The sequence below is a fragment of the Phyllostomus discolor genome, chromosome 9, assembly GCF_004126475.2.
Source record: "Phyllostomus discolor isolate MPI-MPIP mPhyDis1 chromosome 9, mPhyDis1.pri.v3, whole genome shotgun sequence".
Classification (NCBI taxonomy): Eukaryota; Metazoa; Chordata; class Mammalia; order Chiroptera; family Phyllostomidae; genus Phyllostomus; species Phyllostomus discolor.
Window position 1 is genome coordinate 1165708 of NC_040911.2, and position 139931 is coordinate 1305638.

The following is a 139931-nucleotide window of genomic DNA, read 5'->3' on the forward strand; positions in this document are numbered from 1 at the left end:
CCACAGCTTTGTCAAGCGACCGCCCAGTCATAACCGCGTGGCTCCGCTGAGCCATTGGGCTGCTGCCGGCTTGTCGCCGAGAACGCCCACCAAGGTGCAGCCCGCCCTGGCGCAGACAGTAGAAGCACCGGGTGATTCCGGGAGAGCGCCCTGTTCGCCGGCGGTCCGGCTGGTGCCGAATGCCGGGTTCACGGCAGCCGAGCGGCGGGCGTGCCCAGGCCGGAGGTGCTCACAAGGGCGGGTTCTGGGCAGAGGGACCACGGGCCTGTCCCCCGGGCACTTGGGCCCCCAACTTCCAGGCCCCGAGAGCCGAACGCAACCCACCACCTTCCCGCGTTCCTCCAAAGATCTAAACTCCTTCCCCTGAGAGGGTCGGTGGCCAAGACGTTCAGTATAAAAACCACAGAAACAGGTTGTTTTTCCTTTAGCATTCAGATCGGGTGTGTGCAATTCGGAGGCGAAACAATGTTGTTATCTACGTAACAGGTCACAGGTCATTAACTGTCTCACAAGGTAAATAAGACTTAACGAGAGCTGCAGGATACGACAGAACGTCCATTTCTTTAAAAACCCCGTGAGGAGTTTAGACTTTTCTTTTTCTTTTTTTTTAATAATTTTTTAAAATTTATTTCATTTTTAGAGAGGGAAGGGAGGGAGATAGAGAGAGAAACATCAATGTGCGGTTGCTGGGGGTTACGGCCTGCAACCCAGGCATGTGCCCTGACTGGGAATCGAACCTGGGGCACTTTGGTTCCCAGCCCGTGCTCAATCCACTGAGTACGCCAGCCAGGGCTGAGTTTAGACTTTTCTTGGTTTAAGCGGGGGGGGGGGGGGTGAATTAAAAGTAGACGATGCTTCTGTGACTCAAAACACAGGACACAGCACGCCGAAAAACGGCTTCGGGGACCCGCCGCGGACTCAGAGGTGGGAAGGGCTCCACCCCTGCTTGGTGACCCCACAGCGGGAGGTCCTGCCCCAGTCCCCGCAGCTGTGCCTGGTGGGGCAGCGGCGACAGCAGTGTCCTGGCACGGAGTGCGGCCCTGACTCGGAGCAGTCTGGGTGCACCGAGGGGTCAGGGGCCGCGTCCGTCCTGAGGTCACCACGCCCTGTCTTCCAGGACGCGCACCACGCGGCCAGAACCACCCACTACGGCTCCCTGCCCCCGAGGGCGCAGCACGGCCGGGCGCAGGATGAGAACCCCGTAGTCCACTTCTTCAAAAACATCGTGAGTGCTCTTCCCCCGGGAGGGGCGGCGGGCCCTGTGCCAGGCCACCGGGTGCGAGTCTGCCCCGGGGGGCTGCGGGCTGGGCCCACGAGGGTGTGACTCTGCCCCTTGTGCCTCGGCCTCAGCACCTGGGTCCCCGGGAGGGGAGAACTCCTTTTGAAGCTAAACTGCTATGAGCGGTCAGGGTAACGCTCAGCCCGGCCGAACTATGGGGACAGTGAAAACCGGGGGGCAGGGAAGGTGCTCTGAGCCGCGTGCTGGTGGGGGCCACACCCCTACCTCCGCCCGAGCCCTCGGGATGCGGGGCTCGGGGGGAAGCCCGCGGACGCCGTGGCCCCCAAACCGCCCGTGCAACGACACCTGTGCACCAGCTGGAGCGCGGGCCCTGCCGCGCAGGGCGGCCACGGGGACCCCAGGGGGCCCGTGGGGACTCGGAAACTCATGTGCACCGTCCCCAGAAACCCAGAGCCGCCCGAAACATAGTCTTAGCGAGAAGAGCAGAACCACAGCCTTCTCACTACGAACTTTCTGCGCGGCTGACACTTTAAAATGATACCTTCCACGTGGACGAGTGAGTTTCTGGAGCCACACACCGGAGTGTCAGGGGACTGGTCACTTCCGACCCCAAAGGCGTGGCCGCAGGGCCTCGGGGCCGTTTTCCACTGCGGGACACTTCGGAGGTGCCGGCAGCTCGCAGGGGGCGGGGCCACGCACACCCAGCAGGGTCTGGAGCTGTCAGTCAGCAGCCACACGCCGCTCCGGGGTCCCAGGGAGAGGGCGGGGCCGCTCTGGAGGCAGGGCTGCCCCCCCCTCACTGTCTCCTGTGTCTTCGCAGGTGACGCCCCGCACACCTCCGCCGTCGCAAGGGAAGGTAAGGCCTCTGGGCGTCTGGATCAGGCACCACTTTCCCGAAACCCCTGAACGCACCACGCGGAGGGCGGGCCTCCCGGCCGCGGCCGCAGTGTTTGCTGCGTGGGCCCCCCCACCCCTCGCTAGACACGGCGGCCCATGCAGGGGCCTCCGCCCAGAACCGGGGGGCGGGGCGGTGGGTCCCAGCGCGCTGTCCCTCTCCGGTGGCCTCTGCCCCCTCCCCGGGACGGGCCCACGAGCCACCCCGCGCCGGCTGCTTCCACTGCGTTTCTTCTCCGTTCACGCCCTTTCCTCCTGCACAATCGCGACGCCACTGTGTCTCTCTTTCCTCACCAGGGGCGAGGACTGTCCCTCAGCAGATTCAGCTGGGTAGGTGGCACACCCGCGTCCCCGCGCTCCCCCTCCCCGTCCACGCAGCCGCTGACGGCTCTCTCCTGCTCCGTGTCAGCCGCCTAACTTCCAGCACCTTCCTGCCCCGCGCCCAGCTGGCCCTCCCCGCCCCCACCCCCGCCTGTGTGTTCTCTCCAGGGAGCTGAGGGCAGGGCTGGGTGGACCTGGCTGCCCCGGTCACGCCCTCGCCCGCCGCGGGCACCCCGGGCCCAGCACTGCCCCCCCCCCCCCACGGGCTCCTCCCCAGGGAGCCCCACGTTTGAGGAAAATGCCGATTCCCTCCCACAGCCCTGCGGGCCTGGGGCTGAGGGGCCATCGCCGTGACCGGCCCCACCCCCGACAGGGACTTCTCACTGAGGGCGAGCGGGAGCGCGGGGACAGCGGGTGCCCAGTTCAGGGACTCGGTCTACAGGGACCCCACTCGCCCGCGGCTCCGGGCTCTGCGCGCGCTGCAGGGAGAAGTGCAGGTTCCACGGCCGACCCTCCGGGCGCCTCCTCGGACGCCCGGGCCCCGGGACTCGGAGGGCAGACTCTGGTGGACACGCCAAGGGGGCAGTCTGTCCACTTTCCAGGCGCCAGGGAGTCTGGCGGCCGAACCAACTGGAAACGCCTGCCATGTGCTGTGACGCGGCTCACAGGCCTTCGTTACGGGTGAACAGCAGGCGTCGGTCTTACTCAGGGAAAAGTGTAACTTTCAGGATGAGAGGGAAGACCCGCCCCTCACCTGCAGCCGGGAGCCGTGTCCACTGGGGAACGCAGCACCCTTGATCTCCAGCCCACTCCGCGGGCGCGAGAGGCCCGATCGCGAGGCGCCCCGTGGACGAAGGGAAGGGGAACCAGAGAGAAAGGAAGGCAGGAAAGGCAGGAAGGGGGGCGGGCCCCGCAGAGAAACGGTGGAGAGACGGTCTCACCGGCTCCCCAAGCCGCTGGGGCGCAGCCGCGCTGCGGTGGGAAGCGCGGCGCGGGCTGGAAGTCCGCACGAGCGCGTGGGGCCCTCACCGCCGACCCGGAGGCTCTGCAGGAGCCCGGAGGCGTCCATCCGGAGAGGACGCCCCGACAGCTGACCGTGACCGTGACTTTCTGCGCAGCGGGAGGCGGGCGCGAGGCCGAAGGACCGGACTCAGTCTCCACCCGGAAACCTTGTTTTCGGAGCCGCGCAGCCTCCCAGGCGCAGAGCCCGGGCCTCGCGCCCGGAGCGCCCCGACCCGCGGGTGTCGGTGTGGGGTCCACGCCCTTCTTCCCACCCGCCACTCCCGGGCCGCCACGTCCCCATGGCTAACCAGAGAGGCCTGTGCGTCCCTCCCCGCCGTCCCCTCCCGCCGTCCCCTCCCGCCCTACTAACCCGAGTCCAGCTTCTCTTTCTCCGAAGCAGCCTCCCCACCCCCACCCCCACCCCCACCCCCACCCCCACCCCCACCCCCACCCCGCACTTCCTCCGCCCGCCCGCGGGGAGCTCTGCGGCCCCGTGTCCTTCCGCGCCGCGCCCGCCGTGCGTTCTCTGTCTGAAGAGTCCCAGCTCGTCCGAGGCTGTGAGCGGCCCGGCCTTGGCAAAGAGGAAAAGCCGCGCGCACTGTTAATCCAAAGACGGGTTCTTGAGTTCGGCTCTCAAGAGCTCCGACTTGGGCTGAAAAACGAGGCAGTGAGGCGGCCGGTCCGCGTGGGGCAGCGGGGTCCCTGCGTGCCGCCTGCGTCCGCTGTCCGTGCAGCGCCCCTAACTGTGCACGCCCCCCCCCCCACCTGCGCGCCTGGTGGAGATCGCGGGCGCAGGGCACTGCGGGCGGGGCACCGGGACCCCAGACCCAGCTGCGCTCTCCTCCCGCAGGGCACCGAGGGGCAGAAGCCCGGCTTCGGCTACGGCGGCCGAGCTTCGGACTACAAATCGGCTCACAAGGGCCTCAAGGGCCAGGATGTCCAGGGCACGCTTTCCAGAATCTTCAAACTGGTAACGTAGCCGCCCGGGGTCCCGGGACTCGCTGGGGCGGGCAGAGGGTGCCCAGCCTCTGCACGGCTGCTCTCGGCGTCTGGGTGAGCACTGACCCGGGTCCAGGCCCCTCGGGGCCCTGAGAGCAGGAGGGGGCAGGAGGCCACCGCTGGGCGGAGGGTCTGAGGGTGCACACAGCGCTGGACGGTCGGGTGGCTCCTCAGGCGGCAGCATCTTTGCCTCCCAGGGCGGGAGCAGGCCGAGGTGGCCTGGAACCATGGATGGGTGGGGTGGGCAGGGAGGCGGGGGTGGTTGGTCGAAGGGGAGAGACCCTGGAAACCACAGCGGGCATGACCTGTGTCCCACATCCCGTGTCCCGGCAGCCAGGACACCGCTGCCACACGGGCCGAGCACACGCTCGCTAGCCGAGAGCCCTCGGCCTGCGTTCAGCTGAGCCTCGGTGCCCGGCTCCACGGAAGGGGCGCCGTGCACGGAGTGTGCCATGGCCGTGCGAGGTGACGAGGACAGTGTGGTCAGGAGGTGCCCGTGGGCCGCTGACAGGAACGGCCCCTCAGATACCCCAAAATCTCAGCATGTCCCTCTGGTCAGCAAAGGCCGAGCCCAGCACAGAGCGGCAGATGCCAGCGACCCTGTGGGGCCGAGGGTCGCTGTTCTGGGCCGCTGGTATCCGAGGCGGTCACTGTTCTGGGAGGGCGGCCGGAGGAGGCCAGGCTGAGCAGGCGGCATCGCGACGAGAGGGGAGGGGAGGGGAGGGGCTGGCCCACGCGGGCAGTGCTGCAGGCCCCGACCCCAGCGGCAGGAGTGACCAGCAGGGGGCAGAAGGAGGGGCTCCCTGCACAGGGCCCTGGGACCGTCCTCAGGGCCTGGGTGTCCACCCTGAGCCGGCATCACCGGATCCCAGGGAGAGTGCGGCACGGCGTGACCTGGACCCCAGAGCTGGAGGACCAGCCATGTGCCCCAAGGGCGTCAGTGGCCACAGGGGCTGGAGCGCGCACTCCCTGGACCGACAATGAGGAAGAGACCTGTGGACCCTGCGGCCACCGTTAGGGACGGGGATGGAGCTGGGGCTCCAGGGGCGCGAGTGCCTCAGGGCTCGCCACAGCCAGGAGGAGGCTCGGGAAGGCGCCCTGGAGCGGAGACGCGGCGTCCTGGCAGGGGCATCTGGACCGTTCCTGCACGGCCGGACCGCGCGAGGACTGAGTCCGAATCCCTGAGCTGGGGACAGATGTCTGGGACCGACAGCGGCTGGATCCACACTCTCCCGTCAGAATAATGACCCACGACAGCGTCCCGCTCACTCGCAACCCACTCAGAGCGCCCGCCTGCCCGCCGGGGGCCTCAGGGCCGGGTCGGATGCCAGGGTCCCAGCTACGTACAGGGGCCGGTGACCTGCGCCCCCGCCCACAGGACACACGTCGTGAGGACAGGTGCCCACAGGAGCCGGTGCCTCGGGCACAGTGTGACCAGCACCGTGGGGCTCCGCCCCGACAGCACCCTCGGCGCCCCGTCTGGGGGAGATGCCCACGGAGGCTCCCTGGTGGCCTCCTCGGGAGAAACAGTACCGTCCCCACAGATGAGGCAGGACCTGACCTCGTGCCTCGGACAGACATGCGCTGGGGCCTGGCTCGCAGACACGGCCCCGGAGGCCGGCTCTGTGGCCGAGGCTGGTGTCCACGGGCTGGGACACGCGATCCTGGGCTCCCACGTACAGCCTCCCGCCTCCCGTGGCTGTAGGCCGTGGTCGTGCTGGGGGAGGGCGTGAGTAGCCCTGGGCTCCGGGGGGGGGTCACGACCAGTGACCGGCACTGGGGGGCTCCTCCCCGGACCTATCTTCATAGCAGCTGCCGGGGTCTCGGGGGCAATTGCAGCTGCGTCACACCTGAAGGTTCTGCTGCAGGAGGCTCAGCCATACCTGCCCCTCCCACTGGGGCGGGGCCCACTTGCCCTCTGAGCTCCAGGTGACACCCCGGTGGCTCACCTCTGCCCACTGCGCCCACATCAGCCAGGTGACAGGAGGTCTCGGGTCCCTGGCCAGTGCTTCCTCATTGGCTGACGCTGAAGACAGCAGGACTTCACAGTTCATGGTGGATGACTGGGTCCCTAGCCCAGACGCTCCTGGGTTCAGCCACCTGCCCTTGAACTCTCAGGGGTCCCGAGGGCGACACATCGGGGCTGGGAACCTGCCCGCGCAGACGCTGCACACGGGTGTGCGCACGCAGCCCCCACGTCTGGGCCCCGGTGGCACTGGGCGCGCAGGTGCGCTGGGGGAGTGGCACCGCTTCTGAGGCCAGTCCCCGCTGCCCCGGAAGGAAGAGCCTCAGACCCCCGCGGGGAGCGGCGCGGGCCGAGCTGCTGACCGGCTGCAGGTCCAGGGAGTGCAGGCAGGACAGCCCCTGGAGGCAGAGAGGAGTGGGGAGGTGAACTCCGCCCCGACACACCCACGCCGCGCCAGGATGTGGTGGAGACAGCGTGACGTGGGCCTCGGGAGTGCGCTCAGCATGGCCTCAGCCTGGGCCAGGCTGGACAGCCCCTCTGTGGGCAGGGCCTGCAGGGCCCTGACCCTCCCCGGGCCCCCTCGCCACGTGCCGCGGGTCGGGGGTCTGCGGGGGAATCCGCTCCTCCTCTCCTTGTCCTGGGGCCCTCGTCACTCGGTCACATGGTGTGGTGACCCTAATGACACCGAGGATGACAGGTGGGGGAGGGGCACGGCTGGCCCGGGGCTCCATCAAGGGGCGGGGTCTCTTCCTGGACGGCTCCCACGAGGGTGGTGGCCACTGCACGGTGCTCAGGTGGCCGCAGGGTCAGGGCTGTGACCACAGACAGCCGCGGGGACCAGAAACGCCCGTTTGCTCCTCGCACCGTTGTCCTTCCCTGACAAGGGCCCACTGGTCCCTAAAATCCTTCTCGTGAGGCGGCGGCTGAGAAATTCTCGACTGTCCGTGGGGTTTGAGGGAAGCTCCAACGGATCGAATGAAAGCACAGCTCCGTAAAGACGGCTTTCACTGGGTCTCCCTGCCTTAGCGCGAGTCACCCGGCTGGTTGTGGTCCCATGGCTGCATGAGCGACACGGAGCAGTCACGACAGATTAGAAAGTTCCCCCGAGACCGAGGGCTCGGGGCAGGTGGCGGGGGGTCTCGGGGGCTGAGGCTGCGGCGCGTTTTAAGTGCATTTACGACTCTGTGCTGGGCTGCACATGGCCCCCAGGCCGCAGGCTGCACGCCCCTGCTCTGAGAGCTAGGGCACCCCGACCGGTCTGAGCACCAGCCCCCACACCGCAGGGGGACACGTCCCCCGCCTCTGGGCGGGGCTCTCGTGCTCCTCGAGAACCGCTGGGACGGGTGCAGCTCCCAGCCCGCAGGCAGTTGCCGCGGCGCCGCAGCGGAAGCGAAAAGCAACAGGCCCCCGGTTTTAATCCCCACAGGAGCCCCGGGGAGGGACTCGTTGTCTCCGGAGCCGCCCCGCAGGGCGTGCCAGGAGCGCAGGCGGTCCCACATGCTAGGGGCAGGTCACACTCCCGGGGAGCCCTTGGGTTCCTCTGTGGACATTCGGGAAAAGGTGAGGCTCTCGCAGACTTTTCCCCAAGGGCAGCTCTGAGGGTCCCCCAGGCTCACCCAGCGATGGCCGCAGCCCGAGCACCGCGCCCGGGCCGCGCCCGGGGCCGCAGAGTCTGGCGAGGCTGCCTGGGGTTCGCCGCGCGCTGCGCTCTGGGAGGCAGTGTCTCTCACGCCCGGCTCGCCCTCTGGGGCTTCCCGGGTGGAGGCCAGGACGTCTTTGAGGGGGCAGCTCCCCTTCCGTGGCCAAAGGAAGGGCGGGGGGCGAGGAGGAAGAGACTAAAACTCCAATGCCAAACAAGCGCGTCTCTCCCGTGTGCGTCTGAGCGGCGAACTGTGCTGTCTGCCCGGGCCGGCGGCGCCCACCCCCGCGCCGCCGCCACAGGCGGGCCCGCGCACAGCGGTCCGCGTCTCGGTGGCCGGCTTTTCTTCTTATTTTAAAACTGTGTCTGTCGAGAAAACGTGTCCCTTCCTGGTTTTGAGACCCGGACCGTCGAGGTCTGTCGGCGGCTCTGTCCGGGCGAGGCCGATGAGGGCAGCCACGCGGGGAAAAGTCACGCGTGACCGTGTGCGGTTCAGCGGCTTGTGGGTCCTCCGCTCCCAGTCCCCGCGGAGGCGAGGGGGTGCCAGTCGGTGTTTGCAGACGGCGCCCCTCAGTCCCCTGGGATTTCTAGCTGAAAGCAGTGCTCACCCAGCGCGGAAGGATGCCCGCGCTGGCCCGGGAGCCCCGGTGCGGCCCGGGCACTGAGTCCCCGCGGCTCCTCCTGTGGCCCTCGAGGAGGCGGCACTCGGTGAGGACGGGTGTGGGGAACGGGGTGGCCAGTCGCTTCTGCGCGGCATCCTTTCCAGCCACAGACCCCGCGGACAGGGAGCCCCTGGGGTCCGTGGCCAGCTCCCCGGGAAAGTGGAGCCCGGCGTGGACGCGGTGGGTGGTCCAGGCCCCGCCCCTAACGCTCTGTTTCTCTTCCCAGGGGGGGAGAGACAGTCGCTCCGGGTCGCCCATGGCTAGACGCTGAAGCCTGGCTCCTGCTCCCGCACCCCGCCCTCGGCTTCCTAACACTGCGCCCCGAGATGCTAACCCGGCCCCCGCCCAGCCCCGCCTTCCAGAAACGACCTCCGGCCCCCGGCCTTGGACGCATGCGCACAGCAGGGCCAGGCGCACGGGAGGGTCAGCCCCGCCGCACCCTGCCGGCGCGCTCCGGCCCGCAGCTCCACGGGGAAGCGCACCCACGGAACACGCCGGCACCCCCTCCTCCGCGTCTGAAGACAGCGTCTCGGAGCTCCACTCCACGGCGGCGGGCCGGGCACCCCGGAGCCCCCGCGCCCAGGGGCGGGCCGCCGCCCGCTGACCCTCCGCCCTTGGCCTTGCTGCACAGGCTGACCTTTCCCCAGCTTCCGGCACTGCCGTGCGATGCTGCCGTGGACACAGGACACGCGTGGGTGGTGGGGCTGGTGCCCGCGCTCCCTTCGGTTTCCTTCCCTGCCCCGTCTCACCCCCGAAGGCCCCTTCCCTTTGCTAACAGGACGAGGCAGCGAGTGGCCTCACCCCGCGGGGGCTTCTGTATGTGCAACGCAGGTGGGCAGCTTGGAGGAGAGCAGGGGGTGGCGCAGAGGGCCCGGCGGGCCGCTCCCCCGCCGGGCGGCTGGCCTCGTGCGCGACGGAGAGCGGACGGCGGCAGGGGGCCTGGGCCGTGGCCTGGAGCAGGGAGCAGGCGAGGACACAGCGGGGACCAGAGCGGCCCCTAGGAACCGTCCCCGGAGCCCGGCCGAGAGCTCGGGGAGACCTGCACAGAGAGAGTGGACTGGAGGAGGTTTCGGGGTGCCACGCAGAGCCGCCCCGGTCACTGGGAAGCCGCCCGTGACCGGGGCGCGTGCAGCACGGCAGTGCGCGCTGCAAACACTAACCGCCCTCCTCGGGGGGGGGGGGTCGCCCCCCTCGGCCTGCCCCCTGGGGTGGGCGTGCCGGCTAGGCTTCCGTAGGGCTGCCGCCCCCCACCCCCATCCGGATCCCGCCCCGACTCTGTTCCTGATGCTCATCCCGCCCCCGCCCCCGGACTGGGCCGCCCCAGCCCGAGGCTGGAGACGCCGACCCCGAAGGGCCGTCTAACGAGCCGACCCCCCGGCCCTCCCTAACACACTGACTGCGTTCGGAGTTGTAGCGCCTCTCCTCAGCCCCCGCCCGCCCCTCCCCCCAGAGTGCGCAGGGGGCGTGGCCCCGTAGGCCCCCTAATCCCGTCTAACCCCGACTGCCGAGTGTGGGTTTGTGTAACGTCCACTAACACACAGCCTCAGTGACCAGAGGGCGCCCAGACAGAACCGCCTTTGGGACGCCACCCCCCACCTCGCTCCCCCAGCGTGGCCCGCGTCTGAGCTGCTGCCAGCGGGGGGGCCGCGCACATGACACCCCAACAGCAGCCACGGCTGCCATGGGGCGTGCATGCCGTTCTCGGACAGCGACGTGAATAAACTTTTAATGGTGCTCCCGTGGTGTCTTCCTGTCATTCCGGACCGCGACCCTCGCGTCTGAGCTCCCGTGGGTGCTGGCCGCGCGGTCCCCACACTGCTCGAGGGCGCCCGCGGGCAGGTGTGTCGCCGTTGCCCGGGTGACGCGATGACGAGCGGTGGAGTCGGGTCCCGGTTATGGCGCCCGCCCCGACCCCCCAGGGATGGAGGGAGGGAGGTCACAAGCCGCCTCTGACCCCCCACCCCACGCATGCCGAGCTGTGGGCCCCGCCCACCCACCCGCGGGAGCCTCGGACGCACGGTTCCGCCCCTTCCCTCGCAGACACACTGACGCCGGACTCTGTCGGTGTGTGTTGTCAGCTGACTTTGGTTGCAAGACCTCGCTCCTGGAAAGACCAGCTGAACAGACTTTTTGTTTTACTTCGGACAAAACCACGGGCTCCTAAAAGGCCCGGCAGCGGCGGAGGGACTCCGCAAGGGCCGGCCCAGTGTGGGTCCAGGCCGGGACCCGCCCGTCCACCGGAGCCCCCGCCCTGCGTGGCCGGGCTCGGCAGTGGCGGCCCCTCCCGTGGGCACAGGGGCCCCAAGCCCATGGCGGAGCCCCCTACCCTTCACTTCGCTGCCCGGGCCCTCGGGGCGCAGGGGGCTGGGAAACCGTGGGAAGATAATCACGGTTTTCAAGTGGCCGGTGCCAGGGCTCCACTGGGCCGGGGCCCAAGTCCCCCTGTGTCTCAGGTGTGCACAAGATGCTCCGCCGAGCATTCTGGAACCTTCCTCAGGAGAGGCGTGTTAATCCGTTGTGGCCACCCACCGTAGAGGGAACAGTCACCGTAATCTGATCACTTGAGAAGTCCCCTCCACCACCCCCACCCCGTATTCACACGCCACCAGAGCGGCTCCCCAGCCCCCAAGCCAAGAGGCGACAAGGGGGGGCGGGCTCCTCAGCATCCCTTATGAGGAGGTCCCGCAGTCCGGTAGCGCAGCCCTTCACCCGAGGGGCGCAGAGCCCCCCACTGCTCCAGAAACGGAGAACGGAGACCCCGAGGGGTGCAGAGCCCCCCGCCGCTCCAGAAATGGAGAACTGAGACGGGAGACCTGCTCCGCTCACTCTCCACGGGACCAGGGCCTCGAACGGCCCGCGGCTCCAGGCCGAGAACCTGCCTCTGAAAGGGGCCTCAGACACCACCGTGTGACCTCGCCCCGGGGGCACCACTGGGGGTTGGGTTTCCTGCGTCCCCTGGACGGGCAGACTGGCGTGGGGACTGAGTTCCTCCTGTCTCACGTCCCGTAGCCCCCGAACCCCTCACAAGCGAGCAGGTGGGACGTGACCTTGAGGACAGGAGGCGAGATGGCCTCCCAGAGGTTGCCCCCACTCACCGGGGCGCGGTGCTGGCTCAGCGCCACCGTGCGCCGGGCCAGGCTGCAGAGTCACCTGGAGAACGTCCCCCTCGAACCCGCTGGGACTCCCCCAAAGCCCAAGTAACTCAATACACAGCAGCCTCAAAGTCATACAAAACCTATTTTTATTGTTCTGAAAGCCAGCACAGTGGCCTTGGCGGGAAGTATCCATTTCCAATACAAAATTGGATCGAATAAATATTATCCGATGTATAAACAGACCACGAAGCAATGCCGGAGATAAAAAGGAATGCTTCTGTGAATTAAAACAATTGTAAGCTTTCCTCAGTGGTGAGTGGAGGAGTCGTCACTGTGGTTCCGGAACCGCTCAGACCCCCCGTCTTGCCTGGACACAGAGGCCTTCCTGCAGGACAGCGTCGCCAGAGACCTGACGGACCAGCACGGTCTTCCGTGGTCACTGCCCCCCGCCCTCGCCCCTGCCCTGGGCACTCGGTGTCCACTTTTGCTCACTGAGGGAGCCTGCCAGCCCCCCGCACACCGCCTGCCCCAGCGCCCCGGGGGGAGGGCTGGGCGTGAGTGGGGTGCTCAGGCTCACTGGTGCACGCGTGTGGCCGAGCGAGGGGGCGCGTGCAGGTCACCAACAGCCACACGGGAAGCCGGGTGCAGGAACCTCCCAAGGCAGAGACGCGTCTTCACCAGGGCGCTGCCCTACCCGCAGGCTGCCCGCCCCGCTGTGTAAACCGCGAGGGAGATGCGAGTGGATGTTGAAACGCCGCCCCCTGCTGGAAGGAGGTGGCGGCGCTGAGGCCCCGGCGGCTAGGCAGGCGCGGCTGGAATTCTACCCTACGGACTCCGAGACACCGTGTCACGTGAACACGGACGAAGGGGCCGAGAGAGAAGAAATCCAGACCCACAAGTGTCAGCTGTGTAGTGTCAGCTCCGCCTCACCTGGGTCAGCCGAGATCCGAGAAGAAATGAGTGGGCAGCGGCGGACCCTCGGAGGAACGCTTCTCGGTGGGGGAGAGGGGCACTGACTTTAGAACCCCTTCCGGGGAAAAGTACCCGAAGAGCAGGCGTGAGATGCTCGGAAAACCCAGCTGGGAAACAGCACCGCAGATCTTGCCCGTCTTCTTAAGAAGGCGTCACAGACATCCGAGCGATCGTCCTTCCGCTGAAACGCTGTCACCTTCACGAGGGGCGGTCTCCTCCCGCGGAGGGAAGCCCGCGGGGGCACCCGCACCCCCGGCCTGGGCCGCGCAGAGCCCTGTGCGGGCGCTGACACGCGCATGTCTCGCACGCGCACGCGGGCAGGAGTGCAGAAGCCAGAGAGCACCGGCTTTCTGAGGGGGTGAGGCGCGAGTTCCCGTTCCTTCCAGATGCCCCCGGGGGAGGGGCGCCGGACGCTGCCCCGAGGGACGGGCCCGAGTCAGGGGCTGGCACTGGGCGGCGCTGACGTTCCTCCATGCAAAGGACCCTGGGACTTCCCTGTCGGGACAGGTCCCCACACGCCCTCGGGGACACGGGGGTCAGAGGACCCAGAGCAGCAGCACTCTGGGCCCCCCCCATAGCCCCCCACTCGCGTCTGAGCACCGGCACAGGCAGGCGAGGCGGAAGGCAGCCGCCCGCAGGCAAGAGCCCGGGAGCTCCTCCTCCTACGGAGACGGTTCGGCCTCACCCCTGCCGTCCCGTGGGGACACTGCTCTGTCATCGACTGGACGGGGCACCAGGCCCATGGGGCTCCTCCAGGGGCCTCCATGTCACCAAGTTTGCCGGGGGGGGGGGGGGGGGGGGGGGGCTTTCCTTCTCTGGACTGCACAGAGGGGAAGAAAAATGTTCCAATGCTCGTGTGTTGAAAACTATCTGAACTTGGAGTGAGTTCACGCGCCCACCTTTCTCACATTCAACTTTTAAAAGGAAAAAGTTAATCTCGCCCCCTAACCTGATGTTGTATTTGCCGTAATTCCTAGACCGATGGGCTAACCTGAGGCAGCTCTGAAAACGCAGCTACCCGCCCGCGCAGGCCTGGTGGGGGGAAGGCCAGAGCCTCCTGCCCGAAGACGCATGCGGGCGGCGGCTGAAGCGGAGTGGGCGGCCGCACGCCCCCCGGGGCCTCGAGGCGCTGTCTTCACCGGACCTTGTGTTGTCAAGGGACGCCCTGCAAGGAAGCGGCTTTTGGGATCGGGAAGCAGATCCAACGGACACGGCAGTCAGTGCCTCGTGTCTGCCCGCTGATACACCGACAACACTCGCAAAGTGGATTAGCAATGGATTTTTTTCTCTTTTCGTTTACCAAAATAAAGGTAGGCTTTAGATTTCCCGGGTGAGGCCCTTCGACGGGCAGGTGGCTGGCACAGCGCAGTGGGCTGTGCTTTCTGTACAGTTCAGAATTAAACAAACCCCTTTCAGAGACTGTCCTGAGATGACGTTTAATGCTAAAAACAAAATAAATAGACTAGCAAGAACAAAATTTCTTTTAAAATTCCAATAGTTGCAACTTTGGGGATATTTGTTCACCAAAATTAATCAACATTTCTAAAATACTTTAATACAAAATTATAAAAGAAAGTGCATTAAGAGCAGAACCTTTAAAACTCTGGCAAAATTACAATGATCCAGAACACGCTGGCCAGAGCCAGGTCACACACACCGACATTCGAGAAAAGCCTCAGGGTATACAGTAAGTCCAGTACCACAAGAATAAGTCAAATAAGGCTTTTTTTCCCTTAAAAAAATATACAGTACACAAAGCAGTTTGAAAAAAGAAGTAATATTATTTAACAGTTTTCTGACTTAAATATTTTCACGTAACAAAACTTTTTACATCACCGCCGACTGTTACTTATGTACAGATCCCGAAGCGACCGGGAACAACCAGGAGACGCCCTTCCGGAAAGGAGGAGTGAACGGGCCGCTCTCGGGGGCCTGAGACACGGGCCCCCCACGCGCCGAGTCCACGCGCCGGCGTTTGCAGTGGAAGTGCTCTCCGTGGGGAGCACGGGCAGAGGGCGAGGAAAGGCAACCGCTCCCCGGGCACTCTCTCGGGAGGTGGGGGGGGGGGGGGCGAGTACTTCTATTTACAAAATATACCGTTCGGCCACACAGAGGCCCTATACCTGCGTATGTACATGTGCACTTATATATAGAACATATAAATAACTCCGCAGGGGCGCGCGCCGGGGACTGCCCGTCTTTGGAATGCTGGAGGGAGGGCACACCCCTGCCTGCACGGGTGGGTCTGGGGGGGGACGGGTTGGGTGTGGCACCATTGATGAGACTCGAGGGTTCCCTGAAATAGACGCGCACCTGCCGACGCCCGGGGAGCAGCCACGGCCTCTCCCGGTCCGAGTCTGTCCACGGCGGGCACGCCCCGCCGCGGTGACCAGGGCCAGGCATCTCCGTCGCTTCCCGCCTGCGGCCTATGGCTTGTGCTTTCTGCCGCGTCCGGCCCGTGGACCTGCGGTCAGTCGGCCAGCAAGGCCGGAGAGGTGTCCCCGTCGTGAGTGTGGGGCTGCCTGCACTCCCCATGCGGACGCCCGGGGGCCGCCTTCGGGTACCCAGTGATCAGGCGTGGGGACGGGGAGAGAACTGGTCCAGCCGTCTCTCGAGGTGTCATTTCCACGGACTCACCACAGACTGAAGAGTCCACTTCCACTCGCTCCACAACACGGAGCGGAACACGGGAGCCCTCCCTGGGCCCTGACGTGTTTCCGAGCTGCGGGCGCCGACCTGACGTGTGCTCCACGAGCGATGCTTCTTAGAACAGAAAGCACGAGGGGAGTCGGGCCTCTCCCGCGGCCACGCCACGGCCTTTGCTAACGCAAAGAAATCGCCCTAGGACGCCGGCAGGCCCCGTCAGCTCATGGGGCCGAGACGCGCCGGCTGCAGGGCGGGCGGGAGACGCCCGTTGTGGTACCTGAGTTCAGTGATTTGCGGGCGGGTGAGATGCTCCCCCACTTCCCCGTCTCTGAAAGACAATGATTCTTCAGACAACTCGAGAGCTAAAGACTGCTGTGACGGCATGTTTAACACTCGAAGCTCCGAAACAGACATTCCAAGGGCTCCGTTCTGCACCACGGGGGCCTCCGGAGACGTCCGAGGGAGAGGCGGGCTGCGTCAGAAGACGTTGGCCAGCGCCTGCCACTCGCCCGCACCCTCGGGCACCACCTCCTCCAGGTGCAGGGTCTGGCCCAGCTCCTCCACGGCCTGCTCCTGGGCACCGGCGGGCTCTTGCAAGCCTCCTGCAGGTGGACACAGAGCACAACGGGGCCACGTTAAACGAGGAGGCCCCAGCAGAGGCAGGGACTGTGGCACTGACCGCGAGGGTTGTCCGAGCAGCAGCCAGCACGCCTGGGGCAGGTGTACCGGTTCTCTGGCCCGGGCGGCGGCACCAGCCGCGTGCACGCGCACCCGAGGACCACGACACAGCAGCAATAAGCCTGTCCTCCTGGCAGGCAGGCGGCAGGAGCTGCCACACCGGAGCCCCCCTCCCTCCCGTCCTTGTGACCCGGCATCCTCCTCCTCTGGTCACCTGCACACCCCTGCGCCTGTCACCCCCAGGCCGTCGAATGTCACTCACGGGTCACACCCTCCCACGCCTGCCTGACCTGCAGGTGCTGGCCCATGGGAGCCCCGAGGCCTGTCACGCCCCAGCCCGTCCGGCTCGGCCCCGCAGCCCGGGCCTCTGGCAGCTGCGCCGCTGCAGACTGGCGTCGCCCCTCCTCGCCGAGGCCGGAGGGTGCCCGGCTTCTGGGGGAGACGGCAGAGGGCTCACAGCCGCAACACCCCGCCCCCCACGCTAGTGTGTCGTCCTGGAGACAGAGGCCCCGTCCGTGGACAGGAGAGCCTCACGTCCCTCCGGGAGCACTGGGCACACCGCGGCCGCTCGGACCTGCAGGGGCCTCCCTGCACCTGGCCCGCACCTCGCACTGCATGCTGGGAAAGGGGACCCCTCCCAGTCCCTGCGGATAGGGTGCAGCACTGACAGTGTGCTGGCCGCGCGTGGACACGGGACACTGACCACTCGGGGACGCAGGGCCTCACCGGAGTAGCTGTGCGCCCGCTTCATGTGCAGCTTCATGTTGCTCTTCTGGGTGAAGCCCATGGCGCAGCAGTGGCACTTGTAGGGCCGCTCGCCCGTGTGCTTCTTCATGTGCACCTGCAGCGCGCTCTTCTGGTTGAAGGCCTTCTCGCACAGCGTGCAGTGGAAGGGCCGCTCCCCTGCGGGCGGGGCCGGCCGGTCAGCGCTGGGGCTGCCCACCCGCCCGCCCCGGAGGGGCCCGTGCAGGAGGCGGGCACAGCCGGGGAAACGGCCGGTGGACGTGTGCAGGCCCTCACCACCACGTCCTTTCCACCCCCAGGGCCCGGCGCCCACCCGGCTGTGACCCAAGACAAGCTGCCCGGAGGCTGGGGGCAGCCCCGAGGGGCCTGGAGGCAGCAGTCGGGACAGCCGGGTGTCTCTCTAAGCCTCCAGAGCCCTGGAGCAAAGACCCACAGGGCCTGAGATGTCAAGACCACACCATTAAAAGCAGGTCTTGCACACTCATGTTTCAATGGTGTTTCACTGCTTTCGGGTGACCCAGACCCTGACGTGTGGAGGGGAGTGGCCCAGTGTGGCTTCTGCTGGGCGTAGAGAGAGAAGGTGGACAGGCCGCAGGAGGCCCAGGGCCCCCCCGAGGAGAAGGAGGCGCAGGAGCAAGGAGCCCGGCCCAGCGCCGGCCGAGGGTGTGGGGACAGCAGGCTGTGGGGCGGAAGCGGTCTTCAGGGGTCCCAGGGCCGCTGAGCAGAGGAGCTTCTGTGCAGGCAGCAACAGAGGGGCGAGGGGCCGGGAGGGACAGGAAAGCCAGCGGGGAAGGCATGAGGACCGGCGTGAGACCGGGAAGGAGGGGCTGCGGGACTGGCCACCATGAGGAAGCGGAGAGAGCCAGGGCAAACGGGCCGCGTGGCCCCAGCGCTGCAAACCACGATGTCCCAGGGAACGCGAGCCCCACCTCGCGGCGGCTGCTCACCTGTGTGGATGCGGCTGTGCCGCTCCAGCTGGCTGGGCTTGGCGAAGGCCTTCTCACAGGTGTCGCACTTGAACACCCGGGGCTTCTGCGAGCTCAGGGAAGGGCCCGCCTGGTGGGTCTGCATGTGCTCCTGCGAGGGGCGACAGGGTGAGCCGCGGCCGCGCAGACTGGGCAGGGAGGAGAAGCAACGGGGGTGCAGGCAGCGGGGGGTCTCGAGGGGCCCCTCGGATGGCTTCCCGGGGGCCCCACAGGTCGCAGAGGGGCCGGGCCTGGGCCGGCCGGGGACACTAGGGCTCCCTCCACGGGGACCCGCCTGGCGTTTCTCCGGGGAAGCTGAGCCCCGGCCCCGTCACACCACGTCCCAGAGCAACGGGCGCCGCGTGGCCGACACCGCTGGGTCCCTGGCTGAAGCCGCTTAGGCCGGTCCGTGCTCACCCACCCCACCCTGGGCTCTGGAGGGGGACGGGCCTGAGTCTGCGAGCCCCCTGCCCCCAGGAGCGGGCTCAGCCTGCGAGGGCAGCACCTGTGCAAGCCACCTGCGGTCCCTCACGGGAGACCCACCCCTTCCTCGTGCATGGGCGTGCCCCGTCCGGCCTGCCCAGTGCTGCGCCTCGCGGCCCCCTTGTAACTCGTCTGCACCCTCACTCCGGCTGCCCCTGCTCTGGCCCCCGGGAACTGGCCCTGAGCCCCCCGAAACGGGCCTGGCACCGTGTGTGTGTGTGTGTGTGTGTGTGTGTGTGTGCGTGTGCCAAGTACTTCCTTATTTTGATACAATGCATCACAAATTTTTACACCACAGATTCCTGAAGATCAGGAAGAGAGAGTAACTTACAGGTACTAAACGGCCAGATTGTGTCTTTCAAGCTGTGTAACACCACTTCACAACGTTTATATACAGTAACATAGAGGGTCTGGCACAAATAACGCCCCTGCTTTACTACAGAACATTTTATCACAAACTCACAAGCTTGTGTTTCTGTAACACAACGGCATCACGCTTGAGCACACCACACGACATTTCTGGTGGAACGTTCAAACTAACACCACCAACTACCCCACAACGCTGTGACCCTGCCTGCCGGGCCCTGCATGCTCACATACGTTCTTCAGACTCCCTAGGAAGTCTCTAGCCCTTTTCCCCGTTCCTCTCTGAGGGGCTCCTTCCCCGCCAGACAGCTCCCCCGCGGTCACGACCTCTGTGTCCTGTCCACGAGCTAAGGGAGCGCGGGCCCTTAGGCAAGCGCTTCATCTTCCTCGAAACCACCACAGCACGCGAGCACCGACACGCCCCGAGAGGCCAGGACGCTGCAGCCGCACGGGCTGTCCGACGGGCCAGCGTCACAGGGGCCAGCGTCACAGGGGCCAGCGTCGCAGGGGCCGGCCACGGGGCCTTTGCGAGAGGAACTCGTGTCACGAAGGGACTCGGGCTCCTCAGGACGTCACTGTGAGGCCCCGACTCAGGACTGGGCCAGCCGCTGTGGGTCTGCGGAGCGCACCCGCTGGCTCCTGGGGGTGACGCTCCGCTCCCGACCGACTGCTGCCTGGCCTGGCCCAGAGGCCCCTCCCTGAGCTCACCCCTCCCCGTCTCCGCCGTGGCGTGTCCCGCTGCCGCCGCGCTCCGGCCCCTGCGGGCCCTCAGGTCGCACCCGGGCGTCCGTGGCTACAAGCAGCGCTGCCACGAACCACAGGCGCACGTTCGGGGCCGGCTGCCCGGCGGGTGCCAGTCAGGGGCTTCCCTGCAGGGGGCGCGCCGCGCAGCCTCCCGCCGGGACACTCCCCGCTTCCGGCAGCTCGCAGACACGGCCGCCACTCGGGGCTGCCGGCCGGCCGTCCCCCCTGCGGCACCAGACGCCGTGCCTGCGCGTGGTCCTGCAGTCGGCTCACCTGGGAACGGACGCCCCGCGAACGCCCCCCCCCCCCCCCCCCCGCAAAGCCCCGGGGCGGTCTCCGAGGGCGGGGGCGCGGGGCAGGCCTACCTTGAGGTGGGTGGCCCGCTTGAAGGCCTTGCTGCAGGCGGGGCACACGTGGATGCGCTCCCGCCCGTGCGCGTCCTTGCTGTGCTGCAGCAGCAGGGCCGAGGAGGCGAAGCCGCGGCCACACTCCGCGCAGGGGTGCAGCCGGCCCTCCTTCTCGGGCGGCGGCGCCAGGTGGGCGGAGACGTCGGTCACCTGCGGCGGGCGGGCAATGCGGGCCCTCAGTGCAGGCGCGCTGGCGCGCCCAGGGGGGGCAGGCACCCGGCCCGGCGCCTGCGGGGCCTCAGGGCACAGGCGGCGGGTCTTGGCGCCACTGCACCAGCATGGCACCTGCCACGCAGGGACGCCGGGGGGTTGGGGACCCTGACCGAGCCGGCTCCCCGGACAGGACCCGCGGCTGGAGAGCAGCCCTCCAGTGGCTCGCCCCGCCCCCTCTCCGAGCAGCAGCCACTGGTCCCGGTGCCTGCCTGTCAGGGTCCAGGTCAGGGTCGGGGTCGGGGTCAGGGGTCGGGGTCGGTTCGACAAAGCAGAGGCCCTGGCACGTGCAGGACCGAGCGGCGGCTGCAGGCGCTGCCCTCGGCCTCCACACACACAAGCGGCATTGCCAGAAACGCCCGCTTCCCGTCCATGCAGAGTCCAGGCTTCCAGCGCCACCGAGCACGAACGCTGGGAGTGGACGTGAGCCCGTACCTGGAAGATCTCCTCGCAGGCAGCCGACGCGGGCTGGGAGGTGTGGCTCACGAGGATGACCTGCGGCGAGCCTGCTCCCCCGGCGCCCGTGAGCGAGGGGTCGGCGAGCAGGGCCGGGAACTGCTGGCCCTGCGGACGGGAGGGGCACAGGTCAGACGCTGTCACGTGACAGACCGGGGCCCGCTCAGAAGCTGGGCTGTGGAGCAGCCCCTCTGGGAGACGAGGGGGCAGGCCCTCCGGAGTCAGCCACAGCATCAGCAACTCTGCTCGAGGTGTCCCCCACGTGAAGACCTGGGCCCACCTGACACCTGTGCACAGGTGTGCACAGCAGCACTCCTCACAGGGGCCGCGGGGGACGGCCCACAGTGCCCACTAACTGGGCACACAGAATGTGGGAGCTACCCAATGCAATGTTATCGGTGCTCGGAAGGGACGACCGTGGACGAGCCGAGTGGGAGAGGCTGGCCACCGAGAGCGCACACCGCACGACTTCCTGCATGGCAAGTGCCCGGGACAGGCAAACCGTGCAGGCAGGAACTCGGCCAGTGGTTGCCAGAGGCCGCAGGAGACGGCCTGGAGAGGGGTGGGTCCCCAGGGGACGGGGGAATGGCTGCGAACTGCCAGCGGCACTAAGTCACAAAGTGTCCTGGAGTCAGACATGGTGACAGTCACAGAGCTGCTGAGACCCCTGAACTGCACAGTCTGAACACACAGGTGGCCTCTGAGGTCTGTACGTTACACCTCAGTGAAGCTGTAACACATGCACAACGAGGTCTGCCTCTCTGGAAACACACCTGGACTCTGCTCCACGGTGCGGACCTCCGGGGGGCCTGCCTCAGGGCGTGGGCCCCCCCTGCTGCCCGCCACCCCGGGGAGAAGAGAGAAGGGCGAGGGTGGCGGACAGGAGGGACATGTGGCCAGGGCCCTGGGGACGGTGTCCCCAGGAAAACCTAGCGGGCTGGAAGCACTGGGTCGGCCCCACGGGGAGACTGTCCCAGAGGCAGATGCGGAACTGGGGATGGGGCGGACCAGAACCTAGCGACTGTTCAGACTGACACTGACGTGGGGTCTCTGCCTCCCACACCTGCCCCCCGGAAGCGAGATGACGGTATCTCGGGTGTGCCCACGTGGCATCCGCTGTCCCATCCCGACGTGAGGCAGGCGGAAGGGGCCGAGAGGGCCTCACGCCGCCGTCCCTGTGCAAGGCCAGTGGGACGGGCTTCCTCTGGACGCCGGGGCCCCTGCACACTGCCACGTTGTCTGCCGCTGGCCTCTGCCCTGCTCCCGACGCACTGCCCAGCTACGGAGCACGGCGTCCATCGGATTCACCGAGTCCCTCTTTCCTCCTTTCAGTCGTGGAGGGCAAACGCAACGGTGGCCAGGAACGCCTGTACACCTGACCGCCCGCGTCAGCTCGGGGCAACGATGTGCTCCGGGCAACGATGTGCTCCTGGCAGGAGCCATGCTGTCTGAGATTCCTGGCAGCTCAGGCAGGCGCACCAAGGAGAAAGGCTGCAACCCAGAAGGCCAGGCAGCGTGGGCGGGGAGGAGGGCCGCGGCCCCTGCAGGCGGGTGCGGACGCGGCCAGGCCTTGGCCCTGAGGAGTGTCCCTGGCTGGGGGCACCGTGCTCCAGCTGTGCGAGCCGTCCGCACGGGGCCAGGCCGAGGGCGGCTGACCGCAGCCGACCGTGTCGCCTCACTTCTCCCAACTGCCTGAGGGTCCGCGAAGGCTCCCAGGTGAAGTTCCGTCTAAAAAACCTGGGTGCGACATGACCTACCAGCACGGTGCCGGTGCTTCCGGCGCTGGCACCAGGTACCGTCGGTGCACGCGCCCTGACTCCACAGCCGGCTGGCAGTGGTGGCCTCGGCCCGCACGTGTGAACGGTGCTGGTTTCGGGTTGGTGCCGTTACTGTCTCTGCCTCTTTGCCGCGTGCAGGTCGCGTGCAGGTGGAGCTCACAGTGACTCTCACTCCCCCGGGGCACGAGGGCCCCGCCCACAGGCCCAGGGAGCAGAGCCCCAGCTCCGGCCGCGTCCCAGGCCTTCACACCCGAGCAGCGAGGGCTGAGCACGCCCGGAGCCCTGCTGAGGCTGCTCCAGTGACCGTGCGGCCGTCGGTGTCCTCACTTGGCACAGCACGGCGCGTGACACGGGACACTTGCCCTGGCAGGGGTCGCCTGGAAACCTGAGTGACTGCTCCCTTCCCGAGACCTCGGGGTGCAGCGTGCACCCCCGGATACGCCCTTCTGTCGAGCCAAGCGCTGCGCACACATGAAAGCCTCGGGCGTCGCTGCGACCGCCCCCGAGGCCGACCAGCAGCAGGTCCCACTGCCCAGCCCACCCGGGCTCCGCGCTGTGACAGCTTCCCGGCGCGCGGCCGCACGCCTCACACGGAGCGGGAGGGCTGTGCACCGACGTGTTCCCTGCGGTCCCTTTGGGTAGCAGGTTTCCTAAAAAATAGTTTTCTGTGCTTGCTGAATTTTCCTGTTTTCCCCTTTTTGCTTTCAACATGTTACTTTCCTTTACATCAAAAAAACCACTTTGATTTTGGAGGAAATGCTCAGATGCACTTCGGGAAGGGGCAGTCAAAGAAGATCCAGACCCCCGGGGCGGGGTGCGGGGTGCGAGGGTCGTGGCTGCACCCACCTGAGAAGCAATGTTGAGCGTGACCGTGTCCAGTCCTCCGGAGAGCAAGCCCTGCGTGTCGGCCAGGGTCAGAGTGACGCTGGCCTCGCCCCCCACTCCTGAGGAGGACATGACCAGGTTCTGCGCGGAGATGGCCGGCGGGGACGCCGGGGCGGTGCAGGGGAGGCCGCCAGCCGCAGCGCTGAGCTCTACGAGAAAGGCCAGAGGAGCATGTCAGCGGCGAGGCTGCGGAGGGCGGAAGGACGGCTGTCATGAGAGCAAGCCTGTCACCGTCCACACTTACACCGTCTGAGCTTCCGAGGTTGCATCACGCAACTCACGGAACCTCTGATTCCAGCTCGTGGCAGTCTTCTATAGTCTCTTAAGGGGTTCACACACAAATACACTCTCTTTCTTAAGTACAATAGAGAGAGAAAAACGGTGAAGAAGAATAAACACGCGACCCGAGTGTTCGGACTCACTGTGCCACGGGGAGCGGAAGAAACGCCAGCCAGAACTTGCAGGACCCAGAACTTGCAGGACCCTGAACTTGCAGGACCCTGCCCCACGGACACCGGAGACCAGCCTGCAGAGCGGCGTCTGCGGTCCGCTCACGGTGCAGCGCCCGGGGCCCAAGTGTGGACTCCGACGGCCCGCCGGCTGCTCATGGCCACACCTTCCCGGCCCGCGGCCGCACAGCCTGAACCAAGGCCGTCCAGGCAAAGCTCCCGCAGCCCTGCCAACCTTCCCTCCCCTGCACGACAGCCCCATTTCCCGTGGGACGCACAACAGAACTCTTTACATGCTTTCCCCTTCGAGCCGGTGAGAGGAGAAGGCAGGCATCAGGACAGCATCGGGCAGAGAAAAGCCCTTCTCTTAAAACTGGGAAAGCCACACGCCCCCTGGCAAAGAGAGGGGCTCGGCTTGGGTCACCAGCATCCCAGTGGCACCAACACCCGGCACTGTTCTGAGTTTTTACTTGCAGACACAACATGCACACACATGTGCGCACAAATGCACACGATCCGTCCTTCCGACCGCCGGGCAACCAGGACTTGTCGCCAGGGGCAGGAGACACCGGGGTGGGAATCGGCAGCAGCCCGACCGCTCCTTCCCAACCGGGACACAAACCGGCGCCGGCGGCCCCAGGCCCGCCCCCACCGCTGTGGCTGGAGGCCTCCAGACAGCAGGCCCGCAGACCCCACTCCCGCGTCCTGCTACCACACACGCCCGGAACCTACGAAAGCAGGGGCCGCAGGAGGCTGGGGCCTCCACAGGGAAGCAGCCCCGGGGCTCCAGACCCCGGCCTGTGGGCGCCCGCCTGCCCTCCGGGCACGCAGGACCACGCAGCTGTGGGATCTGAGCGGAGGGCACACGGAGTGCTCCAGCCGCACAGCATGAGGCCCTCAGGTGACAACAAGCCTGCACATCCGCCTGGCTCCAGGGGATCCCGACAGGAAGTGAGCCCGCGTCCCCGCTGCAGCCGGGCCGGGCGGGGAGTGACCCCAGCGCTCCTGGCTCCGGAGGGTCCCGGAGGAGGGCGGTGCCAGCCCGCTGGCCTGGGCACGTGGAGACAGCACATGGGACGGGAGGAGGAAGAGCTGGGCTTTCTCGGGTGTGCAGGTGAGGAACAGCCCGCGGGCCTGCTCAGCCCCGAGCTCCTCCCCGCACGGGAGCGGCCGCTTACAGCCCCAGGCGCTGCACTTCCAGACTCTAGTCACGTACACACTGCCAGCGTGAAGACCGAGACTCAACGCTTCAGGGAAGACTGCGCTCTTATGCCCGGTTCCCCGTGTCTCTGAAGCCACCGGCCCCCGAGGACGCGTCAGAGCACCCTCGCCCGCGGGCCGGAGCCGCCTGCTCACCAAGCCCGGCCCCCTCCCCACGGAGGTGAGGGTGGCGCACCTGAGGAGGTCAGCGTCGCGGTCTGGGCCAGGAGCTGGTCGTTGCTGATGGTCAGGGTGGCGCCGGCGGGCTGACTCCCGACGGCCGGCGCGGACAGCCGGATGGTCCCGTTCAGCTCGCCGCCCCCGCCGGGGCTGTGCTGGATGAGGTCCTGACCTTCAGAAAGGGAGACCGTGCCGTGAGCCCTGAGGTCGTGCGTGGCCGACTCCCAGGCGGGGCGCTACACGTGACACCGTGTTCACGGACGAGAGGGAGAACGAGGCCGCGAAGGCCGTTTCCCCGCATGAAAGCGTTTGTTCACACGTTTTAAACTGCATCTTCAGTTGCTCCCTGAATCTTCTGCTTTAACTCAGCATTTCAGCACGTACGCTGCACGCTTTGCTGACTAAAACTGAAACCGAACTGGAAACGTTGCCAAATGTGGTGGAAGGCCAGGTGCAGCAAAGTTTGTCAAGATGGACCAGAGGGACGCCACCTCCCTTCACTGGCCCAGGGGTCATCCTGCCAGAGGGGCTCAGGCCACAGAGGCCCTCGGGAGGCTCCCAAGGCCCCCGGCCCCCCGCCACGTGTGCCACCCTCGTCCTGTGGCTGCTTTAGCAAGCGCTGCGGCCAAAGAGCGTGGGAGCGGGCGAGCCTGAGGGCGGAGACTGCCGGCATTTTGGCGAGGGCCCAGCCGAGTGCTCTGGAAACAATGGACAGAGATAAGAGGCTTCTAAGAGCTTCTACCGTCCAGTCAGGCAACGCCGGACAGCTGACGGAAACTGGAACGAGAAAGCGCCGGAGAGGACAGGCCGCTGCAGCCTGACTACAGCCGTCCTCGGGACGGCGGGCACGAGGACAGGGAGCCGCAGGCTGCGGGCGCGAGCAGGGCCTGGACGGAGGCGGCGCAGCCCTCCGAGGTCTCGGGCCCCTCCCTCTCCAGCTCCTGTTGCTCACAGCCTTTCCGGAACAGCTGGCCTAAAGCCTCAGGCCAGAGACCTCCACCACACACGCACAGGGGTCTGGAGAGGCGAGGACCGGCCCCCGCCTCCCCCCCAGCGCTTCCTTCTCTCTCAGGTGACCCAGGAATGGCTAACAGTCTGTGCAACGTCACGGAAGGAGCAGCTCTGCACGGCTGAGGTGCTAACAGGCCTGGGCACCCGAGGGATCGAGGACACCCAGGGGAGAACCCTGGCAGCAAGCCGCCCAGCCGCGGCATGGCCCGTGACAGCTCAGGGACAGACGCGCAGGGTCCTTGGGCCCGTCCCACGGCCCTGCGCCACCGAAAGGGAACTTGCATCCGGTTCCCTGCTTCTCAGCGTCTGAGCAGAGCTCACGTTCTCACACCTGGCCCAGGCGGGGTCCGGGAGGACTGGGGAGAGGGGGCTCCCCACCACCTCACATGACACAGTTCACGCCGACCGTGCTCCTGGGTCCGACAGAGCACAAGGAGAACGTGAAGCTACGGCCGTGCGCTCCCTGCTAAGCAAACACGTGTGAAAACCGCTGGCTCAAACTGGAAGGAACTGTCGACTTTGATGTCTGTTGTCAGGTTTGAGCAGTGCCGCTGCTGCTTTCACTGAACCTGGGTTCTCACCTGAATCACACACACTCACTGAGCACGGGCTCTCCGCGGGGCTGGCCGCAGAGAAAAGCACAGGGGAGACTTCAGCTGTGGGGGAGGGACTGACCGGAGATTGTGAGGGTGATCTCCTGCGGGGACCCCGAGGCCGAGGCGGCGGGGCCGGCGGCCTGGGCCAACACCTGGCTGAGGCTCGAGTTGTTGATGGTCAGCGTGATCTCGTGGGGGCCGCTGCCAGCGGACACCAGGCCCTGGGACGACATCACTTGGGCGAGCTCCGGAGTCCCTGGTCATGGACACAGAACAAAGCGAAGCTGGGCTTAAAACACAGTGTTCTCGTTCTCACGTTAGAGGTATTTCGGTAGCACTCGTTCCAAAGAGAGGGAGCCCGGAAATGGAGCCAGGCGCCTCCCAGGCCTTCCTCCGCGCAGGCGAGCACGCCCCAGGAGACGGAAGCCGACGGGAGAGCCCCCGCCCCCCGAGCGCTGCGGCCCCGCCCCCCGAGCGAGCATCGCCGCACGCGTGAGCTCTGCCGAGAGCAGAAGCGCACCAGGGTCCTCAGCTCAGCTGGTGACTCGAGCACGAAGCCGACCTCCCCTGTCCCAGGCCCCCGGAGTGGCCCTCACCGCCGCTGCTGGTGGTCAGCACGGAGTCCTCCGCCATGGGGCTGATGGTTAAGTTGGCCGAGGTCACGGTGGGCTGCAGGGACAGGCCCGCGATGGGCTGGATGACGACGCTGGCCGGCCCCGTGCCGTCCGTGGCCTGCAGGGAGCCGCCGTGCGGGGCCCCGGCCGCCTCCCCCGCCAGCGGCTGGGCGAGCAGGCTGCTGTGCTGCAGGGTCTGCTGCAGAACGCTGGGGTCGATCTGGAAAGCAGCACAGAGGTGCGCGGTGGAGCCTCGGCCCGGCGCTGCTCGGCCCCACACCCGCGCGCGTGCACAGGGCCGAGGCAGGGCCGCACCTGCAGCGTGATGTTGTTGATGCCGGAGGCGTCGATCCCAGAGATCTGCACGTTGGGCCCCACCACGTTGGCCGCCAGCTGCAGCTGGATGCCCTCCAGGGCGGCCAGGCTCCCATCGGTCAGGGACACCGTCCAGTCGCTGCCGGCTGCTGGGGGGGGGGGGCGGGGGCGGAGACGTCAGGAAAGGCTCTCAAGCAGAGGACGCTCGCCGTTACACGGGGACTCCGACATACACGAGTTCTGGACGTGCACCGGCACGACCTGGCTAAGGGACACCGACGTCTGCCCCACGCACACATACCGCCTGACCGGCCATCGCCGAACACACCCACCCTGTGACACGCACCGGCACCACCACCCACCAGACACTGGGCTCCCAGGGCCGCACCGAGGGGCCCAGGGCTTCGAACGTCGGGTCACTGCATCGTACCCGGCTGCGACCCAGCTGGGGCACAGACGTGGGAAGGCCGCGCGTCCCCACCCACACACATGGCCTGCGCGCGGCCGTACCTGACACGGAGCCGGGGAGGACGGCCGGGCTCACCAGCCCGGGCTGCAGCAGGCTGGGCTCGAACTGGCCAGTCAGGACCGAACTGTTCATGATCAGCACGTTGGGGTCGGCAGGGGCGGGGCTCAGCAGGCCAGCAGGCTGCAGCCCCTCGGACGCGCTGCGGGTCACCGGCTTCCTGGCCTTCCTGGGGTCGGGCTTGTAGTGGCACTGCATGTGCGTCTTCCTGCGGCCGGACGTGCGGAAGCGCAGCTCGCAGTGCGGGCACTTGAAGGGCTTGGCCCCCGTGTGCAGCCGCATGTGCACCTTCAGGCTGCCCTTGGTGGAGAAGGCGTTGCTGCACACGTGGCAGCTGAAGAGCTTCTGACCTGCGGGGGGCCGGGGGCCGGGGGTCAGCGCCAGCCTGCGGGCGGCGGCGGGAGGGCTGCACGCGGGGCTGACTGTGCGGAGAGCACGCAGGTGCCCTGGGTCTCCGTGTTCGTGCCTGCCGAGGGGGCGCCCGGGAGCCAGCAGAGGCAGAGCCCTCAGGAGCGGGGGCTCTGGGCTCGGTGCCGACCCCACACGCCCAGCGCCTGGATGGGCCCCCGCGTGCCATGTGCGGGTGTTGTCACGACCCGGCAGGCACACCCGAGAGCCCCGGCGTGCGGGCCGAGCCACCCCGGAGAGCCCGGGAGCAGAAACACCCCGGCCTTGCTTCCTTCCACTGCTCCCAACGCCAGCGCTGACGCGTCCCAGAGACGGACAGGACAGGCAGGATGCGGGCCAGACCGCGAGGCCCTGGCATTTACCCCGGAGGAGACTCTGCTGTCCCTCCCTCCCTCGTGGGCGGGGGCCCACGGGGAGCCCCAGCGCACACGGTCACCATGGGCGTGGCCACAGCTGCCCTGTGCAGTCAGCACGCTGCAAGACCTAGGGACGCAGGGACGGGGGGCCGGTGCCCTGGCCCTCAGCAGCTCACGCCCCACCCGAGGACACACACCGGAGCCCGGTGAAGCGGGAGAAAACGCCCCACGGAAAAGGCACGTGTGCCGAGCCAGTCCACGTCTCTGCCTGCCCGCCCCAAGGGCGAGCCCGGCAGAAGAGCACCCCAGGGCTCTATACAGAGGCGTGGGGAGCTCCACTGCGCCCCGCCGCGCAACCCTGCTTGCACCCGCAGACCGAGACGGGACGGTGCGCTGGCTCGGGAGTCATCCTCCTGTGCGTCCCAGGAGCGACAGCAGCACCCGCTGGGGGTGACTTGACTCCCCACTCGCCCCGTGGCGCCCAGGGGCTCCGACCGGTGGCTGGAGTGGCGGCCAGGGTCCGGGCCAGGTGCAGGGCGGGGCTCCGCCCCGACGGCCGCACGCTCTGCGGGACCGGGACGCAGAGGCTCCGCAGTGCAGCCGGGACGACGAGGCGTCAGCCCCTCGCACCAGACCAAGAGGAAGAAGTGGCCGTGGAAACCGTCCATGAACTCTTCCTCTGTAGGTGTCCCCGCATGGTCACAGGGATTTACCCGCCACAACCCCACCCAGAGTGGCTGAGTTCTGGCTTTCACAGCACAGGCGACACAGCACCTCTCCCTGGCCTCATGGAGGCCAGGTCACCTCTTTGCCACAGGCACTTGGGGCTCGTGGAGGACACAGGACAACTGGCTGCCAGACACTTGGGACTGCGTCCCTCCTCCTCCGTGTTTTGCCGACTACCTTCCCCACGTGACGGCGACAGGCCCTCGCACAGCCATTTCCCACGGTTCCTGAGTTTCCTGGTTTCTAGCGTTCTGGAAACACACATGGGTGCCGGCGCAGCGCCGACCCAGAGAGGACGCCATGGCCGTGGCCCACGTGGCGGCCTGGCCCCTACCTGTGTGCGTCTTCACGTGGCAATCCAGCGTGGACTTCACGGTGAAGCTCTTCCCACACTCGTCGCACTTGTACGGCTTCTCCCCGGTGTGGATCCGCACGTGCCTGCGGAGGGTGTTTGTGGGTCAGTGCCCGCCCCTCCCCCCCGGGGACGCGCATCTCCCAGCAGCGCCCTGGCTCCAGGTGCACAGCGGTCCACACCGACAATGGCTGCGGGTACTATAGACTGAACAGGTTTGGTCCAACAAAGCCCCGAAGCTTCGCTCTCCTCAAAACCACACCACGCACAAACCCAAGAGACCACGTACAGCCCGCCGAGCCGATGGGAACAGGGCTCATGGTCTGTCCCCGAAGTGTCCCTGCGTGCCGCGAGGCGAGAACCACCACAGCAAGAGCGCAGGCGGCGAGGCAGACTCGGAGGGGAGGGCGGCACACGGCTGCAGCCCGGAGGAGACCGGGGTTCCCGCAGGGCACACGAGGCGTGGGTCAGCACCGGGAGCGAGGGAGGGGGAGGGCGGGGGCCGAGGGAGGCGCTGCCTCCGACTCAGAGGCACACGCGTCAGACACGCACTTCAGAGCCGGGTGCCGGGCGCACGGACGTTCAGGCAGCGCTGGCAGCGCCCCTCTCTGGGTGGCACGATCCTGGGCCCCGTCCCCGGGCTGAGTGGCTGGGGGCCTGCCCTGCCACCCCCACCCTGACCTTGGCAGGGAACGGAACGGGGAGGGGTTGGGGGAAGGGAGCCCTCGAGTGGTTTCCAGGGGCGGGTGAACAAGGCGGCGAGCCGGCCGTGGCGGCCCCGTCCTGTGCTCGGGCGTGACTGCCACCGGACCTGCCACCCGGGGACGCAGACATCCCCACGGGTACCGATGACCTCGCAGGGCCACCCCTCCTGCAGCGTGTCCCCCCGGGCCATGCAGGTGCACGCGGGCCCCGTCCCGCACAGCCTTCTCCTCCGCAAGTTGTGTGGCTGCTGTCCCCCACCAGTGGCCCTGGCTCTGACCAGCTCCCTCACTCCCTCAGCACCTGCGGCTGCAGCCGGGCTGGGCCCCTGAGCGCACAGCACCCAGGCCCTTCCCTCACACCTTGCTGACCCCCCTCCCGCGTTTAACGTGCTCTCCCTGCACCCCCGACCACGGATGTGAGGGTGACCCTCAGACCCTTCCTGGCCCCTGGGAGTGCTGCCTGGGCCCAGCTGCCCACTGCTCCAGGCTCTGGGATCCCCGTGTCCCCTCACCAGCACGTGCCCTGACGCGCCCCCCTTCCCACGGGGCAGAGACGAGCAGGCCCCAGTGCCCTCTTGCTCCTCAGGGCGCGTGTCCAACCCAGAAGCCACCCGCGGTGCACTGCCCCTGCCTGGGCTCCTCCCTGGCCCCAGGCCCGCCCGTTGCAAAGCCCCTGCACCCCCTCCCCGCACGAAGCGCTCTCTGCCTCTCCCACTGTGCCCCTGCTTGTCGTCCCTGAAACGCTTCGTCAGAAGGTGAGGCTTCGGCTTCTCTGCCCTCCGTGTGTCCTGGTGGCCGCCTGCCAGACCCCACCTCCTGCCGGACCCCACCTCCTGACACCACCGTGGTGGGGCCGACCTGCCCCGTGACGTGCCCCCCCCCCCCCCCCCGCCCGGCTCTGGCTGCTGCCCTGGCTCCTTCTGCAGACGAGCAGGGTGTGAACCCCAGCCTGGGCCACAGTCCGATCCCCATACAGGGTGGCCCTGGGTCCACCCCAGTGAAAAGTTAAGTTCTAGTTTTGTTTTGTTTTGTTTTGTTTTACCAGAACCACAGTCGTAATAGAAACAAGCATGAGCAACCTACGGAGCAAATTTCTAACTAACACTCGGAAAGAAGCTTCAGAACCTGAACCAGCTTGAAGCCTCAGCTCAGGAGGCCACCCCACTCGGCACACCTCCCCGGCGGCGGTGTGGCAGCCAGGGACGGAGCAGAGCCCGCGGCGCATGCCCACCTGACGAGGTCGCTGGGCTTCTTGAAGCTCTTGGGGCAGTAGGAGCAGCGGTTGGCGAACCTGGGCTCGGCCTCCAGCTCGGCCTGCCGGTCCTTCAGCTCGCTGACGCGGTCCTTCTCGGCGGCCGACTGCACCAGCACCTGCTCCGAGACGGTGGCGCTCTCCTGGGGCTGGGTCTTGGCCAGCTGCGCCGTCTCCTCCTCTGTGAAGGTGATGACCTCGGGACGCACCTTCCTCCACGCGCCTCTCTCAGAGTTTTCTTCCTCCTCCTCCACGCACACGTCTAAACGAAGTACGGGGAACGGGTCAGACCGAGTGTAAAGGCGGGTTTACCAGAACGCACTGCACAAGGGCGTCTGTGGAGACGCTCGTGAGATGGTGCGGTGACGGCTCCCCGCCGCCGCCCCGAGGACCCGCGCAGGGTCACGGGAAGAAAGCCCTGGGGTGGGGGTGCATTCCGGGGGAGGGTGGCGACACCGGAGGACGAAGGACTGAAGCAGGCAGCGCTCCAGCCCCAGCGTGCGCCGGGGCCAAGGGGAGCCGCACACAGGGCTGCCCAGCTGCTAGCGCGGGCCGGGAACAGTGGTGGCCGACCAGGGAGACGCGGGCACACGGCCCCCCAACCGAAAACGTGCACACTCGTGAGTGTGTGCACGTGTGAGTCTCCTCTCCGTGGGCCGCAAGGACATGCTCGCCCTGACTGAAAACAAGAACAGGCCGCCGTTAAACTGGGAGGGAGGTGCGTTTGGCGGCAGGTCGTCATTCCCCGGGCGGCTTCAAACGACAAGTCTGAAGGAAGCTGAACTGCAGCCCTCGCCAGGCGGCTCGAGGCTGGAACCGAAGGAGCGCGTTGGGAGGACGAGAGGACCCCCGGAGTGCAGGGCAGCAGAGAGGACAGGAGCCCACGCTCCTGGGGGTGGGCGAGGCGAGGGTGTGGGGGCGGGCGAGGGGCCGAGGAGAGGGGTCAGGGCGGGAGGGAGCGAGCAGAGCCCGAGGGACACGGCACGCAGCCGGAGCCCCAGGAGAAGGCGGTGGGCCCCGGGAGGCCCTGGCGGCAGCAGGCTGCCCAGAGGCAGCCCGGCAGACGGGCCCACCGACACGCCACAGGCTGGTGCGCAGAGTGAGACCCGCCCCACGGGCCACACTGCCTTCCGAGTGCTGAGCGCGGTCTGCCTGTGGCCAGAGCACCTGTCCTCGCTCCTGCTGCCACGGTGAGACTGGGCACAGCTCCACGCCCACCCATGGCCTGGGTGGAGCGACGGGGTGGGCCTGGGGCTGCTGTGTGGACGCCCGAGGACCCGTGCCGGGCAGCACCAAGCACGTCTGGGACAAACACTGGGGGAGGGGCACGGGGTGGGCTGCCTCCCTGCGCCCGGCCCTGTGGCAGATCCCCCTCCCCCTGAGAGGAACCAAGACCCCCGCTGCACGTGTGTGCACGCCCGGGGGGGGGGGGGGGCCGAGTGTGGGGTCTGTAGTCACCGGGAGGCGAGTGCCTGCCCTTCAGAGGGCCCGGGCTGCTTTCCCCACGTGGACACGCGCTTCGCAGGTGCTCTGTGCCTTCCCTCACGCACACCACGCCGGCCTCCCGCTCGTGGGCCCTGGCTCCGCACACAGACAGTACCTGCCCCTTCGCCGGCCTCCGCGGGCGCCGAGGGGGCGCAGGGGCCCGCCTGGTGCCTCCTCACGTGCTGTCGGCAGTGGACGGCCGTGCGGAAGCCCTGCTCACAGAGCGGGCACTTGTAGGGCTTCAGGCTCATGTGCGTCGCCATGTGCCGGGTGAGGCTGCCGTTGGTGGTGAACGCCGCGTGGCACACGCTGCAGCTGAACGCCTTCACGCCTAGACGGCAGGGCGGGGGGCAAACGCGCTCGTTACCTGGGCCGTGCTCTGCGGCCGCACACCTCGAGCCTGTCTCCTAGCCGAGGCCCCCATTCGGGAGCGAGCACGGGGGGCACGGGCCCCACCTCACTGTGGCCACTGCGAACTCAGAGCCCCTCCCGGGACGGACACCAGCCTCTTGCCCCCACGACGGCCCCGCGGGCACAGCTCCACCACAGAAATGGCCACCACCTGGCCCGCGTCCACTTCCCCGCGGGGCGGGGCGGGGCGGTGCAGGCACACGGGGCCTCAGGATGGCACCACTGCCCCCCACTTTGTGTTCACGCCCCGTCTGAACCAGGGTGCCGTGCCGGTGCTTCCTCCCGACCGCCGCCTTTTCTCCCCAGGCCGCCCAGGTGTCTGAACCGGCAGCCGAGCAAGGTGTCCCTGGGAAGTCACACACGACTCGCACCTGCTCTCCGCAGCCACACGGCCCTGGGAGGGCGCTGCAGGGCCCAGGCCGCTGGCCACCGCCGCGACAGCCACCGCCCCGCAGGCTCGCCCGTGGGGCCCTCCCTGTTGCGTCCCCTGCTGTCAAGCAGCACACCTCTGTTTTCAAATAAAGCCTCACACAGGACACGTGTCAGCGTCGGAACAGGTGTGTCACTGACACGCTAAGTGCATTACCAAGTACTTAAAACATATTTAACTGCAAATACCACAGCTGCTAAACAGTGCAGTGCAAACTCTCACACGTGAACGAGAGTACAAATGACCCAGTCTTACAACGGCGCAGGAGCAGGACACACATTTCTCGGCAAGCACATCGAAAGAGGCTCTTCGGACAAGAACCACTGGCCATCAGAGAATGCAGAACAAACCCAAATTAGACACCAGCTCGCACGCCTGAGCACGGTCCCAACAAGCAGACAGACAGTAAGCGCTGACAAAACGTGTGGAATCGAAACCCCCACATACTGCTGGTGGACAAGCACACTGGGTCAGCCACGGTGGGGACGGTGCGGTGAGCTCAAGGCCTAGACGGCGTCGTCAGGGGACGAGGGGACCCCGCCCCCACCGGGGACACAAACACCTGTGTGCAGACGCCCACAGTGGGCTGCCCCGACAGCCCTGAACGGAGCGCCCCCAGGGTCCCACCACGGAGCAGGGCACAGATGCGGCCGCCTCCCCCGCGGCGGGACGCTGCGGGCTGCAGGAAGCAGTGACACCCGACACCTGTGTGGAGAGCCCCCGGATGTGCCCAGTGACAGGGCCAGCGACAAAGGCCGCCTGCTGCAGGGCTCCCCTCCCAGGAACCGTCCGGAAGGGACACTCGACCACAGAGGCAGCAGGTCAATGCCGGCTGCAGCTGGGGCTGGGGCTGGAGGGCGCCGAGGCCCTGCTGGGTGCAATGCAACTGTGCTAGAACTGGGCAGTGGCGGCGACTGCGTGACGCTGGGAACAGCCGAGAGCCACACCCCACGCCCCCCTGCCCCCCTGCCCCCCTCGCCGGGCAGACAGTGACCTGTGTGTGTCTTCTCGTGGGACTTGAGCACGCCGGAGGAGACGAAGCCGCGCCCACAGAGCTTGCACTTGTAGGGCTTCTCCCCAGTGTGCGACCGCACGTGCTGCTTCAGGTGGCTGGACTTCTTGAAGCCCTTGTGGCAGTAGTCACACCTGCAACACAGAGGCGGCGTGACCGCAGAGCCCCGTGGCCGCCCACCCCGACCCCTGACCCGTCCCTCCAGAAACCAGGCTCCCCGACACACACAGTCTGCACAACAGGAGCAGCTGCAGCTCTGCCCAGAGGGTTTCAGGGTCAGACGTCATTGACAGAACGGAGCGTAAGCCCTACAGCGGTCCCCCGGCAGGCACCCCTGACAGTCACAAAGTCTGTCTTTGGAGCGAGGAGTAGGAACTGTGCAGCCTGTGCTGTTCTTCACGGAGTCACCAGTCCTTTCCTTGAATGTCAGAATCAGTCCTGACTCAGACACCTGTCGGTCTGTGAGGTGCTTTACACACGTGAGCACGGCCACTGTGCGCTCAATCTATGAACAAGCAACACTGCGTTTTCCCTCATTTGTTACGGAATCCACTGAAGTCAAACGAAAATAATTACCAATTTCAAAATCCCCGACCACAGGTTACAAACCCAACGAAGACAACTCGGGGAGCCGCTGTGTCCCGCCAGTGCCCCTCCGCGGCCCGTGTCAGGCTGGGCAGGCGGCCGGCAGAGGCCCCCATCTCGGGGCCGGCAGAGGCACAGCGCCCAGGGCTGGGCGCCCCAGCTCGCCCCCAGGCCGGCTGGCCGTGGGTCAGCGGTGCATTCCAGAGAAGGGGGCCGACGGCACCCCCGCTGGCTCGGGGGTGGCTGTGCAGGCGGGAGCCCAGTGGACCGGACCCCGGCCGCAGGGCAGCGGGGCAGGGCGGCCCATCCAGGCGGCACCGAGTGGCGCTGAACCCAGCGGCATTCGCCGAGAGAGGTTCCCCGACGGGGACGGGGAAGGGTTCAGAACAGCCACGTCTGTCCGGTGGAGGAAACCGACCCCGGCAGAGCGGAGCGGAGGGGAGGCCGCCCCTACAGGCCCGCCCCCCTGGTGATCCCGGCAGCTGAGCCCCCGGAGGCGGGCCTGCAGACGCAGCTCCTGCGTGGTGGGCGTCTGCCCGCAGTGTCACATGCAGGGACCTTCATGGTCACCCCCCGTCCCGCTGATGAGACCGGAGGCAACGCCGCCGCAGCATGACAGTGCACGACAGTGCCACCCACGGGCTCCATGCGCTCAGCGTCCGGGGCCCCCGGCCCCACGCAGACCCTCAGGGCGGCACCCGAGGGTGCTACCTTCGACTCCTGGCACGGAGGCTTCAGACACCCGTCTGCACACCGGTGACTCCCCAACGCGCCCCTCCAGCACGCCTCTCCACCATGTCCCCATCGGGTGGGAGGCCCTGCCCGTGTGAAGCTTCCCTCCAACACTGACCCCGGTGCCACAGCCCCCGGGGCTGGTCCCAACCCCGAGCCTGCGCCCCAAGCGCCCCCTCTCCAGGGACAGTGGTTCTGCCTGTGGGCGCGCTCACCTCTTCCCTCTCCCTCGCCTCCTCCCTCTCCCTCGCCTCCTCCCTCTGCCTCACCTCTTCTCCCTCTCCCTCACCTCTTCACTCTCCCTCACTTCTCCGCCTTGAATAAACCCGGAGGCTCTGCCTTCCAGACAGACCCAGAGCCACGACCACCACCCCCCCCACCCCCGGCCCCAAGGACCACTGCCCTGCCCACCCCCACCCGCAGCTGTGTGGGCGTGGCCAGCACTCCAAGACCCCGCTCACTGCCCCCCAGGGCCTGTGAGCACCTCAGGGTCTTTGTGCACTTCACGCCCCTGTGGCTTTTTACCTCCACCACGGGGTCGACTCCCAGGGGCCTGAGGACTTCTACCACTTTGCTCACTAACACAACCCTGGGGCCTGGCACGTGACAGCTTCCTAGTGACGCTGCGCGGCCTGGGGGCGGGGCCAGCCTTCCAGGACTGCCCTCCGACATCATGAAGGAGTTGTGACAAACATGAGGCTGACCTCACTTAGAACTCCAGGCAAACCCCGAACTGAACGTCAGCAAACAAGCCCCTGAACACGTGAAGTGGCTGAGTATCGGGCAAGTCACAGGCACCCTGAGCCCCTCTCTCTGGCCTCCCTTAGCGTGCACGGAGCCCCGGGCTAGGAGCTTCTGCCCTGGGGCCTTTCTGAGCCGCAAGTCCACAGAGAGCAGGGCGCCCGCCACACCTGTGACGGCGCAGCAGCGCACGCGCGAGAACACAGCCCTGGGTGCCGGAGACTGCGCCTGAGAGACAGACCCTGCGGAAACAGCACCGAGAGCCTGCCTGGCGTCTCAGCAATCACACACTTCGTAACGTCAGCAAAGCCTATCGATTTTCAAAATCCTTAATTTGCAGTAAGGTAGCTCACATATTCCTAAAGAGTACCTGTATTAAGCAAATAAAATTGCTAAAATATAAAAAACTCCAGACAGTCTCTACAAAAAAGAATACTCTACTTTCTTATCACACGTGTAGTCACGTTCAACTGCACGGAAGGGCAGGTATTTTATTTACTGAGAATGTCCCTGCCCCAGCCTAAGCCAGGTCAAAGGTCCTGTTTTTCTCATCACGGTATTTCAAGCATCCAGAGCAGCAAGTGGCCCCCTAGGGGGCTCAGCACACACTGCTGGACAGATGGGTGGATGGATGGTGGGTGGATGGGTGGATTGGTGGGTAGATGAGTGGAGGGAGGGGAAGTGTGTTTTTAAAAATCTCTTTACAATCATACTGTACCTGGCACACAGGTTGTTTTTATAGAAATCATAGAAAACCCTTAGGCAAAAGGCACGATATAAAGTTATTTCTGCAAAAACAGCAATGGCTCCCGGTGGTGACAGGAAGTGGTGGCCCGGCACGTTGAGTTTTCGGGCCAGAGGCAGGCTGTTGCACCCAGACCCCGGCTCTGCCGTTCACCAGCTGTGGAGATGCTGGCGCGTGAACGTCCTCTCGGAGTCTGTGCTTGCAGCGGGGGTGGCCGTGGAACCGCCCCCGAGGGTTTGAGCGTGCTGGACGGCAGACGCCGCGGAGGGCGGGGCAGGCGCTGCGGCAGCGGTGGGTGCCTACCTGTAGGAGCGCCGGCTCTGGTCCTCGCTGTCCTCTAGGAACGGGCGGCGGGGCGGCGGCAGGTCCAGCTCCTCTTGGGACGGCTCTTCCATCAAAGGCGTCGTCTGAAACCCAACAGAAGGACAGAGCAGGCTAGCTGAGGGTCTGTGAACACAGAACAACTGACCGCCAAAGGAAAAACACTCTCGAATGCGGATTTAAAAGGGAGAGACTCCAAGTACTTCGATGCAGTCACTGGGACAGATGAAGAGTAAGAATCATTTATACTGGTTTTATTCAATGCTTATTTATTTCCTATTAACTTACCTTAATACGAAGCTTAACCAAGCACGAAGCTGACCTGTCCACGGTCTTTGATGTATCTTAACGACACACCACCCTTCCACCCATTCCACTCTGAGAGGGAACACTTTCTGGAAACACCGTGTCACCTGGCTTGTCACCGAGTCATGTGGGGGCAGAGCCGCCCACTCGAGGAGCGGCCTCACGCCCACACGGGGCAGGCCCACCAGCCCCGGGGCAGCACTGGGCCAGGCTACCCATGGGAGCTTTTGAAGAAAGAACAACTGCTTGGCCAATCATTTCCATAACTACTGAAAATTTTCCAAAAATGGAAAAATCAAAACCAAAACCTGAGCGTCTTCCAGTGGACTAAGAAATAGAGTTTCAAGGTTATGTGCTTAAACGTGTCCTTTCGGGACGCCAGTGTCACTCCAGTCCCACGCCCGCATGCTCCTCTGCAAGACGGCACGCGTAAGCACGTCCGGTCTGGGGCTAAAGCAACACCACACTCTCCGGACGCCACGCCACGGCACTCCGCTGGCTGTCCTGAGGTCTAACCGCGAGGGAGAGCTGTGCGCGGTAACCCGGTCTTTCAGAAAAACCACAGGGCTGTAAGGACAAAGAACACCCTCTGTGCAACACATCAGGGTTTTCATGGTCGGCCGGGACCTCGGGAGCAGGTCGATCCCACACAATGACAGTGAGGGACACCAGGACGTGCTAAGGACAGGTGAGCACCCCCGCCAGCAACACGCACCCCAGCAGCGGGCTCGGAGCCGGGCACGGGCAGCAGGCCCTGCCCGTGGAAGCTGGCGGACAGGGCCTGCGCCTCCAGCGCGCTGGAGTCCTGCAGCTGCTGCACGGGCGGGAACGGGGCCGGCTGGCTGTAGCTGTCCGTCACCGCGAAACCTGTAATGACAGGTCAGAGAACGTGAGTCCTACCGAAAGGGCTGGAGTTGCACCCAAAAAGGCAAACACACACTTTTGTAAATAAAAGTGTTAAAAAAGGCTTTGGCACTTCCCAAATTATAATCAGAAGTCAGTTCCTACCAACAGGCTCGAGCACTCCCCATGGGCAGTGCCGAGGCCTGCAGGCCGGCCCCCAGCCCGCTCCCCTCGGCCCCCACCTCGGCCCAACCACCTGCGCAGACAGCAGCTGCTAAAGCCACGTTCCAGGAAACGCGAGCACGTCCCAAAACAATGTGCACGCACATGTGCGCACACAGGCACACACATGCACACGCACTCCACACGAAACCCCATTTGGTCTGAAACCACCGAGTGCAGGGGCCCTCGGAAGACACGCCCAGGGTGGGCCACTCCCATCCCAGCACTGACCCTGCGGCAGGCCGGCCGGCTCGAAGGGCTGCTGTGCGGGAGCCTGCTCCTCGAACTGGTCCATGTGCCCAGGCAGCGCGTGCTGCGGAGCCCCAAACCTGTCTGAGGACAAGAACGAACACAGCGGCACAGGTTACCTCTGACCTTCCGGTCCGGGCACGCCAGCCAGGTGGCACCCGCCAGCCTCCCCGAGCCCCAAAGATGCAAGTGTGGCCGGGCCGAGCCGTGCCGCTGGGCTCCAGAGTCCCCTCGCGGCACAGCCCAGAACGCACACGTCCCCGCGCGGTGCTCTGAGCGCGTGACAGCCAAGCCCTGCTGCACCCCCCTTCCTGGAGGTGCGCTGCGGCAGGCCGCAGGAGGACACAAACAGCACATCGTGCTCATGCACCACACGCACGAAGGAGCACGCCAGCCTGGACACAGGCCCGCCCGAGCCCGGAGCCCGTGCCCAGCGCAGCGGCCGGGGCTCTGAGCTCGCGGCCCGCAGTCGCACTGACCACTTGCTACAGGACCCTGCTGATGGAGGAAGAACGGGGTGGCTTGGAAGCCTGAGGTCTTCGCAGGCCGGGAGCAAGCCGCCACGGAACACCCGGGACCTTACAGTCAGGCCCTCTCTGAAAACAAAACGCCCTCCCCTGTCACGGCGGGTCCAACCCTTCCGCCTCTCTGGGCCTCACTGGAAGAAGCAGCGTTGTCTTGGGCCACAGAGTAATACACAAACGCTAACAAAGACTGATGAGCAAAAAAAGGGGTTTTAAGTAATTTACAATTTTGTGTCGGGCCACATTCACCACCACCTGGACAACACGTGGTCCACGGGCTAGACCCCCGTCAGCGAGGGGGTGACAGCAGGCTGCAGGGAAGGGGAGGACCGAAAGGCCCGTCTCTGCAGCCCCGTGCGCACGGGAGACTCTCCCGCACTCGCATGGCACGCACTGTGCCTCAGGCCGGAAGGGGCCACCCTGTACCTTCATCGGCCTCCAGGGGCGGCTCTGCCAACGGCTGGCCCAGCCCCTCATCCTCTGCGCCCACCACGTGCTGCGGCTCCAGGTCCAGCATGGCCTCGGGGTTCGCGGCGACGGCGTCTGCAGGCGGCTGCAGTTCAGCGCTCTCGACCTCGACCTGCATCTGCGTGGACACGTGCACGCCCTGCTGGTCCATGGCGCTGCCGTCGAGCGAGGTGGCCTGCTGGTGCTGCTGCAGCTGCTGCGCGAGCTCGTAGCTTCGGGAACCAACCAGACGCAACAGTCAGAGGCCGTCAGCAGGGCCGCGCCCAAGGGGGGGCACCAGCTGTGCTTCGTCTGTTCGCTTGTGAAATGGGTCCTGCTGAGCGACAACTCAGTCATCAAACAACATTTCCCTTAAACATCCTCATCCTGAAGCCCTGCGGCCCTCTCGGTGGACACAGAACAGTACCAGTGCTTCTGAGGGACAGAAGCGGACCTCGGGGACACGGAGGCAGCCAGGGTGGGGGGGGGGGGACAGCACTCCAGGATTCTCGTGTGAAAAAACATCGGCTGCGGGCTCTCGGGGCCCCTCCCTCCGAGACAGGCGTGCTTGCTCAGCAAGGAATGTGTGCACCGCTCAGCGGCGGGTCTGCTGGGAGAGAAACCGGCGGCCCTGTCGAGTGACACCGCAGACAAGGCACCTGCACACACTCGGAGGGCACGCCCACAGCCGCTGGAGTCACAGGGCCGCCCAACACCGTTCTAGAAATCTTTACCAGCTCATCATACTAGACGCAGCCTACCATTTCATCTGCTGCTTCCAGTTTTACAAGAGAGCTTACAAGGCACTTGGCCCAATACAGACGACTTCAGACTTACACTCAAAGTTTTAAAATTAAAATTAAAGTTAAAATGCCGGGGGTTCTCGATAGGCCCCCAGACACGGACATGAGCTCCGTAGCCCGTCCTCCTCGCACCAGCAGTGGCAGCGCAGGATTCAAAGGCCATCACTCCTCAAAACCGGCCCGCGCCGCCACGCGGGGACCCCCAGAAGGACACGTACCGATGGGTCTTCATGTGCTTCTTGCAGTTCAGGCAGGTCTTGAAGGTCTTCTGGCAGTAGGGGCACATGTAGGGCCGCAGGTCGTTGTGGATGCCCATGTGCCGCCGCAGGCTGCCGCCCGTGGTGAAGGCCCCGTTGCAGACGAGGCACTTGAAGGACTTCAGCCCCGTGTGCGTCCTGCCGTGGGCTTTGAGCACGCCCGCAGAGACGAAGCCTCGCCCACACTGGGGGCACTTGAAGGGCTTCTCGCCGGTGTGCGACCTTGGGGGGGGGGGGGGGGCCGTGAGAGCAACGCAGCGGCACCCTGCAGCGCTCCGGGGCTGGACGCTCGCCCCGCGGGGCCCCGCCCGCGCCACGCCCCCACTGGGCAGCACGGTGCCACTCTGCCCTCCAGCCAGCAGGGCCCCGGGACGCCGCGCTCCGAGGCCGGCCCGAGGCCACCACGCCGGTCTACGCGGAGACCAGCCAGACCCAGGCCGCTCTGGGTTCTGGGCTCCCTTCTCGATCTGCTTCTCAGGGTCCAGTTGCTACTTTCTCTTCATCTTTGCTAGCACCAAGAGTTGGCCTGAACTCCAGTAAACACACCCGAAAAACCGGTGAAGAGCTCAATTCTAACGAACCCAACCAGGTACCTCTTTGACATGCCCTAGAAATTGTAAACACTTAGGTGTTACCGGAGTGAGTATAAATAAAACCTGGTGGGAATTTCTGGGTAACGTATTTTAGTCAAGACGACGAGGAATACACATATCTGGGGGTCGCACGTGACATCTGAAACCCCAAGAGCTCGCTCGCACTGCTCCCCTCACACCCGACGCTGCCCAGACCCCGCCCCTGAGCTGCGGGCTCACCTGATGTGCTGCTTGAGGTGGCAGGACTTCTTGTACGCGCGGTGGCAGTAGAAGCACTTGTACGGCCGGTCCGCCTCGCTCACGAAGCTGTTGTTGAAGTAGCTCTGGAAAAACTGGCTTCTCGGAATGGGCTGGATGAGACCTAGACACCCAGAGAGGACGGGCACAGCTCACTGCCAGGGCTGCTGAAGCCGGGGCGTCGAAGGGCAGCCGCTGCGCCCGAAGGCGAGGTCAGCGGAGGTCAAGCACAGACCCCACCGCGGCGCGCAGGCGCTGCTTGCGCTGCGTCGGGAACGGCTCCTTAAAGGACACCCCGGGGACACTGACGAAGTCAGGGTGAAGCACGCAGCTTTCCGACATAAAGAGCAGCTCGGCAGTCACACCTCTGTGGTCCCCTGGGTCTGGAGACAGGTTCTCACGGCACCTGCGTTCACTTTCCGTGTGAGCATTCGCTGGCACAAGGTCGACATGTGTCCAAAATTAAGGTCATCGGAACTTACACCCCTCGTTCGTCCAGCACGGACAAACAAGATGTGGCGCCACACTCAGAAGAGAAACCACTCCAACGTGACCTCTGGCTCGGAAGTGGTCAGCTTCCCACAGAGATTCCATCGGAGGGTCACCGGCCGACAGCAACGGTAGTCACTTCTGGCGTGGCTGCCGACTGACACGTCGGGGCGGCTGGGGACGAAGGGCTCCCTGGCTGACCGGCACACGACGCTGGTGAGCCCTGATTCGGAAGGAGCGCCCGTGACCCTGGTTCGCTGCAGGTGGCGGGAGCGTCCGGGAGGGCACCCGGGGCCCCCTCCGCGGCAGGCCTCCATCTGCCCAGACCCCACCCGCCTGTCTCCTCAGCGGGGCGGCACCCCACACCGGCCCCGCCCTCCCTGCCAGCCCATGTGCACATGTACTGTTCCTTCCTGAAACCGAGGCCCGGGCTCTCCCCGGTGTGCGCGGCAGGTCTCTCCGAGGGCACGGGCCAGGGGACTCAGAACCGTGGAGAGCTGCCCCCCAGCTCCTCCACTGGTCTTCGCCAGGCCTGGAGGTCCCACTCCCCCCACCCCCAGGTCTCTTCCCCTGACCCCCAGTCCCCGCCCTTCCGCTCCCAGGACCAGCCTCTCCCACAGAGAGAGGGGGGACGAAGGACCGGGCTTGACAGCTCACCCAGACCGCGCTGCTCAGGCACCGGCCCGAAGTCAGCTGATCTGCCCGGCTCTGGAAGCTGCTCCCTTTGTCCGAGAGAATTCCGAACCCCACCCTGACCTGAGTGCACCCCCACGGCACAGCCCACCGGCTGCCAGACCTCCCCCCAGGGCACAAGTTTCACGGAGCCAGACTGGCCCACACCCCCACTCGCGGCAGCCTTTACTGGGCCCCTCTGCTGCTCACACGAACAGCTCCCCCCTCCCCCTCTCCAACCCCCCTCCCGCCCCCGCCCGCCCCCCCAGGCCTTCAGTCCAGTGAAGAGGAGGGCATGCCCACGCCTCGGAGGCACACTGGCCCTGGTGCGCTGCTTCCATGAGCCCAGATGCCCCTGCGCCCCTCTGGGCGGCCCCTGCCACACCCTCACCAGGACCCCGGTCCCCAAGGTGGGTGCCCTCGACCTCTCGTGTCCCCGAACGGAGCGCTTTCACTCAGCAAGCTGGGACCCTACAGCGACGGGCGTGAACACCCTCGCCGGCTCCCCCTCACAGCCTGCACCGCTGGCGCTCTCCGGCGGACCCCCACGCAGCCCGCTCTGTCCGTCCGTCCTCCCCCCCCCGCCCCGGTCTGCACACGCAGCGTCACCCTGTCCCCCCACGTCAGACGGTCTCCCTGCTCTCTGAGCCACCCTGGGACTCCGTTCCCTCAGTTCCGGGCTCCTCTCCCCACCGGGCTGGCCACAGCTTCCCGAGCCTGCCGCACGGCCACCGACGCTGGCCCGAGCCCACGGGCCCTGCCGAGCAGGACGCACACGCAGGACCAAGTGACCTGGTGACCCTGTTCTCAGTGTCCCGCACCTGAGGGCTGGAGGCAAGGAGCACACAGAGTTCAAACCGGGGTGGTCCGCCCGCACCGTCGGATGGACCCTCTGGCCCCCCCCCCGCCGCTGTGCCTCGGGGGCCACGCGCAGACCAGAGAGGACAGGAGACTGCGAGACTGTCCTCCCACACGGCCACCGACATGGAGGGTGCGTCCGCTCGCTGCTGAGCCCGCAGCATGGAGATGCGAAGGCTCCCTGAAGCAGGCCGAGGGGACGCCCGACAGGGCCGGGCCAAGACCGGCCATGTATGCCAACAGCCCCCCAGCCCAGACCACGAGGACGGTGACTCCCAAACCCGGCCAGGAGAGCCGGCGGGCGGCTCCCTACCAAAGCAAAGGCAATGGACAGTTTCCAAGAAGAACACCAGGAGGGAAACCTGAAACTCCCCTCCCACAACTACAGTGTGCGACATAAACGTGCAGTGCTAGTAAGGTCATCTGCTTCGTCAGACGAGACACACATTAAAGAGCAAGAAGAAAGGAAAGCAAAGAAAGTAAGTAATTTCAAGCAGTTAGCTACACAAAGCCACAGCAGCAGGTAGAATGAATGAAATCCACAGGTAATTTCCAGGAAGCGGAAGCCCTCCGATGGACGCCCTCCCTCCGATCCACAGGGACAACGAGGCACTCCACCCAAAGAACCCAGAGCTGCCTCTGGCGCTTCCCGCCCCTGCAAGGACGAAGAATGAGGCCTGGGGGGTGGGGAGCCCTTCAAAAGCTCACCCGCCGGTCAGAGCGTAGACCAGCAATGAGCACCCCGGGTGTCGGGCCGCATCCCTCCCTAGGGCGCTGCACTGCGGTGCAGAGCCCGCCGAGGGCGGGCTGGGTGCTGCCTCCAGAGCGGCGCCCCGGCGACAGGAGGCCACCCGGCCAGCGTGGTCAGAGAGCTGCACAGCACTGCCCGGCGGCGCCCCGCTGCCACAGATCAAGCAACCCTGCTCGCAGCCCCACGCACAGGTGGGCCGCCTGGCCGCTGCTCCAGGTCTCCCGGCTCTGAAGCCCCTCCCCGCCCCGTATGCCCCCTCGTCCTGGGGCCGGATCCCCCCCAGCCACTGCCTCGGCAGCAACACCCCAGACGGCCCGGACTGCTCCCCCAGCTCTCTCTCTGCTGGTCTCTGGGACCCGCGTCCCCCATCAACACCTCTGCAGAGCCTGCAGTCGTCATCTCCTCTCCACCGCAGCCACCTGCTGCCCTCACGCTCTGGGTCTCCGTCCAGAGGGCCCTCCCTCTGCGGCTGCGGAGCCCTGGCTCTGGGGCGGGGCCGCACCTCCATCCCCAGGCTGTCTTCCCTCCCCTGCCGCCTGCACTCCAGGAAGCGACCCCCTCATCAATCCCCTGCCAACCGCTCTTCCGCAACCCCAACTCCTTGGGCGCCTCCAAAACCATTTCAAAGGTCCCCCCAAGAAGGAAAGCCCGAGGCCCCGCACCTCTGGAAAAGGCCGAGCACCAGTCTGCCGCACAGGCAAACGAGAGTCCGCCACAGACGGGCTTGAGGGAGACCCACCACCCACCCACCCGCCCTGTCGGCGGGTCAATTGTCCCTCTCGCACCTTTCCAAGTGTGTTACCTACGCGTGCGCCCCCGTCACCCTGGTGGACGGCCAGAGGAAGTGGCTGCGCCAGCCTTGCGCAGGGCACTCGGCCCCACTCGATGGCGGTTCCCGTGGCCTCTAACTGCACTGCCACAGCACGGCAACCAACCCCCGTGGGGCTCCCCGACACGCGCTCTCCAGGGTGGCGGCCAGCAGTGTTTTGAAACAGACTCTGGGTGCTTCTGCGCCCTTCGCAAGGGTGGGAGCTCCCCACTCTGGGTTATTAGAAGTAAATAACAGACTTCAGTTTTCAGACGCTCTGTTTTCAACGGATAATTTTACAGGCACCCAGTTCTGTTCAAAAGTTAGGCTAATGATAAGATCTCTCCATCTCTGAGAACAAGAATTAAGGGTGAATTAAAGGGGTGAGCTCGACAGGCCCCGGTCCCACCCTGAAGAGTGTGCAGAGCCAGGACGCCGCGGTCACGCAGCTCGGAGTCACAGGCCTGAAGTCCGGAAGCCCTCGGGTGGGTTTTCCCAATGACTCGTGGCACCCTGAGAAAAGCTAGTAGTTGGAGGGTGACCTTCGCGCATGAGGGACAGTTCCAGAGCCATTCCATGAACGCCCCACCCGTGCTAACCTTCCGGTGCTCTGAAGGATGCAGCGCGCCGAACACAGACTCCGGTGAAGATGGAACGCACACCCGGTGCGAAGGGACCGTGCAGGGTGCCCCCCCCCCCCCCCGGCAGGGCAGTGCCGGCCACCGCTGTGCTCTGAACGATCAAGTCCCCTAAGAACGACCGCCCCGGGAGACTCTAGGAGTAGAGCCACGCACACGGCAACCCGGCACACACGAGGTGAGACGTGTAAGATAGAAACAGCCAAGGACACGGTGTGCTCCGTGCAGCGCACACCTGTCCACGATCCGTCCCTGAGCTTCCCGCTCAGAGAGAAGTGCCTCTCGAGAGAGCACGCGGACACTAGTGCCCCCGCTCACGCACACCTCCCTTCTCACCAGGAACCCGACCCCAGAGCAGTTCGGGCAGAACCAGGGTCCGAGCAGCAACCGTGCGGCGCGCCGGCCCACTCACCCCACGCCCCCAACCACGGGGTGGTGGGGACGCCCGCGCCACGTGCCCCTGGCGAGACCCCGGGAGAGAACCTCACCTGCATCGGTTATGAGGATCGGCTCCTGCAAGGGAATGTCGGGGACGGGGGCGCCGGCCTTGCCCACTCGGACCTTGGCCGGCTTCCGCTGGTGCCGCATCTTCCTCAGCTCGGAGTGCTTGAAGTGGGAAGCCACGTGCGTCTTCCTGTGGCCGGAGGTCCGGAACTTTTTGTCACAGTGAGGACAGGCAAAGGGCCTGACTCCTAGCGAAGATAAAGGCACGCTGCAAAGTCGTTCCAAGGGAATACTTCTTAACAATTAACACCCGCACAGACTCCCAGTATTCCACTGCCGACGTGTCAGTTCGTGCCTTCACCTCCTTGCTGTCGGACATTAGCTATTTTCCCTTGTTTGCGTACGGTTGATATTACAGACACTAAGAAACGCAGTACAAGAACTTCAAACTAAGAAAACCCCTTCACTACCTGCAGAACACAGTAAAGTGGAGGTCAAACCACCAGCAGTCGTACACACACTGAAGTGTGTGAGCGGCTCTCTCCCTCCCGCGGCCCTCGGTCCCCAGCAGCCCCAGGAAGGCTGGGCCCGGGGGCAGCTGCGCCGGGGTTAAGGAGCACCCGCCGGCTGTGGCATTCAGAACACGAGCTCTTCTTAGCTGTAATAGCGCTGCTGCTGGTGAAGATGACCATAAAATCCTCTTAACAACCCTCTACTCTCACTTTCCTTTTTAGAGGAAATTTCCTTCTTTTACAATTTTATTGGTAAATGAAAACGCGGATTCCAGCACCAGCACACGGGTGTCCTCTGCCACGACCTACCTCGGGCCTCCCCCACCCAGGGCATCCACGAACTCAGATCGCGGAGGTAAGCGCGGGTCCTGGCGACGCTCCGCTGCGCGGGAAGACCGCGGTGCAGCGGGGAGCGCGGCCCAGCCCGGCCCGCGGCACAGGTGCGGAAGTAAGGGCTGGCTGGCGGGCCCCAGCCCCGGCCCCAGCCCCAGCCCCGCCCCCGCCCCCGCGTGCTGGCTGCCCTGCCCCGTAGCCCCCACATCCGCGCACGCGCACGGACTGCCTGCCCGCCCCCCCCCCCCCCCGCACCTGTGTGCAGGCGGATGTGCACTTTGAGGCTCCCGGAAGTGGAGAAGCTCTTCAGACAGTACTGGCACTGGAAGGCCTTGATGCCCGTGTGCGTCTTGATGTGCGCGGTCAGCGTGCTCTTCACCGCGAAGGCGCGGAAGCACTGCGGGCACTTGAAGGGCTTCTCGTGCGTGTGGATGCGGATGTGCCGAACCAGGTCGCTGGGCTTCCGGAACTCCTTGGTGCAGTAGGGACACACGTGCCAGCGGACCCCGTTCTCCTCGCGGATGGAGCCTGCAGCGCAAGGACACAGACGCCGTGAGGGCCCGGCAGCCGGGCGCCCGGGGCCCGCCCGGGGGTCTGCTAACACAGCTCCGCGCGACCACGCAAGTCCGGGCGCGCTTTGCCACGCGGGAGGTGCGCGGTCAGGGACGCAGAGGGCGGACACTGCTGCAGTCACTGCGACTAGCGAGCGGAGCGCTAGGATCTAGTGCTGCGGGGGATCCGACGGTCCCAGGAACGCAAACCGTGGCACGTGCGCGCGAGTGCGCGCTCCCCGCCCAGGCAGCCGATGGGAGCACGCCGGCGGCGGGCTGCAGCCGCGGGCCAGAGTGACCGCGAGTCAGAACCGGGCACGTCCAAGGGCCCCGAAGTCGACCCATGGAACAGCAGGGAAGGAATAACGCTGTGCTGTTTCAGTCCCTCCAAGATCACCAATAATAAAAAAAATGCAAGTGCAAATAGTTCAGAAAGGGTAAGTCCATGTGCTACAAAAGGTAATCTATAACCAGTTCGGTCGGAGTAGGGTGTGAGACGGGCTCGTGAAAGATTCTTTTGTGCCTCTAATACAATTCGCCTTCGAGTCGGGGTGACGTAGCCCTATTAGAGAAAATCACAAGTAGAAGTCATGGAGACGTACTAACAAATTACTTCTGAAGTATGAAAACACCGTAAAAACGGAGTTCGCAGAATCACTTTATCTTGAATTAGATGTCCTCGTGCAACATGGGGCAGGCGTGCACAGCCCGGCAGAGAGGCCCGTGGGGCCTGGGCTGTGTCGGGGCGTGGCCGGGGCACCTTCACTCTGGCCTGGGCACAGCAAGCCCTCCCCCTCCCTAAGGGCGACGGGTTCTCGGAGACGCGACTCAGAGAGAAATGATGGGCAAGGAAGCCACGTGCACTCTAGGCTAATCGATACAGAGTTCAGTTCCTACCGCGTCTTTCTGGTCACGACAACCTCACCCAGCTTCCAAAGGAGGGCTCAGAACATTCTAACACTGAACAGTGAAACACATGTGAGCCAGCACACGCTTTGTAAGAAACTGACAGAACCAAGGAAAATGCCTCTTTTCCACCCTGCAGATGCCTGCCTGGGGTGGAGAGGGGCGGCGGAGGCTCTGCGGGGGGTCACGGGCAGGAGAGGGCCGCCCTGCTCCCCCCCCCACCACACAGCGAGCACACCCACGCTGGCTGCAATGGGGGCAGCGGGGGTGGGGGCAAGGGTGGACGCGAGCACCTCGGGGGTGCAGTTTCGGGGCAGCCCAGGGACTCGAGAGGGCACGGGCTGCTGAGAAACCCACACGGACAGTGGCCTGGCCAGAACCCTTTTCCTTCCTCATCAGCATTGTAACGAAATGACGTTATTCCAGGATCTGCTGTACCTGCAGTTTCGGTGGGAAAAGGAAATGCTGGCGTTTCCCCCCTCGCTGCCAGTAAATACCAGGAATTCTCCTCTGTGCACGAGACTGTGAGCAAAGAAGACTTATTTTCCTGCACACACTGCTCTTTGCAAGACTAACATAGGTTAGAAAAATGAATAAAAAATGACATTTTTTCTAAAACAATGAAGTAATGGAAACAAAACACGAGGCAGGAAGAGAAAAAAAAGAGTAGGAAACAAGGGAAATGGTTTCAAAAGAAAGACAGACATTTAGTTTATGGTCATACTGCTTACATTAATGTAGACTAAAATTTAGGGCCACTTAAAAATAGTAAGTAAAAATGCAGAGAAGTGGAATTACCTAAAGATCTTACAACAAATCAAAAAGCAAGGTACAACAAGGTGAGAGGGAACTATAAAAGTTACGAGCTAAACTTAGGAATTCACCCTGGAAAATCCGAGTTTTTTCTGAACAATGAAGATCTTTAGTTCCGTAAGAGACACAAGAGGACTGTCCCCAGGGTCCACTCACAAGTCTGTCCTGCACAGTCTGTCTGGCCCACCCCGTGTCCCAAGGGAAACGGAAGCCAGACCCCAGCCCTCTGACAAACTGAGGACCCGGACAGTGGGCCACGGCCCTGGGGCAGCCCTCCCGACGCTGGGTGGTGGCTCCCCTCTCACGTGCAGTGACCGGTTGTAACAGGAAGAGATCTCCTTGTAGTCATTGTTCAGATAGAAAGCCTTTTACTAAAATCCAACATCTAGTCTTCACTTAAAGAGACCCATGTTTAATACATGGAAGTCAATATCCTTCATATCTACAACCCCAGAAGAAAATTTAAAAACTACTAAAATATGAAAAAGAAAAGTGCACACTGTATTCTTTGGTACAAAGACTAAAAATTATGAGTTCATCATCAATTCTCCCTGATTAAATCACTTACATACAAATAGCAATAGGACTTTTTTAGAACTACAGTTGTGGAAATTTAGCTGACAATTCTAAAGTACACATGAAAAAATAAATATGTGAAAACGGTCAAAAATACATTTTCGAAATACAGCGAGAAGGGACTGGGCTCCCGCCTTATGAAAGCATGCTGCAATGCTAATTAAATAAAGCCGTTTGGACCTGGTATACACCAATAAACACGGGCGGGGGGGAGGGTCAAGGCCAGAGAGACCCTGGCCATTTTGAGAGGGTGACATACAGTAATGGTGGCTTTGCACATCAGTGGGACAAGCACAGCATGGACAAACGGAATGTGTACAGCTAGCTGCCCATCTAAAATCGAAATAAAGTTCAGTCAAAGATTTAGTTAAATTCTGTTACAAAAACTGATGCTGGCATAAGATGAAGAAAGGCCAGCATCTCTAGCAGCCCATGTCACCATGCTGCCACCCCTGCCAGTCCCCAGCTGCCCTCACAGCAGGACCGTCTGCCTGGAGGGAGGAGAGTCCGACCCTCCCCCTGCCCCAGACAGAGCACACGCCTGCAGCCTCGGAGCCAAGGAGGCCTGCGGGAGCTCCTGCCCGACGACTGGGCGCAGCAATGCTGCCTGCAGGGCCCCCGTTACCGCAGGGTCCTGCCTCTGCTTCGTGCAGCTGGGAAGTGCTGCCCAATCAGCAGAAGCAGAGAACAGCTGCTCTCTGGGGAGGGTCAGTCAGCTTCCTGCAATGGCCCTGGAGCACCAGGGCTGGAGAACGCCACTGTCACCCGAGGGCCGAGGTCAAAGCTGGCAGAACAGGGGGAACGTGACAACAGGTGGGTGTGCTGGTTAGTTCAGGGGCGCAGCACCTCCACACCTGTACCTGGCAGGTGCACACTGAGTACCACTGCAGCTGCGTGCACAGGGCCACTGGAAGCCATCTCTTGTGACGGCCGGAATGTGTCTAGTATCTTCAAGGAGCACGCCTGACCTCGTGCAGGCAGGTCTAGCAAGCGCTCCAGGAGCCTGATGCCCAAGTTCTTAAAAATGACCCACAGGCACCCTGACTGGTGTGCCTCAGCGGGGTTGGGTGTTGTCCTGCAAGGGAAGGTCACCGGTCCAACTCCCGTTCAGGGCACGTCTGGGCCGCAGGCCCATGCCAGGGAGAGGCACACGTGAGAGGCAACGATCAACGTTTCTCTCGCACATCCATGTTGCGCCCCCTCTCTTTACCTTCCCTTCCCCCCTCTAAGAATAAGTAACAAAGTCTTCTTTTAAAAACTGAGCTTCCGGAGAGCAGTGCCTAGGGACCAAGCCTCCCGCGCCCACCTCAGCATCAGGATCGCCAGCCGACGCTTCACAAAGAAGCAGTTTTCTGTGCCGTTCACGTGGGTCTTTTGGACACCTCTGTGAGCCCACCGCAGCGCACGCGCTGGAACTCCTCCGTGCGTTGGGAGGGGTTTTCCCCAAGTGCAGGTATGTGGTAAGGCAAGTTAGTTGCCATTTCAAACTGTTCTATATGAAAATGCTGCTAAACCTACAGCAGAGTTATCCTGGTACCTTAATTTTTGTCCTTTCAAACTTTAACTCAAGACCTTTATAGAGACCATAGAGCTGACTCTGGCTGGTGTGCTTCAGTGGATTGAGCACTGGCCTGTGAACCCAAGGGTCCCCAGTTCGATTCCCAGTCAGGGCACATGCCTGGTTTGCAGGCCAGGTCCCCAGGAGGGGGCGCCTGAGAGGCAACCACACAGTGATGTGTCTCTCCCTCTTTCGCCCTCCTTTCCCCTCTCTCTAAAAATAAGTAAATTCTTTTAAAAGAAGGCCAAAACTATCGAAAACAGTGTATTTTTAAAAAAAAATTAATATAAAATGTTTGAAAATTTTAATTTTCTTTTATCTGTGCAGACACAAAGTATGGGGAAATAAAACAAAACTATTTTGTAAATTGCAATTACATTTCTTTAAATTATTACACTACCAGCTGAATGACTTATGAGTGACTAGATTGAATGATCTCATAAATTACCTGATTTTAAAGCACCAATATTACATTTTATAAAAAAGTATATTTTATAAAGTGAAATTGAAAAAAATACCGGCCGAATTAAAAAATGTGTCCTAGAGAAAAATAAAGGGAAAAAGAAACAAAAAGCAGTGCAATTTAACCTACAAAGCCGCAAACACACACACACACACACACACCCCCACAGACGAGGCACGGTGGTGACCAGAGGGTAGAGGGGTACAAGCGGTGACGGAAGGAGACTTGACCTGGGGTGTGAACTCACAGTGCACTGATGATGTGTATGACACAATATGATAGAATTGTACCTCTGGAACCTATATAATTCTACTAACCAATGTTGCCCCGATTTTAAACAGGAAAGTAATAAAGTTTATTAGAATTGCCAAAACTTGCTCAGTACTGTATATGTGTATTTAGCTTATTCCAAAATTATTCTGTGTAACCTCCAGAGACTCTGAAACCACAACACCCACGTGAAAACGCGGGAGAAGAGGTTCCCTGGCACGCCACTTTGAAACCCCTACGCTCAGTGCAGAAGCCAGCCGCCTGCCGTCCTCGGGGACGGGCTGCTGCCGCCCGGCCCCCGGAAGCGGGCTCTGGTGCTGCACCCGGAGCAGCAGGGCCTGGGCCGGCAGCCGGGCCAGCCCCTTCAGAGGCTCTCACAGGAGAAGCACAGGCAGCAGCCCATGGCAACGCCACGCGAGGCTCTGCACAGGCTGTGGATGTCCGTCCCCCAACAGGCGCGTGTGAGGTGGGCAGACACCCACAACACAGCCCCCGGAACCTGGGAGGCCGCGGGGCCGGCACCTGTGGGGCTGGGGGGACGGGACAGATCCAGGGAAGGAGGGGGGAGCGGCGGTGCTCCGCGAGGTGAGAGAGGAGGGCTTCACAGCTGTGCCCACAGCGAGGGTGAACACACTCTCAGGAGGGTGAACGGAGACTAGGGGTCCCTCCACTCTGTGCAGCGAGAAAGCCCTTGCTTCCCAGACACTGGGGCAGGCAGCACAGTTCTGGCCACTATGAAGTATTTCACGAGAACACTTCTGTCGAAAAGACAGGATCCTATTTCCCTGGAGGGAGATGTGGTGACCCTGCCTCCATGCAACGAGCCGGGCTCAGCGAGCAGGGAATCGGAAAGGAACGGAAGTGACTCCCGCTGCTCAGCAGCTAGGGGGGACCACAGGGCTGGGGAGGGTGGCCCTCTGCAGGGAGAGCACACTGAGGGTGGCTGAAGTGACCAGCCCCCAGGTGTGGCAGGGAACGGAGAGGAGGGGGAGGAGGAGGGCGTTCCTGACGCTGAATGGCCTTGGAGGCACTGGCAGGAAGCCCTCACTACCGTCAGGTCAGCCTGCTCCCAGGAGCGGGTGGGAGAGTGGCCATGCCCGCGGGGCTGGTTCCAGGGGCCCCAAGGCCAAGACTCCACAGTGGGTGGAGGGGAAGGCCGAGAGCAGAGGGGCCGCGCTTTGCAGGCCTGCCTCGGCAGCTCTGTCACCGCGGAAGGGAGGGAGGAGGTGCGAGGCGGCCGCAGCAGCAAGCCAGGAGGCACGGCAGCTGCGGGGTGAGGAGGTCACCGGGAGGAGGGCAGCGACAGCCCGGTCAAGCCGTGGGGGAGAGCCAGGGGAGGCTGGAGTCAGAGGAAGAAGGCACCCGGGGAAAAGAGGTAGTTTATCAAATTTATCTCATGGCTTTTAATTTTAAATATCAAACAAACGCTGCTAGGTAGACTTTATCGGGATGTTCAAAACACCATCACCTTCAGAAAGAGAAATAAGGTGTGTCTCTCAAAAAACAAGCACTGTGCCGCCCGAACGTCTCAAGATCAAAGCCCACTGAAATTACCAGGGAGAAACGGTGATTTCTTCTTGATGAGCTTCTTCTCCTTTCTGTCCAGCTTCTCTGGGCTCTCCTGCTCCTTCTCCGGCTCCGCGTCGGCAGGGTCGGCTGGCTCGCGGGGCGCATCGGGGAGGTCCGGGTCCTGGCCCGGCACAGCAGTCTTGGCGTGGCTGGGGTCGCTGGGGTGTGCTGCAGCTGGAATTGAAGACAGCCCACTGTTTTCTAAGGCTTGCTGAGACAGAAAAAACTCGGAGGTTAGGAGATCCGACGGCCCACACCGCTCCGAGCCAGCCTCACCCACAGAGCGCTAGCGCCACGCGGAGAGACGCAGGCTGCGCCGCCCAGCGACAGTCCTCGGTCGGCAGCACACCCCCATTCGTGACTGACGCGCCCCTTCCGACACCCGGCATCTCACCCCCTCCCAGACACAGTCTGACCAGCCGTCGGTGTCTGAATCACACAACGTGAGTTGATTTTTACATATGTGACCTCAGGCACCTTTGGAAATCGCTGTTCTAAGCTACACTGGGTTTGCCCTTCAGACTTCAGACGTCGGCTGTCATGGTACCCGACCAGCTCATCCCCACAAGGGAGAGGAGAGGTGGCTTGTGCACTGAGGACACAGCCAGGGAGGAGGAGCAGGAACAAGGCCGTCTGATCGGCAGTGAAGACTGGACGTGAAACCAGACTCGCGGCTGGGCGGTCAGAATCAGGAAAGGCGAGGGCTCAGCTCCCCAGCCCTGCCTCCTCCTCCTCCATCCCCCCCCCCCCCCCCCCCCCCGTCGTCCCCACCGTGCGCACGATGTGCACACAGAACACACAGGCACGCACACGGTGCTGACTCCAAGGATTATAGCACAACCTCAAGCAACAACGAGACATTTCTTATGTCAACAGGGACAGGTACGAGAAGTCGGAAGAGCTCGTTCAAGTAAATTCACTTACAGAGAAAAAATTACGGGTTTAAACATTTAAAAAATGTTTAGCTTAATAATCACTTAGAATTCTGCACTGTCCGTAAGTGACTGCGTAAGCCTATCTTGTTTCACGAACGCGTATTCAATTCGGGGGAGTGTGACAGGCCCCCACTCGTCTCTCGGTCGCGACCGGCGTCTGACAGGCACGGACAGGCAGGGGAGTGTGCCTCACCTGCAGGATGTCCTGGCTGATGCCCACCGTGATGCTGAGCTGCTGGCCCGGCTGCGCGGCCTGGCTGGGCTCGGCCGGCCCGGGGTCCGAGAGCTCCAGCAGCTGCTGGATGACGTCGGTCACTGCCTGGGAGTTGGGCTGGCCCGGGCCCGACACAGCCTGGGCCTCTGTCTGCTGAAGAGGCAAAGTCTGAAACAGCGTGGCCTAAAACACAGCAATGCTTTCATTAACAACATGAACAAAAGACATTAGTGCTCATTTCATTTAAAAAACACAAAACTGGCACATCTTCCCTGTGAGCATGAACATCTAAGCCTATTCCAGACACACTGTGAATGCAATGCCTCACTATGTGTGCTTTCACGTGCGGCACAATGCTGGCCCTCACAATCACACGCCCTGCAATGTCCTACGACAGCCTCCCGAAGTCTCTGAGGGGTGTGAGCAAGCACTGCCGGGTCAGGGCGGGGTGGAGCGCGCCAACCTCAGACACTGTGAGCCCACCGGCACGGAAGGGTGAGGGGGCTACAGAAGCAGCGAAAGAAGCAACAAGTGTGACTAGAAATTCAAAAACTTCCAGGCAACAGGGCCCTGGAGGGGTGCAGTGAGGAGCAGCTGCAGATAGAGCTGGCCTGACCCCTCAGACACTCGGGCGTCCGTCCGAAACGCCAGGCCAGACAGATGGCGGGGAGCAGGGCGGCGAGGACCGGCCCCGTGGGGTCCGTGGCAGTGGGCTCAGGACAGGACACGTCTGTCAAAACCTGCTCAGCACGCAGCACAGCGGGTGGCCTCGGGCCCTACAACACACGGGTGTTCATCCTCGGCTGTAGCAAAGGCCCCAGCCGCGGGGGTATGAGCCACGGGGGACAGTATGGACGTCACTGTGCTTCCCGCTCTGTTCTCTGCAGACCTGAACCTGCTCTTGAAAATGAGGTCTACCGATGCAGCAAGTGAAGACCCTGGGAGAAATGCCCAGGACGGACCATTAACCCCTTGTCTTCCTCCACTGATGGCAGTTAGGCATCTGCCTTCAGGCAAAAGGACTGACTGGGAGGAGAGAGAAAGACCAGTGAGAACTGGGGAGAACTCGGTGCCTGCGGCCCTCAGACCCCAGATGAAACACAAAGTTGGAGTCTCCTCTGCTCTGCCTCTAGGACCCCAGGCCGGGGGCTGGTTCCCTTGGCCCAGGCCGCCCTGGGGATGGGGCAGCTCCGCCCTGGGTGAGAAGTCCGTCCTGGGGTGTGCTGTGGCCTCATCCCCCGAGGACCTAACAAAACGTCCGGAAAAGGGAGCAGAGGGACGTGACTCCAGGCAGGCAACTCAGAGGGGAAGGGACTTTTAGAAGGAAAATGCTAATCACGTTTCGTAGGAAAGTGCGCCAAACTGGAGAAGCACGAAGGAGAGCTCCCAGAAACTAAAACTCGTACTAGCTGAAAATGTCAGTAAGAGAATCGTGAGATGAAGCTGAAGAAAACCACCATCAAAGGAAGAGCAAAAAGACCAGGAGTCAGAAGAGCGAGATACAGCACGGAGAGCCGCCTGGGGAGAAGGCCCCGCGCAGCCCAAGAGAGGAGGAAGGAGGGTAGGCCCCAGCGCCCACCACCCGCCCGCGCTGCCTCTTCAGATGTTTATCAAGAACACAGATGTCACAAGTTATCTGGGTTATCACTCCAGATTAGTCTATGCAGCTACACATTTCCTTTCCACGTTGCCAGAAGGATGGTGAAAACTCTCAATATTGGGTCGATCCACACACTGAGAATTCTATTAAAACATACTCAGTCCAAAATAGAGTGTTAAGACTTAATTATCAGGCTCTAATTATTCTCCAGTTTCAGAACTCCCCCAGGACATCCGCCCGAGGGAGAGGAGCGGAGGAGCCGTCTCCGCCCGCACACACCGCGCGGGGCGGAAAGGAGGGGAGCCGGCGGCGGCAGGCCTGTGCCCAGCGCTCAGGACGAACCGCAGGGGGCCGCCGTGCTGTACGGGAGGGGGCAGCGGTGGGCCCGCCCAGACACCCGTCTGGGCGCAGTGGCTGCGACACGCCGCGCTCTGGGCTCGGGCTTTGCCCTTTGCTGTAAATGGAGAGGTGGGGGTGGCAGATTGGGCTGGGCTATAGAACCCTACAGAAAAAGAACGAAAGTGTGTGTGTCTGAAGTCATACAATTCAGTTTCCCCAAATCCAAAGTCTCAGGAAAAAGGGTCACCGTCACCTAATGGAGAAATGTATCTTAAAAGGATACTTGATTTTTAAATTGTAATATAATGGTAAAGAGTAATCCCTAACAATCACCAATAAATTGAAGGAATTGCAATTTTATAAATTAGTGACTCCACTTGTCTCATTTTATCAGGTCAGGAGACTGTCCATAAATCAGGATCACCTAGCTCGACTCTGAAATTTGAGACTGGCTTTTCCTCACTAATTAACACGAAGCAGCACCCACAGCCACGCGGAGAAGCCCCCGCAGCACCTGGCAGCACTAAGTAACGCTGTAGGCACAGCTCGCTCTGAGGGCCTGGACCGAGACCACAGGGTTCGGCATGGGGACGCCCTCCCCGCAGCCGCCCCGTCGCCCCCGCCCCCCGTCGCCCCCAGCTCACCGTGAGGACGTGCGCCGTCTCTGTGGAGCCGGCGGCGCTCTGCGGCCCGCCCATGTGCATCTTGCTGATGTGCGTGTTCAAGCTGCCTAGACTCTTAAACACACAGCTGCACTCTGTGCAGTTGTAGGTAGGGCCATTCTTGACCTGAACGAACCAAAGAGAAAAATGACTTTGACACTTGATTATCAGATCAAAACATTCTCATTAGGGCACATCATGACTGACCACTCCGTTAAAAATGACAGAAGTGACCCAGCCCTCGAACGTCGCTTCTCCCTGTACAGTGGCTCGGTCCAGCGTCCGTGCCCGAGCGCTGTGGCCAGTGTGGCCGGTGCGAGAGTGAGCCACGGACTCGCTCTGCCCGGGCTGGTGCCGCCGTGACCACTCACGGTTTTCCGTCGCTACGACTCAGTAACAAGAGCACGTGTGACGCGGGTCCCAGTGTCCTGTGACCCTGAGCGGCGTTTGCGGCACAGGGCGGACAAGTCGGGAGGACGGCCCCTCGGGGTGAGCCCGTCACCGCCTGCACCTGTCCCACGGCGGCGAGGCCCGGGGTGGCTGCGCGCGCAGGCAAGTGCAGGGCACGTGGAGCGCGGGCGGAGCCCCAGGCTCCTCGCCGCCGTCAGCCCGCCTGCGTTATCACGAGGCGACGGCTGCCTCGAGCTCACCTGGACGGGACTTCCGGTCTGTTCCTACCCAGTGCCCTGTGACCGACCAAGGGCACCGCCTGCCGTGTGTCCCAGGACCGAACACGACCTAGCAGCTCGGCCTTCGAGGTGGCGTCAGCTGGGCCCACAGGCCGCAGCCCGCTGACCTGGGCACCCCGGGGCCCCGTGTCTGCGGGCGGGCTCACCTCCGAGTGCACTCGCTGCACGTGGGACTGCAGGTTCCCCTTCTGGGAAAAGGCGGCAGGACAGAAGGCACAGGCGTGCGGCTTTTCGCCTGTGTGCTTGATCATGTGCGTCTGCAGCGCCCCCTTCTGGTTAAAGGCCTTCCCGCACTCGCTGCACTTGAAGGGCCTTTCGCCTGGAGGCAGAAGGAACACACACCATCCTTCCTCGCTGCGCTGGCTGCGTCACCACCCTCGGGACCCCAGCCGTCCCTCCAGCCAGGGCGCGCCCCGGGACGGCACACTCGTACGTCGGCGCCTACCCCAGAATCTCAACATCCACACCCAGGCTAGACAGCGACCCGGGGGAAAGCCAGGGGTCAAGGCCGGGTCCGGCGGGCTCCAAGGCCCGCCTCTTCTCCCGCGAGCCCCACAGCCCGCCGCCCGGGGAGCGCGCTCCGCACCTGTGTGTATCCTCACGTGCCGCGTGAGCTGACTCGGCTTCTGGAACGTCTTCCCGCAGTGCGGGCACGAGTAGGTGAATCCGCTCCTGTCGACGTTCCGGTTGTACGACCTGGTGCTGGACATCCTAGTGCAACACGGGGCGCTCAGGAGGTCGTCTGCCTGTGTGACACCCTCGGCAGGGGGGTCCTTCCACAGGGTCAGCCGGCCGGCCATGAACTTGATGCAGCGGAAAGTCAGCCCCACCTAAGTGTGCGTGTCCTCTACCCACAGCCCCCACCAGTTTTCTGTCTCCAGCACCACAGAGACTCGCTGTCCACACACGCGACGAGAGGGGCACAGCTGCGTTTTGGGGGGCAGGGGCTCCACCACATGGCCCGACACCAAGGTCTGCGCAACCGCAGCCTGCACAACCCCGAGTCACTGCCACCTCCCCACACCCCGACTTCAACACCAGGCATTGCTGGCGGCCTCCCACCCGGACGCCTCCGTGGAGCCCACCCTGGACCCGGCTCTGCCCCACCTCCTCGGGGAGGGCGCGGGGCTGCTCCACCCCAACGTGTCTTGAGCACAGCCCCTCCTGCTCCCTGACCCTGACACTGGCCCCCACAGCGGCCTCCCTCATGTGCAGCCGCGGCAGCTGCCCACCCTGCCGGTTCCCCATCGCCCTCTCAGCACACGCACTGGCTCAACCGGCCACACTGGTGGACCCGTTCACACAGTCCCTGCCATCTCCTCTGCTCAGTGACAGCCGGCTCTGTGAGGACGAGGCTGTCGGCAGCTCAGCCCCCCCCCACCCCCCAGAGACCCAGGACCAGTGCATTCCGGTGTGTGACAGCCCCGTAACATGCCAGCCACCTCTCCCAAACCGTGGAGACCAGCACACGTGCCTGTGTTCAACTTTGTCAGAAAGGAAGTGTCGTGTGTGGGGCACACACATTGCATCTGGGGGCTGGAAAGCCACTGAGGTAACAAGGAACGAGGTGGGGACCGCCCGCGCCAGCCACAGGCGCAGTGAAGGGAGTGGGGAAAATGAGAAGGCTCGGCCCACGGAGACGCTTGGCCTGCGTCTGTGAAACACTCGCCTGAGCGTGCGCAAAGGGCACAGGCCGAGGCACTTCCCCAACTGCGAGGACGGGGCTGGGGCTCTGGTGGTGGTGCCTGGGGAGCGCAGAGGCCCCCGCACCCGGGGCTTGGGATGGCGGCAGGCTGACGACATCACGGCGGTCACAGAGGCCGCGGCGCTGGCTGGCCCGGCCAGGTGGGGAAAGGAGCTCAGCAAGGGCAGACCGGCCGTCACCAGGAGCTGGCCTGAGCGCCAAGGGCCCGGAAGGAAGTTGCATTTAATGGCATTGAGGAAACGATGTGTGAGTAAAAACGTATAATCAGAAGAGGTGAAATATGAAGTTTGAAAGACATGTTACATTTCACCAGGAATAAATGCACATAGTGTATTTAAATATAAGCACGGTTATCAACGTTGTGAGCTCTAAAACCAGATGCCACACAGCCTTGGAAAGGTAGGTGGCCTCTCCTTCTAACTCGGTTCCGCTCCTCTGCACACTGGGGACACGGAGGGACTGTGTCCCGGGAGGGCTGCCTCCCCAGACATGCTCTGTGTGCTGCGCACTGCGTCAGGGACGCGTCAGTGCCAGCTAGAACCTTCTCCCCATGTGGCCCGACTCCTCCTCTGAACGCCTGAGCGCGTCTCTCCCACTGCGGCCTGGACCTGCGTGCCAGGAGAGGCATGCTGAGGCCACAGCGGACCGGCCAGAGTGTCGGGCAGCCGAAGCCAGGCCTGCCTGTTCCCACAGGCACGGACGCGTGTCCCCAGGCCAGGCCGAGGCTCCTACCTGATTCTGTGGTGGCTCTTCAGGTGCTCCCTCAGCTGCGGCGCCGCGGCGCACTCCTTCCCGCAGGCCTTGCAGGTGTGGGCGCGGCCGCCCGCCAGCTCCTGCCGGTGCTCCTGCAGGTGGGTGGCCAGCTGGCTCTGCAGGGCGAACTCGTCCCCGCACTCGGGGCAGATGAGGTTCTGCAGAGGGGACACCGCCCGTGAGCAAGAGCTAGTCCTGCAGCTGGCCAACACACAAGTTACATGGACACTGTTTTCACCCTTCAAAAATGTATCATTACGTGCACATGTGAGGAGAAAAAATCATTTCTTTGCTGGCAGGAGAAGACAGAAGCCAGTGAACAATACAATTTCTCAGCACAGTGAACGGCTCCCAGTTCCCAGGGCTGCAGGGGGACTGGCCCTGTGTCCGTCAGCGCAGTGAGCACTCCAGAGAGACAGAGGACGTCGGTGAGGTAGCGCAGATGCAGCTGTTCTGCACCTGGGTCTGGTGCATCCGGGCAGGCGGCCACCCCACGCCTACAGACCAGGGTCGCCAGGACACCGGCCCTCGGCCAGCACCTGGGCGGCAGCTCCGCCGCAGCATGTGCGGACAGGTGAGCAGCGCACGGCCGAGGAAGCCTCAGCAACGGCTCCCGCCAGCAGGAGCTGCTGACGTGGCGCAAGGTCCAAGGAGCCCCGTGTTCAGAACCCCTCCCACACCGAGAGACCCCCTCTCCGAGGGACAGGTCCTCGCAGGAGGGACAAGGAGTGCGCCTGGCAACGAGCACAGACTGCTGCTCCCACAAAACCTACGGCCGCTCCCTCCCACCAGTGCTCCTCATCCCGCACACAGCGGCCCCAGAAACGACGCACGCAGACCCCGCTCCAGCGGGGGTGCCCACGGCCGCCGCCCGGCACGCCCTTCGCAGGAAAAGACGAGGATGGGGGGAAGGTGCTGAGCAATCCAAAACGACTTCAAGGAAAGCAACTTGAAGTCAATATCGTTGTGTAATAATTTAAGAAATTAAAAATTACTAGATTATTAGTATCTTGTTGAACATTAAGAAAGTTCTTTCTAGCAAATGGTCAAAAACAAACAAAATTCCTAACACAATTTGCTGCGTGTCTTTCAAAAAATGGCCTCTGCACGCCTGAATTTCCGGGGAAGCACTCACTGCCCCCGATAACTCCCGCCCCCTGTCCTGGCTGTGGAGTAAGGCTGCCCCCGTCTCCCTATCGGGGCGGTCTCTCTCCACCGCGGCCCAGTCCGCGCTGCTCCCCGTCGGGCAGGTCCGTGGGTTTCGGGAGGCACGGACACGACTCAGAAACTCGTCCCCACTCTGTGAGCGGGAACTCTGGGCTGCGCACGCCAGCTCGCACGGTGAGAGCAGGGTGACGTGCAGCCTGGGCACCGACACGACGGCCGCTCTGCAGTCCTTGCCGGACCCTTACAGCTGGGGCACCACTGTCCTCCTCGTGGGGCTGGGGCTGCACTGCCTCCTGGCCCGACGGTGGACTGCTGTCTGTGACCTGCACACCTGGGGGTTGTGCTGAGACTCATCTCAGCTCTCTTTTAGTGAAAAGTCACCTGTTTAGATGTAGCACAGGACCAGGTGGGGTGGAGGGTCCCCTGCAGGGCCCGCTGACACCAGTGGGTGAGAAGCACAGTGGCAGCACCGGTTCGGTCTCCCTGCTGACGGTGGGGGGTGGGGGGGGGACAGGGAGTGGGGAGGTGGGGAGGCTCAGCTTCCACAGGCCCACTGCCCCTGCTCTAGCCCGGAATCAGACCTCTACCTGTGCTGCCCGGCGCAGGGCAGAAAGGCAGCTCGCAGCTGGGCTCTGCCAACACCATCGGGTGGCAGGGAGGGACCTGGGTGCCACTGCCCCCACCTGCCAGGAGAGGGCTGTGGGACTGGCTCCCCACCTTATCTCAGGCAGTTGGGGGTCAGACGGACACAAGCCAGCAGCGGATGGAACCCCTCCCCCAACCCAGTCTCACGGGCACCACCAAGCAGCATGTGGCTAGAGTAGGGCGGGCGAGGTCAGAAAGGTCTTCTGGGGTCAGATGGCCCTTCCCCAGCTTCCCTGGAGCACTTTCGTCTGGACCTACTGGCAGAGGCCACGGGCTTCCCCCGAACCCGAACCAGCTGCCCAGGAGGAAGGACAGAAGCCCAGGGCACTCCCTGCCACGCTCCTTCTCACACCCTGACACCCCCCTGCCATCTGCCTTCTTCCCACCTTTCAGAGTCTTTCTCCATCTGTGGGTGTGTCTCTGGGCATTTTTAGTGTTAAGAGGGAGGGAGTCCTGGGATAAAGAGTCCTGGCTCCATCTCAGCTGGGTTCTTCTTCTTTTTTTTTTTTTTTAAGATTTTGTTTATAGAAAGAGGGGAAGGGAGGGGGAGAAACATCAGTGTGTGGTTGCCTCTTGCGTGTCCCCTACTGGGGACCTGGCCTGCAGCCCAGGCATTGCCCTGACTGGGACTCAAACTGGTGACCCTTTAGCTCAAAGGCCAACACTCAGTCCACTGAGCCACACCAGCCAGGGCTTAGCTGGATTCTTATGCATTACGTTTAGATGCAGCAAAAGGCCAGTGATTATTCCTATAGTTACTGCTAATCCACCACGTTCAAATCACTTAACCGAGAGATGAAACACGCAACAGAGGAAGACGGCCGAAGGTGCGCTCCTCGCACCCGTGCAGGGAAGACGCGCTTCGGGGCTCCTGTCCTGTACGGTCACAGGCTCCCTGGCCGAGCCCGCGGCCGCCTCGCCCCTCACCGAGGCCTCAAACTCCCAGCCTCCGACTGGGCGGCCCGAGCGATGCTGAGTCCTGCCCATGGGACCTCGACAGGACTGGCTCCCTTCCTGCCTCCGTCACCTCCGACCACACGACAGGGTGGCGTTCAAGGGGACCACAGGGCCGTGTGGGTCCCGGGCCCTCACAGGCACGGAGCTGCTCTGCCCGCACTGCTGAGCGTGAGAGCCGGGAGAGAGGGAAGAGGCCGCACGCCGGGACCCTGCCGCAGCCACCAAAGGGAGCAGCGCCCCTTACCTGTCGCCACCACCTGGCTCACACCTGAGACCAGCAAAGGAAACCTTCTCTGAATTCCGCTCACGAGAAACTCCTGGCCCCGAGCTCCTGCTCGTCCTGGGCTGCCAAGGTCAGGGGCTGAACACCACTTCCCACCTCCAGCCCCCGAGCAAGAAGGCAGCCATCCCCACGGCCCCGTCGCCGGTTCAAACCACAGGCGGGCAGAAGCCTTTCTTCGGGCCACTCTGCCCCTTTCTCCTCCCGTGACTGTTTAGGGATCTGGAAACACTGCCATCACAGAAGACAGGAAGTAGAGGTGGGTAAGGAGCAACAGGAACATCAAGTCAATGGATTTCCAGAAACATTTCTCAAAAACCTTTCGGAAAAAAGCAGAGTCAGAAACCACAGCACGTGCACGTCCCAGCCGCTGCGACGGTGAAGGACAAAGACGGTGGAGCTTCACCGAGGAAGCCCCGCGTCCCACCGAGCCCAGGCCGCACCGCCGCCCCTCGGCGGCCACACCGGACGCAGTTGCCGTGCCAGGGGACCACGGCACAGCCAGGCTGTGCAGCACCAGGACCACCATCAGTGAATGACGAACAGGGGAGAGACGCCAGAGGCGGGAGGGCTCCGCGCTCCACTGCGGCAACCGCCTGGAGAAGAATTCGGGAGAGCGTGCGGGCGTGAAAACACAAGGAGGGGAAGGCCGGGAGGAGGATGTGTAAAACCCTACGCACCAGTGGAAGTGAGGAATCGCTGCTATCTATCTGTGGTCTCAGCCACGGGGGAATCGAGAGCACAGCCTGAAGGGTGTGTGGTGAAGCGACGCCCGCGCAGGCAGGACCCCCGCGCCCTGGGCCCGTCCGAGTGGCGGGTCGGAGGTCAGGGCAGTGCCGAGGCTGGGCCGGGCCTCTGCCCTCTCCAGGCCCGCTGCGCACAGGCCCCGCCAGTACGCGTGGTGCACGTGCGGCTGCCTCAACCTCCCCCCCCGTCACGTGACCTGCTGGAGGGTTCTCACATACACACACGTGCTGACACCTACGCACACGTACACACACTGGGTGCACTGTGCTTATCTGGCCTGCACCACGTGCTGCCCCGCCAGCTCTCTGGCCGACACCCCCACGCCCCGACTCCCTGGCTGTCCCACAACACACGCCGCCGACACCCCAGCCTCGGTGCGAACAAGCCCCTGCATCCCCACCCCGGCAGACAGGGACACCCCGCCAGCTCCCCGCCGGGGCCCACGTGTTGGGCACACGTCACACAATGTCACGCAGCCCCTGCTTCCGTCCCCAGTCAGGTTCTGCTCCCACTCCCCAGCCCGGCTTCCCGTGGCCACCACCAACTACCTCACTCTTCTATGAAGACAGAGCCATGCCCGCACTTCGCAGGAGAAATGAGGGTCTTCGGCCATAGGCCCACCCTAAGAGCAAGGCACCCGGGGCACGTGACATTCCCCAGGGAGCCCAGGGGCAGACGGCCGCACAGGACCCTCGCCACTCAGCCTCGCCCACGCCGCGCCAGCAGCCAGCTGAGCACGCTCACTGCAGCGGCATCGTGCTCTCGGGAAGCTGGGCCTTGGCAGTGGTGGTGGTGACAGAGCAGGACCAGGGGGCTCCATGGGGAACAGGAAGCCCCAGGCTCCCAAAGCTGCACAGCACCCAACCCACACGTGGCTGCTTCTTGGCTGACTGCGCAGTGAGTAAGGTGCATGCACCTGTCTGGGTGCGGGGGTCTGGCGCCTCAGGAAGCCCAGCGCAGCGTTTGGCCTCAGTGGAGACCCAGCGAGACACTGAGGGAAGGGCACCGTGGAGGGAGGGAGGCCGGCAGTACCGGCTCTAGTGTTAATTCTTGAGTGTGGTGGCTGTGTTGTGATGCCGAGGAAGTGCCTTGTTTTAGGGGGTGCATACTGGAGTATTTAGAGGGAATGTAAGTAACGTGGTGTCTGCAACTTCCTTGAAAACTGCTCAGAAATGGTGGGGGCCGTGCGAGCCTGGCAAAGGAGACACCTCCCGCAAGGGTGCACCGAGCCGTTCTCTCCGGCATGGCGTGTGCACGGGAACAGAGCTGGGGTGTGCTGTGGTCATCACCACATACTGTCGTGGCAAGCGATGACCAAAAGGTGGCTGTGCTCAACCACCCTCGTGGCTGCTGAAGCCAAGCCCTGTGCCCACTCGGGTGCTGCAGGCGGGAATCCGGCAGGGGGCAGGCTGCAGCCCACAGACAGAAATGCACGCTGTCCTGCAGACGAACCGCGTGTGCAGTGTCACCGAAAGGCCACCCAGGGACACCAGCAAGAACCCAAACCCCTCAGAACAGATGTGGGCAGCACGCTGAGCCCGCAAGTGCAGAACCCTGCTGCCCTGAGGATCAGGGCCCAACGCTGTGAGCACGTTCCATTCTCCCCTGGCACAACCTAAAAATCCAATGCGGCCAAAATGAAGACACCAGCTCGGTTTTAAATAGGCAAAACCCTCAAGTTTACATTAGTAACAAACCAGAACAGGGAGATAAGAAGCATACAAACACGTGTTATCACTCCAAAGGGACACCGTGAGACAAACCAGAAAAACCAGGCGGTCCCTCCCCAGGCAGGGCCCAGCAGAGGCAGCAGAGGGGACAGAGGGCTCCTTGTTCACAGGGCTTGTCTCCGAAGAGGAGCTTCGTATCAAACGCCTGTCACCTAACTCCCCAGCCCTCAGGCCCTGCCCTGCTCCGGGCCGTCTCTGTGGTCGCGCTGCCCGAACGCTGCTGGAGGGCAGCTCACGGCACACTGCGTGCGGCTCAGGAGAGCGGGGCGGGGTGGCCCTGCAGCAGAATGCAAGCTGCGTCAAAGGACCCTGAGCTCACACCCCGCCACCCCCGCACACCTTCTGTAGGTGCACTGCAGCAGGGTGAGCCACACAACCGTGCCCCTGCCATGGACAGAACCCAGGACTGGCTGCCACGTGGGAGCTAGCCTCCTCGCTGGGCAGGAAGGACACGCACAGGAAGTGGGGGAGGCTCACAGGAGCCGGGGAGGGTGGCTGGACCCGGACCAGCGTGGACCTGCGATTTTTGGAACGGGCGCGTGCACTGCACCGGGAGGCACCTGCACTCTGGAAGACACAGTGGGGTTTAACAAGTAACTGCAGCCACGGGGAGTATTTCAAGCAAATCACAAGAACGAGGATCTGTAAATGAACAGCTTAAAAATTTGAGCATTTGGCCATTTAAAAATTTATGCCAGGAGAAAATGTCAGAAACCAAAGGGCAAAAAAGCCCTTTGGCTTTTTCCTAACTATGTAAATAGCTGACACAAATCTGTAAGAATAGTCCTATAATCCCCACCTTCTCCCCCAAAATAAGAAAATTAAAAGACAAAATAAAACCACTAATGACTAATAAACATGGAGAGGTGCTAAACTTCACTCTTAACGAAGGGACTACAAATCGAACAACAGAAACGTTCCACCCGAACACCACCAGCCGGAAGGACAGGTTCTGTAACACGGACACTGAGGAGTGGGGTGAAGAAGGGGGCACCTCCCTACACCGCTGGCAGGAGGACAAGCTGCGAAGACTCTCCAGAAAACAACTGGACACCATGAGATTCCTAAGGTCACGTCCACTCTGACCTAGCAATCCCTCTCCCGGAGACCAGACCGCTCTCGGTGGGGGAGGAGTGACGGGGGCTGAGCGTTGAAGGACCTTCGGGAGCACCTCTGGCCTCCGGTCACTGGGTGCCGGCAGCACCTCACCCCCTTCCGCGCAGGAGCGGCCACCCAAACGTCCTCTGGGCACTGAACCGGCTGCCGGGAGGGCCGCTGCGCCCGCCAGCGTGCCCAGACACACGCGGGAGCGCTGGCTCAGGCGGCTGTGTCTGCGCCGGCCCTGCACGGCTGGGGACGACCTACACGTGTGACCACGGCAACCTGCCGCCCGGGAGACCTGCGTCCAGGGCCACGGCCACTCTGTGGGGAGCAGGTGCAGCACGGCAATGCCCACAATGGCCCAAGGGACAGCAGGCCAGAGAGACAAGGGGTGCAGAGGGGGCGCGGAGGAGCCTGGGCGTGCCCAGGGGGCCCTGCAAGGCCTGGTGCCGCGGGCGACGGCGGCTCCGCTGCTCCCAGATGACACAGGCATCCCCCACTCGGCAGGTTTTAAAGGACACACGACAGGTGGTTGTATGTGAAAAACTGAAGACACACAAAAGATACACGAACCTGCACAAACGGTAGGGGCTCAATTTTTAGGATAAAAATTTTATATATGTAATTGAAATACTATATTTTTTTTGTCTTAGGAGAAAAAATACACCAAATAGTTACCCGTAATCAACACTGAATAGTAGGATTACATGTGATTTTTGAGTTCTCTTCCTCACTTTTTGCATTTCCTAATTTTCTACAGTAATAACCAGGGTGGAGGAGGTAATATTTTTTTCAATTTATTTATTTTTAGAGAGAGGAGAAGGGAGGGAAAAAGACAGGGAGAGAAACATCAATGTGTAGTTGCCTCTGGCACTCCCCCCACTAGGGACCTGGCCCCCAATCCAGGCATGCGCCCTGACTAGGAATCCAACCAGTGACCCTCTGGTTCGCAGGCCAGCGCTCAATCCACTGGGCCCGCACCAGCCAGGGCAAGGAGATGTTTTTAAAGTGGCCGCCATTCATACTTGAAGTGAGACCCCTGCCCTAGCAGTAGCACCAGCGCAGCCTGGCCACCAGCACACAGCCAGGACTGCCCACTGGGTGCCTGCAGGGCTGGTCCCCAGACGTGTCTTCCCTGCCCCCAGGCCCCCACGCCATGGGTTCAGGAGCCACCTTCCTGGGCAGAAAACCCACTTTGGGCCACTTACAGATTTCTACAAAAGTTAGTTTCTGCTAAGAACAGAAAGGAGGGGGACCTCTTCTAGCCCACAGAGACACATTTTGATCCCCCAAATACACTACGCATCCAGTGCCTCCACCCCAAGTGGTACTGGCCAGAAAAGGAAGCATTTCATCAGTGAACTGGAGACCAGCCACGGCAAACTCACTCATTCGCCCCTGGACACCTATGTGAAGGCTTTGTACACTCGTTGATGCCCAGATCCTCCCGGGGATCAGATGCACTTTAAGGGTCAGTTAACAAAGGACAGGCCGGAATAGTTACCTCCTCCTTCTCATGCAGCATAATGTGCGCTTTGAGACTGGCCACTCTGGAGAATTTCTTGTGACACACAGGACAGGTAGGGTCCTCCCCATTGTGGGTACATTTGTGCAGGGTCAGGTTGAATTCAACATTAAAGGTTTGGGGGCACTGGTCGCATCGATGTGGCTATTTGGAGAGAAAAGTCGAGAAGCCACCACAGTCAACGTCATTCAAGTATTAGCAAGCACCACAATCCACAACCTCTCCAAGAACCTTCTGACGCCCCCTGCCAGACCCGACGTCGTAACTCCCAAACCAACACATGGCACTCCTGGGGGACGTCTCAGGGGACGGTGAGGACAACCACGCGCCTGGGCAGAAGCAGGGCCTCCCGAGGAGTGCCACGCCCCCGCCAGCAAGGCCTCTCGGGCAGCGAGCAGAGAGATGCCACGCTGGCCACGGCGTTCCCTTCTTTTCAACCAGCTGCCCTGCTGCACACAGGGCCGCTCCAGTAAAACCCCGCAGTCCACAAATCTAACTGACTGTAACCGAGCTGCCTTTCTCAGTCTATAAAGCGGTCCCCCAGAAGGAAGGCACTCTGCCACTCCCTTGCAGAAAGATAAAGTAATCACCGGCACTTAGTTCCCCCTCTGAACATCAAGACCCTAACGAGGACTCAGTCGGCACCTCCAGGTTCTCAGCCATGGGGGGGGTAACGGGCCGCGGGCCACCGGCATCAGCATTAACCGTCACAGGACAGCACCCCACTCCCGCTGGCAGCAGAGCGGAGCTGGCTGCACCCAGGGCTCCGGAGGAGAGAGTGGGCATGGCTGGTGTCCAGCGGCTTGCTAGCCCACACCCTCTGACCTGGAGGAGAGTCCTGACCGCTTTTAACTGCAGTCAGAACTGCCGCCCTTCCGTCCACCCGCACACCGCCCCACTACCGTCCCACTGGGACACGAACGTTCCCGTCGTGCCCCACAGGGCGTCCTGCAGAGGGCCCACACCCTGTGTACAGCGCTGCCCCTGCTGGCGTCCGATCACACGTGTCTGAATGCCACTGTAAAACAAAATCACCGAGGGCAGCCCCCGCCGGAGAAAACCACACGGACACGCACCGGCTGTGCGCTCACGGAGGAGAGGGGCCCGCAGCAGACAGGCGTGCTCCGAGAACACATCCTCCCCGCCGCCACTGAGCCCCGAGCGACCCCAGGGCACAGGCTCACAACCTCCCGCCGGCTAGGACCGCGACCCCAGCCGAAACACAAGTCCGAGGTGTGTGCTGTGTGCCGCCAGACGCCCGCCGCTCGGGGATCTGCGCTGCCGGAGACGGGCTCCAGCCCCGGGCCTTCCACAGCGGCTCCAGCCCGGCGCTCTGGCCGCCGACCCTCCCCGAGTACGTACCTTGTCGTTCCGCTCGTGGTCCCTCATGTGGCGCTGGAACTGGGACTCTTTTGGAAAAGATAGCAGACAGATTTCACATTTATGGAAGTTTGGCGCTTGATAGGCATAATTAGCGTTCTCCGCATTCAATGTTAAAACTCCATCTACAAAATCGCATAAGTATAGACAATAAATACCAGTTGTTATTCTCATCACATAAATAAAGTCATTTGGTTATTGTTTAGAAACCAAATTACGTCAAAAATTTATGAGAGATTTTAGATGAAACGAATGATCCTGTGAATGTTTTAAAATGGACATGGTTTTACAGCAGAAATGGGGAACCCGAGATGACTGAGACATAGGACCTCGGAGCCCTAAATCCTTCTTTGGACCCTCGGGAACCTGAGACAACGCCTGGGGCCCAGGTCCGCCGACAGCCAATCCCCACAGTCTTCCTCCACTTCCGCGTCACTCCCAACCCTAGGGGCATTTCACCTTCAGGCTGCTAGGCGAGTTTATCAGGAATCCGCACAGGATCCTAAATTACTCAGCAAACAAAACTCCAGTCGGAATACAAATGCCACTTCACTGACTCAGTCTACCTCTGAAAACTGCTGAAAAGCAAGACTAAGCCAAAAGCAGAAGACACTGTCCTCTGAATTCTGCTTTCGGAGGACAAAGACCTGCGAAGCTCTCACGGTGGGCTCCGCCCACCCCGGGGAAGCAAAGGGCAGCAAATATAAACGCATTTTCAAATAAGAATAACCATGGGATCACCATCAACACTTTTTGAAATTACTTTATTGTTGTTCAAGCACAGTTGTCAGGAATGTCATAAAATAAAGATGCCCCAAATCTCTCCAATTCTTTTAAAACAAATAATAATACTTCACCATCTTACAATTTGAGCATGAATGTAGGATACATATTAACTACTAAAAAAATAGGAATACACCACCTACAACAGTGGCAAATTTGACCTCAAAATACTGGAACTTAGATATCTGGGAGTAGGGCAGGGGTAAGTAGAAGATCCAGCAAGCTCAGAAGAGCCCTGTCCTTCTGCAAGGCCCAGTGCTGAAAGGCGTCCCCACCTCTTCTGAGCAAAGAGCCAGCAGTACCCCCCCATCCCCCCACCCTCCCCCCCTCCCCCCTGGGCAGGCGCAGGGGCCCGAGGCCTGGGAACCTGTCAGCTGCACAGGAGCCAGAGTGGCAGGACGGGGTGCGGCAGACACCCCTGGAGGAAGCCGGGCAGGGCCTGGAGCTGCAGCAGCTCCAGAAAACCTCTTGCACATTCACCCAGTGAAGCCACTCCGGTCTCAAGAAATGTGGGGTGCGATTCAAATAGACCGCGATGGTCCTCACAGAGGAGGGTGGGTTCCACCAAGGAGAAGAAGATACACCCTGGCTGGACCACACCCACATCCTGTCAGGAGACCCCGATTTCAGAGAGTCTGCACAAAAACGAATGACTGAAACGTTTTATGAGCCCCGAGCCCCAAACAAAGGACTGCTGAGGACCACATCACTGACACATCGTGAGTCCCGTGGAACCCCTCACTAGGATGAGGAAACCGTTCAGTGCTCAGGAAGGTGCTGTGCACTAGAAGGGGCCTGCGCCAGAGAGGGGGTCGGTCGGGGGCACCTCTGCGCCTCCTCCTTGTACGTGCCACCCCGTGCCGATGTGTCACTATCCCGACGGTGCTCGTCTGGAAATAAAACGTACTCATTTGGATAAGTTCGATCCCCTGGGGGCCAGCCGGGAAGAAGGGCACAGGGGCCTGTGCAGGAGGCAGGAATAGAGCTGGGAAAGGGATGTCCCTATTTTAAACTTTTGAAACATTATAATGTCTGTTCTACTTCAAAAAGATTTAAATGAAAACACCACAAGCTACACCCTGGGGGGAAAAGGGGGAGTCCCACACCCCATCCGTACGGTACAGCTAAGGGAGCTCAGGCCCCAAAGAAGCGAGGCTACTTGGTCAAGGTCGCACCGTCAGCCAGTGGCAGGGCTGGTGGCGGCTTCCGGCACCTCGCCCGACTCCCCTGGAACTCTCGCCCGACTCCCCTGGAACCGTGCTTCCGTGCCTCCCCCTCCCGAGGCCACAGTCTCCATGACGAGACTCCTGTCTCCACCCCGGTCCTTGTGCGAACACAGCAGACGAACTTGGATTTTAGCAACAGCATTTTGTCCCAACGGGGAGCCTAAGACTGTTTATGTTCTTTCAGCATAAAACACATTCGACCAAGAGCCAGGCAAAGCACCTGGCCGGCTGTCAAAAGCACTGGGCAGTTCCAACGAGACCGCGACAGTGCGGAACACCACTGCGCAAGGACCCGCTGCCCCACGGATGACGGGAAGGAACAGCCTGCCACGACACACAGCGAACGTCCCCTCCACGGCAGGACGCCCAGCCAGAGAGCGCGCCCAGTGAGTGGGCAGAGCCCGCCCAGGCTGCGAGCCGCCAGGAGGGTCGCCAGGCTCTCGGGGACACCGCCTGGGCGGGGCACGTCTGCGCTGCTGGGGAGGCCCCGCTCCCTGGCGTGAGGCATCACAGACACGTTTCTGCGGCTGTTGTGACACGCTCGCGGTCGGGCTGCAGGTGACATGAGAATGTTCGTGCTGAGGGAACTCGCCGGCGCCGGTCCCGGTGCGTGGTAAATGCCCTGCAACGCCCCTGTGGCGGGGTTAGGATAAAGCCTTGGTCAGAGCCTCAGGAAAGGGTCCCTCCGGGGCCAGGCCAAGGTGCCCCCTGGCGCCTGCTCCCCAGGAGCACGCGCACCCTGACGCACCCATGCGGCCCGAGTCTGCGTGCGAGCCTGCCCGAGCGTGAGCGCCTCCCTGCCGGGGGTCCCAGCGGACACCTCAAGCCGAGACACTCTAAAACGGCCCCATGGCCGTTACAACTGCACGGTGGCCTGGTGCTCCCTACGACCTCCTTGCGGACGGCTGAGGGCGCAGTCACGCTTAGGAAACACGGCCTCTGCTCACTTCCAGGAAACGCGTCCTGTGTCGTTGGCACCGAGCGGCACACCCAGGCCCTCGAGCTCTCCGTCGCCATCGCCAACCTCAACAGGCGTGGCGGCAACGCTCAGCAGTGGGGCGAGCAGATGCAGGCAGGGTGCACGGGGGCCGGACAGAGGGTGAGACGAAGGCGGGATGCTGCGGCTGTCGTGCTCCCTCGGGACGGCACCCGGCCTTCCCGTCCCAGTGCCAGGACGAAGGTCCTCATCAGCATGGAGACTGGGCGTCAGCGACCACTCAGGCTGCCGCTGGAGGGAACAATGCCCTTGTCACTCCGGACCTGGGGCAGGAAGGCAAGGGGGCTGCAGGGACCCGCGGGCGACGGCAGCCGCAGCAGGATCACAGTTCACTACTCGGGGCCGGCGCTGCCCAGTGTCCCTGTGAAGGGCCACGCGGGAAACGGCCTAGACTTTGGGGATCAGGAGGTGTCTGCCGTAACTCCTCAAACCTACTGCTGTAGCCCAGGAGCAACCACAGGAGATGGGGGCGGCTCATCCCCGTGAAACTTTACCAGAAAGGTGAGGCCGTAGGTAGCTGACCCTAATCTGGAGGAAGACAGGAATACAGAAGAAAGATGTATATTACAGCATTTCAGTTTTGGCTAAAATTTATGTTAATCTGTAGAGAGAAGAACAGAACAAGAAATCCCTCTCCTATACATGAAGTCAGCGTCTTGTACTGTCCAAGGAAGACCATTTAGCATGGTCCACTTTCACCCAGGAACACCAAGACGCTCATAGCAGCACTTACTCTTAACAGTCTCCAAACCGGAAACAAGCCAAGTATCTACAGTACACAGGATAAATCAAATGGCAGTGTGGTCACGGAATGGAATACTATACACCCATGAAAATGAACACGTCTCGGCTATATAAACACAGGGATGGTCTCATAAAACCAAATATTGAATGAAGGGAGCCATAAACAAGAGGGTACATAGCATGAATTCAATTCAGCTCAAACACAGGGAGAATCAGAAGTGGGCATCAGAAGAAGGCAGGGTAGGAGAGGGTGGCGAAACCCCTGGTCAGAGGGTAACAGGAGCGCTAGGGCACTGCTCACGTTCCAGGAGCTGGTTACCTACGAGAGCCCATGAGAACACCCCACCACCAACACTCCGGGCCCTCGTCAAGCAGGCAGGCGTTTCTACCCCCTCAGCACAGGGCTCAAACGTGTCTCTGCTCTCTGGAGGATCTCCTGAACCACGCTGCGCAGAGCCACGCTGCACAGAGCCACGCAGAGCCGGCCTGCCCCGGGGACAGGCTGACTCGGCAGCCCTCCGTGATGCACGGAGCCAGCGCTCAGCGCCCAGCACCTGCAGCCGCATCACGCCTTCGCCTCGTGGTCAGACCCACAGGCCAGCGAGTCTGACTCGGGAGTCCAGGGCCGTCATCTCTCCACGAGCTTTGGTCTGGTCAACGTGAGTTCCCCATTTCTACCCACGGGAGCGGCAGTTTTTTCTACGGCAGCTGAGACTTAGGGCGCAGCACCTCAGAGGTACAAGGCGGGCCCTGAACCCTCTGGCCCGCCCTCTCCTCAACGGTGGAGCAGCTCTTCGTGTCGGCCGGTGTAGGTTCTTCCATGCGACCCTGTCCGCAAGGTGGGGTTGCCTGGGTCCCGCCTCTCAGGCTCCGGTGTAACTGAGCTCAGTGAGGCTCCCAGGCACTTCCTCAAGTCCCGCAGGGTGACAGCTCCCACCCAGGCCCCGTGGCGATGCGTCAGGCGGAGCCCTGCGACCGCAGGGGGGTCTGGGGAACACACTGACCCCTCCAGCGCAGGACCCTGCCTTTGTGAACAGAGACCACGCAGGGGCCGGGACACAGAGGCACCACACAGAACACTACAGAGTCGACTTCTGTGAAGAACTCGTGCTGCGTGTGGTTTCTCCCCGGACCAGTTTTTGGGTCAAGACGCAGATTTGGAACCCATGGTAACTTACTCCTGATTCCAGGATCGTGACAAGTGTTACACCATCCAACTGTCCTCCGAGTTCTGAGCGCTGCAAGCTTCTGCCTACCTACGGAACTCAGTTACAGAAAGGGAAGGGCGCTCCTTCTGGAGACATCCTTTCATCCTGGGATACCGCTGCGGTTGGAAGTTACTATTTAAGCAGGATCCATCTCCCCTGAACTGTTTCCCCACCAATCATGCCTAGTTTTGCTGCTGAAGCGAATGAGTCACCCAAAACCGATGGGGCCAGTCCACAGTGCCAGCTCTGCCCTGGCAGCCCACCCCAGGGACCTCCCTCCCCGAGGCAGGCACACAGAGTCCCGGAGTTCCACCACAGAAACCTACGGTGGCCTGAACTGGCAATCGGAGCAGGAAGAGACGTGCTCGCCCATCTGGCTCACCGTCGGCCTGTCTCAGCTCCCCTCCAGAACACGGGGCAGCGGCCCCCCCACGGGTGCAAGCTCGGGAGAACAGCTCTGTGCCATCTCCTGGGGAAAGCGGTGGATGCCACGAGAGACCCCTGACACGGTTTCCACCAAGGAGACGTTACTACTTGCGAAGACAAAAGTCACGTCAGGGCAGGTGGTATCCCCCAGGGTCATGCCAGGCACAGAGCTGGTGCTCAGTGAACGTTCCCCAGTCACCTTAGGGAGAAGCCCCACTTCTTTCTTTGGGTCCCGAGCCAACTCCCACGTCAAGAAACGTCCCCAAGGAGACCCGCTCCTCATCATTTCGTGACGTTTCTCTTCGACATCATCGTCTCTGGGAGGCCCAGACTTCCCCGCTGCCACCGAGTGCTCCCGCCCGCCTGGGCACCGTCCTGAGGGGCCACGGCCAGGTCCCTTCTCAGACGCTGAGGTCTGTGCCTCCAGCCCCGCCCCGCAGGGCCCCCCAGCCACAGAGAGCACCTGAGACCTGAGCCGAGTCAGTGGGTCCCCCCCCGCCCCCCCCCGGCAGAGCAGTGACACTCGGGCTCCGGACGCACGTGCAGCGTCAAGCCCCAGCTCTGACCCCGACCAGCCGGGCGGGCTCCCGATCTCTTTCCCTCTCTGAGCCTCAGTTCCCTTACTCGTAAAAGTCCCCAACCTACCTTCCAGGGCTTTCTCAGAAATAACATCGGTAGTGGGTGACAAAAAAAAACAACCTCTGGTTGCAGAAACCATCACTACGGGAGGAGACTGAGGGTGATAACGTTCCTCAAACAGTGTGGTCCCAGGACCCTTCACGTTCTTTTGTCACGGAGGGCCCAGTGACCTTCAGTTTACACACGGGTTTCGTCGATTGATGTTTTCTCTACCAGAAATTAAAACTGAGCAACTTTTAAATATTTTATTTGCGTAAAATAAACCTATTACATTAACGTACACATTTTATGAAAATTATACTCTCCAAAAAAGTACTAAGAAGAAATTTCACTCTTGCGGATCTTTTGTCGGTGCCCTGAGGGCAGGCTGGGCCCTGGCGTCCGCTTCCGCGCTGGCCCGGCAGCGGTGCGCAGTCTCTGAGCGACACGCTGAGACGCGCACGGCGGCCTGGAGGTCTGGCACCGCCACAAGTGTGGCGTGCGCTAAAGGCCTCGTTGGGGTTGTGCCATCAGTGCAAACGGGCACCAAGTCGTCACAGAGTCCAGCCGTGTCGGGATTGCCGTGACGACACGTCACAGAGCCTGGCAGCGTGTGGGTGCCCAGGGGGCCCCCGAAGGTACTTTGGGGGCCGCTACAGGAGGGCTGCAGCACTGAGACCCACCGCAAGGCGCAGGAGGGTGGACTTCCCACATGGGGACCACATGCCCCACAGGGAGACACCATGGGAGAGGACAGGAGCTTGGGCTGGAGCAGGACCCAGGGAGAGGCTGGGCCAAGGCCAGACCAACGAGGACCCTCAAGGCCCGTGGGTCTCACTGTCAAGGAGAGGAGGCACCCATTGAGGAGCGTCAGCCGGGGAGTGGACCCCCGATGGATGTCTTGAAAGGGGCCCCGGAGGCGGACAGGCCTGGAGTGATGGACACTCGGCGGAAACCAGTGAAAAGGCTCAGAAGGCGGGGCCTGGGGCAGCAGCGGGCTGGCGCCCCCACACCAGGCCTGGGGGAGGGCCCCGGGATGCAGGCTGGTGAGGAGGCCAGAAAGCTTCGTGGTGAGAAGCCCAGGGGCTGACAACACCACCTGGTAACACGTGGTAACACAGAAGGCTGCCAGAAGCGGCCTTTCTGTGCCCGAGTCACCCAGACACTGCGCCTGTGCAGCAGGAGCCGTGACAAGGCGCAGCAAACCAACAGCAAATAGAGCAGGGCCACCTCGGGCCCCAGCTCCCGCTGATAACAACGGGGCGGCTAACACAGGGGCCCAGCGGCACGTGGAGGCGGCCGACGCGCCCAGCGCGGGGCGGCAGCGTGAGAGGTCAGGCCTGGCTGCAGTGGCCCCCACTCACGTCCCCATCTGTGCTGCACCCCTCCACTGAGGGCCCTGGGGACGGCCGTCCGCAGGGCGTGCAGGTCGCGCGCGCAGGTGCTGAATGAGCACGGGGCCCGCCGCCCACCTGCACCCGCGCTCGCAGAGGCTGGGCACCCTCATCGCGGACAGGGGCCCTGAGTACGACGGGGCCCCACCGACGCCGGGGCGAGTCCCTGTGGGGAACCCACTCGATCCCACTCGCGAGGAGCCTGGGGCTGGCCCTGCGTCCCGCGGACGCCAAGGGCCCCCATCACGCCCGGCTCCCGGCCCCGCCGTCCGGTCAGCCGCTCGGCAGCGCCGGCACCTGCGTCCACAGGCCTCCCCAGCGGAGCGGCGGGGCCGGGCGGGGGTGCGATCCCCGCGAGCGGGCGGGCGGGCGGGCAGGAGGACGGCCGCCGCCGGGCCGCGCGGAGAAGTGGAGGGAGGAGGAGGTGGAAGGAGAGGGGAGGGAGGAGGGGAAGGGGGAGGGGGAAGAGGGCGGCGCGCACCTCGCCCCCGGCCCGCCGCCGCCGCCGCCGGCCCAGAAAAGTAGGCCCAGCCGGCGGAGGGCCGGCGCCGTATCAGTCCGCCCGCGCCTGCGGCCGGCAGTCGGGCGGCGGCAGCGGCAGGGAAGCAGCAGCGCGCTGCGCGGTCTCCGGCCCTCCCGGCCTGCCCGGCCCGCCCGGGTTCTCGCTGCCCCGCCCGGCCCGGCCGCTCCCAGCGCCCTCCGCGCCGCATCCGGGGACTACATTCGCGCGGAGTGGCACAGCGGCGGCGGATAAGGGCCGCTTACCGGAGTCGCCGCGCGCCTTGCTCTCCTTGGGCTTCGGGGGGCGGCCCCGCGGCATCGTCGGCGGCGGCGGCGGCGGCCCTCCCCTCGGCCGCACACACACTCACACACATACGCTCGGCGGAGCGCGCACGCGCGGGGACAGGCCGCGGGGACGCGGCGCGCGCCCCGCCGAGCGCGGAGGCGGGCGAAGGGGCCCAGGCAGGCGGCCGTGCGCCCGTGGGCCTCACGGGGGGAAGGCGCCGGAGCGAACTAACGGCAGCGCCGGAATCGCACCCACTGCGGTGGGTTCCATGGCTCGGTGGGCCGCGTTGGGGTCGATGGGCGCGGGCGCGGGGTGGGGGAAGGGACGCTCTGCGCATGCGCGCTCTGCATTAGGGCCTGGAGCACCGGGCGGACGAACGGCGTCCCCTGGCGGCCCGGGCCCCGACGGCTGGCGTCGCCTGGAGGACCCTCCCGGCGTGTGGCCGAACCGGGCACCCCGCTGGGACAGCCGTCGGGGCGGTAACGAGGGAAGGTGCCCACGTAGTAGGCGGGTGCTGAAAGCGCTCCCCAGGTGGGCAGTGGGGGGAGACGGAAACCCGGGCCCGGTGGCCTTTCGGCGCTGGCGCCGCGCGGTGTCAGCACGGCCTCGGAGAGCGCCGCGCGCAGACCTGGGGCCTAACGGAGGGGACGCACCCGGGCCCCCGCACGCCCGTCCAAAGACTACGACCGGTCCGCTGTGGTTTCTCGTCCGTCCGAACTCCCACGAAGTCGTGACGCGAACAAGACCCAGCGTGCTGGGGGGTTAAGGGGCCTCGCGGTCGGAGGAGGAATGTCCACTGCTCAGCAAGTCCCAGGAGCCTGGACTGGCAGCCCCGCGTCGAGTTCAGGCGGTAAAGAGCGATCACCAACGCGTGCGAGGTACTGCGAGGAAATACAAGGCGCTTGGGACCATGGGGAGGAAAGACACCGAAGTAGCCAAAACACTGTAACGGAGGGTTGACGGATCCACGGAGAACCTCGAGAACAAGAACAATTAGACCGTGGGACAGACCCTCAACTCCACCCTAGTAAAATGGTCGCACTGTAGCATGGTAAGAAAGGACTTCCCGGGGGAGGCAACAGGTAGAGGAGGAAAAATCTAAAATTAACTAGGACAGCCATCTGTCAGGTGCTTGATGTGTCTTCAGTCACGTTTAAAAGAAACAAGCCCAGAGAGCTTTTCCGTCCGTCATGGGCCAGCCAGTGCATGGCCAACGGCAAGGTCCCCGACCTCCACCGCCCTGATGCGTGGAACAACTGTCTCCCGTGAAACTGGTCCCTGGTCACAAAACAGGCTGGGGACTGCTGGCCAGTGAGATTTAATTATGAACATCTGCTGTTGTTGAATACTTCTTAGTTATAATCCTTACAACGATCCTGTAAAGAACCATTTGATAGATGATAGTGCTGAGGTTCGAAACAGGAATTTGGTTCAAGCCACAGAGGCCGCAAGCAGGTGAGTCAGTGTTCCCATATAATCCCCATGTGCACAGCAGGGCTGGGTTACGGTACAAGGCTGAGAAAGCAGGTGGGAGGCAGGTGGTAAGAATCCTCGGCCCTTCACAAATCAGCTTGGATGACGGCGGCCTGTGTATAACCATATACCCTATTTTGTTCCGAAGAGAGCTGGAAGCAATTTATGTCCGAGTCGCATGAATGCATGAGGACGGAAGAAAAGAGTGGAGAGTCAAAAGTGCGAACCTAAACTAAAGCAAGTCCTGTGTAGTTACAGCAGAAGAGAAAGTGAATCTCTAGGTGCTGTGTGGCCCAAGTCCAGAGCAGACGTGCTCCCTCACACGCCTCTCGCCCGTAAGACACACCTGTGTCCCTCTCACCATGTGTCCCTGTCTCCTGTCACCACGTTCCTCATCGCAAACATCTCGTCAGCAGAGACCATTCTACCTCCCCTGACAGGGACGCCCTTGGTTTCCTTCTCTGGCCTAACTGCTCTGGCGAGGACAGCCCGTGCGGCGCTAACAGTGGTGTGAGTGAGCCCCACCCCCAGCGTCTTGTTCCTGGTGTTGCCGGGAGAGCTGTGGGACATCTCACCACTGAGCGTGCCGTCAGCTGTGGGTCTGTCACCCGAGGCCTTCACCACGCAGACGTGTTCTCTGTGCCCAGCGCTTGAGAGTTTATCTCGAAAAGGATGCTGAATTGTCAGATGCTTTTTCTGCATCTATCAAGATGAAAATATGGTTTCTATCTTTTCATTCTATTAACATGACATACTACATGTATTGATTTGATTTTTTTCAAAATCTACATGTACAAATCTGTGTATGTGTATATGTTCATCAGGGATGTTTACTGGCCTATAGTTTTTAGTGTCCTTATCTGGGTCTGGTACTGGGACGGTTCTGGCCTCCTAAAGTGAGTTTGTTGAATGTTCCTCTTTTAAAAGTTTTGGAAAACTTTGTTTTGAGAAAGATTGTGTTCATTCTTCTTTAAATGTTTGCTAAAATTCACTGGTGAAACCTGGTCCTGGGCCATTTGTTTGGTGGGAGGTTTTCCAATTATTGTTTCAATCTCTTCACTCCTTACTTGGTCTGTTTCACATTTTCTATTTCTTCATGATCCAGTTCTGGTAGGTTGTATGTAGGTTGGTTTCCCAGATTTAACCTCTGCAGGCGTCTCCGAGTTCCACGGAGGGCTGCTGTTACCTTCCGTTTTGTTTAAAACAGATGGCTACATGGGACATACAAAGGAGCATGAAACATACGTTCCCCAGAACCACACCAGGCACATTCTCCTAGAAGCACCTGCTCTCCTGTCCTGTGAGCACCATCCCCTTGCTGTTGTGGTGCACATTTTATTTAGATGTCTTTAAATGCATGAAGTATTGGTCCATTTAGGGAATCTTTTTAAAGTCCTTCCATGTCTTGCCTCTTCAGTCATTATGATACTTGTGAGATTTACTGATGTTGATGCATGTAGCTGTAATTCATTCCTTTTCACTATTCTATAGTATTTCATTGTGGCACAATGCTCTGCCAGGGGTGGCCAACCCCTGGCCCGCAGGCCACATGCAGCCTAGGATGGCTTCGAATGCCGCCCAACACAAAATCGTAAATTTAAAACCTTTTTTTGCTTATCAGTTTTCATTAGTGTTTGTGTATTTAATATGTCACCCAAGACGACAACTCTTCTTCCCGTGTGGCCTGGAGACGCCAAAAGTTCAGACACCCCTGCCAGATTCAACCCATTATTGATGGACTTTTGGATTATACAAAGTTTTTTGGTTTTTATGAACATGCTATGTGTATTCTCATACTTATTTTTGGTGTTTTAACATGAATAATATATCTTTTGTTTTTTGCTTTCCATTTGTCCCAAATCATCTAAATTTTTCTCTTTCTTCTTTTGGGTTGATATTTTTCTCATTCTACTTTTTTCCTTCACTAGTTTGAAAACTATGTACTATATTCTGCTAAGCATACCTAGAAATTTAAAGATGATACTTCTGAAAAGAGAACGTTAATTTCTTTACCCTTCTCTTAATTTACGTACTATTGTTGTGATTCTGCTGTTAAACTGCAGAAGACGTTTTAGTGCTCTAACTTGTCTAAATATGCTGTGTGTTCCAGTATTTTTGCCCTCCACACTCCTTTTTGTATCTCTGACCTGCTCTCTTTGTCTCATCTGAGCTTTACAGTTTCACTTAGTGAGCATGACTAAGGGCAGACATTCTTGGTTTTTGTTTACCTGAAAATCTCTTTATGTTGTTCTCGTTCTTAAATATCTTTTCTTCTAATTAAATAATTCTAGGTTGACAATTATTTTCTTTCAGTCCAATGAAAACACGCTATTTTGGGCTTGACCTTGGTGGCGGGTGATGAAAATCAGTTACAGTCTCTGTTACTTGGGCGGCCACACTTTTCACGTGAACCTTCCAGACCTGCTCTCGGCCACTGATGTCCCGCAGAGTCCTCGCGGTGTGCCTGTGGACTTGCACTGTCAGGACTTCACCAGGAATTGGGGCGTTACTTCTAAAGCATGCCACGGCCCCAGTCTTCCTCTTTCTCCTTGAACCCCAACCAGACCGGCAGTGGGCTTCTCAGGTTTACTCCCCATGACCACAGCTCAGCCGTGTCAGCTCAGCTGCCTGGCTCTGGGAGGGGGGTGTACAAAGGCGGCCACCCCCTCTCTGGAGCAGCTTCACCCGCACACCAGCGCAGTCAGTCACCAGTTTTTCTACTGGTGGCCGAGACTCCAGAAGGCTGAGAAGGCTTCTCTGGGCTCATCCTGGAGCCAGCGACCCTTAGCTTGCTGTGACCAGGGTTGTGGGGGACACTCATCTAAAGGAGTGGGTGGCTCCCTCTTGGGGTTACTAGCCCAGGGCTGTGTTTCAGAGAAGAGACCAAAGAGGGCTGCATGTTACAATCGCCACCTGGTGGCAGTGCTGCCACAACCACTGTCTCAGGCACGGCGGAGACCTGCTCTTGACTGCATGGGCCTGGCCTCCAGGGTTGAAACAGTGACTGCCCGCGCCTTGGATGCTTGTAATAACATCTGTTTGTCAAGCTACAACTCGGAGGTCTTTCTTAATTGATAGGGTTTTTCCCCCAGATTAACAGCAAAATTGAGCAGCTGGCAGAGTTCTCAAATAACCTCCCCCTAAATACAGTTTCTCCTACAAATAACATCGTGCATTAGTGGTGCCTTTAATGGACCAATATTGACACATTAGTAAAAACCAGATTCCACACTTTACACTCACGTTCACTCTTGGTGGTGCACACTCTGCGAGATTTGACAAACATACTTCACGTGTCCACCATCATGTATCAGAGGATAGTTTCCCTGCCTCCAAATTTCCCTGTGCCCCACCTGCTCACCCCTTCCCTCCTAGCCACTAGCAGCCACTCAGCTTCTGACTGTCTCCACAGTGTTTCCTCTTCCGTAACATCATATAGCTGAAGTCATGTAGTGAGCAGCCTTTTCAGGTTGGTTTCTTTCAGTCAACAGCATGCATTTAAGGTTCCTCATGTCTTTCTATGACTCAGTAACTCTTTTTTTTTTTTAGCACTGGATGATATCCCACTGCCTGGACGTACCCACAGTTTACCCAGCACCTACTGGAGGACCTCTCGGCTGCTTCCAGTTGTCGCCAATTACTGCTGTAAACATCCAGGTGTAGGTTTCGGTGCAGACAGGCTTTCCGCTGCTTTGGGTAAATACCAAGGAGCAGGGCTGCTGGACTGTTCGGTTTCGTAAGAAACGGCAACCGCCGTCCAGAGCAGCCGCACCGGGCCGCGCCCCCACCACCGGGAGCGAGAGCCCCTGCCGTGCCACGTCTTCGCCAGCGTCTGCTGCTGTCGGTGCTCCGGGCCTCAGCCGTCCGGCCGCCAGCTGGTGTGCAATGGTACTGAACCTGCACTTCCTGACGCTGTGTGATGTGGAGCATCTTGTCGTGTGCTCACGTGCCGTCGGTGCATCTTTGGTGAGGCAACTATTCGTATCTTTGCCTATTTTTAAAATTGGGTGGTTTTCATGTCGAGTTCTAACTTTGTATATCTTGCTTACCAGTTATTTATCAAATATGCCTTTTATAATATGTTTTAATATGTGAAATAGGTACACAGGTATTTAAATAAAACATGTTTGTTGGGGTATCACCTAGAGTAACTTCCCATACCATCTGCAGTGTGTGTAATGGTTTTAGGAAATGTTACTTAAATCTCCCAATTAAAATGAAACAGCAGCGATAACACAGCCTCGTTTCTGCAGACACACACTGGAGGCAAAGTGGCCATGACGACGGCCCCCGTGCTCACACATCTGCGTGAAAGCGGACAGACGGCCGGTGCAGGAGGCTCACACACATCAGCCCCGTTGCCTTGGGAACACACTTGCGTGCAGATTTAAACTGTGTTTGTCTCATAATATTCTTCTTGATACCTGTCTTAGTCCATTGGGCGGCTATGACAAAGGACCCCAGACTGGGAGGCTTAAAAGCAACAGAAACTCGGTCTTCACAGTTCCGGAAGCGCCAAGGCCAAGGCCACAGGCCGGCATGGTTGGGCTCCGTGGAGAACTCTCTGAGCTGCAGACGCTGTCTTCCCACTGTGTCCTCCTCACATGGTGGAAGTGGGCAGGGGTCTGGGGGTCTCTTTCAAAGGAAGACTAACCCCCTTCTTGAGGACTGCACCCTCATAACCCGGTCTCTGCCCAAAAGCCCCACCCACTAACACGGTCACAGTGGGGGACAGGTTTCCACACACATTCAGTGCATCAACGGCACCTGAGTGTAACCTCTGCTCCCAGAGACAGATCTCGGCAATAGCATGGTCGTGGACACACTGCCTGTACCAATTGAGTTTTAACTTCAAATGATGTTTAGCGAAGGTTGTATAACTTCTATTGCATTCCAGATCCTTCCAAGAAACACTCTGTACAGTGACACCACAGAAGGAAAACTGGATGGGAGGCCGGCAGGAGGCCGGCGTTCTCACGGGTATTTGTTACTTCCTTGCTGTGTGTTAAGTCACTTAGCCCCTCTGAGGCTCGGTTTGCTAATCTGAAGTGAGTGATTGCTACTGTTCTTTCTAGCTCTGCCACTTGTATGATTCGGTGATTTCCGAAGCTTACCTTTAAGGCATAAGGAATGGCTACATAAAAACACTCCAGAAGTAGGCTATGTCTGACATTGGGCCACGAGAGGAAGGAAACTGGAGCTCTCACTTTATCCCCAGCTGAGGTCCGAAACAAACGCTGCAGGTGTGGGTGGAAAACCCCAAGTGCACCAGAGATGACTGTGACGACCAGGTGATGGACACGTCGAGTGGGCCGCCCAGCAGCAATGAATGTGCACAGGACACAAGGTAAAATCTGTGATGACAACGTCAGTCTTAAGTCAGACAAGGTCATCATTTTCGGACAATCAGCACCCAGTCCAAGGTCCATCGAGAGCCCAGCCTCAGGAGCTGAACCCCCGGCCCTGGGCCCCGGGAGAGCCCAGGAGCTGAGGCCGTGGCCTCGTTTCCAGTCTGTGCATGGGGGGGGGGGGGGGGCCTCCTAGGTCCTCGCTCACGGTGTGTGAGGCACTGTGAGTGGTGTGTGGGAGACATCCAGGGCAGCCGAGCAAGCCCACGGCCTCCAGTCACAGTCAGCCACTGGGAATGCCCAACGGGCACACCTCGGGGCCTGGAAGCTGGGCGGTGCTGTGTGGGCCGCTGTGGGGAGCCCCACGGCTGGGCCCCTGTGTGCCCTCCCCAGCTGCGGAGCACCCCTCTGCCTTTCAGCCTCCCCTCCTTCCCATCCCGCCCTCTTCCGAGGCTCCGGCTCTTCAGCTCGCGGAGGGCCTGGCCCATTCCGAGCCTGACAACTCCCCTGGAGGCAGAGGGAGAGTGTCCCAGAACCGAGCCCTGGCCAGCGGGGCCCGCGGGGCTGGGCTTCTTTCCACAGTGCGGGGAGCGGGTCCAGTGCCCAGTCTGGGCACGCGCTGGGTTAGGGTTCACACACGGAGAGGCAATCAGTGCTCCTCCCTCACACTGATGCGCCCCTCCCTCTTTCTCCCCTTTAGAAAATGTTTTTCAGTGGAGGCACACAGTTATGTGCCTTTGAAAAATCAAATAGGACCTGGCAAAGATCAAGAGAGATTTGTTTGCCTCGAAGAAGCACAAGAGAACTCCTTCTGTCATGCCCTGCTTTCTACGTAAAGTCTCTTGGGAGGAACAGTGCCCCAGCGAGGCTCAACCACAAGCTCCAAGGCTTGTGTGCAGGTGGCATATGGGGCAACGTGACCTCAGAGGGCCAAATGGGAGGAAGACCAATGCAAGGACACATTCTCCAGCTGGGGCCACCATGACCCCTGTGGGGACCGTTGGAGAAGCCTCACGAAACACAATCCAGAACCACCTTCCAGGGGAACGGCAAAAAAGTTCACAGGGGCATGAGCACCCCTGCATTTCTGGGCGGCACGTGCCTGAGGGCAGAGTGGGCTCTGCCGAAGGCCCTCCGGTGGCGCTCTCTGGACTGGGGGTCCACTCCTGGAAGGAGGCAGTCGCTGTCCCCACCAGGGTAAGGAGGTGTCCAGTGTACCTGACCTCCCACTCCATGTACAGGAGCCCTTGCAGGGCGGCCCCTTACTGAAGGCCGAGCGTGTGTCTGGGGTCGCTGGTGGGTGAGCGGTGGCAGGGACCTGCTCTGCCCCCGGTGAGAGGGAGCCCACTCTGCCCCCCTTCCCTGCCACCACGGCTGCTGTGTGTGTGGCTCGCTGCACGAGTGGGGGCGCTGAGGGGAGAGAGGCCGGGTCGCAGGTGTGGTGAGGTTATGCCAGTCCACCGGCACTCAGCAGAGCCCACGGGTTTTTTGCAGGAGACAGATAAATGCTTTGAGTAGGGATGTGACAACTGGGGACACTCCCATGCAGCTCCTCCGGGAATGTGGCGTTGCTTCAGATTGCCCGGTTGAGGGGTGAAAGGGAATGGGTGCGTTTTAGGAGCACCTGCTGGCCCTTCCTGCCCTCCGGACAAGGCGTCAGTGTGCGGGTTCTCCAGGCACTGCTGTGAACCAGGTGGACCTGACCAAGGGCCCTGCTGTCGGGCCTCCTCAGCCCACCCTGCCAGGCTGTGAATGAGTGAGACCAAGGGTGCTGTCCAGCAGCAGCTTTGCAGAGCCCCTCGAAGCCCGCATGGGACCCAGCTGCGGGAAGACGTGGGACCGAGAGAACCCTCACCTGGGGGGCAGGTAAGAGGTGTCCCCCCCCCCCCAGGAGGTGCCTCGAGGACGTGGCGGCATGGGCGCCACGAAGAAACATCAAACATCCACACCAGCTCTTGGGTGGGGGGTGCAACGGGTGGAAGGTGAGGGGAGGCTGTCGGCACCGTCTGGCCCAGGTGCCCACAGCCAGGCAGACGTCAGGAGCGCTGGAAAGTGGGAACAAGAGGCCTGTGGTCAGTTACCAGTGTTTTATTTCTATGGAATGAAGCTCGACGGGAGCCACACGCTGACACAAACATGGCGTGACTTTCTGCTGACCACGGTCATCTGCAACAGGACCCCAAACCCGGGAGCTAAGACAAAATAAACCCACCAGAACAAAAGCGGGGTCTCTGAGGAGCACCTAGCCATCACTGCCCAAAGCCGAGGCTTCTCACCCCCGCGAGGGACTTGCGCCCCTTCGACACGACGATCTCGCCGCAGAGAGGCGGCAGCACGGGAGGAGGGGGCAGCGTGGTGGCTCGGGGCCTCCAAGCGCAGCAGCTGGAGGACGTGCTGGCAGTGACTCGCTCCCGTGACGTGCCCCTTCTCTGTGCATGGCTTCTGCCACTACTGGCTCTGTGTGGTCGTGGCCAAGTTAGAGGGCCACGCCAATACTATTTCACCACCGCGAAAACCAGGGTGTACCATCCAGCCACTCGTGTCGGCTGGAGGATGGCTAACGTGGACAACCTTTGCACACGTGTCTGGGACGTGGAGGGTTCATGCGGGAACGTGCTCCTCCTCTGTGAGACATCTGCGCCTTCCATTCACAACAACCCTGGTCCGGGCCGTCCCCAAGGCCTGCATGTCCCTGAGTCAGCACTGCGCTGGGACCGCATCAATCCGAAGGACCCCTGCCCTCTACACGGGCCACCCTACTGAGGGAATTGACCTGCCTGGGGACCCTGGACCCCGAGAGGGCCACCAGGTGCCTAACGTGAGTTCCACAGGCACAGGGACAACTCAGGAGGCGGGGGCAGGTCGGCACCTCGGAATCCGGGTCTCAGCTGCCGAAACCCAGAGGCCTCCCGTCAGGCTTCCTCACCCCCAGACCCCGGCACGCCCACCCACGAGACGCTCAGTAACACGTGGGAAACAGGACGGGGAGTCACACCTCAGCCCCAGGTTCCTCCGAGCACCGAGGAAACCGGAATAGAATGGAGTTGGACCCGCCTACGACTCCACTGGAAGCAAAAGCAGTTGGAGAGGCTGTCCCCAAGAGGGTGGGTGCACCTGGCTCTGTGGTGTCTGACCGAAGTGTGGGGATCCCTGGGGGTCTGGATCGGCATGGGCGGTTGTCCGTTCCAGCAGCTGGACCTGAGGGACGATGCCAGGCCTGTCACTCCATCTAGAGAGAAACACCACGCATGCTGAAATGCGGTGGGCGGAGGGCCCAAGCGGCAGTGCTGAATGCGAGGCCCTGGCTCAAAGCCGGAAGAGCAGGCGGTGGCATGCCGCGTGCTGACGTCCAGTTGCTGCAGCGGCTCGTTCAGGAGCCAGTGGGGGTGGCGTTCCCGCGTGGAAGGGGCAGTGAGATCTGCCTGCACATTCATTCGCTTACTTCCCCAGTACTAATGGCAAACAACCCTTCCAGACGGCATGAAGAAACATGAGGGCAAATAAAGTCGCCTTTCAGTCCCAAATGCTGCCTACCATTCTGCCAGGTGGCAGTGCAGCCTCACAGTGGAATACACCGTGCACCGCCCGCACTCCCAGTGTCACTCACGCTCACCAGGGCGTGCGTGAGGTTCTGTGTTGTCCCCACGCACCGACGCCTCCCCCCACACGGGCCCTCTCACAGTGCGCCCCCCCCACCTCTGACCGCGGCCACCGCTCAGCCGTCCTCCATGTCCAGAACCGTGTCTTGCGGAGCAGTCAGACGGTGGCACCCCAAGTCCCGGAGTAGTGGGAGCCACGCTGCCCGGCCGTGGCTCAGACGCGTGGCCTCCAGGCTCTGAGGGGATCTTGCCTGTCACTCCACACCATCCTGTCCGCGGCACTTCATCCCGACAGCCCCAGCAAGCCCACGGGGCAGAGAAACATGGCAACTGTGTGCCCACGGACACACGGGAAGGCTGTGCGAAGGCTGTGCACATCCTCCGACACCGCTGTGCTCTCAGGAGCGAAGACCTGGAGACGCTTCGCACAGGCCTCCACAGGAACTCGGGCTGGTAAGCGACCACATGATCAGGAAACGGAGTGTCCCTGTGAGCTGACATCTGGGGCGTCGCGGAGTTGTCCTCCTGTGACAAGCCGGGAGACGCGGTGAGCCCCGCACAGGCCCGCGAGGCCTCCAGGTAGATGGGTCACTGTTGCTGCCCTCACCCCGCCAGGGCCCAGCCTCCATCCGCGCAGAGGCATGTGAGTCACGCCCAGGAAGCGACGCTTGCTCACGTCGCCACCAACACACACAAGCACCCTGCCTCCCACACCTTCGCCAACACGCCGCATGAACATGAGGGGAAACCCCTGCTGTCTTGTGTAGCCCCAAAAGCTGTGTGTTACCACATATTTGTTTTGCATTGCATTAGCAGCTCGCGAGGTGGGACTTCTTTGTACCCATCCATTGGTTCTTCCCACTTAATCCTTTGCAAACACTTCTTTGGGTCTCTGACCATTTCTCTGTTGGAGCGGAGTCGTTGTGTGACCTTCCTCTTACTGCGCAGAAGTGTTTCACGTGTTAATCTTCAGGAACGTTGCTAGAGTGGTTATCAGTGACTCATTCAAACTGCTTCGCTGTCTCTGAATGCCAACTTGGTGGCACATTCCCAGCGCCGTGAGGACGCCGGGCCCTGCTTCCTCCACTGACTGCGGCTCCGGACCTCGCTTGTGCCAGGGGCTGTGTGTCCCCAGTGTGCTCGGAGTGCCACAGGGCCCACGGGAGGTAGGGGGGCTGGGACAAGCGTGCGCTTCTCACTCACCCTGCTCCGACTCCATCTCCTTCACTGCACAAAGAGCACCGAGACGTCTGCAGGGACTGACAAGCCACACATTATGCTGTGGGGTTCTCTGACATTGCACTCGCCCCGAAGTGTGAAAGGGCTGCATTGTGCACGGATTCCCATCCACCACGGGCTCTCAGGATGTCCTGGTTCCAGGCCTGTTCTGCACTTGCATCTACGTGTCAGAGGCGGTTTCCTCGGAGACACTGTTTCTGTTCCACACCCAGAAGAGGCAACTTGTGTGTGGTAATCAATCAGCGCATCGTTAATTCTCCTCAACAGCATTTCGTTCCTGTATGAAGATCCTGCAAAGGTTTCCTTTCGCTCACAGTGCCCACTGGACCGCGCCGTGCCCACCAGAACCGGGAGGCCCCATCGCAGGGAACGGAGGGCAGTGTGTGCACACAGAGCAGGAGAGAGGCGGTCTCCGAAGTGCAGGAGAAAATATCTCGCCCTCCCTGGAGGCCAACAGATGACCCTTTTAAAAGAGAAAGCCACACTTTCATTTCTACCCAAATCATTTTGTAACATCCTCTTAAGAAGGTTATTTGCTAAAGCATTCGCTCCCTTTGCAGTGGAACCGAGGCACGCGGCTGAAGAGCGAGCAGAGCCCCCCCCACCGCTGACGCGGTGAGCACCTCGCCTCGCCTCGCCGCGCGCTCTGCACCGAGACCTGGCGGGCTGCAGGAGACGGGGCCCACCTGCTGTGGTTGCTCCTGCCCCCCCTTCGTCAGAATATGCTCTCGTCCTCTCTCCTTCCCGTACTGACCAGCTCCTTGCACAGGAGTAAACAACACCGTCCTGTCCAACGGTGCTAACCCAGCCCTGGGCGGAACTGCCTCTCTGGGGAGGACCCCTGCGGAGCGGGCAGGACGCGTGACGTTGCCGGAAGGAGACGTATGACGATGCGGCAGAGGCAGGGAGGGCTCTGCTGGGCCAGGACCGGGCGAGGGCACGTGGGAGGCGGTGGTGGGCAGCGAGAGCACCTCCCTGCAAGGCCCCCACCCCAACTTCCACACAGCAGCAACAGTGGGGCCAGGGTAGACTCGTGGGTCTGCTCTCCCGGGCACGCGGCTGGGACCCGGGCTCGGGTAAAACCCACGAATGAAAACACCGCCCGTCCTGGCAGACGCTCAAGGACTTGTGCCACCTCCGGGGCTCCCTGCCAGCACCTACAGGAAGGCCTGGCTCGGTGGCCACTGCAAAATCATGCTCGGTCGCACCCGTGGGCTGGGCCTCTCTCCCTGGCTCCACGTGCACGTGTGTCTTCAACCTCATCTCCTGAGCAAGACGAAGTCGGGGCAGAGGGTCAAGTCAGCTGTCCACCCAAGCTGTCCTCACTGACCTGCCCCTGCCCAGTGGGCACTGGCCTATCTCTTCCTACTCTGTGAGGCCCCTGGATCGTGGATGCAGCTTCACTCTGAGGTTCAGAGTAAACACCTGCCTTTCCAGCCTCTGCCTCCTAGCACGTGGCCTCCGCTTTGCTGCCAACACGCACACCACTGGGAGATCCGGGGCTCGTTTGCCCCCACCGGAAATCCCGTCTCAGCCACCCCCGTGCACACCCAGGCCCCTCTGTCGGCCAGGCTGGCGGCTGGAGCTATTGTTGCGCACACCCTACGTGACAGGCCTCGGACGTGACTAGGGGCCGAGCCCACAACGCTCCGCCCTGACGCTGGCTGGGAGCCGCCGAGGGACAGGACGCGCACCCACAGGGGTGGGTGTCTGCTCTTGGAACGGGGGGCGGACCCGGCCGAAGTGCTGTCCAGAGAGCCTGCCGGTGCCTCTCCGCCACCGGCAGGACAGGGTGCTGTGCGTACAGCCTCCCGATCCGAACAGCCCACGTTCCCACAGGGACGGCGGACCAGACGAAGGAGAGCCACACTCACCGCGTCGGACTCTCAGGCGTATCGATGGGCTGGTGGGTAGCACGCAACTTAGAATAGAGTGAAAAGAAACGTAAGCAAGTGACAGCAAGTAGGCACTGCTCATGAATCCTCAGCTAGGAAGTCAATGCCGCCCACCTGTCCCACATGGCTGACGCCTGAGGGGCAGCCACAGTGAGCGAGCGCAGGGCTTAGAGGCGGGAAAGGCTCGTCTGCAGTGTCTGCACACCGGCAACTCGAAACCCGTGTGCGTGTCACCTCCCGGGGAGCAGCACCACCGCAGCTCTGCTCCCCGGCAAACCCGCCCCGGCCAGTTGTGCTCGCTCGCTCGCTCCTTCATCGTCACCGACGCGTGTGAAGTATCTGCCAGGTGCCGGCACGGTTCCAGATGCTGAGGTAAAGTGGGGGACAAGAAGGCTGGTGTTCCGGTGGACAGAGGTGAGCAGAAGCGGCAACACAACGAGCAAGTGACTGCAGCATGGCATGGTGTAGGCACCACGTGAGGAGCTCGGGCAGGAGGAGGCAGCTGAGCTGAGGCCCGAGGGAAGAGGAGGAGGCGGTGCTGGGAGAACCAGAGGGAACCGGAACACCTAACACTGTCCTGACGTCACCACCCCCAGTGTGACATGCAGACTGGATGCAAGCCCTTCCAAACCCAATGGGTTCTTAGATGTGAAGCCAAGGCGTGAGCCATCAAACAAGAAAGAGATTAATTAGATGATCAAAATTGAAAGTTTTGGCATTGAAGGACAGTGCCAAGAAAATGAAAAGACAACCTACAGAATGGGAGAGAATATCTGCAAGTTATATACCGGGTAGGAATCTAGTATGTAGTATACATAAAGAATTCAACCACAAAAAAGACAAATAGCCCAAATATAAAATGGGTCAAGGATTTGAACAGACATTTCTACAAAGATGACACAGCCAGTAAGTGCATGAAGAAATGGTTAACATCATAAGTAAGAAAATATAAATCAAACTACGATGAGCCATCACCTCACACCCCCTCAGACGGCTGTAATAAAAACATGGAAAGCAGCGAGTGTGGGCAGGCACGTGCAGAGACGGGCGCCCTGGTACACGGCTGGCGGGCGTGCGACGTGCTCCAGCGGCCGTGGGAAACAGCCCCGTGGCCCCTCAGAGGCCCAAAGGCCCGGCCCTTCCGCTCCCAGGGAAACACCAAAGGGACCGGAAACAGGGACCGGAACCGTCTGTGCACGAATGTCCACGGCAGCACTCTCTGTGATGGCTGCAAAGCGGAGACAGCACCAACACTCCCCAGCTGAGGGACGGACAAACAGATGCAGTCCCCCGTGCAATGGGACACTGTTCCGCCAGGAGAGAGTGCTGATGTGTGCTACACATGAACGTGCCTCCAACCATTATGCGAAGTGAAAAAAGCCAGGCACTGAGGGCTACACGTCAGCAGTATATGATTCCATTTGCACCACACCCCCACAGCAGGTGAACCTGGAGAAAGAGCGCGAGCAGATGGGTGGTGCACAGGGGACGGGCGGAGCAGGCACCGGGCAGCGGCTGCCGACGGGTCTGGAGTGCCCATGTAGGACGACGCCAAGGTGCTGCAACTAGGAAGCGACGGGAGTTGCACACTGCGAGTCTATTTAACGTCATGGACTTGTCTGGTGTGAGCTGGTGGGTTTTATGTGAATTCTACGTCAGTCAGACGACAACTGGGGGAAGCTCGAGGGAACAGAGGCAGGACTGTGCCTGGGAGTCGGACGCACCCCGGGGTGCAGTACACTGCTGGGGAGGAGGGGAGGAAAGGGCCCAGTGGCAGCGCTTGTCCAGTTGGGACTAGGAGTCGTGACGGTTCGCAGTGACGTTCCGTGAGCGTCAGAGCAGGGCCCGTGCACGCCACTTCTGGGCTGCCATTCCCTGGCTTGCCTGCATGCAGGCTGAGGTGCGGCCGTCGTGGAGGTGTGGACCTGGGGAGGCTGGGGCCCGATAGGCGGCAGCGAGGACAGAGAAGAGATGGCGGCGGGCTCTGGACACGTAGGGGTGACAGGGGTCCGGGTTTCAGGACCTGGTGAGGGGCCCACACGGGGGCGGAGCAAGAAGGCCCACAGTCTTGGAGAACACACCCCAGGGGGTGTACCGACGAAGCCAGAGAGGGGCGCGTCCTGCGACGTTGTGCAGCCCGGCCTCCGACCTGTGAGTCCCTGCCCCAGAAACCTCCTGTGCTCTTTTCCGCAGAAGGGAGGGAGCGACCGCTGACAGCAGAGGCGGGGCCGCGGGCCGGGGGCTGCGGTGCGGGAGGGACCTGCCAGGGCAGCTTCCTGAGGGTGCGCGGCAGTGGCACAGCCACTGACGTGCGGACCCAGCGAGGCTGGCGTCGACTTCGGTCTCCGTGTGGAGGAGGCAGGCACTCTGCACCCTCCCCACCCTCTCCCTGCCCTCACGGGCGGCGCCGCAGGGGATGGAGGCATCCGGGCCCCTGCCACCAAGAGCAACAACATGGGGTCACACTGGAGGTGGCTGAGCTCTGGAGCCCCACGGCCCGGGCTCAAACCCTGCCTTCCCCTCTTCCCAGGGTGGCCCTGAGCAAGCTGGCAAACGCCTCTGTTTTCAGTGGTCTCATCCAGTAAGCAGGGGGCGAGTTTGGTTTCCGAGATTAAGTGAGTTTGCCCCTGTGTTCGCCCTTGTCCCTCTGATGGTGGCCAGTATTCCCCAAGGTCTAGCTGAACTCCTTCTGTCACACTCCTTCCTTCAGCTCGCCTCTGGCCCACTGCCAAGGGCAGCACTGCCCGAGCCCCTCCCCAGTTAGTTCCCAGACACCCCACAAGGGTCCATCAGTTCAACTACAGACCACGTAGTGGATCGATGTCCCGGGGAAACAGCAAGCATGGGGTGTGTGCGTGTGTGCGTGTGTGCATGTGCGTGATGCGCATGTGCACGTGTGTGTGATGGCGAGGGCAGACAGAGGGGGGCGGCGTGTGGCTACGCTTTTGTTTGGGAAAGCTACCGCCTTCTCTCCTCTGAAGAGCAGCTCTTTAAACACCAACCGTGTCCCCCTGAGAGAGCCCTGCGTGCGGCACTTTAGCTGCGCACAGTCAGTCACAACGCTACCGAGTCCTGGTCCAGAGCCTTTTCGGGCAAACTCGCCTTCCTTCGGGGCGGGGGGACGCTGGAACGGCACCGCTGCCGTGGCAGCCAGCTGCAGGGGTGCACACTGGCTGCCCTGGAGCCACGACGCTCCACAGCCACCCCGGAGCGCCTGGCCTTCACACTCCCGGGGAGGGCAGGGCACTGCGCACCCTCAGGAACAACGCGGGCCTTGCCAGCAGCCGTGGCCTCCGGAGGTCCCGGTCCCCGTGCAGCGCGCCGTCCGGCTCCCTCTGGGCGCAGACACGGAGGAAGCGCTGCAGAGACCTCCCTGTGCTTCTGCTCCAGGCTCCCAGGCAAACCGAGCCTCTCCGTGCGTTTACTGTCTCATTTCTTACTGGTTTTCACGCTGGCATCATGTGGTCTAACTGCTCCGTGTTTGGAGGAAGAAAAACAAACTTAAGTGTTTTACTTACTGGCCTCCACCCTCTCTTCTCTTTTCCATCTTATTTTCATTTCTTTTTAATTTTTTCCTTCTTCTGACCTCACTCTCCCCATTACCTTTCTAAATATTTTAAACTTCTCAGGACGATTTTGGTTAAACTAGCCAATTGGACACACATGATACTTCAGCATCCTGAAATCCTACCAAAATGGCTTTGAAAGGGAAAAAAGATTACAAACTTATGAGAACAAAAAACCCCATAATAATAAAGTGATCACTTTACTGAAAGCTGGAGCTAAGGTCGCTTTATGGAAGGCCAAAAAGGAGGCACCACCCACCCCCAGAAGAAGAGTTAAGAGATCTACCTGGAAAACAGGCTTGGCGTCTACACGAACCCCCAGCGCCCCTCCCTCAATTCACGTGCATCAGCAACCACGACCCCAACACCCCCACCCACACCCCCGCAGCCCCACAGAACACTGGCGGTTCTTCTCCGAGGAGCTGACGAGGGAGGCTCTGCTCTCAAGGACTCCAGGGACAGCTGAGGGCATGGATGAGGTACTACGCCAGAGGCTGGCAAACCTGGCACACCGCCCACGTTTGTGAATAAAGTTTTACTGGCACACAGCCACACACATTCATTTTCATGCTGTCTGTGGCTTCCTCCAAATCACAGCACACCAGTGCAGCACAGTGGGGTGGCGCTCAGCAACAGAAACCACGTGGTCCGCACAGCCGAAGAGGGGGAGCACCACAGGGGCCTTCTTGAAGGACGACGCCGGCTCCTGCCGCAAGGTGAGCGCGCCAGACCACCACAGACCGCCCCCCACCCCGTCAGCCTCCGCCCTTCATGTGTTCGGTCGCGACTATTACTAACACAGACACCGCCTCGGCAGGTGCCTGAGGGGCACGTCCGGAGGGAAGACCGGAACACAAGCAGGGGCCAAGGAAAACTCGGAGGAAGAAAAGAGGGAGCGGGAGAAAAAATGTAAGTAATTCTATAATCAATATCCTTGCAGAGGTAAGAGGACACATTCTATCCATACAAAGTGAACAAGATGCTATGAAAAGGGGCACAGAAGAATTAAAACACAAGTTCCTGGAAATTAAAATACAAAAACAGAAACAGAATAACCCAACAGAGATGCTGGAGACAGAGGTAAAGGAGTCTCTCAGAAAGTGGAACGAGGAAACAGACACACAAGCGGAGCACCCACTGGAAGCCAGACTCGGGGTCTCCGACTGCCGGTCACCAGAGGAGCCCGAGAACCGAGGGACAGGAGGCTCCAGGCTGAGAGGACCCACCGAGGGCCTGCCCAGGGAACGGACTTACGTGGGTGTGCAGCTGCAGCCCGCGAGTGGCGGTGACGGACAGGGCCCAGCGCTCCCCAGGAGGAGCGAGAAGCAACGTGACACACGAGCCGCTTTCACACAGCTCAGAAGCCCGGACGCACGGGGCTTCCAGGAAACCCGGCCACACGCTGGAAGACCGAGGACCAGTGACCTCCCCACGACCTCCGCACAGGAGCGCAGGCGGCTCCCAGCCTCAGCCCCCAGGACACTGCCGGCTGCCCACGAGAGCGGCAGGCGCAGGCGAGCACGCCGGGCTCCGGCACCCCCGCGTCTGCCAAGGTGTCCTCTGGCAAAGGTGAGAATGAGCACCACCAACACCAGGGGGGCGGAGACCGTGGGGGAAGGGGAAGGTGCTCAGAGAGTGGTCGTCTTACCTGGACTTCGAAGTAGCGGGGGGCGCTGCAAACGCCCACGCACCACTTCTGGGGAGGAGGGCTGCGCGCCGCCTTCCTGGCTTGGGGTGGTGGGCAGTGCCTCGTGTTCCCCAAACACCCCTCTCTCTCCTGCGCCCACGGCCCTGCGGCTGGGCTGGGGCCCCACACACACCCGAGTGGAGTGACGGTGACGCCACCCACCCCAAGCATCCCTGCTCTCTGCTCTCAGCCACGCTGAGGCCGTGAGCGGAGAACGGCAGCACCACGGACTGGGCCGAAGGAGGCTGCCCCCCAAGTCACCACCCTGCCCGGCGATGCAAGAAGAACTTCACCGAACTCTCCCATGAGGCTCGGAGACGGTGTCACGAGTGACTTGTGGAGAGGTCCATGGAAAGATGGGCCAGACAGCTCACGGCTCAGCCGAAGGGCAAACCTTCCGGAAGTTCTCTGCACGAGACCCCGTGCTCCAGGGCACAGGTGGCTCTACTCGGGGCCCCTTACCCTCTGCTGGCGGAGACTGTGTGCGGGGCTGGGAGCAGAGACTGCGCTAGGAGCGGCCTCAGCCTCTGCCTCCCTGGGCGGGGGCACCTTCTGCAACCCCCAATCCGAGCTGTGAGTTCTGCCCCCTGCGCCGCACGCACTGCTGGGACAGTCCCCATCTGGGGGCCGTCACCAACAAGACTGCAGTCAGTGAGACCCCTCCTGAAGCGACGGGGAACGGGGTGTCAGGGTTCGTTCACGCTCCCTCTCGCCCACATGTTCTCACACACACACTCACGTGCACTCACGTATTTTCTCACACACTCTGATTTACACAATCGTACACACGCTCAACACGCAGTTATCACACCACTCTTCAACAGTCTCTCCCATCCACGTTTCTTGCACATTCTCACTCACACAAACACGCAATCTCACAACCACTCAACACGTTCACACTCACATTCTCTTGCACACATGTTCTCATGCGCTCGTACACACTGCCACAACACATGTGTATTCTCACATTCACAGTGTCAGTCACACTTTCTCTCAAACACACGCACACACACATTCTCTCACACACTCACATGCACTCTTTACATACACATTTTCTCCCTCTCAGATTCCCATGTGTCTGCTTTTTCAGGAACTACGTAGCTTTCCAGTTCAAATGACATTTGCAGTCACAACCAAAACTAACCGGAATCCTTCCCAAATCAAGGCCCTGAAGAGGGGCCTGAGTTAGTCCCACTTGGGTCTGGGGCCCGGGCCTGTCCACTCAGCTGCAGCCTAAGAGGTGTGGTTGCTTTTAACAAGCAGGGACCCCGTCAGCAAGGGGGGGTGTCCTCTGAAAAGGAGAGGCTGCTGAGAGCCAGCCAGAGTCCCGTGAAGACTCAGGCTATGGTCACCAGGTGTGTCCCAGGTGCCGGGACACACGGGCCAGTGCCAGGGCCTGTAGATACCTTATTCTCTTCTTATAAGACTTACATTTATTTGGCAAGACCCGTGGAACAAAAGAAACAATTCCTAAAATGAGGTAACCCAGAGCTTTGGTTTGGATAGAAAGTTCTGGAGACGGATGGCAGAGACAATCGCTCATCATTGTGAAGGCACTTAAACGCCACTGCGCTGACACTTAAGAACAGTTAACATGGAAACTTCACGTAGATATCTTTTGCCACAATAGTAAAAAGAAAAAAAAGCAAGACAGCCAATAAAAATGTCAATGAATACTGTAGCCAAGTGTAGCAGTGGTGTTTAGGGGCCAAAGTCACGGCTGGGGTTCAGGTAGGGCGGGCCTCTCGCCCCACAGTCAGTAAAAGAATCCTCACCCGGCTCATCCTCTGAGCTGCTGAGAGCCACGCTCAGAACAGAGAAGGCGTGAGGATGCCACGGACAGCGCCTCGCAGCCGCCCCCTCCCCATGGAGGAGACCCTGTGGAGGAGCAGCCCCCAGGGAAGGAACAGCGGGGCATGCCCAAACAGCGGATTCCACGCTGTTGACCTTCGTTCGCTCCCCAGTGTCCTCTGACGGACAGGTACAGCTCAGCGTCTCTGATGAAGACAACACAGAGATCCGTGCCTCTGGTGCCATCACAGAGCGCACCCCGGAAGCTTCCCGCTGGCGTGCTCAGTGAAGCACTGCATCTCTTCCGCAGCGAGGCGCTCTCTCAAGCAACAGCTGACACCGCCACTGAACGGGACACTTGAAGGCTAAAGCATTTCTTTTCATAAGAACGCCTAAAATCTACTTCAGCGGCAAAAAGAAAGAAAGAGATCTTACCAGAAGGTCAGAAGTGCTGAGCGCAGAGCTCCCTGGAGTCGAGGCAGACCTGGCGTTGCACTGAGGCTGGAAGCTTCATTCTGAGAACCACGCCGTGCACGACCGGCCTAGAAAACAGAGCAAGAGACCTCGCTCGCACTCCTGTGCCAGGCGAATGAAAGGTCCTGCCCACCGCGCACAGCAGTCCGGGCAGACGAAGGACAGTCTGGGGGGGTGGGGGGCGCTTCTGGGAAGCATGCGCGGGCTGCCCGGCTTCTTCCAGACACGCCCCCCCCCCCCCCCCGAACGAAGGCTTCCACCGGCCTGCCACTGCCACGAGGCAGCCCTGACACCGCGGCGTAGGCTCTCCTGCAGACCTTAAAGCACTGCCTAGAAAAGAAGTCATTCTGAGTGCATGTATTTAAAAATTCAAATACAAATATTTTTATCAGTTCCGTTGGGCCTTTATGCTTGCAAAGCTACCTGAAAACGGAAGACTTCTGGGTCACCTTTTGGAATGAAGAGAGCTTCGGACAAGACCTCAAAATGAACACGGTTAACGATACCCACGGTAGAAGCTGACCGAGAGGGCTCTCCCGAGTTGCTGGACCGGACATCCCTGCCTGGGGACAGAGGCATGACCCAGCATTCGACAGACGGGCGAGGGGCCAACCTGCTGTTCTGTCCACAGAGCCTGGAAGAGGTCGGCAGAGGCAGAGCAGGCTGAGGGTCTCAGGAGCCAGGACCCCCCAGCCTGCTGTCTGCCCTCTGAGGGGTCACTTCTGCATTGCTTGTCTGTGGTGGGCAACCATCTTTCACCCAGTTTTGATTTCATTCTTGGGCCTCTCTGTATTTCCCAAAAAATCCTAAAATGAGAAGCACCTGATTTCTGAACAGAAAAAATCCATGAGGCGGGCAAGCAAACAAGGTAACACAGGGGCGGTCGGCAAGCGGGACCATGCTGTCCCTCTCCTCGGGTATCCTTCTCCGACCTACACAGTGACGGGAGGGGGATGATCACCGGGCCATCCTCTCCTTGACTTTGCATGCAGCCATCTTGGCGATGACAACCAGTCACCCACGTCCCTCCCGGCTCCATCCTCCCTCCCAACCCTTAGGAGCAGGATTCCCGGTGTTTCACCCCCAACAGAACTACAGGGCCTCCCATGCCGTCCCCAGAGACAGGACGGTCGGAAAGCCTTTGCTAAGGCATCCAAGGGTTAGGATGACGTGAAGAGCTGCCCTTTTAAAGACAACGGCTTTTTCCGAGGCTGCCTGGGGCCACGCCCCAAAGGAAGGGGCCACTCGGGGGCTCTGAGACCCAGGGGGGAGGTGCTTCTCCGCGACACCCACAGGCCCTTCCTGAGGCGCCTGAACGCCCGCACCAGCAGCCCCTCCTGGGCAGAACGACCTGCTCACAGCCCTCCTGCTAAGCAGGTCCTGCATTCTGAAAGTATTTTCAATTGTAGTCCAAGATCAGAAAACAGGAATGAAGTTTAAAACAAAACGATTTCCGAGACTTATGTTCATAGAGCAGCCAAAAGACTGCCACTGCCTGTGATTCTGCTGGAACCTTCTCCCCTTAACTAGGTTCACCTGCCCTCCCTCCCCGTCGTCACCGTGAGATGTCTGTGAGTGAGGTCAAGCCAGCCGGAGTCCCCACAGTCTCTGACGCTGCCACGCTGGGGCATCATCAGCCACGGCTCTACGTACAAAGGGGCAGGGCCAGAGCCGTGCGGTCGGCAGAGCTGGGGGCGGCCCACTGCCACTTCGTGTCGGGGAGCTGGGCTGGAGCACACGGAGCAGGACCCGAGTCCTGAAGGCGCGGGCAGTAACTCAGCCACCGCGGAAGCAGTCTGCAGGCAGCTGGGTGAGGAGGCCAGCCACCGGCTGTGTGGGCAGTTCCCGCAAAGCAGAACCACCGGCACCCGAGTCGGCAGCGGTCCTGGTGGAGCCTCGACCCTCTCCGGGCGCAGTCTCCTGGGAGGCTGAACTAATTCAGCGGCACGCACTCATAGGCAGTATTTCGTGTATTTTTATGGATTAGCTATTCTATGAAGTTAAACCCTTGTCTAAGTATAGAAAACCCCATAATGATATATTGCAGCAAACTCGATTAGCAAACATTTTGAGGAGTTTTTTTTGTCCGTTACATTTTCAAATGGACAATATGAAGTCTTATGTTGTGAATGAACTTAACATAGAGCACGATCCCACAGATGTGGTCCTGGGAGAGAGTGACAAAGATGTCACTGTGTGTCTGAACCCCGGGCCGTAACCCTTGACGGAGGACTGTGCCCCCAGTGGAGAGCTCTGCCCACAGGTGACTCCAAGAGATCACTGCGAGTCATCTCCAGATTACTTACAATACCTAGTACAATGCAAATGCTATGAAAATAGTGGTTACACTGTGTTGTTCAGGAAATAACGACCAGGAAAAAAGTCTGTACATGTTCAATATGGAGAGAACCATCCTAGGCCTGACTACATGGTACTTGTCAGCCACAATGTAGCATTTTTTCCCAAATATTTTCTACCCCCGGTTTGATGTAAAAACCGTGAGTAAGGAGTGCCAATGTACTGAAAGAACTTACCACCCTAGAACTCTGTACCCAGAAGAACTGTTTACAATGAAGGCAAAACAAAGACTTTTTCAGACGTATAGAAGCTCAGAGACATGTAGAAGTTAACCACAGTAACCCAGTTCCAGGAGAACCATCAAAGGGCACCTTTCAGACAGAGGAGACAATGCCAGATGGAAATGCGGCCCTGCACACAGCAGGCAGGAACATCAGAGACGATAAATATGTGGTTAATAGGGAAGACGTTCTTATTGTTAAAATCTCTTCAAATTGGCAGGGGTACCTGCCTGAGAGTTTGATTCCTAGAGAACTGTCACAGGTTAGGCTCTGGGCATGATTAGTAACACATCATGAAACTTCCAGAGTTGGCTGCGACTGGCGGAAGGCCTTCCACAGACAGGAGACGGTGTCTGGTCATTTTCAGTTGCCCTGCACCCACTGCTTCTCTAATAACCTATTCTGGCAGAGCACATAAACCACAAGAACTGGCGCTGGATTCCAGTCGTGTCTTTCTTACCTCACAGAGAAATCAATAAATCAAAGTTGTGTTATTCACACACGGGGGACAATGATGTTGCTGAGTGCTCATGGTAAGAACCGACACGGAAAACCTTTGCGTAGGCAGGCAGTATAAAGTGGTAGTGATTATTAGGCAGTGCAGTAGAATCAGGGAAAAACTGCCGTCAAGCTCAATCGGGAAAGGAAACAGGAACGACCCACTTGCGACCTCAGCAGGGGTGAGGAGGGGGAGCGGAAATCCTGAAGCACTCTGACTTCTCAACGGTCGGAGTGGTGCGGATGAATGCAGGGGGCCTGGGTCACGGACTCAACACTACCCTCATGCAGGTGTCATCTGGGGAACCGGGGGCCACGCCCGCCACGTCTCCCGGGCCCAGCCTCGACGCGATGCCCGCCACACCAGAGGCGGCCCTCAAGCGCAGCACCTTGCCTCCCACAGGCACGTGGGCTGAAACAGGCAGTCGGAAATAGCAGTGCTGGCAAAATAACCTGTCCTTCCCATTTTGGAAGTTCCTTAAGCGGTGACACATTTCAAATGCACCCACAGAAGACGGCAGCTCTACGAACTGTACGGCTTTCTTCGTGGGATGTAGCATCACCTGTAAAGCCCTTCCCAGTTGCCACGCGTTGCTCACAGCTGTGGGTTCTGTCACTGGCATTTCAGCCTTTCCTCTCAGTGACTCAATCAGCGAGCAAACATATAGTTTCCCAGTCCACAATGGAAGTAGTTTTCTTTTCGCTTCCCTTCCACCACTCGAGTGTCCCCTTCACCCCAGTTCTCTCCCCCACAGGGAGACGGCACCACGGATGCACCGTCCGCTGCACCGGGGCGGGCGTGGACAGACCGGCTCTGACCCGTCCACACTCTCCGCAGGCTTCTGGGAGAAAGGTGTGACACACCCTTTGCCAGGGGGCAGTCTTCCTTGGATGAGACGCCCAGTAACCGACGGAAACTCATGGCCTAAGAAACTCAAACATATGAAAATAACAAACCAGAGTATCTGAAATTATGACAGTCCCCAAAATATGAGACCTACAGTCACAGCACCCATAAGAAAGTTCAGCCTGGGGCCCGGCGTCATGAGCACCCAATCCTAAGCAAAGGGGCAAGTCAGCCCTGGCTGGCTGTCTCATTAGGTTAGAGCCCCATCCATATACTAAAAATGCTGGGGGTTTGATCCCTGGTCAGGGCACATGTCTAAGTTGCAGGTGCATTCCCTGGTGGGGGCATGTATGGGAGGCAACTGATTAATGTTCTCTCTCACATGGATTCCTCTCTCCTCCCCTCCCTCTCCCTCCCTTCCTCTCCCTCTACAATTAATACGCACATTCTCGGGTGAGAAGGGCAACTTGCCTGTGACTTCCTTTTTGTCTTGCCCTGTTTCTTCTGCAGCAGTCAAGAGTGGCCTGCATTCACCACTACCGGAACAGTGGTAGAAGTGCAATAACAACAACCGTTGGCACTTGTTTTATACCCTCTTGTAGGCTGCACGAGCCAAAACACGGTTCTCTCCTGACACGAAGAAAAAGCCCTAAAGCAGAGAGACAACAGACACCGCCGCTGCACTGGAAGGAGAGAGACAGGCCCCCTACCAGGCTGCTTTACTGCCTTTCCAACACTCAAGCACCGCTCTCGCACCTCACCGTGGTGCGGCCCGGGCAGCAGAGGCTGCCAGCATCTGGACCCAGCACCTCCGCGGGGCTGGCCTTTTGAAAACGCCGCTGACCCAGCAGGAAGAGAGTCCCAAGACGAGTGGGGGATGACGGCACTGAAGTCCTGGCACCCACACAGGGCCGTTCGGTGCACACGCTCTCCCTGGCAACAGTGGATTGGTTTTTTCAATTCCTTTTTCCTGAGCAACAGTAGCATGAGTCATGGTGGGTGGTCTGCATTCCAACAAACTCCTGATCCTAATGAACAAAATGTCCCCGTGACTTCTCAAAAGACCCTTTAAAACACCTTGCAGGCAGTTAATTTGGATGTCTGCTGGTCCCAGAAGTGCCGCTCTCCTGAAAGATACTCCCCATCAGAAGGGTCAAGGACTTGTTGAAACACGGCAACTGGAAGTGTGCACCTGGAGACCGCCAATCACTGGCACCCGTGGGGGAGAGCCCAGAGGCACGCTGGGCCCCCATCTAGTAGAGGTCTCTGAAGGTCCCACCTCGTGACCGCCCGTCTCACCCCCTCGCCTGTCGCCTGCAGGATTCCCACTCTGGCTCCCCAGGGCCCGGCTTCGCTCAGGACCAGACCCTTCAGACGCTGCCACCTGCTCCCCGCCCGGGCATCCACCAATTCTGACACTGTGCCCCTCCCGCTTGCCCAGCCCCCTCTTTGGTGCTTTCTGCACGGTGAAGGTAAATGAAAGCACTTGAGTATCACAGGCTGCTGAGGTATCTCACCAAAAACCCCTTTGTTCTGTGTGGTCCACGTGCTAGGAGCCTGTCAAGAATGCAGATTCTCAGGTTCACCCCAGACTGCTGAGACGAGATCAGCACTGTAGGTCATCTGTAGGCACCTGACTTTTGAGAAGTGTTGGGCTAGGTGACGCTCCCTTGCTCCGTTACCTGTGGGACCTACATATGTTAATGACTGCAGAAGTCTGTGGGTAATCTAAGTGTAACTCTGGGGTGGGGAGAAATTGAAGAAAAATATGATGGGGAGAAAAGAAGGGAAACAGGAACATGAAATGAAAAAGAAAAATCTGTACGAGCATGATTTCTATAAATTTGACTCCTTTACGTAAATAGCATTTTGAATGAACAAGGTATGTGAACAATGAACCAGACCTCAGATCTAATCAAAAGATACAACTGACGTTTTCTAGTTATTCAATCCAATAAGGAGCTAAGAATCACTAGTTTAACAACTGGAAGAACTTCTGCTGACACAAGTTCCCCTTCTGCTTCTTTGCAAGAATGCGTGGCATTACCGAAACAATGGGCCGCTGCCCTGGGGTTCCTAGAGCTATCTCCAGACACCACTTTCCCCCAGTGTAACCTCAGGTTTGTAGGCTTGTCTTCCCTTCCTCTGTGAATGAGAAGAAGGGCCAGGACATCTCAAAACACCGCACTTAGAGATACTGCTCCCCAGTCATCTCTCCCCAAATATTTTGAGACAAAGGACCAATGAGAAATTTGCTGGGTTTCAGTCATTCGCTCTCAGAATTGCTATTTCAATAGGCTCAGTAGTTCCGAAGAAACATAAAGTTCCAGAGATATGAACTGATACTTTAAAAAAATTACTGACTTGGGCAATTTCTTTTTGTGGCCATGTGTGACCTACCACAAACGTCAGCAGCTGGAAGAACTGCCAAAGAACGGATGCCTCCAGCCGCTGCTGGCGGTAACACCGCCGGTGGAGTGACATCCACTCGGGGGAACGCTGGGGACCCACGCGCCCGAAGACTGCACTGGGAGCAGGCTGTAACTCTCACGGCACCGGACGCCCTGGCGTGCGGCACGCTGCTGGTGAATGTGGACGTCACGACTCTGCCTGACATTTCGCACCAGAAGCTGTTTCGTGCCTCGGCCAGGGCAGGAGGCGGTCCTGTCCACCACGGCACTGGCTGTCGCGTGGCTGACTTACAGTAAAAGCAGCTGGGCCTGCTGGCTGCTCACTCTGCTTGAGAGCATTGTATGCTGAGTTGAGTATTATCCCCTCCAACTCCTACCACCCAGAGCCTTACAGTGGATTTTATCTGGGAGTAGGGTCTCTGCAGATACAACCAATCAAGGCTAGGCCCCGCTGGGTCAGGGCGGCCCTAAACCCAATGACTACTCTCCTGGTGAGAACAGGGAAACTCGGGCCCACGTTCAGAGCACAAGTCCGTGTGAAGACACAGATGCACGGGGCGCAGAGAAAGGCACAGACTGAGAGGCACAGACTGAGAGACGCAGCCCCGAGCCAAGGGACACGGAGGACTGCTGGCCACCACCGGGGGCGCTCAGAGGCCAGGAAGTACCCTCTTCTGGAACCCTGGAGTCGGCGCGGCCCTGCGTGCACCCCGCGTCTTCTAAGGTGGTGGGTTTCTGTTGTCTTTCACCACCCAGTTTGTGTAACTCGTTCCAGACGCCTTCAAAAGTGAACCCACACGGAAACCTCTGTCCTGAGGGCTTCGAGGCCACGAGGTCTTTACGTAAATGGCCTGCGGGCCACGTACTAACTGTGGCAGGCAGCACCTCACACCACTGCAGGCTGGGCCGCAGGCGGACACCTCAGCCACACACGACGGTCACACAGCTCCCTTCTCCCCACAGCATGGTTAATCACACACAGGCCAGCGAGCTTTTAGTTCGGCACGAGTTCAAAGGATGCCAAGAAACGTTACCTGCTCCCATGTTAAAGACTGGCACGGGCCCTGGCCAGTGTGGCTCAGTGGGTTGAAGTGTTGCCCTATACACTGAAAGGTCACGGGTTTGATTCCGGGTCAGGGCACATGCCTAGGTTGCAAGGTCAGTTCCCAGTCAGGATGGATGTTTCTCTCTCATATCGATGTTTCTTTCCCTCTCCCCCTCCTTCCCCGTTTCTCTAAAATCAACGTGCATGTCCTCGGGTGAGGATAGAAAGAAAAAATGAAAGACTGTTATATCTTTCCCCTAAGGGTTTGAGAGCTGGGACGAGACAAACTCAGGCCTTCCCAGCTGCAGCGGGAGCTTCTGAGCAAGGGTCTGCCACGGAACGGGGCCGGGGCTCCGGGGTCAGTGCCGGCTTCACAAACCCCAGTCTCACACACACTCGGATCCACGTGAGCCAACCCCTCTAAGGTGCAGCTCTAGCTCGAGAGCTCCCTGGAAGCACTGTCCCATGTCCTTGACCGTCATTGACAGCCGTGACATTCCTACCGGGCCCTCTGATGGCCTGGCAGAGAGCGTATCGTTCCCACGGGCAGTGGGAACACTGAAGCTGCAGAGCGTCAGGGGACAGTCAGTGTGGGTCCGTCCCCCTTGTGAACTGTCCCCCCCCCCCCCCGCACTGAGGAAGCCCCGCAGCACCCTCTCACCCTGCTGGTAAGGGAACGGGAGTGCCTGGCCTTAACTGCCCTCTTGTTGTCAATGGTGCCGCTGAGGTGTGTTCCCCCAAACCACATTATTTCATCTCCACAATGAAAGAGGACAAAGGGCTTTCTGTTCTGTGCGGTTCCTTGCCGCGGCCTCAGGACTTTGCGGCACTGGCTGATAAGGATGGAAGTCCTGCGCCTGCTGATGCAAACTCAAGTGTCGCCTGTCAGGTGTGCGCGGAGGCGGCAGGTACCCGTCACCCTCACAGGCTGGGCTCTGAGTAAGACAGTTGACCCTTCTACAGTGCTCTTGCCTCCTCTCCAAACAGAATCACTTTAAAGTTGTCACTCTCGACATCACTCCTGTTGACTTCCATCTCTGGTTATCTGCTCCTTCTGTATCTGCCCTCGACTTTGCTTCAAATGTCACTGCAGTTCCATGTGCTCTCCATTTTCAGAGTTACTGAGTCACACAGGGGTTCTTTTCTTTTCTACCCGCACTGCGAAATCTCGGGCTCACATTTCCAGCACTTAGCCTTTTTTACTGCCTGACCTTCTCTTTGTTTTGGAGGGCAGGCCTAAGAACCTTCTCCCAAGACCACCCTGGAAGCACAGGGGAACTGAGACCTTTGGACACCTTTCCATGAACTGCTGGACAAATGCGTTTCTGTGGTTTAGCCTCCGCTTTGAATTTTAAGATGATGCAGCGGAGAAAATGGGCAGAACTTTAGTTTGGACATTCAGATTTTTCTCTTTTTAACACTAAGTGAGAAATGTCCTTTTTGTCTCTCCTCAGTGACCCTTTCGCTAAGTGCCAAAAACACAGTCACATGTCTCCCGGCTGTCTACAGACGGACGGCAGACCACCCACAGATCTGGGAACGCCGGCACACACTCACGAGCTATCTACTCCGTGGGAGTGGGCCACGGCCCAGCAGGCTGCACCACTCCCGCCTCGCTGCTGCGGGAGGGCTTCTCCTGGCCCTCAGGCCTGTCCTCCCTCCCAACCCACTTCCCCTGTGCCCTCCCAGCCTCCCATCAGACCTTGGTCGGCTCCTCCCACGGTCAACCACGTTTCCTTCTGTTTCCCATCCCTGACCCAACGGAGTCCTTCTCGTCCCTGCGAACACTGTCTCCCTCAGCCCTCAAGGGTTTCTGGAAGGGATTGTGGCCACAGACACCAAGCCCTGACTGCTAATCCCTTTTTAGGCTTCATCCTGTGCGTGACGTCCAATGGAGAAGATGGGGGGAATGTCCCAACTGAAAGACATCGACAGGGGATTCAACAAACGTGACCCAACCATACGCAAGGATATTGTGCTGATTAGAAAACAATGTCAAAAATTCATGTAATGTATGATTCCATTTAAATAACACTCTTGAAATAACCGCAGTCCAGAGACGGAGAACACATTACTGGTTTCGGAGAACGGCGGGCTGCAAGGGCACGGGTGTGACTACAAGGGGCAGCCAAAGGTCTGTGCGTGACGGAATAGTGGTGGTGGTGCTTACAGGAACACACGTCGGAGAGAACGGGCTACAACTCTGCCCACACTGAACCAATGCCAGGTCCTGGTTTCAGTACTGCACCACAGTACATACCAAATAGTACGGCGTAACTATTTTGGGAAACTGGGTGAAGGGTACAAAGAACCTCCAGTACTATCTTTACAACTTCCTGTGAACCTCTAATTATTTCAAAATAAAAATCCTAAAAGCATTACAGAATTCTCTAAGCCCAACCTCAGAAAAACTGTATTTGGATAGAACAAAATACAAGAAATAAATACGTACTTTTAATAATATCTTTTACAATAAAGCCCTAATGACATCACCTTCTATTGTGGTGTCAACATTGGGGTATTACAGCTCTCACTGGCATCATAATTCAGCACAAATGGAATGTTTCCTTCTTGTTTATAAAACAGCAACCAGGCAAGAACTCGTGAGCTATCAGTAAGCAGTTAAGTTACAGAAGGTGTTTATGTTCTATTTTGGTGAACTGATTCTGTCTCCCCTTTGTAACAAAACACTTATCCTTATTGTAAAGCATGTTTTGGAGCACAAATACACTTCTTCTCCGACGAACATCATTTTCTAAAGATGTGGTAGTGCAGGTTCAGGTAACAAGTAGGTCAGGTTTACTCAGTAGGTTACAACTCCATAGGGTCAAGAAAGATTTCAATCAGATTTGTTTCCTACAGGGAAAAAGTATTACAAGCACATCTTGCAGGACATGAAATTTCAGATTTGCCAAGAGAACTTCTGTCCCTTGTGCCACAGACAGTTCCTTTACAAACCGCGTGGCTAGCGAGCAGCGCTGCTCACGGCGTGGATGCAGCCTGATTCTCAGGTCGGTGTCCTAACGGCATTTACGCGAAGTGCCGTTGCTCTGATGCACCGCTTGTTTTCCCATACTGTGTGTTTCCTCTGAATTTGAAACTCAATGTAGCCTGCATACAAGTCAGTTTCTCTGAAAATATTAAAGTTTTGTGCTTTCTTTTGAGGGCTGAGATTTGTGATACACCATGGAGTCAGCCACCTTGAAGAGTGCCTGCTATCTGCTCAGGAGCGGTGATTTAACACGGAAAAGGAACCTTCCACTGGGTGATCCCTGTGGTTGCTGCCCCTCTGGTTGGCTTTTCTTCACTCATGTGTTCAATATTTATCACGTCTTTACCTTATTCCAGGCACTATCTTAAATGCTGAAATTATTTTTTTCGAATTGGAAATCTTACTTGAAAACTTATTTGGTCCATCATGGGAAAATTATACAGGTAAACCAGAGAGGACCCCACTTTTCATAAACCGAGAGGCACCAGTGACCTGAACACGAGGGCACGGGGCTGGAGAACAACCCCAGACGTGGTCTTGCTAGTGGACTTGTTCTAGGTGCTCTTGGGACATTTATTTGCCAGTGACCAAGTACCCAAGGATAAATGTGACACTGGCCAGGCCTTTGATGGCCTCCCTGTTCAGCTCAGCGTAAAGAGGACATGGCTATCGTGTGACATGCAACAAGGTACAGAAAAGGAGTGCACAGGAAAGGGCTGTAACTGCCCCAGGGACCCATCCAGGTGTGCTGTGATGGGACGCAGGTGAGCGTGGGCAGTAGCAGGCGAGGAGACGAGGGCCCGGAGCGGTCCGTGTGGAGCACAGCTGCAGCTCACGGGACATGCTGGGACAGGCAAGGGGCCTAGGCTAGGGGCCTGATGGCTCTCTTGCTTTAGAAAGTTCTAGAACTCCCCCCACGTGGATGTATCTAAAGCTCCCAGATCAAGAAGCATCTCAGTGGGGAGAAGGAAAACAAGGACCTGGTACCCAAACGTCTTGTTCACACTTCCTTCCTCCTCCTCCCTTCTGTATTCTCTCTCAGGACAGGAAGAGAACGGCTTCAAACTGCTCCTCTATGCCACCTCTTCCTTCCGGCCCAGGGAAGGAGATGGCTGGGCGGAGGGCGGGGCTCTCTGCCTGCCTTTCTCCACTGTGAAGGATCCCAGAAACAGGCGTCTTCCATGCACCGTCATTCTCATTCTCTCTGTCCCTGTCCCTGTCTTAACACAGCCTGGCTTTCAAGCTCATTGTACTGCTACAGAATCTAACTCTAAACTGACAGAAAAACTGAGCGATGACTTAGGGTTTTGGGGACCCGTTCTCCCGCTGAGGCTCTAAACCAGGACAACCAAGTCTAGAAGAGACATAAATACTGCTTACAACTGGTTTCCAAGTTCCAGATGGTTTCTTTTCCTGCACTAATCACCTCTCGATGTTCCCCACATGCCCCACCTTTAGAGCCATGCTCTTCAGTCCATCAAGAATAGAAAAGAGGTTCCTCATTTAGCCACTTCCTCTTAATGGTTTCATCCTTCAGTTGCCCAACACTGCAAAATGACTGCCCAGAAGCACCCAGTTAATTCTTACCCCAAACCCGAGCCCAGTTACTGTGTGTACGGAGTGAAGGATGTGAATTCCATTCTTGGGTTTTTGTGAAGAGACCACTCCACACAGGTACCTGCTCATGAACTGTAGCAATTATCACCATTCTACCAAATGAAAACTGTCACCCTCTTGCATAAAGTCACCAGCTACTTTCCACCTGGACAGCCAACACTCAGTTTCCTCGGGTATAAAACTGGGGTAATAACATTATAGCCTCATTGGATTAATGTGATAACAGATGATTTATGTAAGTCACATAACACAGCTCCTAATACAGTGTTTTAAAAAGTAGTTATTGTTATTAGCTATTTTTAAGCTATTGAAGTAAATTCATGTAACATGAAATCGACCACTTTACAATGAACGATCAAGCGGCATTCGGTGCAGCCTCCATGCCGTGCAACCACCACCTCTGTCTGTGTCAGAACACTCCCATCGCTCCAGAGTAAAGCCCTCTGCTCCTCGGCAGTCACTCCCGATTGCCCCTCCCCCCTGCCAGCCACCAATCTGAGATCTGTCTCAGTGATTTACCTATCCTATACTTTTTTACATAAGTGGAATCACACTACATGTGGCCTGTTTTGACTGGCTTCTTTCACTTAGCGTAACGTTTATGAGGTTCATCCATATTGCAGCATGATTCGATACTTTCTTTTTTGGGTGAATGCTACTCCATTGTGTGTATACAACAGTTTGTTTATCCATTCATCAGCTGACAGATATTCAGGCTGATTCTATCTTCTGACTACTGTGACTAGTACAACTATGAACACGCATGTGCATGCATTTACTTGAGAGCTCCTGTGTTCAATTCTTTTGGGTATATACCTAGGAAGGTAACTGTGGGGTCACGGTAATTCCCCATTTGTAGTATGTGTGCAAACATTTTTCCTACTATGGCAAAATATACATAAAATTTGCTATGTTAACAATTTCTTAAGTGTATAGGTAATTAGAATTAAATACATTGTTAAGTGCAAACACTATCCATCTCAAAATACTATTCATCTTCCCCAACTGAAACTGTTCCCACTAACTAATAACTCCCCCCACCTCCCCTCCCCCAGCCCTGGCTACCGCCTTTCTACTTTCTCTGTGAATCTGACTGCTTTGGGTATCTCCTATAAGTAGATTCATACAGGATATGTCCTCTCATAACTGGCTTCTTTCACTCAACAGAATGTCTACAAGATCCATCCATTTTAGAGCGTGTGTTAGAATTTCATTCCATTTAAGGCTGAGTAATATTCCCCTGACTGGACATACCACAATTGTTTGTCCATTCACACATCCATGGCCACCTGGATTATTTTCAGCTTGAGTTCCTGTTTCAATGGTTTTGCATATACATACAGTCATGCACCACGTGATGCAGATACCTCCTGAAAAACACGTCTTCAGGCAATTTCCATGTGCAAACATCACAGAGGCACCTCCACAACCTGAGATGGCATAGCTAAAGACACACTGAGGCGATACGGTCTACCACTCTTGTGTGGGCAGTTCATCGGCCAGACCACCATTACGTGGCGCGTGGCTGCACGCTCTGGAGTGGGACTGCTGGATCGCAGAGTGACTCTACTGTCAACTTTGTGAGGACCTACCACACTGTCTCCCACGAGGACTGCACGACCTTACATTCCGTGTGTCAGCAATACACACGGGTCCCAACCTCTCTACATCCTCGCCGCCATTTTTTTAAATTACAGCTGTCACTGTGGTATGAAGCATGCCTCACTGTGCCTGAGTTTCACTTTCCTGAGGACTAATGATTTCGAGCATCATGTGCCTGCTGGCCATTTACATATTTTCTTTGGAGAAACATTCACTCAAGTCCTTTTACCATTTTTTAATCAGGTTGTCCTGTTGTTGGGTTGTAGGAGTTCTTTACATACAGGGTCTGGCAAAAGTAAGGCCTGTTTGAGTGTGGTTGGCAGGGTAATAATTTACAGTTTTAATTTTAACATTTCACCTAAAATGTCATATGGTGTACTTGAGTGTGATACTGTTACATTACAAAGTACATGCTTGTGAATTTGTTATGATAAAAAGACGGCATTACTTGTACCTGACTCTGCATTCCAGATATTATCCCTAATAATATATGATTTACAAATATTTTCTCCCATTCGGTATGTTTTCATTTCAGTCTTTGTAATATACTTTGTTATACAACTTCTTAATTTTTATCAACTCCAATTTATTTTTTATTACTCATGTTTTTGATGTGATATCTAAGCCTCCATTGCCAAGGTTATGAAAATTTATTTCTATATTTTCTTCTAAGAGTTTCATAATTTAGATCTCACATTTAGATAACCAACTTGTATGTTAACGTTTGCATTCAGTGTGAAGTAGGGGTCTAAAGTTATTCATATGCAGATTCATTCATTCCTTTCCTGGATATGCAGTTGTCCCAGAACCACGTGTTGACCAGATCATTCTTTCTCCATTGAATGATACTGGCACCCTTGTTGAAAACCACTTACTTGGTCATAGTTATGGGTTTGTCTGGGTTTCCAAGCCTAGTCTTCTGATTTGGAGTGCATGTCCACCCTTATGCCATTACCACACTGTTTTGATTACTGTAGCTTTGTACTAAGTTTTGAAATCAGAAAGTGTGAGTCCTCCAACTTTATTCTTCATTTTCAGGATCGTTCTGACTATTCAGAGCCCCTTTAATGCTGTTAGAATTTTGTTAGGAATTGAATTTGAGTCTGTAGATTGATTTGTTATCTTAATAACATTAAGTTTCTCATTCTATTAAAACACAGTATTTTCAATTTATTTAGGTTTCTTAAATTGTTGGCCATTTCTTGTAGTTTTCAGTGCATAAGTCAATCACCTTCTGGATTAAAATTATTCCTAAGTATTGCATTTTTTAAAAGTTTACACATTTTATTTTATTTGCATTATTTAGAGGTTGGGTAGGGTTGGATATTGTTTCACGTTTTTTGTATTCTTTTCGATGCTATCATAAATGGAATAATTTTCTTAATTTCCTCTTCGAATTGTTCACTGGTGGTATAGAGAAATACAATTGTTTTTTGTATGGGATCTTGTACCTACAACTTTGCTGAATCTGTTTATAGGTCTGGTTGGGTTCATGTGTAGGAACTCTTTCATATCTTTAGGTAGGATCATGTAATCTGCAGTAGATATAATTTTATTTATTCCTTTCCAATTTGAATGCCTTTTTATTTCTTAGTTCTTGCTTAACTTTTCTGGCTAGAACTTCTAATACAATGTTAAATAGCAGAAGTGAAAGCAGGCATCCTTATCTCAGAGGCAAAGCTTTCAGGGTTTAAGCCACATTTTTAAAAACCTTATTCTTCCTCTTTGTACAATATTTGTGAGATTTAAAGATAGTTCTACACAGTTTTAACTACCCCTGTAAGTTTTTCCACTCTGCAAGGACACAGGTTTTTGATACAAAAATAGCATTGTTGTCTTCTTATTCTAGTTTATAAATTCTTATAAATAATGTTCATAACTATCTTCCTCAACTGCAGTATTTGAGGTAGCATTCCTCATACAGCTCCTGTTGACCACGTATTATGACCTTGCCCTGACAGAGGCTCAAGCAGCGACTTGGCCCAGTTCTTATTCTAAACTAGTAATAAATGTCACACTTAAGAGTCCCACCCACCTGAATACGATCTATTTTTTCCCATCCAAATCCTCATCTCTCTGATCAATGACATCTTCCAAACACAAATTTTCATGAAAGGCTGAGCCATAAACTTAGTTCTGTTTCAGCTCTCCATGCCTTCCAAATTTTCTCTGACACAAACTGCCAAAATTGTAGTGTTTAGAACACTGGGATCTTCCATTGCCTGGCTCTGATGACAAATGTCTGCCTAAAAATGTGCTTACGAAGGGCATTCCCAAAGAACAAATTAATGATGCTCTAGCCCTCCCTAGATTTGGTGCATCTGTTTTGGATTCTGTTATAATTTCAAAATTTTAGGGTAGGCAATGCTCTGGTATGGTGAAATTGCCAGGGCATTCCACACAGCCCTGGATTGTGCCAGACAATTTTAGAGAGCATTCCAGTGAGCTTGGACAGACCTACTTTCAGAATACAAATGGAATGAAAGGCACTTCCTTCACTCGGAGTCAGGTCTAACAAGTACAGTAAAAAATTACCATCACAGACTGGAAAGGAACAGAGCATTAGGGCTACCTGCAGCTTATCTATCCCAAGAACTGGCGGAATTTTGATGGAAAGCCTTACCTTTACTGCATGTCCGTTCTGTGTCATGTGGTGTGCCAGGAGCTCTGGACACATTACCACAACCCTAAGAGGTAGATATGATCAACTCTTTTTTCACTAACCATGAAACAGGCTCAGAGATACATTGCCTAAGATCACAAATCTGGTGCATGGCAGAACAGAAATTTGATTTGGAGTCTTTTAACATTTCTGCTCCTTCCTCCAGCCTGGGGTTGGCAAAGAAGGCCCTCTGTGGCCAAATCCCACCCAGCACCTCTTTTGCGTAAATAAAGTTTCACTGGAATACAGCCAGGCCCACCCATTCAGACATGGAGGGTGGCAAGTTCCGTGCCACAGAGGCACTGAGTAGTTGGAACAGGCTGGAGAGTTCCCAAAGCCTAAAATGTCTGTTATCTGGCCCTTTTCAGGGAAAAGAAATTTGCAGGCCCCTGTCCTCTCCAGTAAGACCTTTTTTTTTTTTTTTTTTTTTGCTTCTGAGACTCTCCACCATACACCTTGCTCCCGTCCAATGGGAACCCTAGAAAAGTGCGGTCAGTCCTCAGTGGTTCTCAGGACTCGCTCCCAGAGCTGGTGGAGACAGACTCGAGAGGATGGTTCACCACGTCATTTAATCACCATCGCCAAGAAGCAAGTACCTGACACACAGCCAGTCTGCAACTCCCTGCGGGGCGACCCTCGGCACAGACACCTTCAGAGGACCGGGGGCAGGGCCACCTGCACTGAGGAAGGAAGCATCTAGACGTTAGGCAGGCCCAAGGCAGTAAGGGGTGCTGTCCCCGTGGGCCTCCCTTTCTGCCCAGACTGCGATCACCAGAAGGCCTGGCCATCTTCCTCGGCTGCCCAGGGCCGTTTCTGCATGTGGATGGACAGTGGACTTAACAGCCAAGGCCTGAATGTCTCTTTATTTGTAAGTCACTCGCTCCCTGGCTTTCAGTGGCGACTCACTGCTGGTGTGCAGGACCATTTACAGGTGTGTTCACAGGGGCTCCAGAGATTATGGCACTCAGCAGTGAGAAGGGGAGCTGACATGCGAGACAGGGCAGCTCTAAAAATTAAGACATCTGCTTCTTGAACCCACAGGCTAAGAATCCTCAACTCTGGCCACCTGGCTCAGCTTTCCTCCTTCTGTGTGGAGCCCATTCTTGCATAACACGGGAAGAAAGGACAGGGTAAATTCAATGCCTGCTCAGCTGAGAAGTTCCTCACCCCTAGTTCCTGAGACGAGGGAGAACGTTCCAGCTCCCTGGGAAGTCTGTTGTGCACCCACTGGAGAAGGAGTAAAGAAGATGTCAGGCCTCCAGACCAAGTCCTGCGCCTGGAGAGGCTGTGGATATCTTGATGGGCATCTGCTGTTTGCATTCACTGGAGAGGCCAAGGTCCCGTTTCATGCTGGCCACCCACTTGCTGTTCACTGTGGCCGGGTATCAGCTCCCTCTGCCTCTGTTTTCCCCTCCGCAGCACCCAGTGAGGGGCTCGGGTAGGTCAAAGGGCATTGGCCCAAACCCACCACAGACGCAGGGCCCTTCCCCTCTTCACCTTTGCCTGTCTGGTCCCCTAAACTGGCTTAACGAAGCCCAAGGCCAAGGACCACGAGGAACGTGGAGTTAAAAGGAATCAAGTGGGGGAGTGCAAGACTCGGAAAAGCAAGGAGACCTTTACTTGGGGACATCACCTGCTACTCGGCCGCATCCCTCCCCACCTAGCCTGGCTCTCTGGAGCACAGACGACACCCACATGGAGGACTGCTATCGTCCGGGGTGGGACGGGCCCCCTCCAGGCTGCACGGGCCAGGGCCAGAGTCCAGAGGTGGAGGTGCGGGACGAGGGCCGCCTGGGCGGCATTCCCTTGCAGACGTAACAAACGGGCTCGCGGAAAGAAGCCTGACGTCCGAATGCGGAGAAAGGGAAACGGGCCATCCCCGGTGAGAGGTCCATCCCGCACGCTGTGGCTCGGTGACTTCCGCGGCGTCCGAGGCTGGGGGAACGCGCGCCACTCATTCCGCGACGACGGCCCTCTCGTGGAGGCCAGGCTCAGCAAGCCCTGGAAACGGCCCAGGCCCCCCATCCCGCCCGGACACGCGCCCGCTCCCACTCCCCTGCCCGGGCTTTGAAGAAGCGCCGGCACCACTGGCTGCGCTTTCCCACGCTCAGACGGCGGGGCCGGAAGTGGCTGCCTCCAGCGGCCGGAAGGCCGAGCCTGGAGCGGAGCTGCAGTTCCGCGCGCGGCCGCCGGGTGGCAGCAGCGCCTCGCCCACGGCCGGCTGCGGGCTCGGGCCCAAGAGGGGGCGCCCCGGGCCGGAGCGCCCCTCCGAGCGCAGGCCTCCCGCCGCGTTCCTGCGGAAAGAGGGCCCCGCCCGGCTCGCCCCGGCCCGCGGCCACGTGGCCGGCACGCGGCTGCGAGGGCCCGCGCCTGCCCCGAGGCGCCCCCTGCTGTGACCCCGGCGCCGCCGAAGCGCGGCCCCTGCACAGGCCCCGGGCCCGCGTGAGGGCAGGTCGGCGGCCGTCCCCCCGGAACCTAGTCCCCGGGGCGATGTCGGGCTGCCCGGACCGGTTCTTGCACGTACCGAACCTCTTCCCGAGCTCGTCTCACCGCCACCCCCGGCGGGCGGGGCCCCCGCCGCTCTCCGCGGCCCTCGGCCCCCGCCGCCGTCCCCGGCCCGGTTCTAGCACGGAAGCCGCGTACTCACCCTCCGGGCCGCGGCCCAGTCGCGAGGGAAGGCGGTCCCGAGCCTGGCGGAGGGCGCGGCTCCAGCTCCGAGCGGCGCTGCGGGCGGCACGAGGGCCGCGCTCCCGCCTCGCCCCGCGGAGCTCGCAGCGCCTCACGCGGCCGCGGGCGCCCCTGCTGCTCCTCGCCTGGGCGCGCCTCCCCCGCCCCCAGCCCGCCGGGCCCGGCCGGCTGATTGGAGCGCGGGGGCGGTCACGTGACGCGGGCCAGCCAGTCCCCTGGCCGCCCAGCAGGCAGTCACGTGGCGTGGACCCGTCGCGTGGCCTCCCCGAGCGCGCTGGGTGAGCTTGGCGCCTGCCTACTTCCGCTTCCGGGCTGAGCGTCGCCTCGCGGTGTTCCGAGGATTCCCCGCCGTCCCGAGCGGCACCCGGGTGGGCTGCGGCCAGGGGCCCGGACGCGACCGCGGAGACACCGGTGCGAGCGGCGCCACGAGGGCGGCGAGGACGGCGGAAGAAGCCCCCCTGGGGAGAGCACCCTTTGCCTGCGCTGCGGGAGCGCGAGCAAGCCGCCGCCACGTGCCTTGAAGCCGCCCGGGCCCAAGGCGGTGGCTCCAGTTCAGGGGCGGGCAGGAGCGAGCGCGGTGTTTACTGCCGAGGCCCCGCCTTCGTGGGGCAGAACCGGCTCTCCCTGCCCCGTGTCCTTGCAAGGAGCCCTCCCCCCCCACCCCAGGACGCTAGGGTGCACCCCGCCGTCTCTTCCCGCTAGGGCGGACGCGTGGGTGGCGAAAGGAAGCAGTTCAGTGTCGGAGAGGCTCATTCGGAAACTGGCACCCTGGACTGCGTGCAGCGTGGGAAGCAGTGCCGCCATCCACGAGAGCCGACTGGAGAAAGTCTTTTAACATTAAAAAGCCAAGTTCCGGCGACCACCTATGGGCCCAGCTCAAAAGGCTGGACAGGCCGCTGCAGCCAAAAGAACCCTGCGGGGTGTCGAACCTCCATGGGCAGACGAGCCCCCGCGAGGCGGCCCAGCTCCCATGGAGGAAAGGGGTGCGGGAATGATGAGGGTTCCCAACATAGGAGGGAAGGTAAGCCGGGGAGTCCAGGGCGCCCCGGGGTGACATCTGTGGTGCGGACACACAGAGCCACGGCCCAGCGCGTCCAGGATGGCCGGGAGCTGGTTCTCAGGTCACTTCCCAGAAGCCAGAGCCTCTCCTGACTCGGTGACATGGTGGCGGACGGCCGTCAGGCCCCCGTCTCCTATGGGAACTGAGTCTCGGCCTTAGAAACTGGGCGCAACGGACCGCTTTGTGGAGCAGAGGACGTCAGGGCCCTGTGTGATCCCCGAGCTGCAGCTGCCTGCCTGCTCTCGCCTCCAGCACTCAGAACACAGAAACGGGGAAAACATCAGGAATAGAAGAAAAGGCTGGCGTGGAGCCAGGCAGCCCTGTCTGATGTGCACAGATGGAGTAACGGGTGCGGGGAAGGAATGCGTTTATAGTTTTTAAAAATCCGGTCTCTCTGGGCACTCCCACTTTCCACCTCATTCAAGTCCACATGGCCCACCCTCTCCTGCATTCTCCGGGCCATAAGCCTGCCATTAGCTGCGGCCTTCTCTTGGATTTTACTCCGCGCCAGCTTACATTGAACACAACGCCTTAAAAGGGAGGCAGCAGAGGTTTCTGTAAGACCTGTTTCCTCTCTCAGCACTTCCCTCCTGCAAGGAAGGACTAGAGGGAAGGGGCCCCCTTAAGGCGCAGGAGCCGACGGTGTGGCTGGCTTTAGGAAGCCCAGGCCGCTCGGCACCAGAAAGCTAAGCATCACCCTTCCCCTGCCTGGAGCTCTGCTGTCCTGAGACCACAGCTCAGAGTTTTCGAGGGAGAAGAAAAGCAGACATCCAGTGCGAGTGGCTGGACGTCATCTAAACATTGGCTCTGCGTTCTTATCAGTGCCAGACCTGGGAGTTCACTGTGCTTTAAACAGTTTAGCACAGCAGTCTGGATTTTCTAAGAGCGCAGGCGGCTGAAGAGGACCCAGCCAGGGAGGGAAACCGGGACACCAGTCCGGTGCGCGGCCCTGGGCACTCGAGCTCCTCTTCCGTGCTCGCTCCGTTGCAGGAGCAGCCTCCTCCAACCCGCTCACTGCCCTCTCCCAGCCTGGAGACCCCCAGGGGCCCCTGCTGTCCCCTGGAGAGGGCTCCGCTCCTGCTCTGCTAGGGACACAGTTTATAGAAGCTGCAAAAGTAGGGGTTTTTTGTCTTCTTTTTCTTTAAAAAGTTTCCTCTCCTCAGAAACCGTCACAGTTCCGAGTTCCAGCAAGCGTGGCTCTGAACATGCTCTGTTGTAAACGAGGTGCACAGATGGGCGAGTGCGTGCTCAGGATGGTTAACTGGGGTGCGGGAAGGAGCCACTAGAGCTCCCTCATCTCTTTCTTTTTTTTTTTTTTTTTCAATAAAACAAGAAAAACTGCTAGCCCTGCACAGACGGACCCCCTCCCCCTTCTGGGTGTGCCGGTCGGATGGAGACGGGTGGTCCTGAAGAGAGAGGCAGGAGGCACTCCCTGGTTTTCCTTGCGCTTGTGCGCTCGCACGCTTACATGAGAAGCGTTTCATTATTACGACCGGACTCGCTCTCAGAGTTGGAGAGAGAGCAGAAAAGTGTATTTTTAAAGCTAAAATAGCTATTGTTTGTTTTGCTCACATTCTTTAAAATGTGATGTTTATAGTCAATAAAGCATGTTAGTGCAAGAATCGTGTGTGTGTGTATAAACTGACCAGTCGTTTGCGTAGGTGCTCCTTTTCCAGCTGGTGGTGGTGCAGCGTCCGCAGTGTGGAAATGAGAGCTTCAAAGGTGCGACGTCAGCACCACCGGCTCCTTGCAGAGGACAGGGGACCACAGGCACCAACTGGCCCGCAGTAGTGCTGGAATAATCTGCTTAATTACGTGAAAGGGACTCAGACCTGCACGTTCCGTTTGGGTTTCCCAGCTAGTTCTTCAGAATGCAGGGGGTCTGGGACAAGAATGAACGGGAGCACCTTCGTGTGAATCCTTCCAATCACCTCGTCTGCCAGCAGCGGGCACCGTGGGCGTGAACGCCAGGCAAGAGCGAAAGGGAAGGAGGCCGGAGTTACCGATGCCGGGGGCCAGGACTTGGTCCGAAGTGCTGGGATGCCGGCCCCAAATGAGGAGAGAGCTGCAGACAGAGCTGGAGAGGGAGGGAGAGCCCTCGGACCCCAGTCTCTTCTTGACCTTCCTCCTCAGGACGCCGCACTCAGCCCCTCCCGCCCCTCCTCCCCAACCATCAGAGGGTCCACCGTGTAACCTGTTTGATGCTCTCCGGGAGCAGATGCAGTGCGCTGGAGACGTCACCGCCAGGGCTGCCTCCTTGGGGTGGCCGAGTGCCCCTGGAGGCGGCCCCCTGGCTCCGAGATTCCCGACTGCTCTGCAAGTGGGCTTCTCGGAGCTTCTGAGGAGTGCGCATCGTGAGTCAGAGACCTCCGGCCCGTTGGGGCCAGAAAGGCGGTTTGGAGATGCGCGAGGGTCCGAAGGACTGCCGGGGGCAAGGGCAGGCCTGGGGCGGGGCTGGGGTACAGCACCCACGTCCGCCTGACTGCTCCCCGGGGTGTCCGGAAGAGCCCAGCTCCCCAAGCCTGTGTTCTGTGCCGATTTTAGGCTCTGTGTTCGTGGAGACAATCCCTGTGCGAACATTTGTCCCGTGTGCCGCACACACACAATCACACCGGCTCTGGAGAAACCCACCCCTCCCACTCTTCGGCCCAAATCACGACCCAGCTGTGTGCGGTCCTGGCCCTACAGAGCAGCTCTGCGTGCACAGGCCGATAGAATCTCACTGTGAGGGGAGCTGGTCCCCATGCTCTCCCTAGAAGCAGGAGCATACAACCTTTAGTTCCCCCTGTTTTTCAGGTTGCCCCTGTTTAAAGCCTTTGGAGTAAAGGGCAGATGTATCCGACGCTGGCCCTTCAAGCCAGGACTCTGTGATAAGCTGCTGCACTTACAAAGAAGCGGGGCTTTCCGAGTTGCTTTAGAAAAAGTCGGCTGAGCCTGAGGCCCTCCGTGCGGTGGGGTCTCTGCTCCAACCTGCCCTTGATCACAGCACCGCACCCCACGGGAGGCCCCGCAACCCGCCCTCCGAAACAGATGCCCACAGCTTTAACACAAGGCCCAGCCCAAGTCCCAGTCTGTTGTTTCCACAGTGTTGTGTTTACTTGGGTGTGACTTTTAAAAAATACGCAATCCAACTCAACTTGAGCTGTACACAGGTGTTGTCCTTGCTACATTCAGCTGTTTATTCCTCCAGGTGCTGTTTTTAAACATAAAACATGCTTTCATTCTTTTTCTTTGAGACCACCTAGATTTGTTTTGCTTTTTTACTAAAATGGCAGGTCTTCCAGGAGCCTTGGTTCCTCTCCCTCTCACGGGACCCCGTGACCTGGGCGCTGGGTATGCACATTGCTTGCAGCTGGAGTCCCATTATTTTAATGTGCATTTCTTTCTCAGAGAATTCAAAATTGCTCACATCTTTATCAACTTTTTTCTTTCTTCTATATATCATTTTTTTGTGGTATTTGCCTGTTTTTCTACTAGAACATTTATCATTCTTAAAGTGCAAGGAATTCTTAAAATTTAATGTTAACACTGACAAAATTTTAGTACCTAGGCATCTATTTGGTCATTGGCTTTTAGATTTTAGGTGCATGTTCATTGAAAAGGCCTGCGGGGGGGCAGGGAACACAACAGATTCTTTTGTAAATAGGAATAGGACATTTCCTTCAGCTTATAAATTCAGATTCTCAAAGAAAGCCTGCCTATCCCTCCTTCCTTTTTTTGGGGGGGGGGGCTTTCTTTTAAGGTACTTTACTCTTTTTAACAGGATACTTCTTTAAAAAAAAACTTAGCAAAGTGGCAATAGTCGCTGAACACTGGTGTGGCTCAGTGGATTGAGCACCAGCCTGCGAGCCAAAGGGTCGTCAGTTCGATTCCCAGTCAGGGCATATGGCTGGTTGTAGGCCAGGTCCCCAGCTAGGGGTGAGTGAGAGGCAACCACACATCAATGTTTCTCTCCTCTTTTTTCCTCCCTTCCCCCCTCTCTAAAATAAATAAATAAAATCTTTTTAAAAACTTTTTTTAAAAAAACCTCAGCCATAACGTGAAGACGAACAAATGGATATTACTTTGTCACCTGACATGGTAGTTCTGCCTCGTTGGGTTAGAAGAACTTTTCAGATTTGTCTAGCACTTTAAGTGACTAGTAATTTAAATTTCATTTTTGTAGATTTCTACCTTGGCAGGTAACTCCTGAAAGACAAGGAAGTAAAAGAAGTCTTCTGTGGTTTTATTGGGTTACACTTGATTGCGTTTTTCAGCACCAGCAACTTGAGAAAACGGGTGAACTGCACTAGCTTACAACTCTTTAACCACTCGAACCCTGTCTGTAGGTTCCTAAGCCTCTACAACACTCCCGGAGAACAAGCACAGTGCGCCCTGCTGCACCCCCCGCCCCCCGGGCCCCTGCTGCCGCACTGACAGGGCCTGTGGGGTGGGGGACGGGCTCAGCTCCCCTGCAGGGGGGTGGACGGCTGGACGGCTCCATTCTCGGAAAATGGAAGATTCGCCTCCTGAGCAGGGGCTCTGCGTCCTCCCCTTGCCCAGTGCTGTTCCATTACAGCCTCATCACGTCAGCGTTGGGCTGACATTTGTCTACGTTAGGAGAAGTAGTGGCTTATGGACAGGAAAATACATTTACTTGACAAACGTGTGTGCTAGAGAAACAAGACGCATTGGCTACCTGACCGAGCAAGAAGGGAAGCCAGAGACATAAGCTCCTTACTTTTGTGCTGATCCATGATAAGCTTCTCACCTCATTCTCGCCAAAGGTTCAGCTTCCGCCCCCTCCATCTTACTCAAGAAATTGCTTCCTTCTTTTTCTCCCGTCCCCCTGCCTGTGAAGACAGGAACTTGCTGAAGGGGGAGCCGAGCGGAGGAAGAGTGGCCCCGGGCCACCCTGCTCACCGGGGCACTCAGGCCCCGGTGACTAAGGGGTGACTGAGGGAAGGACTCGTCTCTGCCCCACGCGTGCCCTGCACTGCTCCCCTCCCTGCGGGCACACCCATGCTCGCCCACACCCGGGCACGCTTCCATGCATACTCGTTCTCACACACACACGTGAGCACGCTCTCACGCCGGCACACACAGCCCGCTGCCCGCGCACAGCCCGGTCTCCCCCTCGCTCTGCCACACCAGACAAAAGACAGGGATGATCTCCATGTCCTTCGGTTCGGAAGTGACCCACTTGCTCTGTGTGTGCAAAGGTCAAGAGCCGGGCCCAGGAAACGGTCCAGACACAAAAAAGCTTCTACACGGAACGAGATCCTTCTGACCCACATTCCCGGACAGCCTGGGCCCAGACTGGGGCTGTTTCTCCGCTCCACCCAAACCGGGGAGTGGGACCCACAGGTGTGCACTGACCCCGGCCCCCTGAGGGGGATCGGGCCAGTTCACCTGAGATTTGTCATGGTGGTTAACATGGGCGAAAGCATCAGACTCCCTGGTCACAACCATGTCACACGCTCCCCCCAAATCTTGCTCTTGGATGTCAAGGTCTAATTCCAACCGGTCACCCAGGAGAGCATCTGACGTGCCCACATTTACAACCCAGACCCCGGCCGTATGGCCGCAGAGGTCACCGACAGCAAATGCACATCCCGCCGTTTGGGGTAAAGCAAGAACAAACGGAGCTTCCGGAACCAGAATTGAACAGGAAACGCCCAGGACACGATTCCTGTGGGTGAGGCACGCAGTGTGGTCAAAACCACAAACTGGCATGGCATGCCTTTGGAGTATTGTAGTTTTATTAATTTTTTAAAAATATTCTCATTTGCAAGTAGCAGAAGATAATCACTGAGGAAGATAACTTGGTTTTCTGGCTTATCGTCAAGAACCAACTCAGATTCAAGTGATCTTTGCAAAGGGCTTGAATAGAGGAATAAATCAGTATTGGTGTCGGTCTGTCTTATTTCACCGAGTCACCATGGAAACAAATTGCTGGCCTATTTCTTTTCATACCTCCAAGTAAACAATAGGGTCTCTGCTTTTCCGTGTACCCTGTTTCCTCTGGACGGGAACTTCTGGTACGGAACATCTCTGGAGGACTTTTTACCGAAGCCTAAAGTTCTTCCCGACGGGCTTGCTTTAGGGGCCCTAACCCTTCTCCACCCCCTGGATTTCCACCACGGAAGGTGCCCAGATGCCCCACACCGCCCCCAGTACCCGGGTCCCAGCAGACGGCGCTGGCCTCTGCTCGGAGCTGAAGGACTGGTGCCCCAGGCAGGTGGCGGGCAAGCAAACCCTCAGGCTGCCGCAAGAGGCCCGGTGTAAAAAGTCAGCGGGGTGTGGGGTTCGTCTCTTCTCTCCTTGCGGCTCTGCAACTGCCTGAAGACAGGACTGTAACAGGAGTCCATTGTCCACGCTGAGCGGCTGGTTCAGGGGAGAACCAGTGGAGTATTAACATGTGTGCCCCCTCGCCTGTCCTCAACCCACATCCTAAATCCATTTCATATTTGGCTCAACCCAGGAGTTTCTAAATTTAGAGGTGGTTCTCTCCAGGGCACTCCCAGTCACCCTGCGGGGCCGTCTGGCACCCACAGGCTGCATCCGCCTGTCAGCCCGGGCCCTCGTCCCTCCCTCATCTCCCGGGACATGCTCCTGCAGAAAGATCAGGAGGAAGCACGCTGCATTTATTGCCTGCTGTTCTTCTGACGGGGAAAGCCCACCGCCTGTTTATTGAGTGAGAGAGTGAATTACAGAGACATGGTTTTAAACAGACACCTGCACACACACACACACACACACACACACACACAAAGGCACAGAACACATGGCCCCACACAGTGCTCCTCGCAGCTGCAGAGGGAGGAGGAAGAGGTGAGCCAGCAACACCCCACCCAATGCATCCCAGGCAATGAGCATCGGGTGGCCATAGAGATTAATTTCTATCTGACAATTTACTTTTAAAGTTGGAAAGAAGTCTGACCTAATGCAGGGGTTTCCCAAATGTGCCTCAGGTATCTGGACAGAACTGTTTGAAATTTCACTACAAATACCACTTCCTTTACTGTCTTACAGAGCGGTGATTTTTCCAAACAGCCATGTCCGGATACCAAAGCAAGAGTTTGGGAAGTGGGAGAAGCTTGATGGACCCAGCAATGTAGGGGGGCCACTTGCAAGCCTGGCTCCAGTTCCCCCAGCCCACCTTTCTCCAAGCCCAGGGCTTTGCGGCTTCTCCTATTAAGAGGTGGGGCCTACTTCATCACCTCCAAAGCTGGGCTGGACCATCGTCCAACATAGCAAACATGGAAATGCCCCAGCCTGGAGCCTCAGCTTCAGGAGGCCCTACCCATGCCCACTATCTTTGGGCCAGGAGAGCAGGACAGTGCGCTGGAGGCCGAGACACACAGAAGAGGCACTGTGGCATCCCAGCGGACCCAAGCTGACCACACAGACAGGGCGAACCCAACTCGGACAGAAGATCCTCCTGGCAGAGCCCACTGAAACTGCTGACCCACAGAATCACAACTAACTACATGGCTGTGTGTTTGGGGGGGGGTCGTTTGTTACACACCAATAGCTAACTGATACATCTTTTCTTTCTCACTTTATCAGCTCCCTCACACTTCCCCAAAGCTCATTTTTTTATGTAAATAGTCCTGGCCAAAAAACCAGGAGCCCTAGGTCCCAGTCCTGACTCTGAACTATTTAGCTGTATGACCTTGGATGACTCCTATTCCTTTTCTGAGCAGCGGTTCCCTCCTGTAGACACTCACACGCAAGGTGTTTGCCGCAACGGCGTGGGTGCGAGAGACAGGCAGGGCAGCCCGAATTCCGAGAGCCGCGTCCACCGCACGTCTGCACGTTGCAGATGTGCCCCTGGACTCAGCGCCCCCGCTGCTTTGCCCTGACGCAGCGGAAGGAACCACACGCACGCACCAGCCCTCAAGTCTCGGGGTGTCGGGGGCAGGGCTCTGGTGTGCCGGACACCGAGGGGAGACCCGAATGCCTGCCAGGGGAAATGGCTGGACCGTGAGTGCTATCTACGGGCTGGGAAATATTATGTAGCTATTTAAAGAATTCTCTGGAAACATCTTCATAATGTATTTTGTAATTGACAGAAGTAGATTTGAAGGCATAAGATCATTTTTGTAAAAGAAACAAAACAACATGAAACTCTTAGGCGAGTAGTTTTTATACAATTGTCGGGCCACCAAAAATGGTTCCAGAAAAATGGTTGCCTGGGGTGGAGGCAAAGGTTTATAACAGCAAAAGTGTTGAAACAACCTCCACGTTTAGGTATAAGGATTTAGTTAGCCTAATTATGGCACATCTGTATAGTACTGTAGTAAAAATAAAGATATATAATACCTGAAGATATTTACATGCAATATATTAAAAACCATGATACTAACATGGTTTTTAACTATGAAATGGTAATCAAAGACATAAAAATGTGTGATCCCGTACATTTAGAAAATCTTTGGAAGTAGATACACACCAAATATCCACACTAATTTTTAATGATCACGAGCTTATAAGTGGCTTGCCCTTATTTTTATGTAACTGTGTTTTCTTTTTTCTTCAGTCTTTATGTATCGATTTTTTTGTTTGTTTTTTAGACAGAGAGGAAGGGGAGAAAGAGAGAGAGAGAAACATGATTTGTTGCTCCAAGTATCTCTGCATTCATTGGTTGCTTCCTGTATGCACCCTGACCAGGGACTGAACTCACAACCTTGGTGAGTCAGCCCGATGCTCTAACCAACTGAGCTACCCAGCCAGAGTGTATCTGTGTTTTCTAATTTTGCACAGTTAGCAAGTACTAACTTGCTAAGGGGAAGAGGCCGGGCAACGGCAGAAAGGTTTAGCGATTCCACGGTGGGGAGTAGACGAGGCAGCAGCAAACGGACTGGATGAGTGAGGGATCCAGTGACGCATCTCCGAGTGACTGGAGGTGACAGTGCTTTGAACTGGGAATGATGACCTGCAGAAGGCATCGTGAGCCAGCGGCCCAGGGAGGGGGGTGGCCGGCCTCCTGCACATCCCTGGTTCCTATGGGGCTCGGAGAGCAAGCGAGGTCACGGTCATTCATGAGGCGTGTCACCGTCCTGCAGAAGCAGCTGCTGCATGTGACAACACCGTCTTTCTCATGTCATTTGCCTCGTGTCAGTGTCCTGATGGAACCCTAGCAGCCTCTCCCGATGGACCCCCCGGAAGGACCACCTGCTTATCTCCTGGCCAGTGAGGGTGGGCTTCCTTGTCTCTTTAAACAGAAAAACCTCGATTGGAGAAAGATGTTACTTTCCTTCCTACTGTCAACGTGATGAATCCAAACGAGACAGTGTTTTTACTTCTGAGGCCACATTTGTACTTAGATGCTTTCCACCCAAACATCAGCCGTGAATAAACTCTTTCTCGACAAGTTTAAGAGACGCCAACACAAGAGGCATCTATAATCAGACTGAGGAGCTGGCACCGGCTGGGGCGGAAAGTGGCCGGGATGGGCACGGAGCAGGACGGGAAAGAGGCGGGGCCCTCTCCACCAGCGGCCCCGCCCTGCCCCTGGCCTGTGTGTGGCCCGTGCCCACCCTGGCCTCCGCCCCAGGGGCTGGGCCTCACCCAGCAGAGGGACCTAGACCGGAGGTGCACTGGTGCTGTGACCGAGGCCACCGACCGACCAGCCACAGTGCCAGGGACACTGCTGGTGAAACGTGCATGGACGTCTCTCCCTGCAGGGACGCCTCAGCCGTTCCACGTCCCTGCTGGACGCCGTAAGGGCTTGTGAGTGGACGGGCCCCAGTCCGACTCAGTGCGTCCTATCATTTCACTCTGCCCTGGGAAAAGAAACACATCATTGTTCCCTTCCCTTGGACCCGTCACAAGTCTCAGCACGTTGAAAACGTTCCAGCGCCAAGCCGGTCATTCCAGGACACGCAGCCCTGGGAGCAAGCCTGGCAACTTGCTCGCTTGCTGGCGGCTCTGGCTGACGGGGGCGCAGCCGCCCTGCGAGCTTCCCAGGCCTGGAGTTCCTCCCTCCGGCACCGTCCTCGCGTCCCTGCCTCCCGAACGGCAGGAAGACGTGGGAGGCTGCTCCCCGTGCCCTACCAGGGAAGCTTGCTCCTTGGCCACGCCCCCGGTGCCTAGGTCCTGGATCCTGGTGCCCGCCCTACCGTTCTCCATCACGTTCATTAGCGTGAGCCCGGACCGGCCCATGTCTCTGCGTGGCAGGGATGAGCCCTGTGGTGGGAATGAAGCCGCTGGACCGACTCTGGATCCCGGGACTTCTTAGAAGCGGTGGTCGTCTGACGGGGGTTGGTCTGTGGTCAGGATTAAAGTTCTTGCCCCCAGAAACTACATTCCAAAAGCAGTGAAAACAATCCCGGGTGAGAGATGCTGCCTTCACTTGACTTCGAACGCTTTCCTGCAGGTGACTCGCTGGCAGGGCAAGCGCAGGCCCCGGCTTCATCCGGAGGTGGTGCTGCTCACCAGAGGGTGCCTCCCCTCTGCCGGGAGGCGAGTTTGGCAACCGGTGGGCCTTGGAGCTGTTGTCGTTGGTAGAAACCCCTCAGCGGACATGAAAACAGCCCTGGTGAGATACGCCTGGTGCTGTGTCACGGTTGTTGTCAGCAGCGTGCGCAGAAGGGTACACACTTTTTAGGAAGCCGGACTCCTAGAGCAAGCGAGGAGAGTGTGTCACCGTCAGTCCCAGAAACTCCGCGCCCAGCGGCGTGGCAGCCGCCGGGACACCGCTGCCTACAGACCGTGACCGACTGCTCGTGACTCAGATGCTCGGAGCCCAAGGTCAGGCCGAGAGCAAATGACACAAAGTCTATTTTGAGAACGAACTGCTGGAAGGCACTTGCTGAGCAAAGGTCTGAACTTGAAGGACAGAGTCCCATCGTCGGGGCTGGAAGGACCCGGGGATTCCCCTGGTGTGTGGCTTGTCCACGGCGTCCCCCGCCCGCCATCCAGGAGCCGCCTCAGTGGGGGGGCCTGCAGGCGCTGTGTCCTGCGGACAGGGAAGGGGGACCAGACAGGGCCCGTCCCTGGGAGCTGGGCCGCCTGGGGAGGGGCGGGTGTCTCCAGTGTGGACGGTGACCGACGACCCCCGTGGGCATGTGGGCGGGTGCTGGGCAGGGAAAGAAAGGACGCTGTGGGAGAGTGTGACCAAGTCCTCGGGGGAGGGGACCCCGAAGGCCCTCTGGTCGGTGACCCGCGAGCTGAGGCATGCCCCATGCGCTGGGACCCCCAGCCCACACTGAGCGCCCTGTCTGCCCACCCTTCCCTCTCGGAGGCGACATTTGGCTCCCGCGACACCTGTGCTCCAGCAGGTTCTGGTGAAGTAGTCACACCCGCGGGCCGCGGGGCGGGGCCAGGTGTCGCCCAGTGCGGGCAGCCAGTGACGAAAGGGGGCGGTGAGAGGTCAGGATCCCGGCTGCGTTCCTCACGCACCGCAAGCCTGTGACGGCGCCGCTGGCACAGAGAACGCAGCAGGTCCAGCGTCCGGCTTGCCTCCGACTTGCTCTGCGCGGGAATTCTGTCATAGACGCCGCGCCCAGCACCCGCCCGCTGACACCAAGGAGCCAGAGGGAGGCAGCCGCGCTGACCCCAGAGGCCCCCGGAGGGCTGGGAGAGGGCGCGCTGGGCCCCAGGAAATGGGACTCCGAGCCTGCCCCTCCGCCCTGCTGTTGCGTCTTCGGCCTGAGTTTCCACCAGGCTCTCAACGCACCGGCGATTCCAGGTGGCGGCAGCAGGTGGCGCCTACCTGGGTGAGCAGTTCCTCCGGCGCCGGGATCTGACCCCGCGACCTCCGCCTCTGGAGCTGCCACTGCCTGCCGCTCGCAGACGCGCTAATAAACTGCACACCGGCGCGCCGGGCGCGGGACCCCTTCTACCGTGAAAACACCTGCTTGTCCGCTGGTGTTTGAAAAACACTTGCGAGTCATTTCAACCGTTTCAAAACATTCCACGTGGACGTGGGGTTTTGGGGGGTTTTTTTTGCACTACAAGTGAGCCAGCACTTTTGCATCGCTGCCAGGTAAAGGAAACACGGAGGTTCCGGCCCGGGGGGTTAACATCTCACACAACACCATGGGGCGCGTCAGGTGCAAGCTGCACGGCCTTCTCCCCGCTCTGCGCAGGCGCGGTGTTCCATCCAGAGCCTCCGAGGGCGGTCCCCGCGCACCGCAGGGCCCCGTGGTGACCCCACGCCCGGGAGCCCCTGCGTGCCCCGCCCTGCCCAGCTGACAGGTCTCTCTTCTCCCTTTGCTGCAGGGGTGGGCTCCCGGAGACTACCTAGAGGGTGGGACACAGCCTCGTGTCCTGGACTCAGTCTTTGATGGGGTCACCTGAGATGCAGCTCGGAGGGGGCACTCCCCAGGGGGCGCAGGAGCCCCGAGAAGGGGGCGCTAGAGACGGGCTTCCTGAAGATGGGGGGGGGGAGCGGGGGGCCGACCTCATGGTGGGAAAACCACGAGCGGGGAGGCCGGAGGGCTGGGGCTTGGAGGAGGGCGTTCTGCGGTCCCCCAGACACAGGCGCACACAGCCAGGGAAGGGGGCTCGAGGGTCCATGGCAGCGCCCCGTGGTTGGGCCCTGGCAGCCCCGCGCCGTGGGGTCCCCATCCCCAGTGCCCACACCGACCTGGTGCTGGAGCAGGCAGGAGGGGAGCAGACGGGGACAGGCCCTCCCAGTGAGCTAGCACCTCCGGGGGTTCCCTGACCTCCAAACACCGCTCCCCACTCCATCTCCCTCGCTCCTGTGGCCACGACCCTGCCCCCGTTTGGGGCAAAGTCACTCCTCCCAGACACGGATGCGCTGCCTGGAGCACATCTTTCTTCGGGCACCGCAGAACGGCTGAGTCTGCGAGATTTGGGTTTTCCCGGCTCACGCCCCTGCCCCCAGCGCCGTGGTCCCTGGCGGAGGTAGACACCGCGAGGACGCAGCGGCCCTGCCTGGCTGGCGGGGTGGACAGGCTGAGCCCCACCCCCGTGCCCGGTCTGCACCGCCCACCGGGAGCCGGGAATACAAGCGGACAGACTGGGAGGGGCCCGTCAGAGCCGCAGAGAGCAGGACGCGGTTGGGGGTGGGCGGGCGGCATTCTCTGTGTCTGCGGGGACCCCGCTGGCGTCCCAGGGTGTCGCTGTCAGACCCCAGGGACTGGCTGCTCCCCTAGTATCCTTTTCGGGAAGTGCACCTCTGGCGTCTTCCGAAGCATCGAAAGTCAGGGGCTGAATGGGCCCAGGGCCGTGGTCCCTCAAACAGGAACACAGTAGGACTGGGGGATGAGGGGCCCCTGCTCCGGCGAGTGCCCTCAGTTCCGCTTATGGTGTGTGTGTGTGGACATGCATGTGCACGTGTGTGTGCATGCGTGTGTGCACGTGTGTGTGCATGTGGGTGTGTCTGGCTCTGTGCGCGGAACTCCCGCCACATTTCTCGGCACTCTCTCTGGGTAGACACGGCGTCGCGGGCCAGCACCGGGGCCTCTTGCGGAGGCCCAGCTCGGCCGCTGCCGCGGTGACGCCCCCGGAGCCCCGGGCGGGATGGAAGCTGCGTGAGAACGCCTCACTGCGCACTGTGCCACGGACGGCGGGCGCTGGCGTCTTATCTCGGGTCCTACAAAGAGATGCGCCGCTGGCTGGTCCTCTGCACGGCACCCCTCACCTCTGAGACGGCCCGCAGCTGCCTGGCCCCGCCCACCCTTCACCTCCGCAGGTCAGGTCACCTTCCCGGTGGTCTCTTTGTGCTTCCGCCAACCCGGCGGCGCTCAGGAGGACAGCGGCTGACATGTCCACGCTCCAGAAACCGACGCCTGTGTCTGGACAGGACCTGAAGGTCCAGGGGAGCAGGAACCATCCCTATCGGTTCGTGTCCCTTTCCCCCTCGGTTTGGGGGGGGGGGGCGGGTCGAGAGGTCAACGAGAGCGTCAGGTGGGGTAGGAGCCCACGTCCCTGGGGCCCTGTGCAAAAAGCCACATTTCAGTGGCCTTGACCTGAAACAGGTCTTTAAAAGTGTCTTTTCCAGGCTTCGATTTCTTAGGGCACTGGCATCTCAGAGGCAGGTGCGAGCTCGGGCTTCTACGCAGCCGGTAAAATATGCGTCCCTGTAACCGTGACTTATCTGGCAAAGATCTGCTGACGTCAATTCCTTTTACGCCTCTTCTGTGCCGGCGGGGGAGGGGCCGGCCCGGGTCATTGTCCTGAGAGCCCGGAATCTGGGTCAGTCTGACCTACTGGCTGACAGGTGGCCCGGGATCACCTTTCCGTGGGGAAGCGGAAGAAACAAACCGTGGTGACGCGGGCCTGCTCCCGGGCGGTGCAGTTTCCCGGGCCTCCAGGAGATGGCGGCCCCTTAGTGGGAACCAGCCCCCCGGCTTGGCTGCCGCCCTGGCCCGGAGCCAGCAGCTGCAGGGCCGCGGCCTGTGGAAAAGCAGGAAGTGGCGGAGGCTGGGGTCAGCCTTGCTCTTTTCGTGGGAGCCACGTGTTGCTGCGCGACCCCCCCCCCCCAGGTGCAGCAGCTCGGGCAGCTCTCGGGGCGGCTGGGGAGCCTGGCGATCACACACTGTCTCCCACGTGTGTGGGACTGTCTCGTTCTTTTAGGGACTAAACCGTTCCGGGGTCATCTGAATTCTAAGACAGCGCTTCCCCCTTGCTTGCCTCCTCCGGAGCGGAACAAAACCAGCCCCACAGCACCGGGTTTCAAAAACAAAAACAGAGAGAAAGTGGCCCCGGGGGCTTGCGAAGCTGCTGCGACCTTGCCAGCCCGTGAGGTGGGGCACCGGTGGGGTTCCCGGGCCCTGGTGCTCCCTGGGGGCCACACACGTTTCCCACGTTCAGTCTGAGTCAGGAGACTCGGAAAGGACCACGTGGAAGGCATCCTCCCGTTTCCTGGGTGGGGGGAGATGGTGGGCCCCTGAGGGCCCCGGGGTAAAGGGAGGTCTGGGTCCTGCCGCTCTGACGCCAAGCCTGGCCTTGGTGAGGCCCCTGCGGGCGGAGAGCACCCCTTCCAGCCGGCGGGGGCGGCCCAGCGCTCCGAGACCACGTGCACCTGTCCTCAGAGGGACGGCCTCTCGGCTCTGTCGCTCTGTCGCTCTGCTTTCTCAACACAAACCTTCGGACAATTAGCCAAATCCTAAGGAGTTCGAAGTCCCACACCCCCCAGTTTTATTTTGAGCAGAAAACACCGCCTGCAGCTGAATGTCAGGTCCACAGTGGTGGAGCGTCTCGGACCCACAGCCTGGCCAGACCCTGGAAACCAGGCCGGGCCGCCCTCCGCAGCCGCCCTCCCGGGCCCTCGGCCACTTCCCCTCCCAGGAGTGTCCGGTCCTGGGAGGCCCCCGGTAGGATACACAGCAGCGTGAGGCCACCGTGCCATTTGTGTGCTGGTCACAGTGGGGACTTTGGGGGTGCAGAGCAGAGAGGGCCGTGGGGACCCCATGCTGGAGGGTCTGTGGATGCGGGCCCCGTGGGGTACACAGGGCGACACGGCTGATATTCTTTTATTCAGAGCAGCAGGGGACGGTTTTGGCCCAAACCACGGACTCCTAGGAAAAGGAAAGCCTGCCAGCTCAGCCCAGTTTCATCATTCACTCCTGGGCAAATTATTGTTAAAAGCACAGCATTAGAAGGAGTTCCAGCTACTCTGCACATCACCGCGGAGCACAGCAGTGCGTGGCCGCTGGGCTTGGGCGAGGGCATCAGAGAATTCTAGAGCTGTTGGAAATAGGCACGGCGGGAGAACGTGAGACTTTTAACCAGAGCAGCTGACAAATTCACGGATTTGCATTATCCTGTCACATTTATTTTGTGCTCTTTCCATTCATTGCCTTGTTAGACTACCAGTCGCCTGATTTGAAAAGTGAGAATTGAGTGTCTTTCAGGTGAGCAAGGGGACCAGGGAGAAAAGCCGTCCCCAGAGCTGGGTGTGCCCGGTGCTGGTCTCGCCCGCTGTCAGGGGGCTGGCCCCAGGCTCCGGCCTCCCTGGCGTGGTGGCGGCGGCGGCGGCACACCAGGCTAATCAGTAAAGCTGGCCAGTCTCTGCTTCTTCGCATGGCCTGAGTGTGATGCAGTCCAGAAGTGCAGGAAATGCAGTTGAAGTCTAAGGTGCTTACAGAACATCCATCCCCAAAACACCCCCCTCGCCCAACAGTGCCCCCCTGTGCTAATGTTTCAGGGGCCGCCACGGTCACACGCTTGGTAAATGTTTCCCTTGTGGGCCCCGTGTACAGTCAGGTGCCTCCGGACAGACATGGTAAGCAGAGGAAGGGTGAATGTCCACCTTTCCCCAAACAGTGGGACAGGACAGGCTGTACTTACAAGGGGACACTCAGCTCAGTGACGGGGGTTCCTTGGAGCTGTCGGTACCGCTGTCGCGATCTGGGATTCTTTTCCTGTGCTCTACACCTCCCCACAGATCTATTTAAATAAGAGCAATGCCTTTTCGATAGCCAGGCTTTTTTTTTTTTTTTTACTTTGAAACATAGTTACGTCTTGTCAATTGGGAAGGGAACGTGAATGGGCAACTTGTCCCGACTGTTACTCAAATGGCGGCACCCCTCGCTTCGTGCCGAGACTTTTCCAAGCCTGCGTGGGGCTGACCCCAGGGCGGGAGGTCAGGGGGACGAAGCAGACTCCCCTGCCCGATGCCTCGGGTCACACGCTAGCCCGCCACCCCCACCTGTGTCACTGAGCACGTGACACAGACTCTCCTCCTGGAAGCGTCACGCCAGGTGGAGATGAGCAGAGCCCCTCCCGCTGGGCGGTGAGGGTCCGGTGAGTGACCGTGCGAGGGCCACGCACAGCAGTGACCGGTGGTGTTTGCTCCTGAAAGAAAGCAAATGTGCAGTCCCAATGGTCCTGTCCTTCCAGGGGACGTGGCCGAGCAGCTGGACCCCTTCCCATCTCAGAAAGTGAAAACCCGTCTCCCAGGAAGTGCAGCGTAAGCGAGCGCAGTGGCGTCTCCAACCTCCTCCGTCATCTGACGGGAATAGAGCTTTCATCCTCAGAGGGTTTGCACTTGGCAGAGTGGGCCGTAGGCAGGGGTCTCGGGACGACTCCTTTATGGGCAGGAAGGGACTGTGTCTTCTGGAGGTAAAGTCTTTGACCGTTACAGATGCCACTGGCCAGGGATGAAATTCTCTTCCTTTTAAAGAAGCTGGAGACTCCAGATGAAAGACATGAAAAGGTTATAAAGTAGATTTAGTGCCGAGTAGAGGCCAACATTCCCCACTAACTAGGTCGTCTCCAGCAGCTGCAGTCCTCGTCTCCCTACAGACAGCGACTGAGAGAGGACAGAGGGGATGGATTCTGGAAGGAAGGGGACCAGGGGGACATGTCCATCCAGGCGAAGAGTCCATGGGAAGAGTGTCCAGCCAAACTGCGAGTCTCTCAGCTTCCTTTCTGCCAGCTGCACCCCATCACCCTGGAGTCCCCGTACAACTAGCAAGTCGTGAGGAGGTGTGGCCCCCTTCACGGGGGACCCCGTGGACCAAGGGGAAAAGCTGGCCCTTTCTTGGAGACGCCTAAAGCGATACGGAGACAGAAGAGTCACGTGCTGGGCACCATCCCAGAGTGGCGGGGGCATTACGAAGACCACCCAGAAGTTCCTCAACGCAGTGGGAAGAAGCTCCCGGGCAAGGGGTGGGCGGAGAGGAGGGGACGCAGCAGCGTCCTGCTGTGTCCTGAGGTCTGTGTGTCCTCGGAGACCCAACACGGGTCTGAGTCCCGGGTGCCATCAGCGTGCTCAGCGCTCTCAGCAGTCCGGGGGGGGTCACTGTCACCCCACTTTACTAGACACTTTCGTGGAGCAAGCCAGGCGCAATTACCTGAAGGGCTCCTCGTCTTGGATGTCGTGGTAGCTTTAACCTGGTCACCGCCACCACCACGCCACCATAACCATCCGTTCGTCAGCCCTAAATCCCACCACAGACATCCTGGGTCCCCGCACACGGGCACTGGCTGGCGTCACAGGGATTGAAGGCTTTCTGAGATCCCAGCGCCAAGAAGAGTAACAGGCATTTATCGAGTGCAGGACACGGCCGCACTAAATCCCACCCGTCTGGTCGATGCCCGCCTAGAACCCAGGAGGGTGGCTCCTCCCACAGATGAGACGCCGGCGGTTCGTCATCCACGGCGTGTAAGAAAAGCACTTGGGTCCAGGGGTCTGCGACCTGCTGCCTGGCCCTTGACCCCCACAGCAGCCTCCCTGACAGCGTTTCCTGCCTCCGAATGGCTTAGGGGGCACAGGAACCCCCAGGGCCCCGCGGCAATGGCCGACACTGCCCTGCATTCCAGCCTTCCCCTGATGCCTGCCTTTGCAGGGGGGAGGAGGTTCATTTGTGATTTATAGCGCAAACACCCTTTACTCGGCTCCCACAGGACACTCCAGGCGAAGCTGGGGCTGCCAGCCCGCAAGTGCAGCAGGAGGCCCCGCCCGCCTGATATCCGGCCGGGGTGAGGAGGTCCGCACATCTGGAAAACCGTCTAGTGGTTACCAGGCAGCCCCTGCCCCCAGTGCATTGTGGGTCAGGAGAGCACCGTGTTTTGTAACCATGGAAACAAACTGAGTTTGAGATGCCTGGGAGCAAACCTCCCGCATCCAGATCACCGGTCAGAGATGGCAAAGGAGAGAAAAGCTCCCAGGTCGCCCAGCGCCTGGGAAGTCCTGCTCCAACAGGGAGGCCCCGGGGCCGGCAGGTGCCCGGCCGGCTGGGGGTACAGGGCGGCGTCAGCCTCCAGACACAGGGAGTGGGGCCACCCCCCCACCACGGAGGGTTCCTGCCCCCGTCCCCAGCCCTTCACTCTCCCTCTGTCCCTCCTTCCACAAGGGACACGCCATCCGAGACGCCATGGCGAAGAGTCTCCATCCTCCACAGCCTGTCCCGCGCCACTGTCCCCTAATGTAGGCATCTCGGGCCCCCAGCACGCCCTCCAGATGGTGAGGCCGGAGGGCTTCCTGGGAGAGGGGGTCTTTCCTCCCCGCCTCGGCACCTTCCCAAGGTCATTATCGAGAGGGACACTGCCAGTAGCAGGGGCAGCCCACATGTGCTGTGTGTCCTTTCTTGCCTCTGCCGCGGGGAGGCGGGGCTGTGCCCCTTCCCAAACACGGCAGGGAGAGAAGCACCTCTGTATGAGCACCCCCAGACTCCCGGGGAGGGCGCGGCAGGCGCGCTCACTTCAGTCTTGGAGAGAGGGACCCGGGGCTCGCCACCCCCTCCTGGCCTCCTCGGCTGCACTGGCCACCCCTCTGCGTGCATCAAGGTGAGAACCTCGGGGCCACAGGTGGAACTTCTGGAGCAAATTCTTACCGGGTGGCTTGCT

At 60.0% G+C, this 139931-nt stretch overlaps 2 protein-coding genes and 1 long non-coding RNA gene across 4 annotated transcripts in view; 2 read left to right on the forward strand and 1 right to left on the reverse strand.

Annotated features, from left to right (window-relative positions):
* LOC114506582 (myelin basic protein) overlaps positions 1-9720 on the forward strand; it is a 48159-nt gene extending 38439 nt beyond the window's left edge. Inside the window, exons 4-8 of the mRNA XM_036010121.1 lie at positions 1118-1225; positions 2061-2096; positions 2432-2464; positions 4308-4427; positions 8950-9720. Of these exons, the coding sequence (XP_035866014.1) occupies positions 1118-1225; positions 2061-2096; positions 2432-2464; positions 4308-4427; positions 8950-8994 (342 nt within the window). The 3' untranslated portion in view covers positions 8995-9720. The remainder of the gene's footprint in view (positions 1-1117; positions 1226-2060; positions 2097-2431; positions 2465-4307; positions 4428-8949) is intronic.
* A 5600-nt stretch (positions 9721-15320) lies between these two features.
* ZNF236 (zinc finger protein 236) lies at positions 15321-80293 on the reverse strand. 2 transcript variants are annotated; one of them, XM_036010140.1, is made up of 32 exons: positions 79586-80293; positions 71407-71549; positions 70024-70188; positions 61872-62050; positions 60021-60145; positions 59581-59753; positions 58728-58871; positions 56124-56327; positions 54981-55206; positions 48545-48817; positions 47489-47692; positions 42767-42908; positions 41916-42176; positions 40874-41127; positions 39906-40007; positions 39325-39476; positions 38286-38389; positions 35162-35313; positions 33442-33657; positions 31821-32103; positions 29868-29971; positions 28028-28393; positions 27518-27663; positions 27185-27422; positions 26668-26844; positions 24998-25153; positions 23114-23301; positions 20469-20597; positions 19782-19973; positions 17806-17935; positions 16841-17017; positions 15322-16038 (listed from the first exon to the last, which is right to left on the reverse strand). In XM_036010140.1, exons 1-32 carry the CDS (start codon positions 79638-79640, stop codon positions 15914-15916), a joined length of 5685 nt encoding a protein of 1894 aa, XP_035866033.1. In that variant the 5' UTR covers positions 79641-80293; the 3' UTR covers positions 15322-15913. The 2 variants fall into 2 exon arrangements, with proteins under 2 accessions (XP_035866034.1, XP_035866033.1); XM_036010141.1 differs by lacking the exons at positions 29868-29971; positions 31821-32103; positions 33442-33657 and having other exon boundaries at positions 15321-16038.
* A 767-nt stretch (positions 80294-81060) lies between these two features.
* Positions 81061-85225, forward strand: LOC118496924. The gene is made up of 2 exons (XR_004899479.1): positions 81061-81299; positions 84630-85225. It is a non-coding gene; the product is annotated as an uncharacterized LOC118496924 (long non-coding RNA).
* Positions 85226-139931: the final 54706 nt, after the last annotated feature.

What these genes read in the sequence shown, in the direction of transcription:
- ZNF236 (XM_036010140.1), bottom strand. Translation starts at nt 79,640, where the DNA reads ATGCCGCGGGGCCGCCCCCCGAAGCCCAAGGAGAGCAAGGCGCGCGGC. An exon ending in GATCCTCATAACCGATGCAG is followed by an intron (nt 42,909 to 47,488) that starts GTGAGGTTCTCT and finishes CTGGGTGTCTAG; the next exon opens with GTCTCATCCAGCCCATTCCG. An exon ending in CCACGTGAAGACGCACACAG is followed by an intron (nt 28,394 to 29,867) that starts GTAGGGGCCAGG and finishes GGCCCCCCGCAG; the next exon opens with GTCAGAAGCTCTTCAGCTGC.